At 52.0% G+C, this 138,884-nt stretch overlaps 13 protein-coding genes across 15 annotated transcripts; 5 read left to right on the forward strand and 8 right to left on the reverse strand.

The window, feature by feature from the left end:
- Positions 1-3,375: 3,375 nt before the first annotated feature.
- LOC128267890 (uncharacterized) lies at positions 3,376-16,380 on the forward strand. Its single transcript, XM_053004839.1, has 6 exons — positions 3,376-3,547; positions 3,615-3,746; positions 13,424-14,806; positions 15,046-15,239; positions 15,313-15,853; positions 16,262-16,380. The coding sequence occupies exons 1-6, from the start codon at positions 3,388-3,390 to the stop codon at positions 16,378-16,380; spliced, it is 2,529 nt and encodes an 842-aa protein (XP_052860799.1). The 5' UTR covers positions 3,376-3,387.
- A 3,486-nt stretch (positions 16,381-19,866) lies between these two features.
- Positions 19,867-28,185, forward strand: LOC128269215 (uncharacterized). The gene is made up of 6 exons (XM_053006617.1): positions 19,867-19,967; positions 20,035-20,158; positions 23,424-23,757; positions 24,750-25,317; positions 25,385-25,709; positions 25,802-28,185. The coding sequence occupies exons 3-6, from the start codon at positions 23,439-23,441 to the stop codon at positions 27,026-27,028; spliced, it is 2,439 nt and encodes an 812-aa protein (XP_052862577.1). The 5' UTR covers positions 19,867-19,967; positions 20,035-20,158; positions 23,424-23,438; the 3' UTR covers positions 27,029-28,185.
- A 60-nt stretch (positions 28,186-28,245) lies between these two features.
- LOC128275769 (uncharacterized) lies at positions 28,246-32,750 on the reverse strand. 2 transcript variants are annotated; one of them, XM_053014395.1, is made up of 8 exons: positions 32,387-32,750; positions 31,746-31,840; positions 31,424-31,644; positions 30,574-31,347; positions 30,146-30,499; positions 29,657-30,073; positions 28,994-29,579; positions 28,246-28,929 (listed from the first exon to the last, which is right to left on the reverse strand). In XM_053014395.1, exons 1-8 carry the CDS (start codon positions 32,588-32,590, stop codon positions 28,290-28,292), a joined length of 3,291 nt encoding a protein of 1,096 aa, XP_052870355.1. In that variant the 5' UTR covers positions 32,591-32,750; the 3' UTR covers positions 28,246-28,289. The 2 variants fall into 2 exon arrangements, with proteins under 2 accessions (XP_052870355.1, XP_052870346.1); XM_053014386.1 differs by having other exon boundaries at positions 29,657-30,091.
- Positions 32,751-33,267: 517 nt separating this feature from the next.
- On the reverse strand, positions 33,268-34,708 carry LOC128267796 (DNA primase small subunit). Its single transcript, XM_053004719.1, has 3 exons — positions 34,570-34,708; positions 33,534-34,488; positions 33,268-33,463 (listed from the first exon to the last, which is right to left on the reverse strand). The coding sequence occupies exons 1-3, from the start codon at positions 34,706-34,708 to the stop codon at positions 33,268-33,270; spliced, it is 1,290 nt and encodes a 429-aa protein (XP_052860679.1).
- Positions 34,709-35,093: 385 nt separating this feature from the next.
- LOC128269430 (bladder cancer-associated protein) lies at positions 35,094-36,775 on the forward strand. The gene has a single exon (XM_053006888.1). It carries the CDS (start codon positions 35,354-35,356, stop codon positions 35,591-35,593), a length of 240 nt encoding a protein of 79 aa, XP_052862848.1. The 5' UTR covers positions 35,094-35,353; the 3' UTR covers positions 35,594-36,775.
- On the reverse strand, positions 36,709-57,759 carry LOC128269427 (uncharacterized). 2 transcript variants are annotated; one of them, XM_053006887.1, is made up of 6 exons: positions 57,415-57,759; positions 45,762-45,953; positions 38,854-39,137; positions 38,623-38,790; positions 37,639-38,552; positions 36,709-37,555 (listed from the first exon to the last, which is right to left on the reverse strand). In XM_053006887.1, exons 1-6 carry the CDS (start codon positions 57,505-57,507, stop codon positions 37,533-37,535), a joined length of 1,674 nt encoding a protein of 557 aa, XP_052862847.1. In that variant the 5' UTR covers positions 57,508-57,759; the 3' UTR covers positions 36,709-37,532. The 2 variants fall into 2 exon arrangements, with proteins under 2 accessions (XP_052862847.1, XP_052862846.1); XM_053006886.1 differs by having other exon boundaries at positions 37,639-38,555.
- Positions 57,760-64,317: 6,558 nt separating this feature from the next.
- Positions 64,318-68,355, forward strand: LOC128279071 (enhanced level of genomic instability 1). The gene is made up of 3 exons (XM_053017792.1): positions 64,318-64,645; positions 64,716-67,971; positions 68,043-68,355. Exons 1-3 carry the CDS (start codon positions 64,318-64,320, stop codon positions 68,353-68,355), a joined length of 3,897 nt encoding a protein of 1,298 aa, XP_052873752.1.
- Positions 68,356-68,493: 138 nt separating this feature from the next.
- Positions 68,494-72,342, reverse strand: LOC128275609 (uncharacterized). Its single transcript, XM_053014173.1, has 3 exons — positions 69,714-72,342; positions 69,503-69,635; positions 68,494-69,424 (listed from the first exon to the last, which is right to left on the reverse strand). Exons 1-3 carry the CDS (start codon positions 71,889-71,891, stop codon positions 69,042-69,044), a joined length of 2,694 nt encoding a protein of 897 aa, XP_052870133.1. The 5' UTR covers positions 71,892-72,342; the 3' UTR covers positions 68,494-69,041.
- Positions 72,343-72,912: 570 nt separating this feature from the next.
- On the reverse strand, positions 72,913-74,530 carry LOC128279072 (uncharacterized). The gene is made up of 5 exons (XM_053017794.1): positions 74,492-74,530; positions 73,741-73,969; positions 73,582-73,673; positions 73,337-73,465; positions 72,913-72,924 (listed from the first exon to the last, which is right to left on the reverse strand). The coding sequence occupies exons 1-5, from the start codon at positions 74,528-74,530 to the stop codon at positions 72,913-72,915; spliced, it is 501 nt and encodes a 166-aa protein (XP_052873754.1).
- A 463-nt stretch (positions 74,531-74,993) lies between these two features.
- LOC128267689 (DNA replication licensing factor Mcm7) lies at positions 74,994-77,363 on the reverse strand. The gene is made up of 3 exons (XM_053004579.1): positions 77,266-77,363; positions 75,275-77,198; positions 74,994-75,195 (listed from the first exon to the last, which is right to left on the reverse strand). The coding sequence occupies exons 1-3, from the start codon at positions 77,291-77,293 to the stop codon at positions 74,994-74,996; spliced, it is 2,154 nt and encodes a 717-aa protein (XP_052860539.1). The 5' UTR covers positions 77,294-77,363.
- Positions 77,364-77,735: 372 nt separating this feature from the next.
- On the forward strand, positions 77,736-80,045 carry LOC128278136 (NEDD4 family-interacting protein 1). Its single transcript, XM_053016804.1, has 2 exons — positions 77,736-78,089; positions 78,420-80,045. The coding sequence occupies exon 2, from the start codon at positions 78,458-78,460 to the stop codon at positions 79,127-79,129; it is 672 nt and encodes a 223-aa protein (XP_052872764.1). The 5' UTR covers positions 77,736-78,089; positions 78,420-78,457; the 3' UTR covers positions 79,130-80,045.
- A 59-nt stretch (positions 80,046-80,104) lies between these two features.
- On the reverse strand, positions 80,105-81,593 carry LOC128268768 (60S ribosomal protein L8). The gene is made up of 3 exons (XM_053005976.1): positions 81,508-81,593; positions 81,077-81,229; positions 80,105-81,011 (listed from the first exon to the last, which is right to left on the reverse strand). Exons 2-3 carry the CDS (start codon positions 81,212-81,214, stop codon positions 80,364-80,366), a joined length of 786 nt encoding a protein of 261 aa, XP_052861936.1. The 5' UTR covers positions 81,215-81,229; positions 81,508-81,593; the 3' UTR covers positions 80,105-80,363.
- Positions 81,594-81,829: 236 nt separating this feature from the next.
- LOC128268451 (uncharacterized) lies at positions 81,830-108,789 on the reverse strand. The gene is made up of 12 exons (XM_053005550.1): positions 108,598-108,789; positions 102,658-102,994; positions 101,557-102,226; positions 100,416-101,308; positions 99,572-100,355; positions 99,297-99,503; positions 88,674-88,998; positions 87,977-87,997; positions 87,469-87,711; positions 86,345-86,557; positions 86,173-86,213; positions 81,830-84,436 (listed from the first exon to the last, which is right to left on the reverse strand). Exons 1-12 carry the CDS (start codon positions 108,787-108,789, stop codon positions 83,524-83,526), a joined length of 4,839 nt encoding a protein of 1,612 aa, XP_052861510.1. The 3' UTR covers positions 81,830-83,523.
- Positions 108,790-138,884: the final 30,095 nt, after the last annotated feature.

The following is a 138,884-nucleotide window of genomic DNA, read 5'->3' on the forward strand; positions in this document are numbered from 1 at the left end:
CTACGATTAATTTAAATACCTCTCACACAACAGGTCACAGGCGGCCGGTTGCGTCCGAAAATCCTAAACGCCTCACTCGCATCTCGCCACTTTCACCGAAACCACGTCGATTCGTTTCCGGCGATTTGCGACCGAATGCGCGGGGGCTTTTTTTCCGCCGGTGCAAAGCATAAGCCCTCCCCGTATGCTGACCGCAGCATAAACTGGCCATGTGATTGCCGGTGCCACTTCGCGATGCGTGGTTTGTCGCCTCGACAACAATAGGCCATTATTAGCGCCGCTCCTGGGGGGGTGAAATGAGACAGTGCCCCCTCCGAGCCACCGATGACCACGTGAGACGACGATGTCACATTTTCCCATCATTACCCTTTGGTGGGGTCGGTCAGAAAAGACAGCATCACTTCCTGGTCCAGCGCGTCCAGCGAAAGTGCGACGACACCTAACCCGATCAGCTTGGGGTTCGATTGTGCTCGCCTACGTTTTTTTTTTTCGGTGGAAGCCCTCTTAAAATCCCTACATTTTTGCAATTTCACCGCTTCCTGGTCACATGGATGAGCTTTTTTCCCGGTGGGTTATAATTGTGCGATTGTCGGCGGGTCGCATATCGCGTCGCATGTCGCATTTCATTACGGTGCTCTCGGTGTCGACACTTTCACTCGTCGACGCGACGCAAATTGCGTTTTCGGCGATAAGGTCCGTGAGAAATCCGTAGCACTTTCCCGGCACCACTATTATACCTTCCCTTTTTTGGGGTGACGGATGATGGGGCAATGACGGATAAGGGGACGTTCACAGAGAGACTGGTTGCTGCATTGTTGCAAGCACCTCGTGAAGTGAAGTGTTTTCCAAAAAAGTTCGTGATTTGTTGCGATTGAAATCGGTGGAGAAAATCCGGCTACGGTCGGATTAGGATTGGGAAACATCGGCTCATGGACCGGGAGTGTGACAATGAAAATGAAAATTGGCCATGAAAAGTCGGCAGACGAGTCACCGCGTCGCGTTTTCGGGAGAAACTTAATTGCGATCGCATGCCTGTTTCGGTTAAATTCTTAACCGAAGCCAATTGCTTTATACCGCGCACCCTGGCAACCCTTGAAGCCCGCTCCTCTACTTCTATGCAACGGTGCAACGACACGGAACATCGACGGATAGCTTGTTCCACGTGTTAACTGGCCCCCCCGAAAGGGAGTAACGAACGCATAAATTAGGTGCAACCACCCAACGTCGACCGTCGACGTTACATCAATCAGTGAAGCGTGTTGGAATGTTCCACAAGGCACATGACACATGTCACCCCCAAACGGTGCGTTCGGGGTTCGAACGGGTGATCGGCCCATTTGTAATGGTCAGGTGTGTGAAACGTGAGATCGACACGTCCAAAGGAACCACCAACGAAATGCCCGTTAGTGGACCACCTTTTTACCCACCTTTCTTTGGGCAGAGCAAACGACTCCGGAGCATACTGTTTTTGGCCGCTTTGGCGCCGCTTACATTCCATTTTTTCGGGGGCTCCTCTTTTTTTTTGGGAGCGCCAGGCTACATATCCGCTTCAGGCGTCACTTAGCATGACAAAACGCGGACGCGGTGGTCGGTGTGTCGGTCGACCGAAAGAATGAAATTAAATTAGGTCTTCACAGGCATTCAATTGCTTCTCCGCGGGGAAGCCACTGTTTGGACTAACGGAACCCACGGGACAACGGTGCCTTCTTCTTTCTGGAGCCACCGAACTTCAGCAGATGACGCCAAGAGACACTATGGAATGCAAGACAACACGTAGCAGTTACTACTTGAAAAATGGACCGAAGATGTGGCGCTGTGATGGGCATCCACTTGGCTTGAAGTGTAATAAATAGCCAGCCCAATGTGGGTCAAGCGTCACGCGTAGTTCTGGACTCTAATTCTTCATTTCTTTTCCAACACTCATCTATCCTGGCGGTCGGGTGATCGGTCAAAGAATCGGTCGCGCTATTGATTGAAAGTGATCCTCTGATGTTGCTCGATTGCTGTCAAACCTGTTGACTCCTGCAGGACAGCAAATCTGGCGTCTCCGGGGTCGACCTGGAGCTGATTGATCAAATAAAGCCAAGCCCAACGACATGACTGTGGCGTTCGCCGGAACACGGATCAATTCGATACCGTGTCGGGCGTTGGATCTTAATCAAGTAATTAAGCCATCAAACCGCCAGGCTTCGGGCCAGGCTTCGGCCCCACGTGGAGAAAGTCGTTTCGCGGTGTGACAAACAAAAGCAACAGTGACAGGCGAGAGAACATGTCACATCTGCCACCTGCCACTTGCCAGATCGCGCCACATAATGCAACTCGCCCGAGCGGGCGCGCGCCCGCGAACTCCATTTGCGATCGTCCGGCACTAATGAAGCAAAACTAACGCCGCCGCCGAGAGAGAGAGGGCCTTTCGGATCGGTCGGACCCTGGCCCGCCGGGACGAGCTTGCAATCCTACACTCCGGCCGGCCTTCTCGGGCTACTAACCGGCTATCAAATTGGGTCAGCGGGCGAGCGTGTGTGTACTGGTGCCTTCCGAGAGTGCCTCCCTGCGGTGGGTGTGTTCCATCCCACCGCCAGCCTACCGGTTGGAATGTCTAATGCTCACAGAAGGCGAAAACGGCATCCCCGGGTCCCGGTTCCCGGGAGATCTTGCACCAAAATGGCACATATCCAAGCAGAGTTGCAGCTCCCGCGCGTCCGGGACCCGGTGCTCTGGTTGACCTAAATCACTTTCGTTGGATTAGAAGCGATCGTCGTGGCCAAGGATTCTCGGGACGGGGGGTCCACGGGAAGGAAACGACAGGTTCCACGGGCCCCAGCCTCCGCCGGAGTCACGATCGGCACTAACGAAAGGGGCGCGCGCACCCCAGAGTAAAGTCATCGATTAGGTCCATTATGAGGTCCACATGTTTGATCACGATCGGAACACGTTTGGCCACGGGACCACGGCACCGGTTTCCCAAAGGGGTACGGAAGCTGGGGTCGATGCGATCGCGTTTCCCGGTTTGCATTTCCCTCGATATCGGTTTGTTGGCTTTCACCTCCGAATGGCTATGTAACCGGTGCGAGAATGCACCCCAGCGATCCCGGGCGAGCGAGCGAATGAAGGTCACGGACCGGGGAGGTGACTCACGAATCTGTGCCATACATGATCCAAGGGGTCCCAGAGCTCCATTCGGTTCCACTGCAGGTCGTGATGCACTTTTCGCTACAAAATTATCGATCATTTGTACGGCACCGGCGGCTTGTGATACATTCACCCATGCATGCCGACCGGGAGTCTAATTGGGATTCATTAGAGAGGACGCTGATTGCGGGCCGATTCCAAAATCAATCTAACGAGCCCCGGTTTCGGGGATTTTCTTTTCTCGCCCAACAGCTAATGATAGGCACGACGGTCGCGGACGGTCTGCTGCTGGGCGACACCTGCCAGCACGATATGGACTGTTCGGACAGCGTGAAGGGCAGTTACTGCACCCTGGAGGGCCTCTGCGAGTGTAGCCCTTTCTACGTGCGTCTCAACGCGTCGTCCTGTTTGCCGTGTAAGTAACTCGTGGGAAAACTCGTGGACCGATGATTAATCTAACCGGGCTTAATGTGTCTTTGCAGCCCAACTGCTCGAGAGCGAGTGCCGCCTATCGGAGCAGTGCTGGATGCGGGTGGCCAACAGCAGCTGCCTCGACGGTCGCTGTCAGTGCGACGGTGGCTTCCTGCAGTTCCGCAAACACACCTGCCTTTCGCGTAAGTACCAAACGGATGGGAAGAAGCGAATGGACGATCCCGCTGAACGTGTGTCAACTGGTGGAAAATATGAGGGCTGTTCAAAAAGTTCTAAGACATTAAAATATCCTCGGGCTACGTATGTTCGATTTTCGATTTTTTGTGGCGTTAGGTAGCTACACATATCAGTGACTTATGGTGTAAACTTCGGTCATTTCGAGTAATCAATTTTACGTAAATCGTCAATTTTTGCCAGCTGTTTTGTTTGGACAAGATTGGATGGCAAAGAATCTTTATCAAATTTTGTGTGTAAAACGAAATTAAGAGCGCGGATGCATTCGAAATGTAGACTGTGGCTTATGGTGAAGCTATTAAGGCCAAAAGCAGCGCTTATCGGTGGTTAAAAATTCTTTCAGAGAGCCTAGACGATGTGAACGTCAAAAAGCCAAGTTTGGTCGAATGTGAACAGTTTTGCTTGCAGTTTACAGTCCATTGCAGTGTCGTGATCCATCGTGGGTTGTTGCCAAAGGATAGAACGGTCAATAACGCATATTACCTGCAAGTTATGCCCGGTTTTGTGGGAAACCCAAAATTGGCTGTCGCGATCCTGCTACCACATCGTGGTTTCTGGGCGAGTTTTTGGGCAAAATAACTCACTAACGATGCCAAAGCTAGCGAATTCTCTAGTGCTGGCTCCCTGTGACTTTTTCTTATTCCTTAAACTGAAGAGGACATGTGTAGCAACCTACGACCTACCTACGGGTAACCTAAAAAAAATCGAGAATCGAACATACGTAACCCGCGGAAATTCAAATGTCTTAGTACTTTTTTAACAGTCCTGGTATGCTCCGAAAAGTGTTCAAAACCTGTGCGAGATCCGTTACCCCTAAGTGGCCAAGTGGTTGCCATTTTGATGATCAATTTCAGCTGCCCTCCACACAGTCGTATCCTCGGTACGCATGCTCGCCATTCATGTTTTGCGCAAACTCGGTTTTGAGGTCAAACGGTGGCGATCTTTACGGCGGCTTCACAGACCAAACGAACGGACCTCCACGGTCGCTGACATCCAACCGTTGTGTGTTGAAGTTTATGCTAAATGTATGTTTCCTTAAGCGGTCACCGGCTGGCTTTCGTTTTCAAGCTCAACGTGCCACGGCCGTCGGCCGCGATGACAGCTTCTTACGTGCGGCGCTGCATTGTGCTGCCTGCCGAGCGGATAACGGGACGCCCAGCCGATACGATCGATCGTGGCGAACGCATCGGCGAACCGGATGTTGGGGCCTCCGACGCTCCGACGGTGGGCTTATCAATCAATCAGCTCCGGCTCGTGATAAGACGCCCGTCTCCGTGGAACCACGGATCATGTCTCGTTTTATCCGACGCTTATTTGTTGTGCTCAATCGCCACAAACTGACAGCACAATGCGATTCTGCTTCCTCCGCACGGCACTATGGCCTTTATTGAAGTGTATACATTCAGCAGGGTATATAAAGACTTTTGTTATGCACCACACCGTTTCCGTACCCATTCGTTCGAGTCCTTCCAAGCCAATAGCTTCCCCGTTCGTTCCAAGTTGGAGCCCGAGATCGGCAAAATGACTCCACGCAACCCGGACCTCATTCGTTAATTGTTGTCCCACCCCAAGCGTTAACGATCCGTTAATGATCCCTCAATCTTCCGGATGCTATCGAACCCAATCAGGCATCCACAGGAGAGAGAGAGAGAGAGATAATGAGCACCGGCACCGGGAACAATAGCTTCCCGATATCCGACCGGGACGAGGTCGAGGCTTAGCAGCCGGCTAAGAGTTTTCCGATGCAACTCGCCCGACTGATAGCATCTTCGCGAAATGCGGGAAAACTTTTCGCCCACTATCATTCGCCGGCCATATGCCGGCCAGGGCCGAGTGGGCCCGTTTTTCTTTCCGACCATTCCTGGATTCCTTTCGGTTTTCACTAATAACCCTTAGCTTGTGGCGGCCGTGATTATGGCGATTCGAATGGCGAGCTTTTCTCGTTAACTTGATGGCCGCGCCGTACCAGCACACGCACGCCAGAGAGCGCGGACACCGGACATCCGTCACAGCGAGGCGGGAAGCGGAAAATCGACTTCGACCGGTCGGTTCTGGGAGCGGATCGGAACACGGTACGGCGTTATGCGTAATTTAACCGAACAACGGCCACCGACCAACCTGCGGGCGGGCCCCGTCAAGAGGAACGGAGTCACCGTCCGTCAAACCCACAGCTAATGAGCGGCGGCCTGACAGCGCGGCCCAGCAGCTCCAGAAGCGGTCGGTTGCTGACAACCGTACCGTTTTGGTTCGACTAACCATCATCGCCGGTCGCCGGTTGAAGCGATTGCTCCAGTTTTCGTAAGCGACGATGGGCGCGAGCGCGTGTATGCTTTGAGGCGGCGATGCTGCGGCGTTGTCCGTAGGCCAGCAGGTCAGCGACAGGCATCCGGCTGCCGGCCACACCCTCCAGCGGGTAGCGTCGGAAAATCCGATTCGCAACGACGACACTAATGGGGCACGATTAGTGCTAATTTACCGAAATAATGAACCCGATGCCTGGCCACGGCGGGTGGGCCACCAGGGGCGGGGGGGTTTGTTTTCTTTCTGTTGGCCCACGACCATACGCACGGGTGGTCACCGATGAAGCGAGAGAGAGAGAGACCGATACGGGTTAACTTTTGCTGACCATTGGCCCATCAACGCGGGCACTCGATTGGACTCCGATTATCCGGCGTACCCAGGGCGGCGGGGGGAGGGACTCTGCGTGATGGACACGCTGCCGGCATAAGTATCCGGAATCTATGCTTTTAGGTATTTGGAGCAGCAACAGCCGAACGAACTGGCTGCTGCCGTGGTGTGCGTGCTTTGTGTCAAGTGTTGGCGAGACGCAATAAATTCGCCCGTCAGTTCTAATTTAGTAACCTTTTCTGTTTCTTTTTTTTTTGCTCCCCGGTCCCGGAATAATGATTTTTGCTTTATTATCATCATAATGATATGTTGGTAGTGGCCTCATAAACGCCCCGCGTCTCGTCGCTCGATTGTAGCCGTCGGCAGCCGTCGAAAGTTCCGTTGCTGATCTGGGAACTAGCAAACCGGCCAGCTGATCACCGTCTTTAGCGTTCATTTCCATATCATCTCCGAAAAAATCCAACAAAATGGGCATCCGATGGGTGGATGTTTTATGCTTTCATTTTGCATAAATACCACCTACCAGCCCGGGCAGGGTGCGTGCAGCAGGAAGTCACGAGGAGTTGAAAACTCGCCACAAACTCCAACAGCCTGAGAACGTTTGGGCGCCCACCTCAGGAAATGAACCGCATGATCGGACCCAACATACGTTCGGAGCAGCCGGAGGATAGTGAAAGTTGGCGATCCTTGGCCGCTCCACTACAGGATATTGTTCAACGTCTATCTTTAAGCAGTTGGGCATTAGGCAGTTAGAGACGCACGACGCGGTGCCTCCGTTAAATAGCACCCCAAAGCCCGATGGCTCCGCTACTGCGTCGGCGGTCTGTCGAACAACTTTCCTGTTGGCCCCACTCACACACACACACACACACACCCACACGATCGAGATGCAAATCTGGTGCAAATGGAGATGCGTTTTCATTCGCGGTGACTTCGGTAACTTTCCGGAAGCTTTCGCGAAACTCAACCGAACCGAGCCCAGCTCAGGCCCGGCCCAGCTCGAGCTGACCCGGAAAAATGGCACCGCCAGGTCACACGCCTCCGTCGCAACCCCCTCCCGGTGGAGGGGCTTTCCATTTCCCACGTGCGCCACGGCGGTTCGCGAAAACGATGCTACGCGCCAGATAACGAAGAAGCTGCCGGAAAACGCTCTCTTTTGGGCTTTCTGGGCGGGTTTCTTGGGCTCGTTTTTTAGGGTGGAATATTTTCAGATAAATCGCGCACGATATAGCCGGCCACTCCGCGACAACGGTTCCGTTCGGTTCCGTTCTTTGGGGCACGCGGAATAAGAAGATTACGAAATGTGTGTTGTTCGGTGGGAAATAAAGAACTAATTCGGTTATTCCGAAAGTCGGCGGTCGGTGTTTGCTATCGGAGCGTTTGGAGCAAACCGGGCACCACCTGTTACCGGCAACACCAAATGCACCCGATGAGGCATCATTTTCGTAAACACAGGCCTTCCGTTAAGATGGGTCCGTGCGCGCGCGGGCCAAGCTAATAACAGGCGGGCGAACGCTTAAATCCGTTTACCTTACCGCGCGAATCCGCGACCGCACATCGAGCCTGCTGTTTTATGCTAATGTGGAAGGGCCTAGCCACACACCGCAACGTGCCGTGCTGCTTGAACTTTAACACCCCGGATGGGTTCTGGCGGAGTAATAAGAAAAAAATCATCATAATGATAGTATGTAGACCGACAGAAGGGCCCGTTCTTTCACGCCTTCAACGCCACCGACACCTTCAATGCCTTAATCGAAAACCAGAACCAGACTTCGGAGCCCTAATCAACCGCACTGCATAGGGTTTCGGGCCCTAGTTCCCGGCAGAGGCTAAGGGTCCACAACCCCACCCCGGGGCGGTTGTGCTCCATTACGAGGCGGTAATGATCGGGAAAATTACATAATTCAACAAACACTCCCCATCAACTAATGCTCCCGCTCCCGCCCGGAGGATGCTGTTTCCCTTCGAACCGGAACGGATATTCGATTACTCCGGCTGGAGGGCCACATTCCCTGGTTCGGGGTGGCCAATTATGCTCGCGCGTCTTCCCGTATCTCGGAAGCATCCCAAAGTCCGGAAACGTCCGGAAGCCGAAGTGCATTTTAAAACTCTTAACGCCCATCCTAAACGCGGCGGCCAAAGGGGGTTCCCGAAACTATGGGCCGCAAAATGGTAGCTCCAATTAGCGGGCCCGAGGTAATCCCGACCAATATCCCGTTGGCTCGCGCCACGGAAATCTGGGCGAGATAGTCGAAAAAGGCGGTAGAAACAGCCGAAAACCAACATCGAATTCACGGCCGTGCAGCCTATCGTCACTCCACTGATTACGCTCCGCGATGTTTTCTGGAGCTCTACTTATGCCGCGGCTTGTTTCGAGCCGGGGGGCCCCCGGTTGACCTTCTTATGCGTGCTCCCGAGCTGGTAGGCCGGAAAGCCGGTGGAAAGCAGTTTCCCTGGCTAACCACCTGAGGCCCCATCGATTGGCGGCGGCATTTTGCTTAATCAAGCTTCACTAACCCGCCCCGGAGATGGTGCAAACGGGAAGCGAAGTGTAGGATTTTCCTAGCATTAGCTTAGTTTGCCGATGAGGCTGGCGGATCAGCATAGCCTCTGACATCATCGAATGGGTGTGGCAAAAGAAGGTCATCGATGCCGATTAAGTCACCGCGATGATAAGATCATTACCAGATGAAGATGGGAAGAATTAGTTCCATTCAGATGAACCTCATTACAGGACTTGGAGTGGTGGAGTAATAGTTTTCGGAGCTCTTGGGAGATTTCGTAGATTTCTGGTTGGATGCTGGTCGGATATGCGACCGAAAAACAGAAATAGAATTTACCTAACCCATTAGCCTTTTATGTCTTCGGTTTCGTAATGATCGTAGATTAAGTTTACGGAGTGTGAACATTCTTTTATAATGGAAACTTACATAACAATATGACACAGAGATCCCTTTAGCAGAGCTTTCAAGCCAATTGCTGCTTCTGTGCGTCAGGCGAACTTGCTTCGGTTGGATTTTCGATGTCGCTTCAATTTATAAGATCTTTTTGATTCATTTTCTAGGCCTAGATATAGACTTCCGAAGCTCGGCGGATAGTCTACAGAAAGATAGTTGATAGTTGATAGATAGTTGATAGATAGAGTAGTCAGTAACGCTCGTCATTGTCACGATAAACTGAAACAATAAACAACAATGTATCGCTCGATACAGACATTCGCCAACACATCCGAGCATGGCCCGAATGGCTGGCGTTGCGAATAAAAACTCGATGCAAAAAGCCAACCCCTCATCGTTGATCCTGATAATGGAAAATAGGAGAACATTAAAAGCCCCAAAGCCACCAAGTCATTCTTTCCGAGCGGTCTGAATAGTGGTCGGACACAAACGAAAGAGAAAACTTGTTAAAGTCGCAGCTTCCGAACAGGTTCCGAGCAGGTTCCGTTTAGAAAGGAACAATGCGCACCGAAAATAGGAAACTTTCTTCACTCGGTATGTTGTTCAAAGGCGTATGTGTTCCCTTTTGTTTACTCCTGGCGGCACGTGGATATACATTTAGGACAGAGGACGATGCTTGGCCGAGAACCGCCCAACCTCCGTCGGCTGGAGCTGGAGAAAGAAAAGTGACTGGAGCCCGGATTGAGCCGTTCATTAGGAGCGGCTGGCCGGTTGGCCGACATGGGGCTGGAAAATTTGCTCAACGCTCCAGTCGTCCAGTCCTGACCGTGTCGCTGGGTCGCTGGGTCGGTGAAAATGCAAAAAATCAAGCTGAAAAGAAAAGTGAAACGCGCCACTTGCCACGGCCGCGGTCTTTACAATAATGGGTGGACAAATGTTTTAATAACATAGGCCGGGCCGGGCCGCGGCCTAGAGTCCCGCCTAATAGAGTCTTCAAATTATTGCGCGCTCCTTTGTGTGCGCCACCCCCCGCGACCTGCGCTGCACCGCACGCGGCCATTAGTGCCGGCATTAGGCCCGGCACCACCTGTGACGAATCGGGGGACAGCTTCCAGGCGCACACCGCCCAGCTTGGAAATGGATTTTCTAGCGTTTCTTCATGCAAAATCATTGAAGCCACGGATTGAAGCAGTACACGCGGCGCTGGAGCGGCCCGAGTTTACGAGCAGTTAGACTCGGCGCTTTATATCTCCGCCGGCCACTCCGGTGTTTCACGGCCATCGGGGGACGGGAGCAATAGTTTGTCTGCACGATAAACGTTAATGTTGACGCGAACTCCCTTCAGCTTTCACGTTCCCAGGCAGCCGCTACTCCACGGAGTAACACGGAGCATAAATAAAAAGTACAAACTACCCGAGAGCCCAAGTAGGTTAACATTTGTTTCCCGGTTTCGGCCCCCGGGTAACGGTTCAGCCCAACGAAGGGAAGGTTTTTGGTCTTTCTTCGCCGAATCTGTGAAGCGCCGCACATTTGCATAACAAACAGCAATTAGGCTTCAGCCTGGCGCACGGCACGGACAGTTGGGTACGTTCGACCCGATTTATGACCCAGAGCGCCCCCAATGCTGCTGCTCCTGCTGCTCCGTATCAAGGTCGGCCGGTGCAGGTGAGAAGTGTCGACGATTAGCGTGCGTATCGTGTTTCCGCTGCACGCACCGTGAAACGTGCTGATTTACCGCCATTATGATCCACTGAGCGGTGACACCGCGGGGCCCATCATTCCCGTGTGGCAAATCAGTGGCACGGAAATCGGATCGCGCGGATGATGGGCCACCGGAGCGATTAATTAAACGAGTTCCACTTAGGCGCTTGGCCGCTTCACGGTCGATTGTCACGAAGCCGCCTCCGGCGGGAGCATTATCAACGATGATCGTCGCAGCCAATGGACCGCTTACTTCGGGTGCGTGTTGGCGCTGACCTAGGCCACGCAAACGGGCAGATCTTATCGGCGACACGATGCGCGTAGCGTGACGGGTGTAAATTGCTGAAGAACCTCTAAATCAATGGCCAGTCCATCTCCTCGGTATCTTGGCTCCGGAGGGTAACCGGAGTTTATGTTTCGATGCTCGCAACACTCACCGGTGTGCCGGAGCGATCGGGCCGCATCGGATCGGGAACTATTAATTACCAAAGATTGCATTTCTTTCATCACAAACTCCACACGGCCCGGTCTGTGGATGGCACATAAATTATGCTCTCCCGGGACGGGATGCCACTTGCGAAAACCGCTCTCCTCATTCACTAACGAACAGCCGATGTGTGCCGATCGGTGGGTGGGTTGGTGGGGCCCCCCCTGCGGCAGCTTATCCGCTTTCGCAACGCAGGTTGGCGCATTGTGCGGAATGCTGATGTGCGGGCTGCTGTAATCTGGTCCGGCGTCCGGAGTGTACTTCGACTACGGGACGGAGTGCAGCCGGATTGCGTGACAACGGTGAATGGATGCATTTCTCAATAGCTCGCACCCTCTCTCTCTCTTGGACGGCCGGTGGGATGTGTAATCAGCATGATGAGTGACGGCGTTCGAGCAGCCGGTACGCCAAGCGCTTCCGGACTAGAAGCACCTAGAGGCTCTCCAGATTTATGTCAGTGGAATAAGTGGACCTGCCAGGGACGACTCCGGGAACCGAGTGACATAATTTCACCACCCAAGGCGGCGGGCTCTGCATACTGCATTCTGGTGGCCGTCGAGGTGGTTGGGAATCGGCGGCTGGCGATTGTTTGTGTACGCGTTATTTGCGCTACGCGTCGAGGAGAGCCTCCCGATGGGAATGGTACCAATTATGTGGGTCAACTGGCATGATGTCATCACCCACGGAGAGCTGGAGTAGCTCATTGTGTGCCGTGTGCGTGTCCAGAACACCGTCCTCCTTGGTGTCCGGCATCACGGCGCTTTTAAAGTGCGCCTTTCTCTGCTCGAAACCTTTTGTCCGCTTTGGTTTCGATTGGGCATGATTTCAGCTTCTTATCAAATTAAATTCGTCGTAATCAAATACGCAGAAAGGGACAACAAAAGAAGGGGTGCATTGAATGGAGTGGATATGAGTTAGGATAAGAAATGATTTATTTGAATGCATTTGTTGCAAGCAAAAGTTAAGCTGACTCGGGAATGTTCTCCTGTTACTGTGAATGTTTCTGGAATTCTTTCTTTCTCGGTCGATGGATTCTTTCTATGTTCTTCTTGCACTTTGCTTTTAGCAACAAAACTGCATGACGACTGCTTTAAAAACATTGGGAATTTCAGTGCCGAATCAAATTACAGTTAAAATTCCTATAGCTACATTCGTTCCGCTCAATATTCCCGACCTCTTTGTTCTCCTTATAGCATACGATGAGCGATATTGATCTGCGCCATTTATTGAATATTTTGAAGGCAAATTAATGGACATATTTTCAGTGTTTTAGTGACATATATTCAGTGGAGTTTCAGCTGAATTCAATCAAATTTATGTTCCAGCTTGGCAATTTGCAGATGATTGTGACTGTTTGAAATGCGTCCGGCTGCCGATGAACGATTTGATACCTTTTCGCTTTGCACACCTCGACTTGGCTTTGGAGGTTAGGGTTTTGCTTAAAATTTGGTAACCACTGGACTGTTCTTATTCAGTGCTAATACTTTCCGCACGTCGGCGTCCGTCCACTGAGTTTACTCATGCTGAGGGCATAAATCTCATTACTTACTTTGTGCCCGCTAATCGATGCGACTCGGCTTCCGTTTTCAATTTCCGCTTTCGTTCTAAGTCCGCCATCCGATTGTTTTATTTTCTACGGTCAAACGGTAATAAAAATGCATCCATTTATTAGCACGCGCCACCGACCGCGGCTAATAATTTAATCGAAAATGCTTGTCCACCCGGGCCAGCACCGGAAATCGAATCGCACTGCACCGCACTCCGGGTCCACCGGGGCATGCATATAAATTAGCCGGCCCATGGACAGAATGTCTGGGTCGCCATACACGTTTGTGGGGTCATGTGGTCCCTCTAATTCCCTGTCTCGTTTGCCACTCGCTCACTCTCTCTCTCTCTCTGTTTCCCTTTCTAGCCGCTCAACCGGGCACGGTTTGCTACAGTCACGCGCACTGCCGTATGTGGGACGGGGAAAGTCACTGCGATTTCCTGATCCCTAACCTGTTCGGCCGCTGCCAGTGTACGTCGCCGGCGCGCCAAAACGGGCCAACCTGCGTGACGGAACCGGCCCGTGACCAGGAACACCCGGTCGGGTTTGCGAGGCCCCAGCAGCAGCAGCAGCAGCAGGCTCCCGAGGAGACGGCCACGCCGAAGGGAGAAGGGCCCGAGACGACGGCGGCGGCGGCGGACGGTGGTGGTTCGATCGATCGGATGTCGACGACGACCGAGGACGACGTGATCATCGTAGAAAACTTCTTGGAGACGACGACGATGGACGTCGATGGGGGGATGAGCGCGGCCGAGGATCACATTACCACCGAGTACCAGCCGGGAACGGAGTCGACAGAGCAGGCCGAGGAAGATGACACCACCATGACGGACTTCATCGAGATCACCACCGGCCCGGAGACGACGACCGTAGGCGTCCACACGACGCGCAACGGTATGGAGGAGTACGAAAACACGGAAGAGTACGCTGACCTGGAGCGGGAGGTGGAGCAGCAGTTCCGGCAACAGGAGCTGGCCGATGCCCTGGCCACGACTACGGCGGCCGCTTGGGCAAACGAGATTGCCGACGTCATCACCAGCCAGGATCGGGAAGACCGGGATCCAACAACCACCACGCGGACCACCGTCGAGATTGCGGTGCAGGACGCGGACGCGGGAAGCCCGGAAACGACCGAGGAAGAGCCGACCTCGACGACGGCGGGCGAGCGCGACACGGAACCCACCGGAAGCGGGAATGAAGTTGAGCTTGTGGCACCGTTCGAAACGGTCGCTCCGGAAGCCGATGGCCAACAGGCTGCATCGCTGGTGCAGGAAGTGGCCGACGAGCGGGTTACCACCACGCTGGGCCAAACCGAGCGCTACGAAGACACGACGACGGCTCGCCGGGTTGCCGCTGAACAGGAAACGCAACCGGAGGCCGATGCCCCGACGACGACGGAGCGCGTCGAGCAGTACTACGATGTGCAGCTGCGCCGCCAGGACTCGAAGCTGTTCGACGAGGACGATACGGAGGAGCTGGTGGAGCAAGGACCGTCGGCCGTGGGCAAGGAGCGGTACGCGGCCCGCGAAACGACGGCCCACTTCGAGCGGGACAACGAAATCGCTGGCTCGGAACCGACTCGCTCGACGACGACGGAAACGCTGCTGCGTTTGGCCAACCGCCGCACGACGGCCATGGAACCGGAAGCGCCGCTCTCGACGACCGTTGCCTCGGTGCTGCTGGAGACGACCACCACTACCACAACAACCACAACGACCACAAAACCGCCGAAACGCCGAACGGTGGCCATTAAAACTGAAGTTGGAGCGCGCGTAAAACATCACGGTAGGTGGCGCCATCTGACGGGTAAAAGCAGCACTGGGCGGAGTTTGTGTCTCGGCTAACGCTTTGTAACAATTATATTTTTTAAGTCATTTTTATTCTAGTTTTCGCACGATTACAAATTATTCAAATTGTTTTGATCGTTGGTCGCTGCTGTTACCAACGCTTTAATCAACTCGTCTCGACTAACGCTTTGCGATCTTCCTCAGGCATTCGGACTCGCGTGGATCTCGGAGATGGGCCCGTTTCGCTGGGCTTGGTCTGCGCCAACAGTGACCAGTGCCAGCTGGCCGACCCGTACAGCTACTGCAACGACGAGGGGCGCTGCGACTGCTCTTTCCACCAGCCGGACGACTCTTGCCGCGCCACCAACACTGGCTGCTCTCGCGGAACGTTCCAGGTAATTCCAGGCGAGCCCTGCACCTCTGAGCGCTTTTCCCCTGACACTACTCCCGTCCGTTTCTTGCTTGCAGTGCCGATCGAGCGGAATCTGCATCAGTTGGTTCTTCGTGTGCGACGGCCGGCCCGACTGTAGCGATGCGTCGGACGAGGAGTGCAGCTTTGCGACAACGTCGGCCAGCAACGGGACGGAATTGAGCTGTCCGGAGCTGTCGTTCCGTTGCGGACAGAGCGGCCGGTGTATCTCGCGAGCCGGTATCTGTGACGGCAAGGTGCAGTGTCCGCACGGGGAGGATGAGGTCAACTGCGATTTCCGGAAATCGCGCCGTTGCCCACAGCACACGTTTATGTGCCGCAGCGGCGAGTGTCTGCCGGAGTACGAGTACTGCAACGCGATCGTGTCCTGCCGGGACGGGAGCGATGAACCGGCGCACTTGTGCGGATCGCGAGCCGTGCCGAACTTCTTCGTCAAGCTGCTGAGTGCTCCGACGGCACGCGGCCGTAACTACTGTCCTATGCGGTGCGGCAATGGCCGGTGCCGATCAACTGCCATCGTTTGCTCCGGACGGGATGGCTGTGGCGACGGCAGCGACGAAGATCGGTGTTCCGTTTGCCGTAAGTAGCCTTGTCCCAATTTAGGTTAAAATCCCAGTGAAGCACCTGCCACGCCAGGCTAGTACTTTCGGAGTGAGCCGGATAATTGGCCAGAATCTGTGTCCCATAAACAGCAAGTGGCCGCCAAAGGCCCTGTGGTTGCGTGAAAATAACAAACCTCTAGCCACACGCTGGAAGCCGTCGAATGTCGTCTGCATAATTCAGTGTCTCGCTTCCGGTCTGTTATTTCCACTGGCATGCGGTGCTGCTGCGACATATTCAGGGCACGCCCAGACCAATCGCATTTAATAATTTACACCTGAAACGGACCTGGCGCAAAAAGGCACTCGGCTCACCTTAAAACACGTCTAGGCAAGTCAAGTCGGGGTCTAAAATTACCTTTCGTTTGTGTTTATCCACACGTAACAGGATGCCCGGCGCCAGCCTACAGCAACCCGGCAACCCTGCAGTCCGTCACACCGGCCGTCGTTTCGAAGCCCCGGAGTAGGACGAGCCGCATCACCGGTGGTCGCTGGACGCGAACATAGGTCGAAGGTTAATCGACTGATGGACGACCCCCGCTGCTTCAGGTGCGCCCCCGGAAGTGGATAACCGGAAGAGACGCTGGCGGTGCTGTTGGCCGGATGGACGCGTTCGTAGTATAGTAACGCAGCAACGGGCTGACCCTGGCGGACCTCGGGAAGGCTGTCGGACGGCCATAGGCTGCGCACTGCGAAGGACAAAACACGCTCTTCCGTTAGTTTGTAAATAAAGTACGCGACACGACGACGAACCTGAGACCGGTGCAGGCGGCCAAACACGCGGGACGACGAATCCGGTGGCAACCGCACCCTGGACCTTTTTAATGAACAATTTTATCCCCTTCACGACAGACACGGCAACGCACACAGCATGATACTAGCGAGTAAGTCGAGTAGAGTGGCAGCAATAGCGGACTCGCGGTGGACTCGAGCCCTTTAACACCGACACTATTATCTATTTATCGTCCATTAGTAAGCTAGACTGTATACGGTTATAGTAGGAAGTGCGAGGCGAGAATTGATAGACTTTAGCACACGCAGATCGTAGCAAACCGCGAGCACCTAGGATAACGCCCGGTAGCCGTGGTCGAGCAAACGAATCGGCAGATACAGCAGAGTAAATGCCAGGCTACGGAAGTTCCGGCGGAGTGGAGTGGACTCTTCACCGGTGTCCAGACGCGTGTCCAGAGATTGAAATTTATTTATTTAGTAGCAGATAAACTACCGGCCAGCGCCAAAGCCCACGTTTTGGAGGCGTGCGAAATGTCGGGAAAGTAGGTTGATTACACTGGCCATTGGAAGCCTGGTTCAGCGACGGGTGGTGGTGGCCACCGGCCACTGATAAGGTCCACTGGGGTTCCACTTGTCGCGCGAGAGTCCCAGGCGCACTTCCGTTTACTCCGTCCAGACCCGTTGCGGAGCGTCGGGGCGTCGTTGAATGATGCATTTCAATGGGGTCCGGAGTCCGGAGCGAAAGTGATTAGATTGGGCTTATTTTTAAACTATTTATGGTTCTACTGTTTTATCATTTGCGTACTTGGGCACTGTCAAAATGTTCCGTTGGCCATCGTTTTAGGTTTTTATTTTTTGATTCCTTATTTTGTGTTTTGCTACTCAAACGTTCCACGAAATTAGGCGTTTTGCATAGGTCGCAACCGTAGCCACGTAAGTAAACGAAAGATTAGGGTGAGCAAACGAGACGAGCGAGAGAGAAGTCTATAACTTAACCAGTAAATAGTCTTGAGTGCGATAAAGCGGAATCTCTGTAACGCAATCGCAGTGTAAAATATAAATTTTAACCCAATACGATCCAGTGCTGTTGTTTTCTTTCCCATTGCCGGCGTACCCGTGGTCAGCTGTTCTGGAGCCGTGTTTCCGCTTCGCGCTTCACTGTGGTCACTAACTTATCACCCACCAGGCACAGACGGGGTGGACGCGTCTGATAAGTTATGCAAAGCAAAGTGGTGTCACGCGTGGCATGATTTCGATGGACGGCCGCCCCACGCTAGTAGGGCCGGAAGATGATGGCGATAGCGAAGGCGGCCAGCGTGCGACGAGCGATACGAAGTAAATTGAGCAATGGCCGATATTTTTATTTGCGGCCAAGGCACGCTACGTGCCGTGTGTGCGCTGTGTGTACGGCTTATTTGAAGCAAGCTGAAAACGGACGACGGTACCCCGCTATTGCAGCAGGGTAACACTTTCGTTTGCATTGGCCAATTCCATCCCACTTACGTTGGGTGAGAAGACATTTTTTTTTTAAGTTTACGTCCCATACTAATTTGAAGTTTGCATACAAAAAGCAATCCAACAGTTTTGTATTTAATGGACCGCTTTCAATCTCACCTAAACTCGGTGGCCCTGTTATCAAAGTTTCAGGGAATGAGCTAATAAAATCTCATTACTTAAAACTGCCACTCGGGGCAAATTGCGTCCGAAAATAGCGTCCAACATTGGCGAAAAACTATCCGCTTTTCCCCGAGGACGCTCAGCGGACGCTCGCACTCACACAACGCACTCATTTTCCCACGACTCATTTTCCCAGACCAGCAGGGCGTGAGTTGCCCTTAGCAGATTGTTTGTAAACAATAGAATGTCCGTTTCCAGGGTGCTGGTTGGGAAAATTTCATTCACCCAGTGGGAGTCTTCAAATGTCCTATCCGTTTTAAACGACATTCGCTGGCCCAAAGCGGAAATTATAGTCCGCTAGCCTGGCATAGGTGTTCTGTGCTTTTATGGCGTCATCGCGGAGATTTAATTAAATCAGCAACTTATGTCAGGGTTTCTAGGCACCAAAAGTGGTCGTAAAGATTTACGGCTAAACATCAACCTATTGTTGCAACCGTTATACGGTGTCCTTTGCCTGCAACGGAAGTGGGAAATTGGAACTAGAACAACGGACAGTCTGAACGTGAAGGCCCGAAGCATATGCATCCGGAGAATCGGGAGCTTCGAAACGAGAACAGAGCTAGGCCACAGAAATTTGTGTCCGAGCAGGAAAAGACCACGGTCTATAGTGCAACCCAAACCCGACGGTCTCACGTCCGACCGGAAGAGCGCAGAAGCGAGCACTATCGCGTGCTACGTGGATCCTGCGGGGCGCCTCGCGCGTAGGCTTCGGCTCGTCAGTAGTCCTCGGTACGCCGTCTATCACGCACGCACGGTTCGTTCACGCACTGTCCCTACACGCAAACTGAGTGTTGCAGTGAAGTAATCCGGCCAGGACCTATCCGCGCAGCTGGGGCTTACCCAGCGGTCCGGTGACATCCTGCGACAGCAAGGATCATAGTGCGATTCGGTGGCGTGTGCGATGTGCTAGCCGTGAAACGCCGAGAAGGTCAACGAATGGTCATCGGTGACGTCCGTGTCCAAGGATCAGCCTCAGCCCCCAAGGCTGATGTCCGGGATTTTTCGCGATTCGCGATTCGCAACCACGACACTCAGCCCGCAGTAGCGGCACTCAACCACTCGGCCACTCACACTGCCGTCGTCGGAATACGTGCGAATTTTTGGCGCGCCAAGAAACGCGTGCTCAGCTCTCGGTTGTCGGTCTTGGGAGCAGTTTGTTGCGGCGTTCAGTTTAGTAGCCGCGGAAGCGTCTGAAAATGGCGCTCGACGGATTTAAAACACGGTTCCGTTTAATTAATTTATTCGGCACTTTCGGTAGCGGCTGCCAATGAACAGCGGTACGGCGAGCAAGCGTACCTGGCCGGAAAAGAAAATCACCTACCGACGTCACTGAGACGTGCAACAAGAGTGAAGTGATTTATTTATAAAACGTGGCCACGGCACCAAGAAGCGGCTATAGGCTAAGCTATTTTCTCGTCTTCGCTGTTCTAGTTCTCCCGTGTCCTGTGTGAAGCGCGTATTTTTGAAGTGTTTGCGGCTGCAAGTGCGCGGTTATGATGTTACAGGCGCGAATGGCTATGGAAGGGCCAAACGGCCCGATTATCGACGCAAGTTTCTGCTGAGCACAGCTGAAACGCAGCAGATGTTTTTGTGGCCCATGCTGTGATAAAATAAATAAAATTGAATGCAGCGGACCTCCCCGACGAGCGATTCGCTTCGCACAGCTGATAACTCCACGTGGTCCAGTGAGTGTTTGGTTTTGTGCACGAATGGAATGATTGTGGAATTGATTAAAAGGCAACTTTCCGACAGCAACGAAGACGTCTCCACGGTCTACCTCAGAGCAACTCGCGCTCCAATCAAGAGTAGTTGAAGGACTGGTCCGACGCGAAACGTGATTCAAGGCGGGCAGTCAGGCAGCAGTATAGCGCAAAAGGTGAGTCAGTGTCCATAGCGTCAGCGACCAGCATAATGCTGCTCGAAGTGATGAACAGATCGTGGTCCTCCGAGACGTTGAGCGTAAAACAAAACCTCTACGCCCGTTTGTTTGGGAGGCCCGCATCATTGAAGTCTGAGTAACCGGATACGATCCATTTAGCACTTTCGCTAGATCTGCTCTGGAGTCGTCTATGAGCCAGACCACGATACCACGATAGAGCGTTCGCGTCATCGAACTTGCTGATACGCTCCCGAATACTGATCATCCAACACATCTAAAGTTGTGAAATGAAGCTTTGGGGGTTTGAAATGTCTCCGGCTTGGCAAACCGTTCGGGCTTAAGAAAAATAAACCTTCATTAGCATGTGGTCGTGAATCACGAGCACCCGTCCGTGCTGACAATGATGCTGTTTGTCGGACGCGACCATCATACTCCAGTCAAGCAGCTTGGTTCACCGAGAAAGATGTGTGCGCACATCTTCGATACATATTGAAGATAGTCTGGGATTCCCTGGGGTTGGAGAACGCATGGTTAAAGAATCGAGTGCTGTGTTTTGTGACCATTAAAAATACATCTATAAAAAAATTACAACCATTAGAAGAAAGAGAGTGCTCCATTTTGGTGCTGGAATCTGTCATCCGCACTACACTCCAGACATCATTAAATTGTGGCGCACCAAAATATCAAAAGGCTACAATTATGAGCTCCCGCTCTGTGCCCTTCGGCTCGCAGCATCATAAACACCATAGCGTCACCTCGTTATCGGTTCGGCGGTCGGTCGCACAAATGCCGACTCCGTCATGGTTCACTTTCGTTTGGCCAGATGCCATCCTTCTCCGGGCGCTTCGCGAGAGACCGGCTTATCGTTCCGTTCAGATCAACCTCCACCAGAACCGGAAATCGCTGGCCAGGCAGTGATTTCATCGATACACTGCTTCGCGTGTCATCAACTATCCTAAGAATAACAAGTATTGCCACTGACGTCATCCTCCAGTCATGTCGCTTAAGGCTCCGGCTCCCGCCGAGCGGGCCTCGTCGAGTGCTTCCGCCGTTCGATGTTTGTCACTTTTCCGGCGTCTGCCGGCGTCTGCAAGAGGGAGGAACAGCAATTACTCAAACCGCGTCCGGTCGCTGAAAATCGGTTTCTCCCCCAGGGATGTCCCGGGGCAGCAGCACGGGCGCCAAGGATTGCCGGAACCCCTATGCCTTTGGCGACCGGCAACGTCGAAGTCAGGAAGCTCGTAATAGGTCACAGAATTATTGATGCACTGTTGGCACCACCGACCCCACCATTTCAGGCGGGCGGCGAGCCAGCCAGCCAGGGGTTCCGGTGCGCCAAGGAGAAAATACTCGTGTAAAGAAGGCGAAGTACCCGGCGAAGTGAGTGTACTTTTCTCCTGCTGCCGCCGCATCCGGAGTGCCGGGGTCGGCATTGTGCAAATGCATATTGTGCACAGTAGCGCATGGCTTCTCCGAGGACGAGACGAGCGCAGGATGTTTGTAACGACTCGCTTGGATCGAAGCTCGTTACGAAAGGATTATTATAGAACCGTCGGTTGGTGAATAGTCCGGCTTTCCAGGGAGCAATGAAGCGAAAAGTGACTCACCAAGGCGAGCTCGATGAATTGGCGGTTGCTTAAGGATTATTCCATCGAGAGTTCAGCGTTGAAGGGCTGAAGGCGCGGACTCGTAATCGGTTCCCTTCTAAGCTTTAAGGAAGGCTTTAAAACGAGATAGGATGTTTGTATATTAATTTGCTATAGAAAATTTAAATTTTAAAGCCTATATTCCTGGGAGGTCTGTCATTAGCGAGCGTTTATTACATTGGCGATGCCCCAACCAAGACGCCAACGGAGGAATGTGCTACATTTTCGCAGCATTGCAACAGCATTTCCCAGGCCCATCGAATTGAATAATTCATGCCACCGATTTTGCCTAGCCGCTTCCATCCGGCGGCAGTTAAGTGCTCCCACAGAGTTGCATTCAAAATTACAGCAAACGAACAACAAACGAACGGTTTGATTGCGCGCTCGGCTCGGACCGGACCGGAGTCGGAATTCAGTTGCACCGCCGTTGAATGCCTTACGTTCAATGCGTCCTCCGCAGCCCCCCGGAAGCTGGGGAAGGTCCCGGATCGGTGGCTGCCCAGAATAGATGGGCACGATTGTGCTCAATTACGGTAGTCCGTGTCTAGGCCTGGGGTCGTGTGTCGTCTATCTTCCACCAGCGGCAGGCCGGGCCGTGACGGTATCGAATCGGATCACACAGAGAATAGACGGTGCATCTCATCAAGCATCGCGCGACCTCCACCTACCTAAACGAGCGTGTAGCGACCGACGAATCGGTTTACAGTGTTGATAGACAAACAACCACCCATAAAACCGCCGGCAATTATCGTGGCGGCTTTTCTCACCGTTTTTTTTAGCACCTCTCCAAACAGAGAACCTACCGGACGTTTCGGCCAGCCCGCAATAGCGAAGAGGCTAAAAGGTGCGAGCCGCCAAACTTTGCGCGTTGCTCAACTTGACCTTCCCGAGCCGGATGGAACGTTGTCCAAAGTAAGCCCTGTTGCCAGAAAATCCCACTACTGCGCTGGAGTTCCCGTGCATCTTGTCCTTGACATCGGATGTCAAGAGTGGATTTAGTTGGAGCAGCAAAAACTAAACGATCGCTCACGTGCCGGTGTGTGGTTTCCATGGTTTGATGGTTTGGCGATTCGCAACATTCTCACCGGTTGGCCTTGGGCCTTGGTCACTCGTTCGGGGCATAGTTCGAGGCACCTCACGATTAGCAGCAACGACAGACATAATAAAAAAGTGTGCCCCCTCCGCGAGACTCCTTGCATGATGACGGCATTCGTCATCGGGCGGCGTGCGTTAATGTTGAATTAATCGTTCAAAACATTCGAAAAAACGAAACCAAAGAGGCCAAAATCGCAGCAAGACAGGAATCATTAGCGAAGGCAATACTACCACAGCACAGAACACACACACGAGAGGGTAAGAATTCGGAGATGATTACTTTTCGTGTTTCTCCTTCTTCGATTGAAGACCGAATGTCGGGCTTCGGTCACACCCGGTCTTCGACTTCCTCGTCTACTAGTCGCGCTTAGTCCGTTCCGTGTGGCGCGTTTGCGATGTGTTTGTCCGGATAATTACGGGGGCTCTTACGAGTCCCTGGGAAGCTGTTGGGAAGAAGCGTCTCCTCTAAAACTCCGCATGGACTTACGCGGATTTGTTTTGCATTTGTTCCCCCATTGCAGCGATGAGCATACAACATGAAACACTCGGTGTTACAGACACTGCTCGAACCGGCCACAGCAATCGGGCTAGCCCACGGTAAGAAGCAGCAGCATTATCGGCCGCTACAGCAACAACAGTCCACCTGTACCAACAACCGGCGTGATGGTGGTGGTGGTGCTTCCGGGCGCAGCTTACTGCTACCAACGGACCGGTGTGGCCGGCTGCCGGTGCTCGGATTCGCTTTGGTGTTCTGCCTCACGGTGTATCTTTACTTCACGACCACCACCTGGACGGATGTGCCCCAGATGATCGTCACCATCCCGCCCGACGATGCCGATCTGCCCGGACCGAAAGGTAAGGTGGTGATCCCGCCTGCACGACTCGAAGCGCTCGATAAAGACCTCTGAAAGACCGAACCAAGTTACACCTAGTTGTTGTTGTTTTGTGTTATGCATGCATTGCGTAGTTTGTGTTCAGTGTATTTCCGGAACGGACGTTGTTCTGATGGCATGTAACCACTCCGATGTTCCGGTTGTGTAGCTGTAACCCATGTTTTATAATTTGACAAGCTTTTCTAATCTTGCTTATTCTGCATTTTAAAAATTTAAATAAAACCAAAGATTAGAATCGGCATACATTCGGCATATTCTGCAAATTTTTTTGCTTACTCCCTCATGTCTATTGTTTTTCCTGTTTTCTGGTCCCAGAAATCTGTAACTATAGCTGATTAGAAACTAGCTTGCAATCCGCCCATTTCCTTCTAGTAGCTTTAGTAGCGTAGGCCTTCCTTCCAAAACAAGACGATCGTCAATCAATCAAGCCAACAGCATAAGCAGCACATAAGCAGCAGCCAATTGGTTTTAATGTTTCTCTTTTTTATCTCTTGTTTATTCCCCTTTATCGTAATTTGTTTCATTTACCTGTTTTCTCTCAACCTATCACATTGCCCAACACGCTCACTTACTACACGCGATGCGATACTGTGTATCAATTTGATGGGTCCGGAACCCAACTTCTCATGAATTCCTTCATTGTGTATATATGGATTTTCGAACCGCGGTTGTTGTGAAACCAAAAACACCGTCCGTGAAACGGCCATTCAAACACGCCTTGCAATTGCACGCCCCCCTAATCTACTGTTAACGGGTTTTGTTTTTCGTGTGTGTTTTGATGTTGTTGATATTCCTATTAATAAAAACGCAAACCTCACGCGCCCCTGTGCTTTTCCCGTTTACGTTACCCACAACATAAATATTTAATCAATAAATGTGCCACAACGCAAAACGATCAATTCCCCTCCTTAATGTAACGATGTGTGACTGCAAACGCGTGTTAAAAAGAAACAGAACAAAATGCAATAAAATGCACCACCCACCACGAGCATCATCACTACCCACACCCACACCAGCACCCCCCGGCCGACGCACGAGCGACGGCAGATGAACTGCTGCGTCTCACTTCCAATGCCAATCGAATAATTCCAATCGTTACCCAAACCGACGCACACCATTCCGTGGCCACCGCGACTGGCACCGCTATCGCCCCCAATGCCTCCAACGATCCCGGAACGATCGGCAACCCTCCTTCTCCGTGGACCACCACCACCGGACCGCACGATCCGCGTGCGCCAGTGCCGAAGGGTTTCCTGGTGTGGGGACCGGGCTGCCAGATCATGGACCTGGACCCGCTGGCCAAGGACGTGATGCGGCTGTTCAGCAAGGAGCGGTTTGTGCCGTGCAGTCCGAAGCAACCGCTGACCACGGTCGAGCAGCACTTTGACAACGACACGGTTCTGGTGCGGTTTCACCCGGAGCGGATGGAGGCCTATATGCCGCACTACATGCGTTACGTCCGGTGCTGCTACCAGAGCATCGAACGGTCCGGCACGAAGGATAAGGCGGACAAGAACTTTTGGTACGGGGGGTAGTATGAGGATGAGGTGAGGGGAGATTAGGTCTAATCGATCTACTTTCGCTTCCAGGGTTGGCGAATGTGTTGCCTTCAACCAATCGTTCCTGCTTCCGGCGGCAGTGCGGACCGGATTTCTGGTACGCTGCAAGGCTGGCGTATCGGAGGGCAGCAAGTCGAAGAAGGCGATCTACACCAACGCACACGCACTCGTCCGGCCGCTGCCGAGCGTCCAGGAGCGGCTGGAGAAGTTTAGCGGTCGCAGCGAGAAGCGACCCCTCAGTGTGCTGATGATCGGGATCGATAGCATCTCAAGACTGAATCTCATCCGCGCGATGCCCCATACGGCGCAGCATCTCTACAACTCGGGCTGGTTCGAGCTGAAGGGTTACAACAAGGTTCGGACACCGTTTTTCTTACACCAAACCACATGTCTGTATAGGTTTGATTCTATTGATTGATTGATTGGTTTCCTACCGACCGACGACAGATTGACGATAACACGTACCCAAATCTAATGGCCATCTTGACGGGCTACAACAACTCGCTCGCGTACTCGGTGTGCAACCCGCGGAAAGTCGGCCAGCTGGAGGAGTGTCCGTTTCTGTGGAAGTACTTTGCCGACAGCGGATACGCGACGGCGTACGCCGAGGATGAAGCGAGCATCAACACTTTCAACTACCACAAGTACGGGTTCGTGGAGCAACCGACCGACCACTACTTCCGCCCGGTGGCCCTGGCGGCGGAGAAGAATCTGTCGAAGAAGATCAAGAACTCGCTCACGTTCTGCCTCGGATATCAGAACTACGCCGACTACATCTACCAGTACGCGCTCGACTTTGCGACACAGTACCGGGCCGAGCCGTACTTTGGGCTCTTCTGGACGAACACGTTCAGTCACAACGACATCAGCGATCCATCGTCGATGGACCTGCGCATGAAGTACTACCTCGAGCAGCTGGACGATCGGGGAATCCTGAACAGCAGCATGGTGGTGTTTTTCAGCGATCACGGGTTGCGCTTCGGCCCGGTCCGGATGCTGCTGACCGGCTGGCTGGAAGAGCGGCTACCGTTCAACTTCATCTGGCTGCCGGAATGGTTCCGCGAGGAGCACCCCGAGATTGTGCAGGCGCTCAAGATCAACCGGAACCGGCTCACGAACCCGTACGACCTGCACGCCACCCTCAAGCACGTGCTCGAGCTGTCCGGGCGCATCGATAATCTGCCGGGGCCGCTAAGCTGCCCAAACTGTCAGAGCATCTTCACGGAGGTTCCGTGGAACCGGTCGTGCGAGGAGACGGCCATCGAATCGCACTGGTGCACCTGCGCCAACTTTAAGCCCATCGACAAAAACTCGGCGATGGTGCAACGGGCGATCGCGTTCGTAATCGACTACGTCAACGTGGATCTGGACCGGCACCGGAACAGCACGACGAGCAACTACGCTTGCGCCAAGCTGACACTGGGAGCCATCACGCTCGCCAAAATGGCCCGCCAGCCGAAGGGAAAGCTAGCGTACAACGACTATCTGCTGATCTTCGAAGGCAAACCGGGCGGCGGCAAGTTCGAGTCCACCGTACGCCACCACCTGGGAAGGGATGAATTCGAAATTACCGGCTCCATCAGCCGGCTGAACGAGTACGCCAGCCAGAGCGAGTGTATGCACGTCGACTACCTGCGAAAGTATTGCTACTGCCAGCGGATCAAACTCTTCTAAGCGCCGGGTCCGGCAATCGAACGACGGCACAGTTGTTGGGTGCAAGTTCCTTAAGTTTTAGCTAAAGTATTACACAGCAAAAGTCTGTTTTATTGCTCTTACGGCCTAATTCGCTGAGCGCGTTGAAATCAAACCAATCGATTCTGATGCAGATTTTTTGAGGTACGAATCCCGTCATTCCACACAAGTTTCCCCAAATGTTCGCTTTCATGTCAGCTTGATGCGTCCTGCGCGAAGCGTCCGATTCTATACCGCCCTGCTTTGTACTATCTGCCCTAAGCGGGAATCAAAATATTCTAAGAACCACTCGACGTTCCTTTATTAGTGTAGAATGTAGGCCAAGGGGCAATATTGAGATTGTGGCCGATGGCAGGATGGCGTAGAAACTCGTAGCAATAGCTCAGTAGTAGAACTTCAGTCGTATCAGTGCCAACGAAGAGGCCGGTAGAAAGCAAGCTAGATGTAATGATTTAGTGTAATAAAATGGACAGAATGAAGAGTTAAGCTTAAGAACTGAGTGAGTAGCTTTAGCGTGTAGCATGTAGATGGAGCTACATAGACAGACCTAGGGAATCCCCATTGATCCTGCACGAATGGGGAAAGTTTTCCGTTAAAATGGCATTAACAACGCTTAGATTACATACTACCATTTGCGGCTAACACCCCATGGTAGGAATGAAGCGATTGGTAATCTACAAACCCTTCTTTCGGCCGTAACGGCGAATGGTATTACTGAATGGATAATTTAGCGTGGACCAAAACATGCTTATAGATGAGGGGATGCCCAGTGTCGCATCGTAGACAAATTATTGAACTTTTGAGCAACTCAATTCGTAAAGGTCGTATATTGAACCATAAAGTAAGATAGTATTTGCATCCAATGCAATTCGTACACACCAAGCACAAGCGGAGCGAAGTATGGCGAAGTTAACTGGAGTACCGTGAACCCGCCCAAACCTGCTGTACATAGTTATACCAACCCGGTTCCGCGCTTTTGTTAATATATCGAATAGTGAAAAATATACAACCGAAGATCTTACGGCAAGCGCCAAACCAAAACGCAGCCACTAAAGCGATGGATCAAAACAGATGAATACTATTTTACCATTTTTTGTTATATACTGGTTATTGAATAATACTAAAATAAAATCAGTACGAAAACCAAAACCCACTCTAATGTAATTACTTATACAGCCACATAGCGGTTAATTTATTAAACAATACTCAGTACATACTAAAATAACACTAGATAGCAGCCTCGTCACACTTCATGCCGTCGCTCATTTACCGCTGATCGGTGAACATCAGTACATTGAACGTTACGCTTCGGTACGGCCCCACTAGAACTTGGAGCACTACGTCGGTCATTTGCTCCTGAAAAGCGCCCGCTATCTAGCTGATCCACCGAATAAGTACGCGTGGATAGTAGCGTCCTAGTGGCGGAAGTTGTCCTGGTTATGCTTCCCTGCGATGGAAACCGACCAAAACACGTACAAATCTTGACCGGCTCCGAGCTTGCTGATGGCTGTTGGTCGTTTTCCAGCGTCTGCTCGGAGTAAAGCAGCGTCGATTGTCGCATCTGCTGCATAGCTTGGGACATTACGATACGACCATTGCAGATCGAACAATGGTCTGCTGCAGGTCCTGGACCCGGTATGGACGAGGGATTGCTGTGTAGTTGCGCTCTTTGATGATTCCGACAGACTGGACAATGCCTGCAGAGTACATTGTAGGCGATATTTGCTGTTGCCGCGTCGGAACTGGTGCCTCCGCTTTGGATTTGATGAAACGATCGATTGATCGATTGACACAAACAAGGACTTCGGAAGGACGTGGTCGCGGATGCAGTAAGGTGTGTCAACGCAGTTCGGTCAGAGTTGATTGTCTCCTGACTAGAGGATCTATAGAATGGAAGAAAAAACGGTTAGTCACACAAAACTAGTCGTTGCGACATTTGTTACTTACAATTCATTATCGTCCGAAGCGTTATGTCCAAAGCCAATCAAATAGGAATCCAGTTCCTGTATTTGGTGCAGATCGATATAGTTTGGTGTGGCCATTGCTACAGTGCCCGTAGGAACCGGTTGTACCGATCTTTCTTCATCTAGGCTGCCCGTAAACGCTTGCCAGGCAGGGTTCGTTTGACTAGGATCACTCCAAATGCTGGCGGGGAACATGTTACTAGCTGTTGTAGTAACAGCTGGCTGGACAATTTCTGGATTGTCGCTGTTGTTGTCACGATCCACTGATTGATTGTTGTTCGAAGGTACGGTACTGGATGCCACTAGTGTTGAGGGTTGAGTAGTTCCAGGCGTACCAGCAAATGCAACGATGTTGGGAAGAAAGCTTACTCCGAGCGAGTTCGGAATAGGGTCTTCCGCAAGGATGCGCGGCCCACCGCCCGAAATGCTGATCGATGGGCACGCGAGGACGGTGTCGGTACGGCTCGCATAGAATCGAGCATTACTCTGGTCGTACGTGGGCGGAGGACTGGACGAGCCTGTGCCACGGCCACTGCTCTGGCCCGTACCCGAAGACGACGCTGGAGTTTCTGTAAACGCCATTCTATGTGAAAGCTAACACTAGTGCAATCTACATTTCGCTTGAAGTGGGAAAAAAATGACTCACCTAGTATGCGAGAGCTGATAAAGAAATCATCTCGATCCATTCGATTCCAATTGGACACCACCCGCAGATTATTGTCTTCAGGTTCCGCATCTGAGTAGCGTTCGTAAGCGTCACTATCTTCAAAGTCGCCTTCGTCCAGACCCAAAACCATGCCTCTCGAGTAACCACTCGTTGTCGGTGTAGACTCCCCTTCCGGCGGCAATTCAACCTCCAGAATCGGATGGTCCGACGAAGCGTTACTCGGGCGACGTGAACGTCTCATGCGACTCTGTCGTCCCGAAGCTGACGACGAGTGGCGACGCCGTTTTCGCCTCATCTCGTCATCCATACCGATCTTGATGATCTCATCGTAATCCGGGGGCGCTTCGTAGTTTGGTGGATCGTCCATCTCTTCCGGTCCGTGCGTAGCGTTACTGTCTGTATGTATAACACTCACTGAAGATGAATGTCTTGCCGTTTGGCGGCTACTCAGACGGAAACGGAACTCACCTAACAGTTCACTGATGGTCTGCAGTTGACTGTGCAGTTCGCGCTGCTGTCGGGCCCGGTTTCCGGTGCGATACAGCAGAACGATCAGTGCCGATATCAACATGATCAGACCCAAACTGCTGGCAATGAAGATGATGGTGGCAGTGCGCAGATCCGGGTAGCGATCCATCTTCGGGAAGTAGTAGTTCGGTGTATGCGCATACCAGCGCCGATCCAACGGTTCGGCGGCCCACTCCTGCACGCAGCTTTCGGGCTCATCACTGTTGTCTCCGCAATGATCAAATCCGTCACAGTGCAGCTGTATCGGAATGCACTTTCGGTTCTGGCAAAGAAACTCCGTGCCCATGTAGCAATCTGCAACCGGAACAACGGGAAATCGGGTGTCACACGTTTGTGTTTTACCATACTGTTGCTTCCATGGACCTTACCCATATAGCTGAAGGCTGAGTAAACCAGTGCCAGTCGTGACAGTGAGCCAAATGTGGCTCTCAGATGAACGTAGAATCCTGACGTTAGTGGAACTATTAGTTCCCTTTTCGACGCACTACCATCAGGCTTGACCATGCTGAGGACCGCCCCATCCGAGGTAGTTCCCTGTATGATCGTTAGCATTGAATTGGGCCCAAGCTTCTCCAGGGTGTCCACCCGAAGCGATAGATGCGTCTTCAGATGGGAGTACGTATTGGGCGGTTTGACGAGCCAAACGCAGTCGTAGATTTGACTTTCGTTTGCAGCACGAACCATCTTCATCATGGTGATGGCCCCACCAATGTTTTCCACCACACCGCCACAGTTGGTGTTCGGGTGGAGTGACCGATCGGTGGAGCTGGCAACGTTCAGAAAGGAAACCTGGCCACGGTAGCCCAATGCCGATCCACCGTTCGCGTAGAAACGGATAATCATCGAAGGTCCCGTACTTTGCACTACTGGAGGACGAAAAATCGCCCCTGAAACGGCACACAACCGTTGCCCGTTCCAGTCGTAGAAATCCATCGTTGAAGTCTTAGCGAGTTGAAAGTCGCTAAACATGACATTTATCCGACACGCTTCCACATTGCAGCTTAGGACATACTCCTTCCCGAAGTCCCTCGGATAGTACGAGGGAAAGTGAGGTGTCGCTATAACTCGATGCTGCTGGACGCTACCGATGTCCGTTACATTCGGCGGAGGGCCAGGGTTGGCTTGTATTGTTTCGCGATTCCCTAAAGGGACAGTTTAGATAGAAATGTTAGGTTCAGAATGTTTCTTTCGCATGTAAAGAGTTCTCATCGGACTTACGTTCCGCTACATAATCCAAGGTGAAGGCGTGCGAGTGGTTGCTCCAGTAAACGAACTTGATCATCACCGAGCGCGTCTGAGTTTGGTAGACGACATCGTGACCACAGTTTCGTCGACCGCTAAAGTCCGTCTCATCGAACGGTGGCTCGATAAATTCCAGATAATCGCACCGACACGGTGGTTCATTGTGCACGGGGCATTTGGTGGGAAAGTTGGAGTAACTAATGGAGGATAAAGATTGAAGGTTTTACCTAACCCCGTAATCCGGTCGGCCCACTAATCGTACGCCACACCCCAGTGAAAGTGTCGGGTCTTCGGTTACCTTAATGAGATTTTAAAATTGCACGATGGACAGGTTACCAGTTCCAGGGTGCACACGTTGGCGGTTGTTTGATTGGCCCCCGTCGTTCTAGGGAGCTGCAAAGATGATGAATGTCAGTAATCTGCAATCATTAGCCTTCAAATACAGTTCAAAACTAGTGTCCTCCATTGGCCTCCCCCCGCGTTGACTATTCTCTAGTCGTTCAAGGAGAGACGTTGAACTATAATTGTCAAGAAAACGTCGACAACCCCTTCGTTGCTACTAAGGGTACCTCTAAACTGGATTAGGGGGGTGACTCGAAGAAGCTTGACCTTTAGGGCTTTGGTGCGAATTCAATCGTGTCTGGTGTGGTTTGTGCAGTAGCACTTGAAAACTGAATTATTTGCAGTAAAGAGTAATTGGCACTGAATATCAAATCACTTACAGTGCCTAGCAGCAATAGTCACTAGGCAAAGGCATTACAGGCAAATTTTAATGAACATGCTTCAAAATCAACGCAATATGAATCACATTAATATTCAATAAGCCCAACGGCATCACTAAATACCGGAAACGAATGTTGTTGTTACCCGGTAATCCAATTTACTGAACGATACTCATGATTCATCGGAATCGATTTGGTTACGTGCAGCCGAACTTACATAAGGCGCCACAGTCACATTTGTGGCTTGCAGTTGACCACGATCTCCTAGCTCGAAGTACACCCGGTGACCATTGTATGCTCCACAGATTTCGTTACTTCGAAACACTTTCGGAAAGCATTGCACAAACGAAACGCGCGGTAGACAACAGAGAATTGACGCACCAAGAATTAATAGTAAGGACTGCGCAGAGTGCTTAAGCATTCTGGCACTGTTTCCACTCCTTCCCCGATGGCGTATACGAACGCCGATTATAGTTTAAACTACGCCGAATTGCCGACAATTCGTTTTAGAGCACTTGGGTTTTCACCGGAACATCAATAGTTCCGTTTTCAGCACTTCGAGTCGTCGTTCGGTTCGGTCGTGTTTGTTCCGTTCAAAAGCCGCGATGATACTGAGAGAACTGTGGCCGCTCTAGCACCGTCAACGGTTTTCGGAAGCCTTACAACCGTGGCACGGCGGGACATCCGAAGAGGTTTAACAACGTTACGCATCGCATTTGTAAATGTCAGCTTGTAATAAAGAAGCATGTTGCATATCCTGCTGCAGGCACTTTATTACATGCGCCGGACGCCACGGGTTTTCGACGAATCCTTGCCCAGACGGTGCCATTTGTGTTCTGTTTGTGACTTACATCACAATATTCTCGTCACCCGAAACTAGCACTGCCATTTCGGAGGGAATGCTCCTTTCTAGAGGCAGGTTGGATTGTTGGGAATAGTGGCAGAGGCATAACGAAGCACATTCCATACCGTAGCAACCAGGTGGCCATCAGGTAAAGGTTACGTGCGGTCATTACAACACAAGTTCAAGAGCTAGACAGTGCATATGCATTGCTGGTGAATGATTCTTTATTATAAAAATAACACCTTTTACTCGAGTTAGAATTCCATTGTCATATCTCTGACGGTCGACGCCTTGGCTTTCAACGATTGCTCCAGCTTGCGGAGAAACTCTTCGAATATGACGGTGCCTTTGAACATGCTGGTCTTCTTGTAGTCCTTAATCCGTGAGCGTGTCTCTTCACCTTCAACCGCATTCTCTTCATCGAATGCGTTCACTTCCTTCAGTATCTCGCTGGAAGAAAGAATGAAATGAAACATAAAATGTTGCCCAGGTGATCCGCTGGTTTTACGGGAGGTCTTACGTTATCGTGGGCACATCCGTAGGATCAAACTTGCTGACAGTGTGCGGGTTGAAGGGTACGCAGATTTTGCCAGTTTTCGGATGCACACAGAACGGAGATTTGAGCAAATGGTTGAATCCTTTCGTGACGTTTATATCCAGTCGCGGGTAGGTGAACGCCAGCATCGTTTCCTCAACGATGAATCGGTAGCGACGGTTTCGGTTACCGCCCGAAAGGCGCATTTCTTCAAAAAATCGCTTAAATTCAGCCCAAGCATCACGCGAATCACCCTTCACCTGTTTCAACCGTTTCTCCAAATCACCGCGTACGGCCGGGTCCTGTATCATGGCGAGCAGCTTTTTCAGGCCCTCCGCAGTGCCGAAAATGTTTTGATCTTCGAGACAAATTTCCTCAAACAGTGGCTCTATCACCCGAAAAGCTCGCCTCACGCTGTGATGCATTTCGTCGAAAATGATCACACGCGAAACGGTCCCTTCGCCACCGGAAACCAACACATTCAGGTACTGGGCGATTGCCGAACGGGCTGGGGCGTCCAGGAGGCGGGCCGATTTATCACACACCCAGCAGTGAATACCACGACGACCACTGAACACCCACAGAAGGTGCTCGAAACCGAAATCCACGCGCAATGCTTCGTCCAACACCCGGACGGCAATCGACATGAACTTCCAGCAGCGCGTACAAACGTTCGCTTCGCTGCAGCACGTCCGAATGTCATCGTAATCGGTCATATCGATATCGAACACCAGTTCACGCTGCACCGGTTGCATGTTCGTGCTGCCACGGTGATCCCTCGGCCTTATGTTGTAGACCGCTCCGATGTCGATCTTAACGGGAACCTTCGCGCAGATCTCACGTTCCAAGTCTTGCTCCGTTTCGAACGATTGGTAACGGATGTACACGTCATCCTGAAGCGTGAATGAAAACTCCCGATTGGAGAACACAAACGCTTCCGCTAAAAAGAAATTCAAATGTTTTACAATACTTTTACATGCTTACTTACGGCCAGGCATGTAAGCTTGTTGTCCATACTTACAGCGAGCGTACGACATCCATCGATAAAACTGCTTATGGGGGAACAATCGTTTGTAATACACTGGCAGCAAGTCCTGCAGTATGTTGGGATCGAAGCTCGATTTGGTGGCCTTCGCAACAGTTTCTTCCGACTCAGGCATTACGAAGAACGAATTTACACAATAGCAAACAACAACGGTCGTAGTCAAACAACGATAACTCGCGTTCAGCGAAAGAAAAACGCGCCATTAACAACACAACAACTGTCACCGTATTGTTTACAGCGGCACTGTTTATCAGCTGCTACTAGGTTTAAGGTTATGGTTTCATTGCTGCAGAGTGAACTGAGCCCACTTAAGCCACTGTATTGTGAAGGTAAAAATGTTTGGGTATGTAAAACTTAATATCATTAATTAAATTCTTATAGTTCATCAAATTTAGACTTATTAAATAACCGCACAACTTAATGTGTCCTTCAGCCATGCCGTTTGTACGCCTCATAACTATTACCGTCACGAGTCAGCTGTCATCATAAGAGCATAGCTCGCGGAAGAAAATAAGTATGGCCAATAAGAAAGTTAAATTAAGTGTTTTAAAAAACCCTACTCACTGCTTCGTTGCGAATCCTATTTGATGCTCGATCGATCAATCGTAGTTTGGCCATCATCGTTCTTTGAAAGTATTTCTACGCAGGAGATATCTTCCGCGATTGTCTGTCGTAACTAGAAAGCAGTGCCAGGAAGCTGCGGTAGTCAGTAGCTGCTCTGCGGGAGAACTGATCGTGACCCCACCGTTTCGACCCCACGATGTATTGCCTTCAGTGCTTGATACCGGTGCTGCTCATCCCGAAGCCAACAAATCCGGCCCTAATGCAAACCCACGTGATGTTCATCGTGCTCTACCTGATCGGATTCTTCCTGGAACGAAAACCGTGCACCATTTGCAGTGTCGTGTTCATCATGGCCGTGTTTTTGATCTGCAACAGTGGCGTCGGGAACTGCTTGTTTTGGGGCAACTGCGAAGGGCACACGTGTGAGAATGGCTAAGGAATGTGAGGCATCAGCCTCGAAAGTCGAAGCCGTGGACATAACCAACCGACCATCACCGCAACTGGAAACCTCCTGGGCGTATCGATTGTGCGGCATGTTTTGGTAAACAATAATTATCCTCAACTAAATCTGTTACTTTCTTCTCCTTTTTGGCGCACTCCAACGTAATAGTGGATATTAATGAACTAGTCCAATGGATTGTTTTAGCGTGAGACATAATTTACTTTTATCCTGTGCGGTTGCTCGATACTTGAAAACCAGCGGCCAAAACCAGTGGCCGCACAACTAGTACCAAATAGCCACAGGGAACCGTTTTAATTGTTATGCTTTTACTTGGGTTACGTTGTACGGTCGATGTTGTTACTTTCGTCGACAACAAGTAGAGTAATTATTTGAGAACGCAAAGACTTCGGAAGCAGATCAAACTCACGCTACCAGCGGTTGTGCCTGTCCCCTTTCGGGTGGTAAGGGCTGAGCCTTGATGGGATTGACGATAAGTGATGATGAACCCTCCACAAAGTATAAGAAGAAACGCTGTAAAAATGCAATGAAAAAACATACAACACAATGTAGCATCGTATGGTAGTGTTGGTTCGTTTGAAAGCAACCGTAGTAAAGCAACGATAAGTTAACCAGCCCAGAACGATTTTTCACTGCAAGTAGGCGTTTGCAGAAACATACAGGTTGAAACAAATAATATTGGCGTACCCTTATCGACACGTTGTGAACTTACTAAAATTAACGAATAAATAATTGGTCTGAAGAGAAAATATCATGCGATGCTGGGCATGGATTGAATTGAGCCCATTCTGGTTGCCATTGTAAATGTTTCAAAATTAATAAACTTTAGAAAAACTTAAAATACGGAGTTGATATCAAACTGTTGATTTTAATGCGCTTAGCTAAACAAGATCGGTACGAAAGTCGAGCGACTCTGAATCATTGGGCGACACGCAAAAGAGGGTTGGCCAAGTGCCAAAACTAAATTTCAAGCCACAGACACGCAAGGGGGGCGAAGTGGATCACACGCGACCCCAAGGCTTCGCAGCCCGTTTCAAGGTGTCTACAATCAAGACCGAGTTCGGGCAACCGGTGTAAATAGATATGTAATATTTATTTATTTTTAACCTACAACAACCCCTAGGATAGTTTGTTGAACGAAATAATAAATTGTAAACCAATCAATGCAAAAATCACGTCATTACCAGTTCCGAAAGACGCATTTCTCACATTTCTGTTTCTTGAAGGCGTTCGCAATCAACCAGTTCTACTTGTACTTGTTTTGGATCGGTCTTTATTTCGTGTGCTTAACTGCCCTCTGTCCTCTCTTCCAGCGCTCTGGATCCTGCGATCGTGTTAGCATACTCGCTTCCGGCCCAAGAAAAGGATGTCCGTGTCTGCGTCTGCGTGTTGTGTGTCTGTTCTCTTATCACTTAGAATAGGAAACCTTTCGATACGATTGATGAACCGTGCGGCCGTGTCTTGATCCGTTTGCCTATTGCTCGTCGGAAGCGGACCCTTCGCCGGGCATTTCTTTCCTGCTGCTCAAATCCAAAGTATATTTACATGCTACCCACATCGTACCACGGTCCGTTGGCCATTCGACGGTTTCCGTGGTCAGCGTATTGTTGAGATTCTAGGTGTCGGTGTCGTAGTTTTCTTTTTGTTGCGTCCTGATTTTGGCGGCCTTCAATTTTGTCCCATCATCCTTTTCAACTCATCAACGTTTACCACGGACTTCCTCCCGATGGTTATCCTGCAATGTGTCCGTGTGTGCCCAGATGTGTGGTAGATTCAATTTTTAAAATCACAATACTTTTACGTTTGCGTGCGGTTGGTAGGCACAGAAACCCATTTAAAAAAAAACAATCCCATAGGGTTCAGCGGGTACGAAGTCCAGGCCAGGGCCAGGCCCCGTCACTACCCGGTTTGTACTCTAAACCGATCTTGGCTGGACGTCTGTGTGTGATGGGAATAGAGAATGGAAACGGAAATTAATGTTCGTCCCTTTCGTGGGTCCACTCTCCGGTGTGTCCACTTACAGTGCGGACGGATGGCGTCCTCCTCCGAGGCGGAAGTCTCCACCACCTTGCCGGGCAAGCTGATCGGCGTCAGAAGGCTGCGACCGTAGTGGATCCGTCCCATTGGCAGTATCTCCTGCGGGACCGGTTGGGGAAGCTGCGAAGTCGGCACCTGTTGCGGGTGCTGTGGCACAGCTTGTGGCTGCTGCTGCTGCTCGGCGTTCTCCTCGTGATGCGCCTCCGGCTCGGTCGGACGCGGTGGCTGCTGCTCCTGCAGTTCGCGTTCGTCCGAATGTGGCGAAGGACCTTCCTGGTTCGGGGCGTTACGGTACGAGTCCGTTTCCTCCTCGCTGTCCTCCGACTCGGCGATGCGTGCGATCAGCGAACGCAGCTGCTCGGTAAACTTTTGAGCCACGTCCATGTTCAGCTCCTCGGAGGACGGCATGCCGAATTCGCGGATCTGCATCTCGTGCTGCGGTGGCTGCTGGGGAGGCTGCGGCTGAAGCTGCTGCGGTGGCTGCTCGGGTTCCGGCTGGCTGCGCATGATCTGCGGCGGCAGGAACGGGCGCATGATCTCCGGGATGGGAATGCGCTGCAGATGGATGCGGACTTCGGTACGCGGCGGCATACCCGGTTGGCCACCCATGAGGTGCGGCAACTGCTGCATGAGCGGGTGGAAGTTCGGGCGACCCATCGGTGCGTCGGGGTGCGGTGCCTGCATCATCTGGGCCGGAATCGGCGGCAGCTGCGGCTGGTGCTGCTGGGCATGCTGCGGGTTCATCATGGGCATCGGGAACAGTGGTCGCGGCATCTGGCGGATGATGGTCTGCTGCGGGGCGCCCATCTGCTGCGGAAGGTGAGTGATGGGGCCGAATCCACGGACGGGCGGAATCGGAATCAGTACCTGACGGATGGTCGGCTCAGGCTCCTCATTCCTGCTGATAAGACGAAATTAGTCACACGTCCAACTGTCAGTGTCTGTACAGAACAGTCCGGAACACTTACTTCAACTCGTTTCCGGACTCACAGAAGATAGCGATACGCTCACCGGTAACCTTCTGCTGCTTCGGGTCGGTGGCCATGTCCATTCCGAATGGGAGACGCATCATCTTGGCGGGTGTGTCGACCATCTCCTCCGAACGGCGTCGCTCAACGATGCAGTTCATGCGGGACCTTCGAGAAACCGAAACGTAAGTCAGAATTCTCTCGCGGGCCGTCGGATCCGCTCGTACTTACTTCTGGTTCTCCCGAAGGATAGCGTTAGCCAGATCGGTCAGATGAAGGTCCAGCGGAAGCTTCACGTGAATGTGGTTGTTCATGTCCGCCGACTCATCGCTCTCGCCATCGTTCGACGAGTCGTCGTCGTCCTCCGAATCGTTCGACTCGTCCGACTCTTCCTTGCGCTGGTGGGAACTTTCCTCCTGCTTACGCTTCTTGGCGTCGTCGCGGTCGATCGTCTGCATGTTGGCTTCATCGGCCGACAGATTGTCCTGGACCAACGCCTGCGCCTTCGGGAGTTCCTGTGGAAATTGGAACATTAGGAAACCAACGATGAGTTACTTTAGCAACTTAGGGGACACTTCTTTTCGAGCGCTACGCGAATGCGGTGAACACGTATCAGAAACATGTTTCCGAAAGGGAAATTGTATGCTTGGCCCGCCCGGTCCGAGTCCGAGTTATTCAACCTGCCTGGTCACGTTCTTAATATGGACCACAAGCACGGCACGACACTGGCCGGTGGCGACACGTACGGTGCGGACCGGATTACGTACCCGTTTGTTGGGTGAGTGGAAACTTCAACCGTAAAACATGCCCCGACCATATCGCTGTTGCAAAGAAGGACTGATCGGACGAGACGCATCGCGACGAGATCTGTGACGAGGCTGGCTGGCAGATAAAATCCCCAACGCAACATGGCGCACCAAAGCGCATCGTTCAACCACAATCCGTGCACGGATTCGGATTATTATGAGCGATGTGATCGAGAAACACGTTTTTCTGGACCGTGCCATTGGCGGGGGGCCTTCCATGCCTTAGTGGCGCAATTGCGCGCATTGGACCCGGGGCCGCCAGTTGAAAGCGAAAGTCTGTGGCCACTCCGTTCCGGCGCGGTGGACTATTAGGGGGTCAGCCCTCCTTATTTACGGTTGGCCTGCGTTGTGGCGTCTGTTGTCGATTGAGAACATCTTCGCGCTGTTGAAACTGTTCCAGAATAAGGTAGCGGAATGTGCCGCTGCGCAAACGTATTTGAACAGCCGGCCAATGAATGTCTAGTCATGTGTACACAATTGGCAAACAGCAGACTAACACAGCGTTGCATTGTGTGGTTGTTCCATTAAAATAAAGGAATGGCAATTGCATCATTTGTTTTGGAATTTCAATAACTGGAAAAAACCCTTAATATCGGGAAGCAAACCCAAATATAACCACGTAAGGGCTATCTTCCTGGCACCTGGCGATGCGGTGCGATAGCGAGGTGGTTATGAAACAAACTACCACCCGTGGCGAAGGCAGGCGATGGCCCAAATTGGACCTAATCAACCCTACCCGACGGCCCTAGCGCACTCTTCGCCCTAACGATCGCGTTAGAAGTGGTCATCCATCCACCGCGTTCGAGCAGCAGACGATGATGGCCCTTACGGGTCTCGACCTGACCACCGAGAGCTGCGTGGTTGAACGTACGATCAAGTACCCGGCACTCAACCTCAGCAGCGTGGCCCGTGCTGGGCCGCTGTGTTACTTCATCGTTCCGCGCTGCCACCATTAGCGATCGCTGCTCGGTGTGTCATTAGATACGTGGAAGACTGCTCGAGGTGCCCTCCCTTCGTCGGAAAGGTGAACTCCGTGAACTCCGAAGTCGGCGCCACGAAGAAGAACCTGGACCGGTTGCCGGTGTTGGTGACGCGAAGTCACGGGTTCAAGAAACGAGGAAACAAAAGTGAAAGTGGTTTCAACCGCCACCGAGCAGAAGGTGGCCCGGGACCCCTGGCGGACGGGTACCGTGTCACCCTGGGGCCCCGTCACCGCCCCGACTTTCTTCGGAGGTGGCGCGCTGGTGTTTGTTTCATCTTTTCCCTAAGCTCAAAACGCGAAAGCCCAACCGCCGGGTCGGCGGCGTGGCTAATGGCAAACAAACGACTTGAACGGGAATCAGAAGACTTGAATGGTTTCAAGCGACGAACCCACCCATAACCGGGGCGTCATCGACCGGTTTTTGTTTCGGGGCACCCCTCCTCCGAAGGATGCTTCAGTTCGGGCATTAAAACGGTACAGCGGTGGTGAGGACGATTGCACCAGACCAGCCGCAAGCGCACAGCATGAAGCACCGCGCGCCATTAAGAGACTAGTGACCTTTCACGCTGAAGATGGAACCCCTCCGATGAGTTCTGGGTTTATGATTCCCTCCGCCCGGTGGCCCCAGAAGCATTCCGTGGCTCGTTGCATAACGGGACATTTCCGAGATTTTCGACGGCCGGCCGACGGTGCCGAAGATAATACCCCCTATCCCTACACGGGCGGATGCTGCGAGCCGGGCCGGGGCCGGGTATGGAAATAAGTTAGTTTCACTTTCGTCTTCGCGTCGGAATAGAAAGTCGCGCCATCGGTGGCCGTCGGCGTGGGAGTCGGGAAGTCGGGAAACTGACAGGGTGCAGCGGCCCCATGATGTCATTTGCGCGATCATCTCGCGGGAGATGGTTTGAAACCAATAGCAAAAAAAAGTGAGAGGTGAACGTTGGGGACCACAATGCTCGCACCATTTGGTACCGAGGATTTCCCATCCGCCGGGACGGGGCTTGCAACACACACGAAGGTGCGCTCGGTCGACCGCTGCCTTCTCTCCGTTCGCAACTTTGTATTTGCAAAACATATTCACACCATTCACAGCCGGGAACGGTTTTTTGGATTCGGATGCGATCAATATTTTCTCAACCGTTTTGCGTCCACGCTAATGAGAGCGTCTGCGCGGAACAGCGCAACGGCGCAAGAAAGTGAACTTTAATCTGCGCCACCACAGGAAGTCCGGAGGGTCCCGGCGATCGCGACGGCGCTAATCGCGCTAATGGCCCCCGGTGTCGTTCATTTTTGCACACCCGTTTTTTTCTACTCCGTATCTGAGTTTTATTTTCTAACACCGAGCCGCTAGGTTTTGTGCCCAAAGTGTCAGGTGCGCGAATGCACACGCGCGAATGTCGTCATCCCCGGGGCCATTTTGCGGCCTTTTTGTGATGCAAAACGAGTGAAGTGAGCGAAAAACACACACCAGCACCACAGTCGACAAACGTTTTTTTTTGTAACCCCCCGCTGGGGTGTGTTGTTTGTTTTGGGTTTGGGATCGTTTCTGGTCTTTGGACAGCGCACCGGTCACGGCTGCGTAACGTGATCGCCGAAGCACACTTCCTTCGCGGACGTCCGCCAAATGTCCTATTCCTGTTGGGACGAGTTGTTACGAAAGCGCGTGCGAGCGCAAAAGAAAGCTGGTGGCCATCGACACCCAAACCCTCGTTTATGAATCACCACATGAAGGGGGAAATCCTTTGGACACTTGCTTGCCTTTTGTTTCTTTTTTCTATTTCATTTTCCTTTGACCCCGATCCGGGAAACAAGCATTGCTGCATTGCTCGCTGGTCGCCGTGCTGCGTTTATGCAATTGTGGATCGGAAACGGGCTAAAATTGTTTGTTTTCCAACAACCCCTTTGGCTAAACACCCTGCACGGCGGGGACACAATCTATGTCAGCCAAGAAAAGTGGCCTCAAAATAACCCCGAAGTCATTAACACACGAGAGACCGTGGTGTTTCGGGTTAGGTGCTGTTATTAACCGTAAGTAAAATGGCCGTCATCCGATCGCTAACTCTGCGATCACGAGCCACAAACCCGCGTGCCCCGAATCGATCGCTGTTGGCGACACTAATTTGTTGTGCAACGGACAAACCGCGGGCGAGGGACGCATTGTTTTATGCCGACCACAAAGGGGTTTGTTGCGAAATGAACTGAGTTTGCGATTGCGGAAGGAAGTGATGGTGGCCAAAGAAAGCCTCCGCAGGTGGGTGGCGGCGAGAAAGCATCGCTTTAGTACCGCGCCAAACCCCGCCCTGGGTGACCCTAATGATAAAGTCACGCCGCGATAGTAAGATAAGGAAAACATAAGAAAGGAAAACCACACACTTCCATTTCGCCCCCGGTCCCGGTTTCTCTTTGCTCTCTGTGGACCGGGAGTGAATAGCGATCACATGGCGCACGGTCGGTCGGTAACATGCTTCTAGGTTAAGCGATATTTCGTCGATAGCGAGCGTGCACTGGCTCGTGGCAGTGCAGTGTTCAAGCTTATCGCCGCCGATCGGCGCCGCTTTTAATTACCCCATCCGCATTGCACCGCGATGGGGCGGCCGGTGGGAAAATAGTTTTCCTTCTACGTGGCGGAACGTGGCATCTAAATTGGAAAAGCAGCGACACAAGCAGCGGCTCACACAGTCCGGGCCGCTAGAGACACGCGCGATATTGTGGGAGGATGATAGTGAACAAACGAAATAGCGAAAAAAAACCGAGGGCTCATCAATTCAGATCGGGTGGCCTGGGGCCCGTAATGAAGATGCTGGCCGCCACTGGCACGTTTCATCGATCGTTTCGTTCGGTTACGTTCGAGTGCTACGCTCTTTCCAAGCACCGATTGAGCCGTGCTGATAAGTGCACGCGACGTGCAAGGCTCCGGTGGGCTGGCAATCATCGCGTGGTATCATCATCCGCCCCCCGGATCGAACCTTCCAGCACGGGGGCCGTTGACAGGGAAACAGGGTACGCCATTGTGCTAATAATGTGACCGTGGTCAATAAGGCACAGGCGACTTACGCAACGCACGAGTGGATGCATCGAAGATGCTGACGATGATGGGTCCGGCAGAGAGTTGGACGAATTTTTTTCTGCCATCCATCACCAACCTTTGATTCGGGCCGGCCGCCCCGGGCGGGAGGCGGTTAAAGTCGGGGCCATAAATTTAGGGGGCCTGAAACCGATCCTTTGTGGAGCGGTTTATGAGGTTCAATCAAGCAACATCACCTCCAGCTCGATGCTAATGCGTCTTGCGGACGCGAGTATATTTATACAGCTGCGGCAACAAACTCCGTTGTCGAGAAGCTTAGCCTCCCCCTGGGGTATCGTGGGGAGATGGCACTTTTAGATGGGGCTGTAAAAGTTTCCCCCACGGCTCTCTTACAGAAAACAAGTCAGCTTTCGGCGCAACAAAATCACCAAAACAACAAACAGGTCCGGCCCGGGGTTCACACAGCTCGGGGAATTTCGTAAAGCCGAAACCGGTAAACGGAGCAGATCGAACGGAGCTGACGAGAATCTTCTCGAACGCTGAAAGTGATAAAAATGTTGTGAAACAGAATCCGGTCGATACTGGCTTTCGGTGCCGATTTGCATAATCTCCGGCCCCAAAAAAAACGACACCGAAACGCGCGAATGGCCCCATAGTTTGTTGTTGCCCAAAACGAAGGCATCGTAGAGCATCCGAAGGGTGCAATAAACGTTAATTTGCACTTCCCAGGGCCTACCGTGGGTGCTCCGTCCACACTGAGGCAACCTCGTCCGCAGTCCGTGAGTCACGAGATGCCCTTGATTTTCCAAATGCCATACGGCCTCACGGCCCACACAGCCTGGATGGATGGATGATCGACGGTGCATGATTGTGGTGGTTGTTGTCGCGACGCATTAGGAGAACCTATGACACCGCGGCGTTCTGACTGACGGATGGCCTTATTAAAATGGCTGTCCCTCCACCCGGCTGAAGTGGCCATCAATTGTGGCGACTCCGGGTGTGACCCGACGGCTGGCTTAAAAAGCATTTGATAAATCAACCAACAGGCTGAGTTTAAATACGTCCCATTAGCAGAGTTTCCGCCGAGATATCCCGAAACGATAATCGGCGAAACAGAGCTGCCGCCTTTTATCTCCAGCTTCCTGCGGTTAATCTTAGCGGTAGTAAAACCCCGGACACACTTCACACAACCAGCCGGACACGGCTGCTCGTTAATGATGTGTTTTCGATCGAACGGCGTGTTACGGAAAGGGCCAGCAACTCCTTGAAGTTGCCCCCGAAGGGCGATAAACCGTACAAATCGGTGCCCTCCGGCAACCCTAGTAACGGCCGCCGTTATTTAATCGAATGCCTACCAACCACAGGATGATCCCGGAGGCTGGCCTTTGTGGTGGTGCTCGTGGCGGCTAATGGTATGTCATCGGAACCTTGAACTATACGGTGCTTACGTGGCAGCATCGTGGCTGGTGCTGCGATCGTCGAGCAACGGAACGAAGCGAAAAATCCCAGCCATAAACCTGTCACACGGCTCCGTATGGCCGTATCCAGCTTTTACGATCGCGTCAGCACACCCCGCTCCGGAGTCAGTTCTCCCGTTCTCCGTCGGAGCACAAAGAGCTCTAAAAAACATGCTGGGGGAAAGAACAACTCCTCAACCCGACAATGTCTGGGCTAACAGAGTAATCCCAAGAAAGCTAATGCATTAATCCGCCACACGACGGCTGGTTCGTCTGGTGAACCACAAATTATGATCATCCATTTGACGCGCTTCGGTTCTCCGGGACGGCTTTGAATTTTGACGAACGAACGCCCAGCAGCTGGGGTTTATGAAAACCGCCCGAAGACGCTTATGCGCCGGAGCATATGAATTTCGTCGGGGTCACGGCTGGCTAGGCAGCTAACCAGCACGTCAGCCCGGCCTGGGCCAAACCAAAACGCGGCCATTTGACGGATGGCAAACCACAAAACGAAGAAGAAGAAGATGGCCTCACAAATTGCCCTTGGTGGTGTGTAAATAAATCATTTGTTTTATGAAAAGTGTCGCCCGGCCGTCGTCGTCGTGGTTCACTCGGTCCGAACTTCTTCTGACGAACCGCCGGACGGGCGCCGGAGGTTAGTGCCGGGCCGGGCCGGGGCAGGGTTTGTTTGGTGGTGTTTCCACGTACCACTAGGCACGCAGCCGTCCGTGGCGCGAGCTGTCACCGAACGTCGACCATTAGCCGCGTGGCCGTTTACATGGTCGAGGGAACAGTCCGCCCCATCCGTGCACAAAAAATGAAGTCATCCGTCAGCTTGGTGAAGCTTGGCCCAACCGGCGGGGACTTACCTGCTGCATCGCTTCCAGCATCAGCTCCTTGTTGAGGACGGCATCGAGGGCCTGCATCTGGTCGCAGGATTGCTTCGCCTGCAGGTACGACGAGGCCAGGATGAACGAGCCCAGAATGAAGGACGACAGCACGACGGTGATCGCGATGATTTTGGCGATCTTCACCGAGTTCGCCTGGCGCATCTTGTAGGCCTGCGAAACGAAGGGGAGAAATGAAGGGAGAGTTTAGTTTTGGGTTCACCCAGAAGGCCATGAGCGTTAAGCAACGGCTGACCGGACAGTGGACTAATTGCCCGGGGGAGATAAGCACGTCGGCAAATAAGCACTATCGTTCCATCAGAAGTCCACCCAGGTCGGCCTTCTCGGCCACCCGAATGGAGCGCACTGCGCAATAAGTTGGAGCATTAATAACAATATTTATATCGCCCGGACGACCCAACCCGATCGCAACGCCGGTCCGATTTATGCGCTCGGTTTCCGGCCCCGTACGGGATCCGGGACGTTACGACCGGAAAGCCGACCAACTACACCGCACTCGGCGGTTGCCCGGTGCCCGGTGGTTTATCATTCCGATCACGTCCACATTACGCCACGCCGCACGCCATTAGCCGGCGAGCGGCGAAGGAAGTCGGAGTAACTTTCGATTTGCCCGCGCCAGCCAGCAGCAACCTCCCGACCAACCCGGCAGAAGAAGAAGAAGTAACAACAAATAAATGGCCATAAAAACATATCCACAAACTCGTGAATTTGATTTACACCCCGGACCCGCGCGACTGGTTAGCAAGTTAATGGACGGAAATGTTTGCTGGTCGCGTTACAGAAAAAAAAACAGTTAACGTGGCTTGGTTTCGGATTATTTTTTCGTTTTGCAAAACGAGAACCCACAAACTGGAGTCCTCGACACGACACGCACGCGTGTTGGGTGCGCCCCGGTCTGGGGTTTATTTTCTTTTGCCGCACGGAACGGATTGACATCATCCGGGTTCCACGCCCAACCCCCCGGGAGAGAGAAAGGCAAAAATCAATATTGTCTCGCCTTTTGCCGTTTGCCAAATTCTTCCCCAGATCCGGCGCGGGCATTCGTTTCATTTTATTGTTTTGCGAGCAATCAGCCGCTGTGCAAGCCGTTTCGAAAAGTTTTATTACTCCCGACCACGTATTGGGCTCGCCGAACGATTTCGATCCGACTTTCTTGGGGCGCCGAGATGAAGGGTCTCGGTTTATGCCGGGAACCCAGCCAACCATACTGAAACGGCATCGACAACCGCAACCGCACCATGCAAATCCAGCGTGAAGGGGTGCGTAAGACCGAACGGGCGAGACACGGAGAAAGTAAAGCGCAAAGCGGTTGTCTCCCAACCTTTCGGTGAGGCGCCATCGGGCTGCGAAAACCCCCCAAAAACCCGGCGCCACCCGGCGGACAGTGAAACCAGTAATTTTAGTCACCACGCCAGTCCGCCGATGAACGGTGGCATAGAAAGCGAAAGGATTGGGGACAGTTTGTCGCACCGAATTATGGTCGCCCCCCGACTAATACGTCCGCGGGCTTTATCGTGCCAATTATCGGCCAACGAACCGCGCACACGGGTCTATGTAACGGGGTGGTTCGGTAACCATTGCCTCAACGTTCGGGTTTCGGGTTCGTCAATTGTTTCGCTGCCGTGTGGTTTCGAAAATTCCCAGCCCTAATCCCCAGGAATTGGGATCCCTGGAGAATGTGTGACTAAACGGCACGGGCGGCTCACGAGAAAGTACAGCTAGGCCGTGCACTTTTCACAGCACGAGCACAATTACGCTGCGAACATAAGTGGAGGTGAGAATTAATACACTCTCCCATCGCAAGTACGAAACGGCAAGCGGTGTTGTTGCGCCATTTGTTTTATGATTAATGATCCATCGCAACCGGGGCCGGTTCTAGTAATCGATCGACTTGCAACACCAAAACGAGCCAACATATCCGTGGCGGAATTAGCTGCTCAATTAAACGAGGCTAACTCAACGAACCTTTCGCAGCGAAGGTCACGGGAAAGGGCGAAACCGTGTTCCGATGTTCCGCTTCGAGGTTCCGATGGGCTAAACTTTCGGCCCGAAAACGTCGGCCGGTACCGGTACTCGTCACAGCTTGCGTCATTTTTACTGCGGTTACTCGGGCTGCTCATCTGATCTTGTTCGCCGCGGAACGGCCAGTTAATGGTCAGTAAAAACAGTGTCCTTCTCTCTCTCAGTGTTCGTTGTTGTCAACTCTTCAAATTTTCTTAGGTTGTGCAAACCAGTCTCCGCGGTTAACCCTCTGACAGGCCTAACGGTTTACGTTGTGCGATGTCATCTTGCCATCAGCAAAAGAAACGCGAGTTTTCCGCACACCGAAAGCGCGCATTAAGTGCGCTGATGGCCACTCAACCTTCCCCTCGGTTTATCAACAAATTTACGGCATCTGTGGCTAACCCCCGATCGGCTAACCCGATTTCGGCGGCTACCGTGTATCATCAGAATTTTGACCACTCATCGCTTTGGGCCTGCCCGGGCCCCGAATGGGCCGAATGTTGAAATTAGAAGCCGATTTGCATAACAAAAGGGGAGCTGCTGATGAGGCAAGTGAGCTAGGCTGGCCAGCCTGCCAGCAAACAAGACGCGCGCCGCAAAGGGGGCGCAGCGAGCCTGCGTGTGTGTGTGAGAGACCGCCGCCGGCAAGAAACCCGAAAACAGCCCAAACCGATGATCACGACCAGCAAACTCGGCATAAAGAGTACTTTGCGCTAACATCATTAACGTGAGTATGGTAATTTAAACGAACCACTGCACACCGTGCCGTGCCAAGGAGTGGAGCGGCGAAGGCTGTGGAGTTGCAACCCGGCACAACAGCAAAAAAACGACCCCCAAACTTTGCAAACACTTTTGCTGACATCACCAGCAGCAGGCTGGTGGCGGTTGCCCTACGCCAGGCTGTTCTACAAGAGGCGACCCGTGGCTCATTTGGTTAGCCAAAAACTATTACTACGTCACAACGTGGCGCGTCTTCGTGGTACTGCTCCTGCTGCGCAGTAAGAAGGTTTCATAATGAGTTTGTATCTCGCTCTCTCTCTAACGTCGCACTGCTCGCTCTTAATCACACCACACAGTAAAGGGTGACCAATTTAAGCCGTAAAAGAGTATAAAAAGCAACACATAAACGAACCACCCATTTACGCCGTGCGCCTGTGCGCCTGTGTGTGTGTGATGCGAAGTGTTTGCACAAACAATAGAATGCATCCAAACGCGCAATGGCCACCCCCCCTGTAGCCATTGGTGATGGTTTACGCAATCGCCTACGTGTTACGTCCGCGTACAAACGCCGACGCCGCCATTCGAGTACTCCAGGTACTCCGCGAGCGGATTGATTACATACGGGTGTCGGGTGGACCACCACCCCCCCCACCCCCCACAAAAAACCTCCTCCGACGGATATCGTACACACCGGGCACCGTGGCCAGTAAAAGTGAAGCTTCCGAGCTGCACGCCAACCGAAGCACCGAAACAAGAAACTTCACCGCACGAACAAGCGACAAACGTCGGCCGACGCTGATGGATACGAAAGTATGCGAAAAGTGGCCCCCGGGCCGTGTTGTGCGTGTGTCGAACACGGGTTTTCCTCCGTCCGTCCGTCCGTCCGTTCGGATCGTCACATTCCCACAATTTCCCGGGCCCTCCCCTCCGTGAGGTCCGCCCTTTTAAATACCGCTTCCAACTGGCAGAGGCCCCATTTTTGGGCAAATGTCGTGCTGTTTTGTGTGTTGTGGTCGTAAGCCTTGTTGCTTGTTTAACCTTTCTCGCTCTCCAACGCGGACAAGTGGCTTCAATGGGCCACGGGCTGGTCACGGGATTGAAAGAGAGTATCCAATATTTAAAAAAGCCTTCGATGAGCGTTTGAATGGACGCCACCGAAATGAAATGGAGGCAAGAAAGAAATCATTAATTCATCACTTTTGACCGACACACTTCGACCTACGGTCCCGATAGGCTTTTGACGAGGGGTTCGTCGCTTGGTGCGCCATTCCGATAAGGGGGTTGCTTCGGTACGTATGCTAGTATGCTGCCGATTACGATAATGTCCGCGCGGTCGCGTTGAAAAGTGAATCTAAACACTGGCCTGGCTCCTGCCGACAGGGCAGCGCAACATACGTCTGTGTCAGGGGTCGTGAAAGCGAACGTTTTGTGCGAAGATGGATGGCTCTCCGTGTTTGATTGGTGGGCTCGATATGCGGTGCGAGCTGGCCAGCGGTTCACCGAGACTCCTCCGAGAGGCCACTCCGTCACTCGACCCGAACGAAGCGACCGGGCCCGGGCCCCGGGTTTGTGTTACGTGGTTTTAATTTCCAGCCCGCGAAATGGTTTACGGTTGCACGGTTCACGATCCGCGCAACCCCAATCCAATACCACGTGAACCGCGGCCAATCGGTTGTTTAACCGTATCGCATCGCACCAACGCGCCGCGTCGGGCTGGCGCTGGCCAGAAGACGCCGATTGTTTCGCGGTGCCGCCGTCGGGAGAAGAGGGTTATTTAATCTCTCCTCGATTCTTCCACCGCGGGCGCACTTCGGTGCCCGGGCCCCGTGTGGTAAAAGCATTGGGCAATATCAGTAGAAGAAAGAAAAACGTGAAGCGACCGACCGGCCGGAGCGACCACATCGCAGCCCGGAAAAATATGCTCGGAATGCTGGCAGGGACCGGGTCGGGATGCATGATGATGATGCGGTTGCATGATTCGTTGATTGACCGTTTTCCGTACAATCCGTGTTGCCCAATGCGGATCGGATTGCGGCACTTTCCAAAACGATTTCCGCGATGTTGTTCTAAGCTTCGCGAAACAGCGACTCTAATTAACTCGGAACGGAATCAGATAAACAAAACCCAGCCACAATCACAATGAGGTCGTGGCGTGTGATTGCGGTTTCACTTTTTTTTGCTATTCCCTCAGCCCAGATTGTCCACCTGCCGCACATGGGCCACGATCTGATATCTGAGCCACCGGACCGGAAGTGTCGTGTTGTTTTTTTTCGACCCGTCGTGAGAGGTAATTTCACTCAACTCAAATCACGCGCAGGGGCGCATTCCGTTCGTGCGTCCATCAGGCGGCTGCCCCCTGTGTGAGTCTGCGGGGTTCCCTTATACACGGCGACAGACTAAAGTAGCGCTCATTACGTTAATGGCCACCGGTCATTATGGATCGTCAGAACACCGTGAAATCGCATCCGCAGCCCAGCGGATGGGGGCGGGGTGCAACTCTGCAGAGTAGCCGGCCAGTAGCCAGTCGGCCAGTCGGCCAGTAGCCGCAATACCTGCAGTAAATTACGATGCGCACTGATTTATGACCCACCCCGGGGGTGAAAAGCAGTCCCAGAATAGAACATGATGACGGGCGCGCCAGTTATCAGCAGGATCGCTCAGCCGTGGCCGTAAAGATAATTGGCGATCGGGCATCACCTAGCATCACCTCGATCGGGGCCATTCGCGTGTTTGTGCTGCGAAAGCGCTCGGAATTATCTCGGGCATCTTTGTTTGCGTAAAACAAGCTACTTCGTGGTTCAAAACCGATTAAAGTTAATCGCATTATTACGCTCTCAGGAACGCAACTAAAGAACCTCGGAACCCGGTCGAAATTGGTCGTAGAACTTTTTCTGTTGCCCCCTCCTGGCCGGAGGGTCCAATGGCACACGGCTCGGCGTTACTTACACCAATCACACCGAGCGAAACACCAGCGGTGCATGAAAAAACGGTCGTGTTCGCGACAAATCAATCACCGGAAACGTTACCCCCTACAGGCAGCGCCTGTGAGTGCGCCTTCGACACTTTCCGGAAGATCGTGATCGATGGGGCCAGTGATCGTGAAGTCGTTTTTCTCTCCCAGAACCCCTTCGGGCGCGACAACCAACAAGATAAACATAGGCTTCGACTGAGCTCGTGAGCTTCTCGATCGGCCCAAAAGTGCCGGGCCTGCCCAGTGAGCCCGGGCTAAGGGTTGGCGTCGCCGGCTCTTGTTCATAAATCACCCTCCCGGTGCTGCCCCCACCCGGTCCTGGCCGGCTGCTGACGGAGGCAAAGACTAATTGCTTCCTGGTAACGTGGTACTGGGTTTCGTGTGCTGTGCTCGAGTGAGTCGCCGTTTCGGAACACGCCGAGTCTAGAACACCGAGCGGTGTCTCAAGGTTAACGTAATTTCATGAACATGAACGCGGGTCAGCAAACAAGCACTCGACGATTGAGTTGTTGTGCCCTCAAATATCGAGAGAACCCCTTCCGTCTTTGAAACTTTAAGAAGACAACACTCGAGCGCTCAGTTCGTTGGGGTTCGTTGTGTTGCACAACGTGTGGCCACTGTGTATGAGCACGCAAGTCAAGCCAACATAAATCATCGCAGTCCGGAAGCGTGCACGATGAAAGTAATAACCCGGCAGCGCAGCACCACCGTTCGGTAACCTGGTCACCTGGAGTGTTTCCTGGTGGCCCGGGGGTAACGAATACCTTTTTGGTTTCCCATTTCACCCGGTCGGCCAGTCAGCGGTTAGCTAATCCTTCCTTCGTTGGCGCACTACTCCCGATTCAATTGTACCGCGGTGCAACTCTATCTGGTCGGTTCCTGATATGGTAATCAATTACTGTCCGGCCCGGCGGGGCGCACTCGTTTGGGCTCGTTTGGGAGTCTTGAGAGTGCTTTTTTTCTTCTTCTCGGCACAAGCAAGCAGAGCAGAGTAAAAGTTCCTTTCGTTTGGTGTCGGTTGCGTCAACGCAACTTTATGTCGCTGCGCCGTTCCATATCCTGAAAGTTACTAGTATACTGGCTCCTTGGCTGGGTGTTCGCGTTCGCGTGTGTGTAGGAGTATTGCTTTCTCTTTCCCCGGACGAAAGAGGTCGATGGCTTGACTTTCAATTCCGACCCGACTGGCTGGCCTATAGCTCCGGGCAGCAGGATCACCGGTAAGTCGCTTCAAGAGAGTCGACAACTGGACCAACCGAATGGCTTCGGCGTTCTTCAAGTGCCTCGGAGGCTCGGATGATTATCAAAGCTGCCAGTTAAACGCTCCCGATACGAGGCCGCCTCCGTGGCGCAGGCGTCTGACAGCGAAAGTGTGGCGAAAAAATGGCGCTCGCTGGACCCTTGCGGTCGCCTTGACGGAGTGTTTCATTACACTTTCCCCCTGGGGCGGTTGCGGTCGGAGCAGAGATTGCCGCTCGCCAAAATGGTCGCCGCGTGCTTTTTGGTGTTGTTAATGTTATTAATTTTCTTTTTATTGCCCGTGCCTGTGTATGGAGCATAAATGGCGCACGTGACAAAATTGTGCGTTACGCTAACGTTACGCCGGTAATGGTTGCGTTTGCGGTAATTGGATTGAAATTGCTTCGGCCCCGGAGCCGGAGCTGAGGGGGGTCTCTCGATAGGTAGGCCCCCGGATGTCGCCATCGATTGCACGATGTCCGCGACTGCCCCGGTCCGGACTGGGGGGTTTCGAAACGATGCATGAAACACGGACCAATGCGGCCCTAATGCGGACCGAGCGATCGAAAAAGGCAGAAATAAATGTAAAAAGTTGTGGCTAAAAATGGAAACTCCTGGCTCGTTTTGGGTTGCGGGTTTCAAATGGCAAACGTGGCCGGGAAATTATTTAGTTACGTGCCTAGTGCCGGGACGCGTTTTTTTCGTTTCCCTTGCCATGGCCCTAATGAACCTCTGCACCGGTGGGTAGGGCCGATGCAAGTTTGTAACTTTTCCCATTAACTACACAAACCGCGACCTTCCACAGAATGTGGAAGAAGTGGACGATAATAACGGAGTGGCCCTGCAAGAGAGGGGGCCACGTTCCACGAGATAGCCATTTTCTTTGTCTTCCGGACGGTCGATTGCATCAAGAAAAGCCACGAACACACGTACGTGACCACGCACCGGTCACCCGGTGTTCCGTTGGAAAATCACGCATTGCACACACTGATAACGTCACCTCAGCGGCGGCTCCATCCAACATTGTTTCCTGCGCCCAGGACGACAATGTTGCATTTGTCAACTTGCGGTACTGCGATTCCAGGCGCAGCTGGTCCATTTCGAAACCGTTCCGTGAGGGGCCGTGACTAGCTGGCATTCCGGGCCACGTGATACCGCTGTCACACGCCAGAGGAAGACTAGGCCGCGTTTCAGCGATTGTGCGCTGTGGCTCACTCCCGACGCTTCCCAACTAATTGGCAGAAAGGGAACAAAATGGGTGCCCTTCCAAATGGCGCGCAGAGAAGTGGCCTAGAGGCCCTGCAACAAGTGTTCATGACAAATCGCGATGCGCGATACCGTTAGGACCCGCGCGCGTTAGGTTCGCCGATTCGCGTTCTCACAACGCCGTGCCGTGCCGTGCTGTGCCGTGACGGGGCAAACTCCGTGCAATCTCCGTGGCAAATATGCAACCCCCCACCACCACCCCAACGGCCAGGGAATGGTTCGGCGCGGCGTGAGCTGCATTCGCGCTCGGTTCACGCTTTTCTGGGTGCATCATCCGTCGCAGCCCCGGTTGGCGGGCCCCATCAATCTAGGTCAACTTAGAGCGGAGGCCATTCCGCTGGCCATCCTTTTACTTCTGGCCGCCGCGGTTGCCGCGTCGCACGATGGCCACTCGCGCGCTTTTTTTCGCAATCGATGAGAATGCTTCAATGAGAACGGTGCGCCAGTCACGCGGCGCGTCCAAGATGGTTCACCAAGATGTAGCGATGCACACAGCGTGTGACAAATCCACCGGGACGACGACGACGACGAATGGTTGGCCAATTAGGCCAGAGGCCGGTGGCCGAGATGAGGGCCGGTGGAAAGAAATGAATTTGGAAACCCCCGGCCAAAGCGTTGCGAAAGTTGTGCGAGAGCTGCAACCAGTGTGCGTGATGTGGCCACTAACTGCGAGGTCAGCTAGCTGGTCACCCAAAGGGCACACTCTTGGTGCTCGATTGCTAGGATAAGCTTTAGGTTGATCCACTTTTTGTTTTGGGTACCCACGTTACGCAACTTCTAATCTAATCGCCGCCGTCTTACAGCGATTTTTGGTTTTACGATCAGACTCCGGCGCTAGAGATAGATACCTTCACCAGCCATCAGTTCCCGAAGGGACGACTAAAAACACCTCATTAACGGGCGCCCCAATGTGTGGTTCACTCGGCGTTAGCTCATCGCTCGATCGGCAAATGGTCGAATTAAACTGTCGAAGCCTCAATAGTGTGCGGTAATCGGTCGAAGAAAGCAAACTGTTGTGCCTCTTTTTCGTCTGATCGAACACGATCCGGACGGAAGTTCCCCATATGCGGAAGAAGCTTGGAAGGTGGGCTCGGAAACGAAAGAGAAACCAAACACCCCAGAAGTGGCGTCGAAAGTGAAAGAAGCGCTACCGGAAACTTACGGCACCCGGCAATCGGGCAAAACCGGTGGCCAAATGAGGGCGCCAGAGTGCTTTGAATATATGATTCCCTGCCCGCAAACAGAATACGGCCGGCCGGTACGGTGATTAGCACACACTATCAAACGACTGCAACGGTCGGCAAAGCGAGGAACCCCGTTCATTTGATGTGCCTCCTTTCACGCTCGAAGCTTGCGTTGCGTCGTGCCAGGGGATGAGCGCCTACGGTGGTGCGGTATGCGTGCCCGGTGCCCAAGGACAATAGGCACCACCGAAACAATGGCTCAACAATGGCCCATCGACATCGATTTTGGACACCGTGGAGCGCTGCATAAATCTGCGCCACGACCCACACCGCCAATGCAGCAGCGCGGATGTGTTAAAGTTTTTTTTAAAGCCACCCCCAAAACACCGAATGAAACAATAGAATCTCTCGCCGCGCGTGCGCCATAATAGCCCCATTTGATGAACTTCCATCCCCGGTCCCTGGGCCTTCAGCCGTGGGTGGAACTTTCGCAGGCAAATCCAGGTTGACGCCACGGTTGACTTCCATTTAATAATCCATTTGCTTTCGGAGCCAGTGCGTTTTCAGTTCACCGTCAAGTGGCGTGCCTCGACTCGATTGCTGCACTCGTTAATTAGTGTCGCCGTGTAGTTGGCAGCAGTAGCTGCGGTAGCTGTGATGTGTCACTTGCGTTCCGTGCCGTTTTCCTGCTCTCGGTCCAAGGGACACACACACACACACCACCGTGCGACGAGGGCCCTGTCATAATGGCGACCATCCGTTGCATAAAATTAGCCTACTGGCTGCTGGCGGCCCAGACGCATTAGGAGCAGAACCATAACCGTGTCGGTCTGGTGTATGGGTTTGATGGGATCGGATGCGCTTTCCAGCGCAAAATCTGGCAGCCCGGATCTGGTGCGCAAAAGAAAGCACGCCTCTGCTAATTACCATGCGCCGTTCTACTTCTCACAGTCGCACACAGCTCCCAAGGTTCGCGTTCTCGATCGGATGGAGCGATGGATCGTTGATGGAATAAAGGTTCGTTCTCTTCGCGGCCCAGTTCGTGGGAATCTATTCTCAGAAGCTGGAAAAACGCACGTTCCCATAATGCACCGAGCATCGTTGCCCTCGGCTTCATTTGCCACAGCATCGCACGCGATCGCATAAGATTCACGGGGTTGCCGTTGTGTCGATCGATGAACTGAAGGTAGCCTTCGGACGTCAGCACCTCACTCACTCGGGCGTCCACAAGTTTGGTTATTTGGGTATTTAAATTCCTTTTCCGTCGAAGCGTATTTTTAAAGCCAGTCCACAACAAATTTAGTTATTTTTGTCCTCGCCAAAATGTCGCGATTGAATAAAAACCTGTTCGAGGCACCCAATTGCGCCCAATAGGAACCGTGTCCCACCGATGCGAGATGGTCTGTTGATGCATAATTTAGTGCTGCAGGGTATACCGAACGGTCTCACTGACCGTCGCTTGCCACTCATTGTTATTCTCAAGGTTCACGGTGGTTTCAAAGATGAAAAAGCTACCTTTTTTCCACCGACGATCGGAGATGATGCGTCATGAACGGACGGTGGCACTCGACATTGCCGAAAAGCTTCCCATCTCGAGCCATCGAACGAACCCACACCCGAGCGCCCGAGCGATCGCTGTGAATAAGCGGCAAGTAAATTTCAAGGCAGACAACTCGAGTCTGAGCCGTAGGAGATTGTTCCGAGTCAGCCCCTACCCAACGGAGGGGTTGTCGCTGTGTCGCGCGCAGATGAGAGCAGTTGAAAAAGCAGCGAGCGGTTGAAAAACATTGTACAATCCGTTCGATTGTTGACGGTCGAAGGGGGCCTCACGATGCTAGGGTGAAAATGGCACCGCACGGCTCTAGCGCTGGTGCTGACCTTAATAAAATGCGCTGTTCTGCTGCGACTGCATCGCACACCGGGGAAAAAACAATGCAATTAATGCTTACGCTCGCGGCTCGTGTAGCGGCGCGGCCAACCACCGCAACATTCATGCTCTGGCATTAATGTAGCACACGACACTGGCCCCGGCGCGGTGTCTGAATGGTGCTGAAACAACAATCGAATGAAGGAAAAACTATGGGCACCCCTCACGGCTCGGCATTTCCGGCGGCCACTGTTTCGCGCAGCATTTTCCGACAGTGAATTCCGGTGGAAAAATGAGGTGGGTACGGTACGGCCGCTCTGCTGTCCAGAAGGAATGGGGGGATGCGAATCAGGACTCAGGACTTACGGGTGGGGCCTCACTGGTGGTGCTGTACACCTCACTAGCCGCGTAGTCCTGCTTCATCGTGACGGCAATCGAATCCGGTTCCTTCTCCATCATCCTTCCGGTGTTGAGCGACGGTGCGATCACGGTAAACTGCTGCACACCACGTAAAACTCGGCACGCTCGAAACAACGGATTCCGAAAGTACACCCACGAATCTTTCTTTCTTTCTTTCTCGTTCTATCACGTGCTAGCTGCTGGGCACCCGCACAAACTCCGCGACACAGAACCTGTTCCGGGCACTGACTGGAGATCCGGGGGGCGTTCCTGTTGGCCTTCCTTTCGAGAGACGACGTCCGTACTGTTGAACAGTCGCGAAACGTTTGAATTATTTTGAAACCGTCCGCCAGCATATAATAGCGATCGTGGCGAGGCGCGATCATCGGGTGGTGCTCGGTGGGTCGATCGTGTGTCGTTCGTGTGTTGGTGTGCAGCGACCGCAACCACAACCGTCCGGCTTACAGTGGTGGAAATGAATGCAAGCGTGCGGCCGATTTGAGATCATTTCGGGCAAACTATTCAGCATGCGTCTTTATCGCTCTCTTTTGTCAGCCTACGTTTGTGTTTCTTAGTTTATTGATTGACAATTTGTTCCATTTAAATTACCACATCAAACTGATTTATTACGTTAATATATTTAAATGTTTATTTCGGTTAAATTATGTTTATTTATTCCGTCGAATTCGCGCGATTACGATCCGTGCCCCAACAAATACGGCCGCCTCGTGGGCCCGACTGTTGTGGGGAGTACACTAACACCCTGACACGAGGGAGAACTGGTCGACACACCAGCAAGGCGGAAAGTGGGCAAAGAAACAGAAAGAAACCCCTTTCTTAGGGCGCGAAAGAACGAACTAGTTTGTGTGTGTTCGAGAGAGAGCTAAAGGGAGACGGGAAGGGAGAGAGTGAAAGGAACGCAAAAAGAGGTTCCATCGGTGCAAGTCCGGAACGCGTTTTTCCAGTTTCCGCGCGACCAACGGAAGTGGTAGTTGCAACCCGCGGGAAAGAAAGAGAAGAAGCGGCGAAGGGCGCGCGATGTGGAGCCTTTCGCTTTCGTTCGGTCGGGTCGGATTGGCCAAACGAAATCGAGTGCGAAAACGGGCCACAAAGCCGGGCGCAACGGAAAGAGAAAACGGTGGGAAACGGCGGGAAGCGCGGGACGGGTTATCTTTCCTGTTTTTGCCCCCAAGGATTGGGCCCGTGGCCCAGGAAGCAGGCCCCGGGCTGGTGTGAAGGGAGATCGTTTGATCTACATTCGACTCGCGGTTCCTTCGCGTGACCTTCATTCCGGGTTTTTGGGTTCGAGAAATTCGAGTAGACGATTCGACTACCCAATGGCGGTGCTCGAATCTCGCGTTTCGAACACTCCGAATAAGGCCTGCCATTGAAGCCGCCAGTGGGGTAGGAAATCATTTACGTGCTCCACGCCCGAGATGCTTCAATTGATGCGAGCGCAGCACGATTAATTTCTGCATAATGAGAGACCTCCCCGCCCGCCCGGAGGGTGCCGAACGCTTCCTGTTTGCTGGCGACGGCAGCATTTGCATCGATGTGCCAATGTCTAGCGCTACCCAGCGAGGCACTACTATACTCACCTCCTCAGTGCTTACGTAAAAGACACTTATGCCCCAGCCCGGCCCAGCCCTTGTATTGGAGGATGTCACACCGGCTGCACATCACCCAAGTACCTTCGACTTCCTGCACGAGGCTCGGAGTAGCCACCGGCGGGTGTTACCTTCGCGTGATTAGTAGCCGGATGAGTTGGACGTCAGACTCCCGATGATCAACGTTATCGCTCGGACGTAATTGAATAGGGCTTGCTGGGTTGCTCGTCATGACGCGACACAGTACACGCAACCGTGCGCACGTCAAACCGCCGGGGCCTCTTCGTCTAAACACCGCTCCCCGGTCACGTTCGGTTCGACAAGCGATCTCCGATGTTTGTGGGTAGAAACGCAGCGCCACCACGTACCAAACTCCCGGGAGGGATCCCTTTTTGCGATAGTTCGCCCACCAGTGGTCGATCGAAAAAAGATGGCCTTGTGTTGGGGGGTAAAGTTGCACAAGTTGCGATGTAGAGCGATGTTTTATGGGCGACCCCGTTACCCAACTGCGACACCGCGACACCCAAAAACTATCTTCCGCCTGGATGGTCCCAGGAGTTTTGGGCACAATTTTCTCCCTTTTGGAGTGTGATATTTTCCGGCCTCACCGAAGAGAGGTACTGCAATTGAACTGTATAGAAAGCGGAAAGTGGCTTTGTTTGGGTCGCGGGAGTGTGTCAAAGATTTCCCAACCGCCCGAGACGAGACGCGCAGCAATTGCAGCCGTTTGACGTTGCGCTCGATTGAGCAGCCCCGAGAGGCACCATGGCACTGATTATCCTACCGAATGGTTTCGGTTTGAACCCCGGTGGATGTGAGTGCACACTTAATCCGTCGACCGGCTTCGAAAGGGCAAACCAGCGGCAAGGCAAGTGAAAGCAAAAGTTCACCTGCCTGCCGACGACGATCACCCAACGGCACACAACAACAATAATGACGAAAATGATAATTACCAACCCAGCGAACCGTGCGGAGCGGAGCGGGTTCAATCTGTCATCCCGAAAGTCTTTCCGCGATTGCGCGAAAAGAAATGGCCGATCGGGCCCCCGGTGGCGATGGAGCTTTCTTCGTCGGTGCCCGGTCGAATCCGTAACGATCCGATCGGCGGCGCGATCCGCGGGGCGATTAGCCTGCCGATTGCCGTCCCGACGGTTCGGATGAGTGGCCACCGGGCCAACCCTAGTGCGGCCGTAAGCTGTGGTTAGATTGAATTAGCCACCGACCGGTAATTATGCTGCGCGGTGCCGCTTTCGCAAGTGCTTTTGACCGCTCAAGCCGGGAGACTCCTTAAACCGACGCTTACGGAGGTACGGTTCGGATGGTCCCAAGCTGACGGGACGTTGCCCAAAAGACTCGAATGGTTCGCGCGTGCGGAAGTAGCCTCTTCTCACTAGCACCACTCCCGGCGCGGAGTGAAGAATTAGCCGTTAGTCGGCAAGTTTCGGCAACGATCGCGCCACACTCGATCGGTCAGCATAATGATTCGCATCACGAAAAAACAAAATGCAAAACATTGGACAGTTGGGCGTGGAAATAAATCATCGCCATAAACGGACCACGCAACGGAACGGACTTTGCGGACGGCACCGAACACGTGTTAACATTATGCTGCTGCGCTGCGCCGTCAATTTCCGCCACCTACGGAAACTGGCGCTTGCGCCGCAGTTCGGTCGGTCGGGAAAAATTGGAAAGCAAAATTGGTCCAGCGCTCAGCGTCGAAGTTGGAAAGCGAGCCCTATTATGGAGCAGAGCAGCCCCACCTGCGGCGAAAACGCAGGGATTAGGAAACGCTGGGCACCCGAAGCCACCGAACCGAAGGCACGTGATGCCAAATCAATTGATGGTCGCTCCAGCTCCGGCGGAAGTGGCGTTGCGGGGGGAGGAGACTGGGCCGTTTAGGGCCGGTTTTGCGAATGAATTACTGCAGCTGCGGCCGGGCGCACAACTGCGCCATATCGATGCGGTCGTTGATTGATGGAACGGCGAATGGCCGCCGCCGTATGCAGATTGGGAGCCAGACCAGCGCCGAGCGGAGTTTGTCTCATTCGATCCGCGATCATAACGCGCTGGGTGATCCGGGGGCCACCACATGGGACCACACTCACGACAGATCCTGGGCCCACGTCGGCACGGTAATTAATAGTAACATTCGCCAGCAGCAGGAGTTAGAAAGCGCGGGTGCCACGGACAATTAAGCGTACCATAATGAGCATTCAAACGCCATTAATTGTTGTTGGAAATCATTATTTTCCAAGGACCAACGCAGCGTGGAATCAATTTGGGTGTTACGGGGAGAAACGAAGATGTGTCCGTCTCCGTCCGTTTGGTCGGTCGCGTTGAATGCAGGAAACAAATTGAAACCATTAATCACTGGATACCGGAATATGGCTTGGTAGTGGCAGTGTACCACTGGCAGCAGCCAATAACGGCAAAACAATAGGGCCACCCGTGAAACGTGCCGTCTAACGGACCGTAGCCGTCGTCACCAAACTCTTCCTGGACGCCCGAGGCGTCCGTCCGCATTATATTTGTGCACCGTCAATGCAGATTACGCAAAGCATAGCCAAACCTCGGTAGCAGGATGATGACATGCTGGTGCCGGCCGGTGCCTAGGTATTGAGGGGAAATTGCACAAATGACCTACAATTAACGTACACCTCATGAATCACGAATCACGTTTTTTTTGTTTTTGTTGAGAAAGCTTTGAGGAACAAACATAACAGGCAACTAAGGTGTCTAGAAACGGATAGATAAAGCTCAGAAAATTTTGTCCCGGCAAACAGTGACACTAAAGTTACAGGAGGACACGCCAAGTACGGAAAGAGAAGACACAGTTTGAACGAAATTCAAGTTCCCACGAGCGTTCTCCTGTTATTTATTCAACCAATCGGTCTTTCTAGCCTGAGATCTGGAGATGTCCCTCAGCGTTGACGGCTCAATAAACGTGCCCTGTTTCGCTTCCCGGTCCCCGTGACCTGTCCTGACGGAATTAGTTGACCTGTGCAGATGTCTGGCTCGAACTGGCATGAATCTCAAGTGCCTAACCCCCGGGCTTCGATGGACGATTGAGCATGGCAAATCGCTGCGGACCGTTACACGTGAGTCGCTTTGTGACCGAAGCCCGTGGTGTCAGCGAAGCCATTACAACCGAATGGATGAAAGTGCCCTACCCGTGCCCATCGTGATGGTCCACCAGTTTTCTCCCTCCCTTAGGGAGAGACCCTTGCAAAAGCAAAGATATGGTGCTGCAATGTCCCCCGCAGGATCACTATTGTTCAGCCAACCACTGCTCACGTCTGAAGCCCGAAACCGGCCAACACCGGAGGTTGTTGCCATCGTCACATCGCTGATGGCTGACGAGTAATTTACAAACAATATTACTGTCGACCGTCCGGGTGAATGGCACAACAAAAAGTGAAGAGTTAGCTCGAAGACGAGATTCTGTTGTTCAACGACGATGTTAAACGATGTTTTCTCCAATCATTGGTTCTTTGCCTGCAGTTACTAGAAAAAGGATTGACCACCGGGAAGAAGTGATGGGAGTTTATTACATAACCTACGGCGGCAACTTGGCTCGTTGGACCCATTGCCCATCTCTGCACAGATAACCGAACAGTGTGCCGAAAGCTTTTCTATGACTTTTATCTTTAGCATGATTTTGGCATTTTTTCCTGTAGATCGCTGACTGCATTATTGTCACACAATGCTCCAAACGGTTGGGAAGAGAAATTCAGGGGCTGATGTTGTGCATTGAATGAACCGCAAAACAGAGGATGCTTTCACTGAGGTTTTCCTCGGCCCCCTATTGTAAAACGCGAAAGTTTGCGCGGGCATCATCAGGCCCGGGAGTCGAAACAATTGGGCTACGTTTCGAACAAAACCCAGTGGCACAAGCTACGACACTTTAGATTGTGCTGTAGCTTTTGGGGAGGTTGGAGGAAAAATGCCAAAAAAGAAAACTCAATTATTTGAAACTGAAAGGGGGCCGGGGCTTGGGGCCGCAACTCAGGGCAGGGCAATAGGAAATGTGGCTGGCTGGCTGGGTTACGCAATTCGGAAAATTTCTTTCCTGACATGCAAACTAACACTCATTTCTGCTGACGGCGAACTAACAGCCAACGGTTTTTCTTTCCACTTGCAATCGAAGAAATGGTGGTGGCATAGAGTAGTAAAAACCACGATCGATCATGCTCGGTGGTGCACTGTTTCGAATCGGGTTTGCTCCGAACCCGGGGTCGGGTACGATTGGTTTTGGCTAGCGTTAGATGCACTCGCTGTGGCCAATCGCCGCAAGATTTGCCCGTCGATCTGTGGGTTTCTTTCGGTTCGGTTTGTAAAATGCACAGCCTTTCCAATATTCGCACCGCCAATCGTTTCCACTCGCCTACGCCTCGTAACGGGCCGATAAATTCAAACCTAATCGGAAGTTGCGATAATCGATTACTTCACACTTCGCTGCATTGTTTTTTTTATTGTTGTGGCCGCGTGCGTATGTTGATTTTATTGTTAATCAATTCTTATTCGCAGTTTGCTTATCGCGGCTGTTGAACCGGGCAGTAAGTGGCGAAGCTGTGAAGCAATCCCAAGCCCCATGCATGTTGCGGAATCAGGAAATTTGTGCAGCGGCTAGCGGCACAAACACAGCTCGGGCAGCAATTTACTACAATTAATGTACATTTCCTGTTAGGAAACAAAGTACTTGCTTTATTACGTGTTCCTACTGGTATTCTGCGCATTGTAGTTTGTATTGTTGATTTAAAGGAAACGCACGTTTAGTTTTTATTCAAATGCTTATCCTTGTTGTCATCCACGCGACCGTTTCCGTTGCACTCCATACTGACAGACCACTCACGATGAGTGTGTGAGTGTTTTTGTTTTGGTCTTACTGGGTTACGCTTGGAAAACGCGCGCCAATGCAATACGTCAAAGGGATAATATGACAAAAGAGTTTCCATGGCGCAAGAGAAGCTTTCCATGGCGGTTTTGCAGCGAAGAAAAGTGTAGGTTTTCGTGCCCCGAACGCGCTATGGCCTCTGTGAATGGTAGTGAATGAATCCGGTGCAATGTTTTCGTACGTGGTTTTGTAGCGCAGGTGAAAGTGTGGCGCCAAAGTTCACTGTAATCGCGCGGTTACCGCTGAGCAGCTGACGTTGCTCATTTTCTGCAAAGCATCTAAGAACTTTACCTTTTGGTTGTGCTGTTCCCGAGTCCTTCACAATCACGGCCACCGAATGACAGTGAATAGTCGGACGGGGATGCAATGATGGCGCCAGCAATACGAACTGTTGATGCAAACGAAATTCTAAACGATCCGCGTGAGCCGCCACAACCGATCGTACTATCGTCAGCATCTTCACTATCCTCGGCATCGGAAGTATCATCTTCGTCTTCGTCGTCATCGAAAGCGGCACTAGCGAAATTATCAAAGCCCGAAATTGATCGGCTGATTGCGGAGAACATGACTTCGGTGCTGAAGTCGCTCAAGAAACGTAAGCACGCAAAGAAACACGCACGCATCCGGCAAGCGGCCGCAGTCACCGAATGTTCCGACACGAACGTTGCCAGTATCAAAGGACAGGAAAAGATGAATGGTAAGTTGAACGGTGACAAAGAGGGACTCGGTTCTGGGTCCAATTATTCATTGCTTTTCCTACGTTTTAGAATCCAATGTTCCTAAGCGACGCACTTCACCGCGGAAGAGAAATATGGCAGCGAAACAGGCCAAAAAAGGTCTGAAGGAATTACAGCCACAAATGAGCGCAACAGATGAATCGCCCGTGCCGTCTCCCTCAACCGTCAGCACCGACAAGCAGGTGGAAAAGAATGCTGGCAAGGAGAATAAAAAGGTCAACGCATTTCAGTTGATGATGAAATCGCGCCACAAGAGCATCGGTTCGAACTCACCGGGCAAGGAGCGCCAACCGTCGCCGGCGAACGAACACGAGCTGCTGCCGCACCAGGAACAGAAGGCCAAACGCAAACTGCAGCTCGAACAGTGGGCCGAACGGAAAGGGGCCGGTAAGCGGAAGTTTCGCGAGGACGCCGATGGTGAGTACATCGAGCGCCAGCTGAACAAGCGCGCGAAACGGTTGAAAAAACTGATCCACAATATGCAACCGGCGGACGATGATAGCGAAGTGGAGGAAGTAACGATCGTCACCAGCTCTCAGAGCGATCATCAAAAGCAAGCACGTAAAGGACTGGTTCAAAACTCCCCTGCGTTGGACCGGAGCGATACCGCGCCCAAGCAAAGCGCACGGTGTGAGCAAAAGGCCAAGAAAGGAACCGAAATTAGTGCTGCGAAAGTAACCAAGCCGACTAACCGGGGAGTCGATTCGGATGACGAGTTTCTGCGGAATCTTTCATCGCCGCGCAAAAAGAAAGACAGTCTGCTGGGGTACTTCAACAAAGTGTCACCACAGAATGGGGTCACAAAAGCTTCACCGCCACCAAAACCGCCATCGGCATCAACGAAACGCAACAAGAAATCAAAGTCTCCGCCGCCTCTCGTCAACGGTAAAGCAGGTGGCCCGGAAGATGTGGCAACACCGAACGGCGCCGAACGACAAGAATCGACAGGGACCCGTCGTTCTCGGCGATCGTGTGCAAATCGTATCAAGGACTATGCCGCCATTGAGCGGGACAGTCCGCCGAAGAGTGCCGAAAAGAAGAAACCGACACCGATCGTTACACCGTTGAAGATTATTAACGTCCATTCACCCACCATCATGAAAGTAGTCCGTAGTCCTTCGCTTCATATGTTCAATACTGCGGTTAACCGTGACGCAGCGCGATCCTCCGTGTCGTCTGCCCCCTCGACACCGAAAAGTGTCAAGCTTGCTCCGCTGTTTGTAAAAGAGCGACCACCGAAGGTACCAGCAATCGATCCGGAAAAGGCCCGAGCGCGCCAACTGTTTTTGATGTCCGGATTGCCGGACATACTGCGCCAAGAGATAGACAAACGTGCGGCGTACGAAGAGTTTATTCTCAACGAATCGCCCGTCTTCCCGCTGGTCAGTCACGTCACGCAGCTTGAACCAGCGGAAGAAGAACGATTAAAAGGTCGCCGTGTGGTAGATTTCAGGAACAGTTGCATTAAATTGCGTCCACCGACGGTGGAATCGCCAGCCGCCAAAAAGTCGGAAGCAAGGACCCTCAATCGGAAGATACTGTTTGGAACGTTCACGACGTGCAACGGGTACGATTATGAGGACGCACTGGAGCGGTGTATAAGCGAGGATCGCCACGAGCAGTGCGTCGATGGCGAGCTACCGGAAGTGGCCAACGTGAAGGAAATCGTGCGCGAGTACAAGCAACGCTATCAGCACTTTCCGGTGTACAAATGCTACAAACAGTTCCGTGCGATCTACGAGCAGCACCAACAACAGGAAGACCACCAGGCCGAGGATGCGCGAGGTTCGCAGCATGACGAAAGCATCGAATTTATCGACCCGATGCCGGCAGGGTGCCGGAACGGTGAGCTGCTGTTTACGGAGAAGTACAAACCCCAGAGCACCGATCAGATACTGGTCAACTTTGTGCCGGCGACGATGCTGAAACGCTTCCTGATGCCCTGGCAGGACGAAGGAGGAAACGGTGGCAATGTCGGTAGGAGGGCAGGCCTCGTGAATGGAGATTACTTTACATCCAACAGCAACAGTGGCGACGAGGAGCACTCGAACGAAAGCACCGGTGGCACGAGCTGCAACCACGTGGTTCTGGTGGGACCATCCGGGTGCGGCAAAACGTGTAACGTGTACGCGGTGGCCAACGAGATGCACTTCCAAGTGCTCGAAATCAACGCCAGCAGCCGGCGAAAAGGGCGGCTCATTTTGCAGGAACTGCTCGAAGCCACCCAGAGCCACCAGGTGCGAAAGAGTTCGACCGATGGCTTGCTGGTGGCTGGTGGTAGTGTCCGTGCAGCTACGGGCAAGGGTGTTGCGGGGCGGCTTCCGGTGGCCAGTCTGCTTAGCAATTGCCTTCAGCGTCGCCCTTCGTGCAGTGAAGGAACGTCGTCCAAGAGTAAACTTTCGCTCATCCTCATCGAAGACGTGGACATTGTGTTCGAGCAGGACGAAGGATTCCTCGGGGCCATCAACCAGCTGGTGGCGAGCTCGAAGCGACCAATCGTGCTGACCACAACGAATCCTTCCTGCCCGCACCTGGCCCGTTACATGAACCGGCACAATGTGATACGCTACGTCGCACCCGGCATCGAGAATGTGGCCAAATTCCTTTCCCTCTTGGCGCTCGTTGAACGCGTACCGATCGATAAGGAGGACATTGGCCGCTTGTATGCCCGCAACGGAAAGGATATGCGCAAAACGTTAAACGAGCTACAGTTCTACATTCACAGCGAGGACCCGGAGCCTGCGGCCCCGGACCTAAACGCGGCTGATCAGCAACATCCTCAATCGGACCGTCTGTATCGGTTGTTTGTGGAGAATCAAAATGAAACAATTACCCTCGAGCTGCCCCTCGCCTTCGATACGCTGTGGTGCAATATGGAATTGGCACTACGGGAAGCGAAAAACTTCACCGAACGCACTGTCTCCGTGACTCCCAAGGGACGGAAAAAGAAACGGAAGGGAACGCATCGGAATGGTGATGAAGCTTGGCACGATCGCTCGAGCACGATCGAAGCGATGGGTGAGCTGTACGACAACATAAGCCGAGCGGAGGTGAGCTGGGCGGTGATGCAACAGAACCGCATCCGGCATGGGCGTGACCCACAGGACGAGCAGCAGCAACAGCAACTCTCGCAGGATATTGCCCACACGCTGCTGGAAGCATCGTGGATCGAATGGTTCGGAAGGAGCAACGCACATCGTGCAAAGTCGAAGGACGATTGCGAAGACGAAATCCCGGCTCCAGCCAAGAAGTACGATGGCCTGCGCAAGTTCGAGCCAGAACCAATGTAAGTAGCATAAAACACACAGCGACTTGCGCGAATCCGACAATAATGTTGCGTTTGTTTTCTTCACGCAGAAAAACCATTGCGTCGTACGTTGGTGTTAGCGGCGTTCGATCGCGAGTTACGAGCTGCGACTATGAACCGATCTTGCGCCAGATTTGCCGCACCGAGCGAGATCGTTCGATGCAGGAACGACGCGGTAGCCGGTTCTATCACTATCTGCGCAACTTCACCACGCCAACAACCGGCGTTGGGACCGGATCGGTACCCAGCGGGTTTGGTGTGGATCATTTCGAGGCCCTAAGCCATCGGTTCGAACGCGCATCGGAACCGGAAAAGGAAGAGTTGGCCCCAAACGATAGCAACAACGTTACGTTACAAGAGTGATGAACGGGAGTTGCCAGTTGAGCGGGGGTTGGTCCGTGGGAATCGGTCGAAGAATGGCACTGCGCGTAGGAAGCTGCTTCTGAGCATTCGGTCACTAAAGAAAATCGGAATATCTTTGCAAATTTAGCTAACGTTTGCTACCTCTCTCTCCTTCTTTCTCTATCTATCTTTATTTCTCTCTCTATCTCTTTTCACTTTGCACTAATTTATTTTTCATGCTTTGAATTCAGCGGAGTTGAAGCTATCTTTGTCCCTCAAAAGTCGCCCGTTAGCAGGGCTCACCCTAAGTAATGATCAGTAGCAGCCAATGATCACGTAGCTGATCTTCACCGTACCATGAAACGGTCCCCAACAACTGGAACAACAATCGAAACAATCTTGTATAGTCCGTTAGGTGTTCCCGAGCGATGCGCGCGAGAGATAGCAAATAAATTGTAGATCGAAAGCTACACTTTTAAGCATTATAGTATGAAGTGGGGAAATAAAAACATTAAACTAACTATATAAAAACAATAAATCCTCCGTGAAGGAAGAATCTTCTTAGCTATAACGGGACATCCTTACAAGAGTTTAGAGTTTTGTTCAATATTTTATCAACATTAAATACGTGGTTGTTGGGATAGTAGCTATTTACATGGGACAGCTTTAATGTATGGCCCCACGAGGAGAGGGGTTTGCGCATCCTTCTAGAACGGATTAACCAACTCTTCCGGATGCGAATGGTGTTGGTACTCCGTTTTGATCTGCTTGATGAGCTGATGTCGTTCCGGGGGACAGTCTCCTGACTGCGTCGGGGTAGCCACCAGGTAGCTTCCCGTTGACGTCGTACTGTCCGCCACGGCACTGGCGGTTGCCATTGCCGCACCGACCAAACTGGCCCGCATCGGATCACGCCGCTTGCGGCTATCGCGGATCATGTTCTGGCGCGAGTGTTTGATAAAGCTCTGAATGGCCGCAAAGATGGGCTTCTGGTTTGCTTCCGCTTCCTTGGCGCTCTTGCCTAGATTGAGCGTCTTCGTCAGCAGATCGATAATGCCGAGACTGTTGCCAAACACGTACTTGGTGTACTCTGGAAAGGGCAGTGTACCAGTGTTTTAGTTGCTGCATTGCGTCAACCATCCCGCCCGCCCACTGGCAGATTACTCACGTCCGTTGATGGCCGATTTACCGCTCCAGCTAAACTGACACAGGACCTCGTACGTGACGAGGGCTTCCATCATCCGTTTGATGTTGCGCTGGAATGGCTGCGAGTTGTGTATTTCCGAGTGCAAGCGAATCATCTACAAAAGAAAACGGTCGATCAGTCCCGGGACCCCATCAAGACCCTGGTGCGTCCATTCTTACGGGCCCGGACTTACCATCTGGAGAAGGAACTGCTCGTTATCGGTGCAGTGATCGTTGAGATCGAGAAAATCGCCCACGGTCCGGATCGGTAGTTCCGGCACGTCCGGGAATGTATCGAGCAGCTGATTGCCACCGAGAGCGAGCTGGGTCTGCTGGGCAGGAGCGGGTGTTAGTGAGCGATGATAGAACTGGGCCGGATTGTTGCTGTGGACGTTGCTGCTGCGAGTTTCACGTTCCGGAACCAGTGTCTGAGGTTGCGACACCTGTGTCACGGTGGTCGGAAGTGGGCTTATCGTTGAGAGCACGGTTCCCGCACCGTAAACCAACGGGTGCTGTGCGCTGCTAACTGCCAGCGGATGCTGCTGATGGTGGACGTTTTGGTGGTTGTTCGTGGCCAAAAGCACCGTAGTCTTCGGCTGCACTGCAACAACCGCTGCCGCCACAGGGGATGGTGGTGCTGGGGAATGTGGAATGGTTGGCGCTGAAGACGGAACCAGCGGCGGTTCGACGGTCACGGACGCAACGGTCTGGCCACCTACTGTCGCAGCCCCTGACGAGGCATCACCGAGGGCTGCTGGATCTTCTTCAAACTTGCCAATAAAAAGCGAGATCATACGCGTCAACCCGTCGACCTTGGACTCGACACGGTTCAGGTTCTGGTTGACCAAATGCACCTCGCGCTGCAACGACTTGATACGCTCTTCGATGATCTGATACCGAACGTCGGTCGTTCCCTCGCCCGCCAGCAGTGACGCGGTGGCTTCCTCAGCGGCACCGATCTCTTCCTCCTCACATCGTTCCACCGTTTCCTCCAACATTGGCACGTCAGCCATGGCCGCTACCGCTCCTTCGGACACTCCCTCGACCGTAAGCGAAATGTCGGGCTCCAGCTTCATGGCCTCCGGTCCGTCGGCTAGCTCGTACGTCTTGAAGAACCGCTCACTGTCACCCGTGGTGTAGTCTTCCTCGGGCGAACCGGCAGCGGCAGCCATCGGCGTCGTTGTCTTCACGGCCACCGCCGAGACCAACCGACTCGATGCTTGCTGAGCTTGCAGTGCCATTCGGGCGCGCTCTTCACGGCGCTCCAACCGATACCGGTCTCGTTCTCGGCAACCCCCGTGCTTGGCGTGCGTCTTGAGGTGCTTCACCAATCGGTAGTGCTCGCGGAACGCTTTCGCGCAATGCTTGCACTTGAAGGGCCGTTCACCGGTGTGTACCTTCAAGTGATACGACAGCGTGTTGGAGCGTGTGAAGAGCTTCCCACAGTAGGTGCACTCATAGTTCCGATCCGACTCCGCCAGCTCCTCAACAGGGCCACCGTCACCGGCAGTAGCAATCGGATCCCCACCGCCAGCACCGTCCGAGACGTTCTGTTCTTCTGGTGATGGCGAAATCCGCTCGCTCGTATCCACCACCTCGATCCCCCCTGTTCCGTTGATGAGCGCGTTAAACGTTTCCTGCAGTAACGGATCTTCGTCCTCCGTGAAATCATCATCATCATCGTCACCGTCATCATCGTTTCCAATACATTCCTGCTTCGTGGAGTCCTGGAACGGAATATCTGGCACCACCTCTTCCTCCCCAACGATCGGTTCCGTGTGCTGGGCTTCGTCGACCACCGTCTCCGAGATACTTTCGATCGCGATTTCGGTCGCACCGACCGTTGCCCCGTCTACCAGCATACCGATGCTGTGGTGCTCGTTATCAACATCACCGCCGCCACTGGCCGCGGCTGCGTAGCACCGCAGTTCAACGCTACTATCATGAGCGTGAATCGCGTTTACAGCTCGCTGCTGCTCGTCGTCATCGTTGCTGGCAAAATCATCAATAATCTGGGAGCGCTGGTCACGCTTTGCACCCTTATCGGCACGCTTATCATCCTCTCTGTTGTTGTTGTTACTGATGTTATTGATGTTCGCGCTCGCGGCCACAGCCACTCCGTTCATTAGGGCGACCGCCGATTGGTGGATCGACGAAACCACGTCCTCTACGGCGACCACCATCTCGCTCGCATCATTCGGTAGGCCCGTGTCCGTGTCCATGATGGAACTTTCCATCACCACCGCCGCCGTTTCGGTCGCTTCTGGCGACGGTGTCACCAGCCCTTCGTACGATGAACCGGTGCTGGCGGTGGGTTCACTGACGCCGCCGCCCGATCGCAATCCGATCGAATCCGTCCGTATTCGTGTCATACCGTGTACCGTTGCGGATCAGCTTCAGTAATGGAATTTCGACGTTTTCAATCCCGCAACAGACTCTGCATTGCCGGCACTCCAAGAACACACTCGTTCCGTCCGGGTCAGAGGGCCCCTCAGGCGTAGTTGATTGATTTATTCTACGAACAAACTAGCAATCATCATCCGGTGGCCTCGAACCCTTGGGTAACGGTTGTGTTTTCACGACGACTAACCCACACAGCCACGAATGTAGTTTCCTGATTTAGCAACGTCCTTGCGGGTGAAGGTTTTTTCTTCTTCTCTTTTTTCAACCCGTGATGGAACTATTTCCATTAACATTGACCGATGTGGGGGATAGATCGATGTCCCCAACAAGATGGCAAATGAGGGTGCAAATTGGGGGTAGTTTTGCAATCACGTTTAATTATGCACGCAATGTCCACTGATAAGCGCAATGAATGGCGCTGGATGGATACCGTTAATGGGCGAGTGGGTGACTGAAAAAACAACTTTTCACTCCCACTTTGCTTTTCTTCTCCTTTCGTCTCTCCGTTCTCGGAACTGTTTTGCGGTGTTTTGTGATCTGACAGCGCCTACTGTCAAATCGTGTTTCGATGTTTTCCATACAAACGTTCAAAGCGTACGTTTGGTAAGGATTGAAATTGGTCCGTTAGGTGGCCACAATCTCTCTCGATTAGGAAAGATATCTGCCGAGGAAAACTCCGTAGATAAAACTCCCTCCATTTGACTCGTGAAAAGACGGAGATGCTCGCCAATGGTAGCCACAGAAGTAGGAAGTAGGGCACTGGGAGTGATCACGACGAAAAAAATGGTTGGTGCAATGCTTGGAATCATGCTGGTTTATTCTCTGCTAAAATATATTGTTTTGTACAGGAATCTGTAAGCTTGTGCTTCCCGTCTTATGCCTACTGGTACGTCGTTGTTTCATTGCGTTCGTTAATCTCAGTTTCGATACTATCCATTGCTTGGTATAGTTTTGCGATAGCCAAATTTTGGTGTCGAGTATCGAAATTATCTATCCAGTTAGCTACATGGATAGCGATTCCGAATGAACGCCGCTGCAAGAGTTGAGTCATAAAATCGACCAGCGCCTGCACCGAAACCGCATGCTTTTTATCGTTATTATCGTTGGCACGTTGTCTACGCTGTCTCGTTGTGGATGTTGATGCAACAGGGGAAGTGGGAACACGGTGTGTCGAAGCAGGTGGAAGCACATTTGAATCGGTATTTGGCGAGCTATGAGGATCAGTAGATAGGTCATCATTGAATGAAGCAAATAAATCTGTCGGCTCTCGACCGCGAGCGGTGGAAAGGTTCCCTGAAGCAGGCAAAGACGGCTCGGCGGTTGTAGCCGGATAAGTAAGTAAGTAAGTAAATAAATCTGGCGATGGGCAATTTGAAATGTTGTTCGAGATATCAGGAGTGATATCGGCAGAGACCGGAGAGCTGTTCTGCGAAGAACAGGGAACTTGTGATGTAACCGTCGATTGCTGTCGATTGATTGATGTGACCGTCGATTGCATTGCTTTTGCACTGTGGGAGTGTGATGTTGGTCGCGCTAGTCCAATCTGAAAATAAAGCAAATATTTTTATTTTTATATCGTATGCTAGAAACTAAGAGTACTAACTTACTTTTATAATTACATATAAACTTATAGCGCTTTTAATGAAATATATTACTTACTGTGTGCGTTGCCTCCACCACATCCGAAGCTTCGCTTACAAACAGCATCGACTCGTAGGCGAACCAACATGGCCTATAAATGTCGTCGTGTCCTAGGAAAGAATATCATGCTATGTTAAGGAATATGCTGTATGAGAATATCAATGTTCAACATCCTACCTGACGCAGTAAGCTGGCTCTTTTTAACTTTTGCCCGATAGACTCGAAAGTTGGCCAGCAGGGCACTCCAATTATACTTTGCATTCGTCGCGCTTATGGCCAACTCCCGTGATAGTCTTACCCATGCCGATTCCTGCCTGTTTATGTTTCGGTAGTGTTTGTAAGTCTTGCACCACAGCTCAGGATACTGTTTCACCTGCTCAATTAATTGTAATGATTGCTCTTGGTTCTAAAAAAGGAAATTCAAAAAGATGAAAATTTTAATCAGAATACAGGAAAACAACCGCTGAGCGGTCTTATCCTGCACTAGGGACAATGTTAATCTGTGGATGCTTTCAGTAACAGTTCGTTTTTACGGGCGGTGTTGTTGGTCCCGCCCCAACCCCCTGTCACGCCGGTATCGGAAATCGAAACCGGCTGCGAGACAATCGATCCAGGGATTCGAACTCAGGCCAGCTGCGTGACAGCGAAGAGCAATACCGACTGCTCTATCAGCGGGGGTACATAAGTACACTAATTGGCGATAATCCGGGAGCGTTCCGGACCGCTGTCCGCACAACTTTGTACGATGTAAAAAGCAAATGTACACCTTCTTGTATTCTTCTAACAAATTACCCATGACCGTCACTTATAATCACCTATCCAAAACTTTAACTTTGATTTTGATAACTAACCGTTCCGTCCACCGGAACCGGTGCGTTCCAGATCACCAAGCTCACTACACTTACGCATTTATCCTAAAAATACTTACCAGTTTTTCGTTTCTTATCTTTTGTTTGGTAATATCCATTTTCTTGCTGAAATTGAGGTAAACTTATAGTTGAAATTAAAAAAACATCACAAATAAGAATCTTTGTTTGCAAACAAACGCTCGGTTTACGCACAAACGTTTTGACATAAGGATAAGGGCCATCAATCAAATCTGACGTTAAACCTTTATGTCAAATCGAGTGTTTACGGTTGGCCCTCCAGTAAAACGTTAACATTCCTTCGTTTCGTCACATTTTGAATCGTTTATTATAAAACAAAATTGGTTTCACGACAATGCTACTGTTGCTGAAAGGAATGCCTTAAATTTATGGGATAATGTATTTTAAACTCACACAAAACACTAATAAGCTCCTTGAACAAAACCGTTCAAAGATTTAACTCTGACAATAACACGATTTGGATTGGATAAAAATGAGAAAAAATCGATTAAACGAGCGAATGCAGAACCTGGAACACTGCAACGGATTGGGTCATTGACCACCTTAGATAAAGGTGATTTTGGTTCGTGTCTGGTTGACCTGCCACACGTTCAGCTCCTCGTATTCCTCGATGCACGCGTCGATCTCGTCCGGTTTGTAGCCCTTCGTTGTGCAGCGTTCCATTATGTCGGAGACCTTAACCGTTTTGCTTTCGCCGGCCAACTCGCGCACGAGGGCAAAGATTTTATCGGACGTGTTTTGGACACTGCAACAAGATCGAGAGCGTTGAGAATGATGCAAAAAGTTCCACCGTCCCCAAATTAGTTCCCTGGGGCGATACTTACTGCGTGACACGTTGTTCGGTTTGGTTCAGGGAATCTTTGGACATTTCAAGCAAACGAAGGGCCTCCTGTACGTCGTCCTTGTGTACGGTATCGGACAGTCGCAGGCGAGCCAACGCCGTCGAAAGGCGCAAAATGCCGAGCAGATTGCGGGCGGATGTGAACGTCATGTCGCGACCGTTGCGCGCTTCACGGCGCAGCTCAACGTACGCATTGACGATGTAATCCGTTAACTCGGGTGTGATGACGGGAGTCTTGCGCTTACACAGCGAGATGTAGCGCCGGATGAGTGCCATCTCGAGTGTCTTGATGCGCGACGGAGGCTGCTTGCCGTGGCTGTGCACGTACGTGATGTGTTTGGCTAGGCGAAGATCATTGTCCCGATCCGGTACGTCCTGGATGAGCCACAGTAAATCGAAGCGTGACAGTAGTGCGGCCGGCAGTTGAATGTTTTGCTCGATCGTACGCCGGGGATTGTATCGTCCGTATGCCGGATTGGCGGCGGCCAGGATCGACACGCGTGCATTCAAGCACGTCATGATGCCCGCTTTGGCGATCGAGATTGTTTGCTGTTCCATCACCTCGTGGATCGATACACGGTCCCCTTCGGCCATTTTGTCAAACTCATCGATACAGCATACGCCCTGATCGGCCAGCACCAGGGCTCCTCCTTCGAGAATCATCTCACCCGTTAGCGGGTCCTTCATGACGGCCGCCGTTAAACCAACGCCCGAAGAACCGCGCCCGGTCGTGTACTGGCTGCGCATCGCCAGTCGATCGATGTACCCGAGCAGCTGCGATTTGGCCACACCCGGATCGCCCATTAGGCAGATGTTAATGTTACCACGAATCTTCATCCCATCCGGGCTCTTATCCACACCACCGACCAGTAGCAGCAGCAGCGCTTTCTTCACGTCCAAGTGACCGTAAATCTCCGGCGCAAGACTGCTCGCGATCCGCGTGTAGAAATCATCCTTTGCCAGCTCGTCCAGCTCTTCCTGTGTCAGCTCGTTGCTCAGCTCACCATCGTCGGACTTGTTTAAACACAAGATCCGATGCGCGTCGACAAACGTTTCGCTCAGCAGTCCCGAAACGACCGCCCGGAAACCCGTCTTCTGGATGGGCAAGAAAATCCCGGTCACCACCACATGATCGCCCGGTTGAGCGCAACGCGTCGTCTCGCCGCGACACATCACCGTCAGCGAGCGCGGTATGTGACCCACTGGCACTTGGTCGCTGTGTTCCTGCATTTTGATCTCTTGGAACTTGACAAATTTCGAGCCGCGTGTCTGCAGATACAATCTGCCGCCTGCCTTGTTGACTCGACAGTCCTCGGACGGGCAATCGATCGTTGGCCGGAAGCTCATGGCCGTCACCGGTTGGTAAGTTTCCGAGCCGCACCGATCGCACGTATACGTCGCCACCGTCATCATCGGCTTGACCTCGGTGCACCGCGTCACGATACCGCGCACGGCCACCAGCTTTCCGATAGAGTCAGCCTTTACGTCGCGGATCGAGAGAGCTTTCGCAGTGCTCGGGGCCTTAAAGTACACGTCGTACCGCTTGACCAGCTCCATGGGAATCGCGTTCCGCGGGTCGCGCACATCGTTCGGATTGTGCAAGCGGCCGTGCTCCGTCAGCCGGTGCTCGATGTAGATGTCCAGGGTGTCCTTGTGCATCACTTCGTGCTCCTTGTACTGTGGCAGCAGCTCGAAGATGGCGTCTGAGAAGAGCTTCACATAGCGTCGGCTGTTGGACTGCATCGCCAGCGCCAGCTCGTCCTGGAAACTGGCCACATCGTCCATATCCACCGTAAGCTGCACCTGTTCGCGGTGCACTATTTTGGTCATCTGCCGCGCGTACACAAAGTTTTTCCTTCCATCATCTTCTTCGCGGTAAAACTCGGCCAGAAAAGATTTAATAGTTTCTATCGGGGACAACCACAAAAATTGGTCATGAAATGCAATCAAACAGAGCGTTGATGAGTTGCTTACCTTTATCGGCTGCGTAATCACGTTGCATTTTAGGGCCGGTTAAGTTGCTTTAAGTGGTGCTAAATTAAAGTTAAATTTTCCCAATTCCAACAAGCCTGTTAGCGTCCAGAGACCGTTCTGATAATGGCCGTAACGAACAACAAATGGCGCTCGTGTTCGCGCCAAAGCCATCGGTAGCTCAGTTTTTGAAAGGTCTCGAATGTCAGACTGTTGCCCACTCAGGACTTATTGCTCAGTAAGAACTAACCGTATCGAGATATCGTTTAATTCGCTATTTCATGATGTACATTTAAACTAACTTTGAATGTGTTTAATTAAAGGGACGTTTTACGTGATTCATTTGTTTCAATCGATCACCTTCAGCAAAAATAACAACGTTTACAAACAACTCCTAGCAAACACCACTGGGCACCGCTCACTTTGTGCGTCATTTGTTGCCTGTCAACCAATTTCACCCCCAGCCACGAACATCGAAGAGTCCAGCAAAGAAAAAGACAATTTATATTTGCTTTTGTGCGCTACACAAATCGTAGCCCGCATTCGGAAGTTATCGCTAAATAAATAACGCAATCCGGCTGCTCTTTCGCTGTTCGCACTCACTGTTTGCTGGTCCGTAAAACGTTTTGGCTGCTGATTGTCGGATTGCAGACGGGCGAGCGATTATTTAATACACGTACTGTGGTGCTATGTTGGAGAAGCAGTGCTAGGGTGGCCATTGAGCCTCCAGGCCAAAGCAGTGACGACAAAATTGTCCAGCTCTGCGACAGAGTGTGCTACTTACGACCCACATCGCTACGGCCAACAGCGCGGACGGATTTAGAGAGGTAAGTGGCAACAGTGCCGCACTATGGAGCAGTAATTCGGTCCAGTGTTTTCGTTCGGAAGATGAAAAAATCGATATTATCCTCCGGCAGTGAATCATCAAAACAAAACGCACCGTCAGAGGAGTGAAGTTTTGTTTGTTTTGATGGAGCTGTGAATTCGTCTTTATCTCTTATCGCTTGCACTTCGTGCAGTGCCAGGTGGCAAAAAATTGGCGAATCAGTAATTAAATTTATTCCTGAACTATTGACAACCGTGAAAAAGTGAACCGAGAAAAAGTAATCACATGACGCACCCACTTAACGTGTCACTCTAACGATTTTCGTCTCCAGACCAACCGAAACGTGAACTGAACCGAAAAGCCAAAACGATGCCACCAACAAACAATCGGCCGGATGATTTGCCGCCACCGAAGGCGGATTTTAGTGCGCCCCCACCGTACGAAGCGCACGATTCGCAGCGCGATGAGTACGGACAGCACGGGACGGGTGTTCCGGTGCCGGAGCTCACTACCAAGCTACCGACGTACGAGGAGGTCCAGATGGAGAAAATGATTAACCACGAGCTCCCGTTGCCACCGTTGCCGCCACCGATGCCACCGCCACCGCCGAGCATCACGTCGATGGGCCGCGGACCGGTCGTGCCGGGTGGGCCGCAGGTTACGTTCATTGCAATCGATGCCGACGGCGAAAACATTAGCGCCGACAACAGTCTGCTCGGGACGGACATCGTGTTTGTGACCGCGTTTCTCATCGCGTTCCTCTTCAACTGGATCGGCTTCCTGGTGCTGACCTGTTTCTGCCACACCATCGCCGCCCGCTACGGCGCGCTGTCCGGGTTTGGGCTGTCGCTCGCCAAGTGGACGCTGATCGTGAAGCACTCGACCGATTTTGCATCCCACGAAAACTCCTGGCTCTGGTGGTTGATCATGGCGTTCGGGTTTCTGATCTGCGTCCGAGCGCTGGTCCAGTACATCAGCATCAAGCGCACCTGGCGTCTGCTGTCCACGTCCGCCCAGGAGCGGTTGCTGTTTTTCTACTAAACACCGAACACGGAAGGAGTGCTTTTTGCTGTGCTGTGTCACCTCTCGATGTTCCCCCACACAGTATGTTTCCGCCCGCAAGTACGATCCGTTTGTGCGCACCGATCTCGTTCTCTATTACGATTACGGAAGGATGGAGTTTTACTTTGTCCTTTGCGGCCTAGACACGTCATCAGCAGTGATTCGATCCCCACAGATTTAGGTTCCCTTTTCGGTCCCGATCTAGTAGCATTTTCCGTTGCTAGGGCCGCATGATGGCGATTGCTTTTGTTACCTTTACGAACCGCACACGGATGCGTGTGTACTTGCTGTCGTATGCGTGTCCCCTTTTATGAACCTAATACATTCACATACCACATCCGGAGTCACCGAAACGGGACGTTCGGATTCGAGAGTTTTGGTAGGAATTTGATGTGTGTAAACGAAGAAAGCCACATATTTTAGAGTGCCCTGGCGAGCAAATGATTGATTGACGTGAATTATAACTGCTACATGAAACCATCACACGGAACCACCCCGCACAGTGACGTCGTGCGGTGACCGCACCAAGAAGTTAACGGGCACGGGTTGATGGGTGTGTCTCGCATTGTTGTACTTTGTAAATAGTTTGTAACACACAACGAGCGAAGCGAAGGAGAAGCTTCGCAGCTGGGTAGGGTTAGGGTTAAACAGCAGGACTGGTACGATGGAGGGCGGTGAGAGACAGAGAGCGGAAGGAAGTCGGACGTATGATGGAAAGTTATCACTAGCAGCAGCAGCATACAACATATACTAATGCTGCATCGTAAGCATAGAAGATGAACACACTATAGATTACTATAAAAAAACGAACCCTCAGCAAAAGTTTATCTTACTATTTGTGAACACTCTTAAAAAAGCAAACAAAAAAAGTATCAAAATATAGTCTATATGACCAAAAACCTCAAAACGAAGGCGGATTTCTTTCCGAGGAATTGACGGAACACGGCCTTTGATTTGTTTGCAAGTTTTCTTCTCCTTTTTTTATTTCTTGCTTCAACCACCCCAGGATTCCCCTCAACGGATGTTCCTCCGCGAATGTTTCGAACACCCTTTCACATTCCTGTCACTCTCCCAGCGATGTCCTCCTCTCGTAGATACAGAGCGTAGAACAACAAAAACGAACAGTTCCGCAGCAGCGCGCATCGGTGCCAACAGTAGAAACCAGCCGCGGACCGCAGCACAACTACCGACGTGACGCCGTCGTTGCCGCCGCTTACTTCTTCTCCTTCTCCTTGAACTTCTCGTCGCCCTTGCCTCCTCGGATACGTCCGGTACGGCGGGCAGCGATGAGACCGACCTTGCGACCCGGAGGCGTTCCGCGCTTGACGGTCGACGCCTTACCGATGTGCTGATGGTTACCACCACCGTGCGGATGCTCGACGGGGTTCATGGCCACACCGCGCACCTTCGGCCAGCAGTTGCGCTTCACCTTGTACTTGTGGTACGCCCGACCCGCCTTCAGGATGGGCTTGTCGATACGACCACCACCGGCAACGATTCCGACCATCGCACGGTTGGCCGACGGCAGCACTTTCTTAGCACCCGACGGCAGCTTCACACGCGTCCGCTTGGTGTCCGGATTGTGCGCGATAACCGAGGCATAGTTGCCCGAGGTACGCGCCAGCTTGCCCCGATCACCGGTCTTCTCCTCCAGATTGCACACGATCGTACCCTCAGGCATGAGACCGATCGGGAGCACATTGCCGATCTGCAGCTGAGCGCGCTTGCCACAGTACACGAACTGGCCGGTGTACATGCCCTCGGCCGCGATGAACAGTTGCTTGCACAGCCGGAACTTGTACGGATCGCGGAAGTGCACCACCGCCAGCGGTGCGCCGCGGCCCGGATCGTGAATAATTTGCTATAAGCAGAAAAGAAACACAAAATTAGCAACCCGTGGCAACATCCTGCACAACCTGTACCTACCTTCACGACACCCTTCAGGTATCCGTGACGTTCGGCGTAATCCAGATTACGCAGTTTCGGCTGTCCCTTGCGCTTTTTGGTGTGTGCCCGGAACACGGATCCGGCACCTTTACGCTGCGCGCGAATAACGCGTCCCATTGCGACGCCTTAACACTGTCGGGGTGGAGAAGAAATGCAAAATGTAAGGGATTAATAAAAACTTCCACTGGTAGAAGTCCCGGCCCGTGTCAACATCACACACACGGGTGGTCGCGACTTGTCAAAAAACGCCATAGCATTCCTTCCGTCCGTGGTGAGCATGAAAAACATTCGCCACGAAATGGACTTTTCAGGCCACAGGACGACATTTTCACAACCCACAGTGAACGGGCCGTTCCGCGGTGTTTGTTGACCGGTTTTTGGTGCACCGGAACCGAAAGGATCACACTTACGGGTCTTAAATTGAATTTAATGATACACAAAATGTGTGTTCACTAGACTCTGCGACGAGCCGGAAAGAAAGAGAGAACAACCGAACTGTCTAAAGCAGGAAACGGCGAAACGCATCCTTTGACAGCAAGCGCAAGTGCGTTTTGGAAGCTGTCAAAGGGTGCGTTTGTCATGACGTAAAAACGCTGTGTTGTCGCTCATTTATTCGAATTGACAGTTTACTCGCGCGGCGTGAAAAGAATTTATTCATTTGCACCTTGCGTGCCACTTTCGTTTTGCACTGTGATATGTCCAATGATTAAAGAAAAGAAAAATGGTTGCTGTTTATTGATTTATTACATAAATACTTTTGCTGTTTAATAGCTTCACAAAACGCCACACAACGTGCCTTCGCGATTGTTTCCCGTTCAGTTCAGATTTTCCACATGGAAGCCAGGTATGATTAACTTGCCGTGTCCTGTTAGTTTTGCACCGGTTTCTATGGTACTCATAAATGTGTGTGTGTATTGCATATTACGATAAAGTTATTTAGTCCAAAAATGTCAAGAGTGTACGATCGGCTGTAGCGAATTTATGCAGTTTGGTTTATAGATGGTTTAATTATTTGACCAAAAATGTAGTTATTACCGCGTGTTTTCCATACCTCATCCTCTATACATTTGTCTATTTTTTAACCATCACATCTGTTACATAGGATTTAATGAATATTTCGAAAATTGCATAACATTTTGAATTGATTCAGATTCCATTTAAATAATCTCTTCTTAATGACAACCCAAGCGACGAGTCAGCAGCGTTTGTAACGTTTCTATCAATTGCTAGCAATAAAAATACAATTTGGTTACCATAGATTAAAACCGACTGAAGGTATCGCCAATTACACAAACCAACGAAGGGACGGCGAGCAAGGTTTGTGGCTACTTTTCTAGGTAATTTTCTACTTTCTTTTGGAGTTGTCCAATTAAATTCGTCAATTTTGCCCGATTCCGCCCGATCAATGTGTAAGGAACAGTAAGGAACAAACTGTAAAATCTACAGAAGCAGCGTAAAAAGGTGTTTCAATACTGACGGCAGAGAAGGGCAAGAAAAGTTTCAATTTCAGTTTCCATCATGCCGATCATGGTATGTTCACCCCTGATCTGACTGCGATCTAGTTTTATGCAAAACTATACAAAACTATAAGCACCAAATTCATCCTTTCTGCTTTGCCCCTAGCTGTCCCTCCATAAGATTTGGGAGAAAAGAGGTAAAAGGTACATGATAAATGCAAATGTTAGCGTCCCCTGTTCCCGTACGTGCTGACCGTTCCTGTTTGTGCTATTGTTGCGGGGTCGCTAGCAGCAGTAAGCGAGTATTGCCGATCTATGATTTACAAGTTTGCAGTTCCTTTAATAATTGTACAAATATTGGGTTACACAGTTCGATCACATTTGGTTGTATTTTATGAATTTTATATATTTTCCTTTCCATAGATCATGTCGTTTCGTTTTCTGTTGTATGGTTTTCGAACCTCATTTTTTCAATCATTTTTAAATGTGTATATCAACAGTTACTGTTTGGTTGCTTGCGAAGGGAACGGAGCGATTTCGATTGCACAACGTGTATAAAACGAACTGGAAAATGGGATTTAAAACGAAGAAACAACATGGTTTGGCGTTTGCTAAGAGAATACTTCGAACAACGTAAGATCACGGCGTTGTTTTGCGCTCCAGGATTTTTCTCCAGGGCGCCTTTAAGCGAGGGTTGAGCGCTATATTTTACGAACTCGCTTCTCATCTCGCACCCGGGAGTCTAGAAACTATTGCAACAATACATAAAATAACTTTCCCGTGCCCGGTGACATCTTCGTTTCATTCCATCTAGAGCCTCTTAAAAAATGTCACCGTACCAAAGGGGGGACATGTACCTAATCACTACTATCAACCTAAAGACCCCATTGCCATCGTGTCCCTCTAAGAAACGAGCGAACGGCGCTAATACCTGGGAACGGAGACACGGAACTAAGCCCTCCCCGTTTGCTAGTGGCCAACTATTCCATTAACTTTGCTCGTGGGTCCACCAATTGGGCTGGAAGCGCCATCGCCACAGCCACTCGCCACCGTTGGGCTTCCGCCGGCAGCGGCCGGAAGTAGTTTGAGACCGCTCAGTAGCTTCCCGTGGACGATCGGCGGTGATTCGCCCTCGTCCGAAGTATCCTTGCCGCTGCTTTCGTTCTCACCCGAGCCGGACGAGAAGCCGGCGTCACTCGACGAGAGCACGCTGCCGCTGCCTCCGCTGCCGCCGGTAGCCGGAGCCGTCAGAAGTTTGCCACTGGAAATGACGGGAGTAACGGGAGCTGATTTTGCCTTCCCGACCGCCGCTTGACCATCGGTGGCCGGCGATAGTAGAGCGGTTCCGAACGAGGACGGAGGCTTGATGATGCTCGGTGTTCTTTTGTGGATGACCGGGGGTGGTGTTGCCGGTGCTACGGTGCCCGGTGTTCGACTCGGGGAGGGCAGCAGCTTCTGGAGCCTCGAAACCGGTATCCGGTCGCCGGTGGTGTGCTGCCGACCCGTCACGGCCAGCGTGCCAATGTGCGTGGTTCGAACGGATTTGCTTCCGGTGGCGGGGATGCTGCCGAGAGCTGCCGAGCTTAGGTTGTGGCTCGAGCCCAGCGATGTTCTGCGTAGGGCTGTGGGGTGGCCACCGGCCGCTGTAGGGGTCGTTGGCGCACTGCCCCCGGCGATGCTGTGCCTTACGGTGGACGATAACTGCGTGTAGACGGACGAGATCTGGGTTTTGTTGGGTGCAGAACGGGGTACCGGATGTTGTTGGGATGTTGTTGGAGCACCGTTAGCCGGGTGCTGCTGGGGAGTACTGGGGCTATTGTTGGAAGCGCCGACCGGGGTGCGAAGTCCGTTCTTAGGCGTCGCTAGATGTTGTTCATTGCGACTGCAACAGATGGGCGAAATAGAGTTTTACTTTTGATTGAAAACGTGGCAAAGAATATAAATAAGATTCCCGATAACAGATCTAAGAGTGTAAACTCATAAGGCCAATCCCCCAGAGAATTGAGATCTGTTACCAGGAACCCAGAACATGGACCGAGAGAATGGGGCTTAGCAATGAATGGTTTCTCAATGAATGGCAGTGGTCCAATCGACTCCTTCCGAAAACACAATCAGCTTAATGTCATTAAACGGCTTGACAAATGTTAGTAAGGTTAAGTTGTTAGTTTCTGGCACCAATTTCGATTCCTTGGCGGATGATTCTTGACGATGCATGAATTAGCGGCATGATGTGAGCTTACGGGGACATTGCTTTACCTTATTTAACTGCTCGGGTTAGGCATGAAAAAACAGGGAATATAAATACGTTTGTTCTTTGTATGAAAAGATTCGGCTCATCAAAACATGAAGGAACTTTAATAGAGCGTTAAAATCCGCCACCGGGCGAACACTGGCCCTACGGCATCCGGGGAACCGGATCGGGCCGGGCCGTAGGACAAGTGTCCATCCGGCTGTGCACGAGATGCAGCACACAGAGGAGATTGATTGCACACAGCATGCAGAGCGCTAGAACTATATCACAAAGCAGTACCTGTCCCAGCGGCAGCCTGGTGTTTTGGTCAGTTCAGTTTCGGTAGAGTTGAGGTACCGGGAGATTTGCCGGGTCAGGAAGGAATCAATGGAATCCCCAAAGTGTAGGGGAGCGAGGGACATGAACCCGAATCCCGGAACCAATGTGATGTGTGTATTAATGAAGTTCGCACGTGAGCCAAAGGATGATTAGGTGGAAAGGTTAAGCACAGCACGTATGGTGAGTGATTACGGATGTTGGGTATAGTTGGGAGTGACATTGAACACATTCGAGGCCGCGACAATGGAAAGTGATGAGGGAATTGTTAATATTGGATATAAGATGTTACGATTTCCCATTCGATTATTGATGTTAGCCACGGGGTGTGTGTGTGAGGCATGTCGTGAAAGAAAGGAGAAAGAAGAAAAGACTTCATGAGATTGCTGATCAATGTGGCAGTGTCCGGCATGCGAAAGGTGAACTGAAAATGGTTGAGCACTAAAGGGAACTCAAGATCTAGCTACAGTACCAAGGTTCAACTTATACCGATATGTTGGGAAACTCTGGCTTTCGGGTGGAAAATAGGGCAACAAACTGATAAAGAAGGGAATAGAGTTTCGCAATTGCCGATCGCACCCAAACGGGGCGGGATGATGATGGCACCACCAGCAGTGGGCCCCCCGAAGAGCGGACCCTGGGAGTTAGTAGTGTTAGCAATCGTTTAAACAAATCGCGGATTAGCGTCAAAAGTTGTGCGCCAGCAACCACCACACGGGCCGTGACCAGCGAGCAGCGGGAAGCGAACCGGGAGACGAGGGCCACCTCGAAAGCGACCGTACCATGGGTGAGGGGCAAAAAGTCGGCCACAAACAGTGAGCGGCGTGACAAGCGGCGCAAGAAGGCCCTACTTGTGGCCGAAGGAAGCCACCAACGAGGTTTGGACGAGACAGAGAAAAAAAGTAAAATAAACGGAAAGCATGTTTAGAAAAACCCGAAGCCCAACAATCGAGTGAAAATAAATGAAAATGAAGCGAAAGGAAATCAGGGGACAAAATCAATACAGAACACCCAGAAAGGTGGCCCGAGGAACGGAACGGAACCATAATTACCTTCCTAATCCTTCCTGTCCGCCAAAGGAAACGGGCCTCAACTGGAACGAGCAGGACACACAGAAAGAGAGAGTGAAAGGTTGTAGAACGTAAATTAGATTTACCACAGAACATGGTCGGGACGTTTCCTCGTCGTGTGGAAATTATTAACGACCCGACGCAGAATACCTACTCTTTCAGTCTGCGTTGCGGTGCTGATGGTCTCGGCGTGGTTTATGTCACCGCCGGAAGTGTCGGCCACGCAGCCGGTGACGTCTGACGTCGCCGGTGAGCCACCGCCACTCGTAACCGAGCCATCGTGCTGCTGTTTTTCCCGATCGGCCTCCAGCTTCTCGATCACGTTCTGCTGCTGCCGAATGGTGCGATCTTTCGTCGTCAGCTCACCCTGCGCGCGGGTCAGTTGCGGGATAAACAAGACAAACAAGTTGATTAGCCAGTACTTTGTTGACTTTAATTAGATCCGGTAGAAGTAAGTCTAGTAAAAGCCTAAAGCGAACGCAAAACTGGGTTCTACTTGAGGGTTGTTCTCCCACACCGCACGATGGACACCTTTTCTATTTCAAAACGTCGGCCACAGCAAGTCTGTGACGTGCGCGGGCGTACGTGTGGAAATGATGTCCATTTTGATAAGTTTCAGCAAGAGACAGAGAGATAGAGAGCGTAACTGTGACAGCCTTTGCGTGAGCTTCAATTCAAAATTTTGGTTCACATAAAATCAAAGCCGAATGCTGGCCACGCACATCGAATAGGTTTACAACACCGAAAGCCTGTTATGGACAGCAGAAAGTTGGAGGAGCGCTTGCAAAGGGCTGGGAAAGCACCAACAACTACCGCGAGCAATAGAGATAGGACAGCTCAAAGGAATGGGGAAAGCGATAGGACGAATTTAGAATGCCGGTTCGGACACCACTTTGGTGACTCGCCAAGGATTCGCTACCAGATCGGGTCTCCCTCTCCTATATTTGGCGCTGTCGTTCGAATGCGAGCTTAGGCGAAAACAAAGAGCGATATAAAATATGCACAACAACAGCAGCGTCCAGCAAAGTCCCGGATGCGCGGCTCTAGCTCTGGCATCTACTACTGGCTACGGGGAGAAAAAACAACTAAAAACCAAGTCAACACAAGAAACTCCCAAACTGGAGCGAGAACACTTTCTCTCGAGAGAGGAAAGGAGCAACTCGCTTTCGCGCTTCCGGTTTCGCAACTTCCGGCGCAACAGGAACATTAGAGTGGAGACAGAGAGAGAGAGAGAAAGAGAGAGAGAGAGGAATGAACGGGAAATGAACGTGCAAATACCTGAAGGTAAACCACCTGTCTTCTGAGATCCGCCAGTTCCTGCCGTTGGTCCTCGAGCAGGGCCAGGGCGGCCACGCTGGACTCGCGGACCAGCACGTTCTCCTGGAGCTGCTGCCTGTTGCTGTCCGGTTCCTGGCCGGTGGCCGAGCTGAGGCTGCTGTTGTTGCTTGCCGCTACGGCGGCCGCTGCTGCCGTCGTGAAGAATTGCCCATTGTTATTTTCAAATGGGTTGAGAGTGTCGGTCTAAAGTACGCCGAGTACAAGTGGCCACAATCGAGCGGGAGAAAGAGAGAGATAGTGAGACAGAGTGAGTGAAAGATGGAGTTATATGATTGGTAGTGGACCAACCACCCGTTACACTACTACGGGGACCCTTCCGAGACATGCAATTGGCGCCACAGCCACTTCTGGAATCCTTTCCCGCTACATACGCTACACTTACAGACTCCTACCCCAAGAACCGAGCTAGGCGCGGCTGTTAACCGCAAGTAAAACATCATAAACCTACCATCATCAAATTTTCTTCATCCTGTTTGGCCGCAATGTTTGGTCGATTTGGATTGAGTGGGCCGCCGAGTAGTTTGCAGTGTCGCAGCGGTTCGGGTCGCGGGGATGGACATTTGTGCGTCGGAATGGGAATGGTGGATTGGAGTGCAGGACCACGGCACACCACGGAGGGCAACACGGAGAGAGCGAGACCGCAGCACCCCACCGCACCCCACCGGATAGAGGGTTTCGCGATCGATCGATCGATCGCGGTCGGGATGAAGAAAATATGTGAGCAACATCGACGGGTACACATACACATACACACACATTTACGGGCACATAACATATAAAAGAAAAGAAAGAAAGAAAGAAAAGGAAACAAAGAAATTAAGAGTTATACACACAGAGACGCGGTAAGCGACAACAAAAAAGTAGCAAACATGTAAACAAGCATAACAATCCGCGGCGGCAAGGTGGGATGAAATGGGCTAAAGCTACGACGAGATGATGCCACATTAGCTACAGAGGAATATCCCGGTCAATCGTCACCCAGTGGCGCACCGTCGGTGTGAAGTAACTCTACGAAAATAACCTAAAAACCTATCAAACACATGCGGTCGTAGTGCGTAGCAAATCAATTCTGGGCGCTATGTGCTGTCACTCATGCAATTTTAGATCAGTGGACGACCGATGCCACCCGGCGGGGGGGACGTTACCTCTTGCAGTATCCGACGTAGTCGCACCAGCTGCTTCTTGAAGTGCACCACATCCTGGAGCATGGAGTTGCGCAGCGACTTGTCGAGCAGGGTGAGATCTTCCGCGGAGTTGGTGGCCGTCGAAGCGGAGTCCGTCAGCAGCTGGCCATTGTTGTTGTTGGCCAGGTTGTGGAACTGGCTCAGGGTGGCCGTTTTGTACGCGCCCGAGAACGTCGTCCGCCGCGGCAAGCTGTCCATCGAGCGCGGACTCTCGGAACCGTTCGTGGGGGTCGCATTATTCTGGAGGCGCCTCGTCAGCAATCGCGCCCGGGCCGGAAGTTGCGATCTGTGGAAGAAGGAGAACGTCGGTTATGAGGAACAGCGCGTAGAAAGGCTGGTCGCGAACTGGAACACAAGCGGAACCCGCCGGGCGAGGTGAGGTGTCATAAAATCAATAATAACCTATTTACGACCCCGCCACCCGACCCCGTTGGTGGCTCGTTGGTCCGCGAAGGACTAGGACTCAGTCTACTGTGGCCACCACTAGCGCTAGAGCCGCACGGAAGAACTCGCTGCTGCTGTGGAACTCCGCCAGCAGAAACGGGTCGTGGGGCACTGGCGCTACTACTGCTGCTCCTTGCCCGATACGGACTCTGGTGCGGGGCGACCGAACGGCCACCGGGCACACTCAGGTACGTGGTGGTGGTGGTGGATGATGACGATAAAGAGGATGCCGTCGGAACAGGGCCCCCAGGGATTCCTTTCGGCTCACTGGCGGCTTTCCGGTGCCCGTACCGGATGGTCAGCTGTCCGACGGCATGCATCGGTGAGTTCGATCGCGAACGGCCAACCGAGTGGACGTACAGGTTTTCCGACGTGTGCAGATCGGTCTTAACCCGCCGGGCCCCGATCGTCCCGTCGGTGGGCTGCATTTCCGGTCTCGACGACGGTAAGGCACACTAATCGAACCGTAACTTCAACAACGGAAAGCTTCCTAGGAGTTACAGGAAGCATCGACCACAAACTGTTGCGTTGGCGCCACGCTTATCACTAGGTACCGCCGTGTGGTCACAACGCGTCACAGCAGCAATGTGCTGTTGCTGATCATATCGATTTTGAAATCGCACCGCACGTGGAAGATAAGACGCGGAACGGGCCTCTAACGGGATGTGATATCGATTTCCGCTCCCAGGTCTTTCGGGAATCTGGCGTGGCCGGCTGGTGGCCGGGCTAGGGAGGTTATCACTGTTATCACAGCACACATTTCGTACCGGAACGCGGAACTAGTCAGATGCTGACCGTAGACTCTGTTGGGCAGATGGTCGAAAGTGCATCGCTGCGAGCGAGCTGCGCGGTCGCAGCGTGGCGGTCGATATCAACAGGACGAAACTGACTGGCCTCGGGTGGGGAAAACAGTTTTCCTCGGACCTTCGCCACTCACGACGTCGAGCGAGAGTTGTCGGAGATTTCACTGCCGCTCTTTGGACACAGATTTGGCACGCAGCACTCTCAGGGACCTCGAGGTACCTCGGGCGTTCTCGGGCGCCCGTGAAAGTAAACAATAGAACGGGTGGGTGGTGTGGCCCACAAACACATACACACACACAACCCCACACTGGAGCAACACTCGCCTCGTCGTGCCTTTCGCAGTCGTCTGGCGCTGGTTGCGTACTGAGAGCGCCTCGCGGAAAGGAAAACCGCAAGCGCAATGAGCGGGTTTCCCCGCGTTTTTTCCGAACCTTTTTCCTCTTCGCTCTATCGCTCTCTCGCTCGCGTGCCACGGGTGTTGCTGCCTCTGGCCACATTGTCGGGCCCATTGACGAGTGGATGTGTTTCGAATTTCGCTTACTCCGCGTGGCAGCACCAGACACAACACGGCACGGCTGAAGAGCCCACCGAACGATATCGGCAAAGTGTGGCTTTTTTCTTGGGCAGAAACGAGAGAGAGTCAGTCAGTGTGTGAGAGAGAGCGCGAGTGATATGGATGCGGTGGAGCGCATCCGCGGCGAATCGCGTTTGATAAGACCCCCACCCGACGACGGCGGATCGGCGCGTAACCACCCGGTGGCCGGGGTCCGTGTGGTGGTAGTGTACCTCACCGAAGAGTTGTCACTTCCAGCCGCCGCCAGCCGTGTGTTGTGATCCACTATTGACTCGCCACGGCGCACTCCGTCATCATCAGAATTGGTGCGAAAAGGAATGGGCGGATGCATGCGGTTATGCTGCACGCACCGTTGGCCGCAGCCGCTCCGCCAGTCCGCGTTACCACCCACCGGTGGGTGGTAGAGCGTGAATTTTCGCTCGGAAAAGCCGTCCCGGCCGCGAGAAGGATGATGATGTCACCCAGCGTCCACATGTTCCGCTTTCGGTCGGTCGGTCGGCCAGGACGCGCCCGCCTGCCACATGTGTTATGAGGCCCTATCATCATTGGCCATACCATTGGCTTTTTTTCTTGCACTTTGCTTTGCGTAATGTGCACCTGCGGTTGTAACGCTGATTGCCGTCTTTAGCGGGCACACGTTTATTGAGCAATCAGTCGCCAGTCGGGGTCGAGTGCGCCACCGGCTCCCATCCTGGAAGTTGTTTTTGTTGGAAAGAGCTTTGTTTTTCCTTAATTTTCCTAATTTCCTTCCGGAGGACCGAATTGGAAGCAACAGAAAACTGGAATGGAGAAACTTTGCGATGAAAGCGAAATGGTCCGGCAACGACCAAAGGGAAAAACGGCACCAAGCGGCAACACGTAAATAACGAGATCAAGCTAAAAATTGCGATACACTCGAGCGTGACCATATTTTTATGCTTTTTCTCTTCTTCGAGCCCTCGGTGCTACCGATCGCGAGCGGCACACCGATCGTTTCTAAACGCACCACGCATATTCGGCACAGCATCATCGATAGCGCCTAGCGGGCGTGCTCCAAGTTCGATTTCCACTTTCGAAAGGAAGAAAAGGGAATGCTCGCGTGCGCTTATCGGCGTGCCGATAAAAGCTTGTAATTACCCCCCTGCGTGTGTCCCGCCGGGGCTTTCGCTTCCCGTGCCGTGCCAGGAAATTGGATTAATTGAGTCCACATCACCTGTGAAGCGGACCGATCGGTGGGCCGATCGAGTTTTCTATTTGCATTCCGTTTTTTTTCTTTGGGTGGAGGCCCCCCTAGGAGGATTAGATTTAAGTTGCCCGTGGTGAGTGATGAGAATCGGGATTTTTCCCCAAATGTTATTTTTATCAATTGGCCACATTTGTTAGGATCCATTCTGTCTCCTAGCGGCGACCGGTGTATCGTGAGCACTGGGAACGATTGTTTTGTTTTCCGTAACAACGATCGTGAATCTTTTTTACCGTCGGCACCGTTGCAAAGACGCTCATTTGTCAGCGGACGCGAGATGTCTCATTTTACATTCCCCCGGCAAACGGGTGCTGCCCCCATCGATCGGTTTTAGAACAAGCGTTTCAAATTCTGAGACTTCTGAGCAGAGCGGAGCGGTGCGAATCGCTCAACAGGAAGTCAATTAGGAACTGGATATGGCCGGGGGGGGGGGCCCGTTGGTCATCACCGTTCGCTCGGTTCACTCAATACGCTGCGAGTCGGTGAGCTGTCGCTCGTAAAAATGTTTGAAAAACCACAGTCACCAAAAAGACATTCATGAGCTGAATTTATGTTTACTCAACTACAGCACGCGTCTTTTCGCCATAATAAATTTGACAAATATTTGCGCACGCTAGGAGTGTTCGCGCAAACCTTGTTTATTTTTCGATGAGTGTTTATTTTTCTATTACATCACGCCGTTCCCCGGCATGTGTGTGTGTGTGCTTATTTATTTAGAAGGGCGTCGTTCGTTTCCTAATTATTATTGTTCATGCTGTCCAACCAAACACAACAGCGATCGCCGCGATTGATGTAACTCATGAATATTCGAATAAAACAGATCCATCGTCAGCCCACGGAAGGAAATAATCACGGATAGCTTTCAGATAATGCGTGGCCGCGTTTAGCCGAAGCATTTCAATTAGTTTAAATTGGGGCCAGTAAAGGGACCCATTTTTGAGCTTCGGCACCTTCTTCCGCATCGGAAGAAAACGCGCCCTCTGACGATCGCTTGACGGCGATATAAGTTAATGCGAATGAAAAGTGAGTGGTAGAGCTAATGATTTCGAAAAATCACCTTCCCAAAACACGCCCACCACCCACCGAGGATGTGTAGGTGGCGGCGGAATTTTCCACTCACCGAGCGGAATCGCTTCGGTAATCGATTCGTGAAATTATATCACGTACACTTTTCCGGCCCACACCCAAAGACACACGGGGGCCGCCATCTCTAACCAGGCCCCCCCCGCTTCGGTGGGCTGCGCTGGTAGCTGGAACGGAATTAAATGTATTACCGAACTGGCGGGCGCAGAAAGCTTCAAGATGTGTGAGGGATACCGAAAAAAACGACGCTCATTTTGCATTTAATCAATAATCATTATCACAGAAAGCAGCATGTTCCGTGGCGTTATCGCACCACGGGACTGACTGGCGATTCGCGATTATGATGCAAAAATCACACAGAAACACGTCTTTGGGTTCCCCGGCAGCTGCAGCTTCCGCTCGGTAGAAATCATCATCCAATCAATTGGCCTAGGTCAGTGCGGTCCGGACGCCGGTTTCGCGCGGTGTTGAATCATCCGCCGGTGAACACCGGAGCCTTCCGGAGTTTTCGCCTGGTGATGGTGCGCCGCGCTCTGTTAGCACTCCTTTCTTTCGTTTTGACCACTGGCAAATTGTTGCCAAAATAATCGACTTAAAACCGCCGCTCATCATCTGGTTCGGGTCGGAGGAAAGTAATTTCATTCGCGCGCTCGCGAAAGCTTATCGATTATTTAACCATTCGCTTTGGTTCGCTAATTTTAATGCAAACTGAGCGCCACTAACTAGCTCCGTTCCGTTGGCCAATGCAAGACGAAGGCGCTGTAAACGAGCAGCGAATCTTGGTAGACGCGGCTGAGACTTACGGCCCTAGCAGTTGAACATCATTCCGAGAGAGAGAGGTTTAGAGATTGTGTGACTCACTTTTTCGTTAGAAAAAACACAAATACCGAGAGAAGAAATGGAAACGGACGCGATCACCGTCAGATAAAAGTACTCCGGCCAAAAAGTCCCTTAGTAGACAGCTTTCGAGTCAAGTATCTTCGAGCTCTTCGTCGGTTGCGTTTTTTGAGTTTAGTGGGCAAGGACACCACTTGGACGTGGCATACCATAACACAGGCGTCTTTATGGTACCGGAAACGGATGTCTGTCGCATTGCGACCGCCACGGTCAAGCCCACTGAAGGTGCTGCGGCCTTCGTGGCAACCTTCCTTTGATGGAAATCTTTGATCAGGTTATTTGACCACGCATGTGTCGCAACTCCCTTCGACTGCTCAATAAGTATTCAGTAGTAGCCGACACCGCAAATATGAATTTTGGAAATAAAACGTTCGTTCATTAGAATGTTTGCTGATTTATGCGGTACGATGAATGTCGAACGAACGGATGAACACCGTCGTTGGACTGGCAATCGACGACGAATCATTATGAATTATTTATCAGTAACATTTCTTATGCCGGTTTTTAGTCGGAAATTTGATCGATCGATCGATCGAACGATTAGACAATTGAAATTGAAAAAGGAAGATTGTGGTTCGGTCGGTTCGTTGGAGTCCACTCGTCAAGCTGAGGATGTTTTGTAGCCTAATAGCGACACACTAATTACACGCGCGATCACACTGCAGCCACAACAAATAGCACATGCCGTGTGTCGAGGCTAAGTGCGTGATCGTGATCGTGACAGGACGCTGATCTTCAGTCGGCGACTCGGTTTATTTAAACGATCGCCAGTCAACAGCTGGTTGTTTATAGTCAGCGGGACTGATTAGTGCCCGCCGATCACCGATCGAAGGTTGTTTCGCCTCACCGAAAGTAATCGACACCCTGTCAGTCCTTACTAAAATGTAGTTCAATCATCATCTACTAATCAGCAATGGGCGGGCTTCTGGGCTGCCGGCTTGTGATGAACGCTCCAGTTCCGTTTGTAAATTCCTAGCTGATTTCTCCCTTTGCATAAACCATCCGCGTCTTTGGCGCGATCAGCATAGATCGGTGCGAAAAAACGGTGGCAAAACTTTCCACCGCGTTTAGCGTGCATCGGTTTGGGATTTCCTTTCCACGACGACTTCCTTCCATTTTTTAAACCCCCTTTTAACGAGATTGCACTGTGTGGGGCTATTTCTCCCTTCCGTAATTTATGCCCCAAAACAACGCGAAACGAAAGAACGTGGCTCACGTGTGGCTCAAACGTCCAAACGATAACCGAGGCACGCCAGGCCCAGAAATCAGACCATCCGGGTGGGGTCTAAACCGTGCAGGGCATTTGTGGTGAAATTTGAATAGAATGGATAGGCCCTAGAGACGCCCCAGAGACGGTTCCCAAGAGGGTAGCCCAATAGGAAACGATGATTTACCCATTGTTCGGTGGGCTGGATTTCTCCAGCAGAACGCCAGCACTGCTCGCTGCCGGCGCCGTCGCCGTCTCGATGGACGTTTCACAATCTTTCATCGTCGTGATGTGGCGTCGGCACGATCACGCTTTGGCCGTTGGCTCCGATCACTCCAAACGTTAGGATCTGCCGGATCCGAAGGACCGACAACCACCGTGAAGATCTGCGGGTCCCCCAATCGAACCAATCGAAACTGCTTCACTTCACTGCTTCACCGCAATGCTGCTCCGCTTGACTGGCTGTTACCACCGACTCACACACAACAACGATCGGGCGCAGAAGATGAAACCGAAAATAAAAGCCCTACACTCCGAGTGATGCTGATTGCTTGCTCAATTCTCACTTTTCATGCACTGCTGCTGCTGCTGGTGGTGCGGTTATATGTTGTAGCATAAGGCAAATGGGTAGATCGCGGTTAAGGAGAAGATAGAAAACCAAACACACTTGAAACGAGTTTTTCGTCTTCATTTCTTTTCCTCCGCGATCCATCTTCTGGTGCCACGCAGAACACTGACAGCCATTGCGGTTTGCGGTCCCAGGGGTTCGTGTGTCTCGAGGTAAGACAATATTTGAGCTCGATTGTGAGACTCGCACCGGCACAATGCGTGGCCCTGTGTGCTTCGCAGAACCTCCGCCTCGCAAGATCTGGCTACCGATTGTTTGTCAATTTTACAAACGCAACAACTTGGAATGAGAAACACTACACGAAACCTGCACTTGGTGGCCACAGAAGCCTTATTAACATTCCCGAGGCGATGGTCCCCTAGGCGTCGTGATCGTGATCGACTAGGGGAAGTTCGCTTTCCACAGTTCGGTCACTTTATTTTAATCCAAGGTTAGCGTGGTCCACCTGCACCGATGCACATGATTGTTGATGATTGCACGATGGCAACATATCAAAATTTCGTCGTAAATAGACTGACACACACACAGGGGCACGGAGCATCAAGTTCACCAACGAGGCGCACGAGATGCTCCCACCGCCAACGATCATACGGGAATGAAAGAGCAAGATATAGATTGAGTAGATGCAGAATGTGTGAGAGGGAGAGAGCGAGAGTCACGAAACGAAACAGCTGACCGTGAGGTCGATCTTTGCCCTCATTCGGTTGCCGTCATCACCATCACCACTACCGCCATAAGAAGCAGCGTCACGAGAGCGCACGATCGTCATCTCGAAGTCCTTTGCGTTGTGCGTAGAGAGCATCGTTTGTGCAACGCGCGCGTTGCACATTCCGATCGACTCACGGTGACGAGAAATGCACTGTCGACACTTGCGGACGGACCGTGGGGGGCGCACCGTCCGTTCTTGACTCGCTCGCGGGACGATTAAGCCCCGCGGTCGAAGCCGTTTCCGGAGCCTTCTGAACACTCTGCCTTCGACCGGCAGTGGATAGAAGCTGACTGCGTGAGAGGGTTCGCTGGTTCGCCCCGTTCGGTGGCAGAACATCGCGTACAACCGGCCAGAAAGAGAGAGAGAGCACGCAAGCGAGGGAGAGCGTGACTCACCGCAAGCTCTCGCGTGTCGCGGTGGCTCACTTGAGCCCCGCGAAGTTTGCCGTGGCCGCGCGTCGATCGATCGGCGCGCAAGAGGCGCAAGAGTGTTGGTGCTGGCTCGGGCGCCTAATGGCTCAAGCCAATTGTGAACTTGAGGGTTTGGCGAGCTTCCTTTTCGAAACCGAAAGGACCAGAATGTCCTTCGCTGGAATATCTATTTTCAATCGCAAAGGTTCAACCGTATCCCGCCCAATAGGAAGCCTCATCGAACCTAAGCCGCGGCCGCAAACGGGGCTGGAGTCTTCTGCACCAACACATCAGCTGCGAGTTTCGCGAGCCGCGAGCGGTCGAGGGCTATAATATGGCCGGTGACTGCGCCAAAGGTTAACGAAGGCAGCAGCAGGCAGTCATGCGAGAGGTCTGGTCTGCTTCTGGTGCTGGTTGGTGTGCGTCCCACTCGGCCCACCCTACGGCCCCCCCGGTGGCTTTCCGAACTCCGCCGATCGAATTCTGCCACTTTGTGGTCAAAGGTGGTGAAAGTAGCACAAGGGCAATAGGTGATTGTTCCATGCATTGTTTTGCGGCTGCTACTGCTGCAAGAGCCACCCTTGAAAATGGCGACACCATCAGGCCGAGAGAACGAACGAGAGGTCCGAGTCCCTTTAGTTCCGGAACGGAACACACCATTCCCGGTTGTTGTGTTGCTCATTTGCATAATGTATTCTCGGAATTTTCTTGGCATTGCAGTTTTGCTTTCCCAGCGCCGAATTTGTTTGCAGCAAAGTGTTGCAACACATAACTTCGGGCTGTGATCGTGCGGTGATAAACTTAGCATGCAACCTTCGGGGAAGACTCAAGACTTTCGACGTGCTCGGGAAAGGGTGGACCATGCTCTAAGCAGCTATCTACAAGGCCGCCACAAGCGAATGGTACCGAAGTGTATTTAAGAACCTTTATCCGTTCTCAGTGATGGCTTTATCCGAGCTCGGAAGGGAGCCACTTGTTTATGGTGTAAATTTTCGCATACATCTCTCGACCCTCGGCTGCATTTCCACGCTGCGCTACACGAACAAGTTCCTGGCCGGTTCGTCGCATAACAGTAAACACGTCCCGACCCCGAGGCTGGCAGAACCTCCTACCGAGTAGAACACATTGTTGTTGGTTCGGGCGCATCGTTCGGGCGAACAACATGGAAACATGATCGCGATAATCGCTGCCGGGGAGTATCAGAAGCGCCATTAGTTACGCACAGACGGCATGACAGTAAACCCACCCCAAGACCGACCGGGACCGGGAGTGCTGTGCTCAGGATAAGGTTCGTGAACAATTATTACCATAATTGTAATTAACAATGAAATTAATAATAAAGAATAAAATAAATATAATTATTATATAATATTAATAATTATATTTATTATAATTAATAATATAATAAGAATAATAAAATAATAATAATAAAATATTAATATTATATTAATATAATATTAATATTTTAATTTAATACTTTATTAATTTTATTTAATTTAACCAAGCACTCTCGTGTACTATAGTCGCGCAGAGCGCTTATTTCTCTTCGACTTTCGTCGACTGCTGTATGCATGCACCGTTTACATCAGCCGTTTACCCAATGTGTACATTTCATCTGTTTACCAGATTGCATAGTTTCACCGGCAATTATTATTATAATTATTATTATTATTATTATTATTATTATTATTTTTTTTTTTGTACTATTTTTTTAATTGTTGCCAATCTCCGTTCGCATTTTAACCTTTCAATGCTCCACACCGTGTTGGGGTTTTTTTATTAACACGACCGCAGATCGTGATTTAAACCATTTCAATAAACGGTCTTCGGTTAGGAACGCCCGCTAAAAGCCCATCGCGTACCTCATTGTGGAATACGCTTGGATCGCATTATTTTTTTGGTGTGTGTTTGCCACTCCGGGGGTTCCATTTGAGCTCCGAACCGAGCATTAGCCGAAGGTGTGCTGAGCCGAGCATTATGCTTTATTTTCCCCTTCTTTACCAGGAATACGCAAAGCGAAGAGCCATCAACATCAGACTCTGCACGGTGACTGTTCCGTTACTTTCCGGTCGCAAATGCAACGCCAAGTGGAGCATCGTTTCGTCTTTTTCCCCCCATGAAGGGCGTAATCACCTTCCAAGCGCTTCGGGCGGAGCACATGAAAGAGCAAAATTACACTAATGAAGGTGACGGTAATCCCTTTTCCCCAATAAGCAGCCAACCACGCGGCGTGAGCCCCCAGGCGGATTAGTGCCCGAGGGTAAGGTGTAAGCCAATTTGGACGTAGTAGTGGAACTATTTTGCTGAACCGAAAATTAGCCAAAAGAGAAGCAGCGCAAAACAGCTCCGGAAGGAATGCGAAGCAAATTAAGGCTCGGTAATTTCTGTGCAGAGATTTTGTGTTTTGTAAACAAATGAAAAATGCTTCTTAAAATGCTTGAATACACGAACAATTCTAGAACAATGGCATTGAAAGAAACAATAATCCCCTGGCGAACATGATCGCTGCCATAAGACACGATTTTATAGCTGAGACGCACCATCCGTTAGAATTATCCGAGACATGAACCCATTACATAGCGTTAGGCGTATTAGGCGTTACTCACGTTATGCTTTCCCGGCTGGTGTTGTGGCCGCTCTGATTGTTGTTGTTGTTCATGCTGTTGGTCAAACTGTTCGGGTTGCTGCTGCGTAGCAGGGTGCTCCACTCGCGAATGATGTGGCCACCCTTGTTCTCCAGCTCCGACCACAGCTGCAGCCCGTCCAGCGAGTGTAAACCGGTGGCACTTCCGCCAACACTGGAGCGCGCAACCCTGCGAATAGAGCAACGGGATTTGTTACTCCCTCGATCCTACAGATCACTGGATCACGCGTTCTGTACCTATCGATCGAATCCATGCTGCTGTTGCAGTCAAAGTCCAGCATAAAGTCGTCGGAGGCGATCGAATCGCACGGTGACAGGGTGTCCAACGATTCGGCTCTCGCCAGCCGGTTGCTGCGCGTGGATTTACGCGACAGGGCCGGTGATTCGTAGGTTTCCGCCAGCACTTTGCGTGGCTTCGGGACCGGAGGGGTTGCCTTGGGTGTCACCGACTGATCGGCCGTCCCGGTGGCCGGCCGCTTGTTGGAGTGCTTCGACATGGGCGTATCGGGCGCTAGGTTCAGGTTGAGCGATCCCAGATCGAGGGTGCTACCTTCGTCGAACACCAGCCCCGGTTGGTCGGCGATCTCGTCGTCGATCAGAAAATCACGGCCGCCGTCGGACAGCGACAGCGAGTTGGACGCGTGCGTCGGGGTGCCGGGCGAAACGGGACTGGTGAGCTCATCCAGTTCCGGCGATATTTCGTCAATGTCCTTCTCCTTGTCCCTGGCACTCTCCTTCTTGGTGGCGCGTGGCTTTTTGGCATCGTCCGAGTTGTCGGTGCAGCAGCTGCTGACGAGACTGTCGGTTGGCGAGGTTTCGTCGTCCAGCAGAACCACATCGCTGATGGCGGCAGCCATCGCCGCAAATTTGGCCTGCTCGTTACGGTACATCCGGTTCGGCAGATCGGCGGCTTCACTGCTGGCCAGCGGATCCGTGCCTGGGTCGGTGAAGCTTATCAGGACCTCCGAGACACTGTCCAGATTTGTCGACACGTCCATCGGGACGGGCGCCGAGAAGGAAGCTGAAACAAGACCGGGAAGGTTAGCCAAGGATGCCAAATTGGTGACACACGGAAACTTACAGAACGACGAGTGGCCAGCGGTAATGGTGACCGAGCTAACGTCTTCCTCTTCCTCTTGCTCCCGTTGCGGGCGTACGTCCTTTTCTGGGGCACGACTTTCCTCCCTCTTCTCGTCCAAAGCGAGCGCCACACCAGCGTCACACCACGAAACACGGGAATGTCCGGGACCGGCTAGCTTCGCGTCATCCATAATCAGCGCCCCTTTGAGGCTCTTCTCCGACGAATTGTTGTCGCGGCGCAGTTTCTCTTCCTCGAGGCTTTCCCCGTCCGAGAGGCACTCTTTGCGGACGACCGCCTCCAAGTCTCGTGCCACCGCCATCGACCCATCCTGGTCCTGGTCGACCTCGCCGACGTTGCTTTCGTAGCGATTATCGTTAATGTCAATGTCGTCAATGTCCAGGGTGCCATCGGCACCCAGCCCACTGGCGGTCAGCTCGGACGAGCGGATCAAGCCACTCAGCGAGGCCGTACGCTGGTTTGCCGTGTTCCCGAACGCACTCGGCAGCTCCGGCAGGGGCAGCGGTACGATCGGTTCCGTCGTTAGCGCCTCGAGATCGCGCACCTCAAACTTGTGCCGGCCGCTCATCACCATCGCCAGGTTGCGGTACCGCTGCCGAGGCATCCGGATGCTGCTGGTGGTGGCCGTCGTCGTGTCCTCGAGTGCTACCGGGGCCGTGGCGAACTCCTTGCGGCTCACGTTGACCGCGTGCTTGGCACCCTTCGTGTCCATGGTGTACCGGGGGCTGGGTGCGCCCATCGGCGGCACACTGCCCGTCAGCGAGATCGACACCGGATACTGTGGTTTCGGGAGGCTCGACGAGTGCAGCGTAAACTTGCTGGCCACCAGCGCTTCCTGGCCTAGTTTCGCTACTGCACCGGCCGGTGGTTTGCCCCTGTGTGTGAGAAAGAGAGACGAGAGTATGAGACAACAAGCGATGGAGCTATTAATAAATCGCCATTTCTTCGCAATGCGTGTGTCTCGTGACGCAGGTAGCCGCAATGGAGAGCAAACATCTAACCTCAAAGTCAGTGAGGAATCCCTTAAGGCAGGGTTGTTACATCTCCATTGGAAACTACGCACACGTTGCCGTTGACAACCATCGCACGGCGCACGATGGAGCACATTCCGATCGGTACTTACGGCAACGTTCCGGCAACCGGGGAACTCTGTCCGGCTTCGCTCGCTGGTGCGTACTGATGTTGTGCTGCCGGTGTGGCCACCGTCGGCTGGCCACCGCCACCGCTGGCAGTATTTTTATGCTCGCCCTTTGCCACCGACGGTTGATAAGTGTCTCCGGGCCCGTTGGACGCCGTATCCGTAGCAGGCGGCGGCGTGCTGTGAGCTATTTTTGTATTCGGTGTCTGGTATTTCGGCTGCGGGCGTTGCAACGCACCGCCACCGTACGCGTGCTGGTGCAGCGCCAGCGGGTGGCCATCACCGCCGGGTCCGCTGCCCGGTGTTGCACTTCCGGTGGCCGCCGCCGCGAGCGGTGCGAAGGTTGTGCGTGCGGATGCCGCCGAAGAGGCACTCTTCGAGCGGCGCTTGTCGGCGACCACGTACACGTTGTTGTTGTTGTTATTGTTGTTAGGGTGCACATTGTTGTTGTTGTTGTTGTTATTGTTGGAGTTTTTGTCGAGATCGTTAGCCACCCGCGGCTGCAGACCGACGGACGCGGGCCGGACGATGTTGTTGGTGCGGAACCCGAACCGATTGCTCCGGTACGGTGCTCCGTGGCTGTCCTTCTTGGCCGGCTGCAACCGTGGTGTCGATCTGCCGGTGCTACTGGACCGATCCTCGGCATCTGCCAAACCTGTCACAGGGGCCGGAGAGAGAGACAGAAAGATATTAAGCGGTGTTTTTGGGGACCAAATGGCTCCTAAGCGAGCCACGGGCCATAACCTGTCAGAATCACGCCACGCTTTCACAGAGTTCTCGGTGATCGATTGATCGTGAGATTGACCTTACCGATCAGAATCGGGGTTTGACTGAGTGTGCACCCGAAAAGGGCAAACAGGAACGCGTTCGCCATCGGACTACCGACGTAGCTGTGGGTAGATTGTGCTTGGCGGCCAAACGTGTGTGCCAGCAGATCAACTGCTGCAGAGTCACTGATCAAAGCGATCAGTGCAGCCTCGTTGCTCGTTGTGGACACAACTACTGCGACAGATATCGGTCAATTCTAACCCTTCTAACCGTTCGATGTTTGCGTGGATTGGCCAACGGCGCGTCGTCGACACTTACCAGTATTACCGTTCTTGTCGCTGAACCCGGCATCGACACCCGGGTTCGAGATTACGGTCGCCTGGACGAGGTCCCTTTCCGCTTTCTCTCTTTCCAGTGTCGCATTGGCCAGCGGGCCGTTGCCGTTGGCGTTGAGCTTTTTGATCTGATTGGCCACCGCTCCCGGAACTGGCGCGTCGGGGCTGGTTGCCACGCCACGTTCACCGTCGACCGAACCGCCCGTCGCCTGTCGGTGTGCCTTGTACTTCTTGAAGCCGAAAGACATCGCCGTTCCCTTCGTCTGCGGTCCACCGTCGGCCGTCGCCTTCTTGGATGACTTCTTGCTCTCCGACTGGCCCTGTGCGAGAGGGGCAGAAGAGAGATGTTGTGCTGTGATTGACCCTGTTGCTTGTGGTGCGGTGGTTTCCATCCGATACTGGCGGGGCCCTGCAACCGTACTGCTGGCAAGGTTCCGCGCCAAGAGCCGTGCAAGCGCACTGTTTACAAACGCAAACACAAATTGCTTGGACCTTCCTACGTGAGGACCGGTGGCTTACATCAGGTGTGTTGGTTGAATTTAGGTCGCCTTTTTTCGTTAAGTCAACACTTATGCATTTGTTTGATACTTGAATCTTTAATTGCTTTTATTCACAGTAATTGCAGGTGGATTGCAAACACATTTCGTTCATCTTTTGGGTAAGTTATTATTATAGCATGGTGTCCCAATCAAACTTTATATTTTTCGAGGAAAACAACTCCTTTCGTAAATGGGCGAAGTGCCGCACGGTGGAAGTTTGTGTCCTCCTTGGATGTGCAAAGATGACAATCGGATGGGATCAGATCTGGATTTCCCAATAACGGGTTTTTTAATGCACCGCTCACATGATTAGCTATGTGAGTCGGTGCTTGTTCGCGACCCTTTCGATCGTTTTTCTAGCAAGGGAGTATCGTCTCCACTTTCAAGAAAAACCGTTGAAGCTACATTTCATAAACTGTTATGCGACGTTTCATTTGTCTAGTGAATAAGATCATCGAAATAAGAAAGGACACGAAAGCAAATGTGGTTGATTCTGAACGAAACTCGACGTGTTGATGGATGTAAATAACGATGCTGCTGTTAATTCTACAGAATGAGACCGACCTTTTGAAGCACAAGGTTGATAAAAAAAGAATATTATAATTGTAAAAAAGCATAGAAATGTTTACATCCCCTGGCAGAGACATCGTACAAACAAAACGGTAAACTTCCATTAACGTACCTGACAACACGCGAGTTTCCCGCTTTACACATTGCATTGCATGCCGATTAGGCCATTCACGACTTGGTGGTGTGGAAGTATCTAGCATATGAAAACGCGCGCCCGTGCAAAGGTGAAATGATTCATTCCGCCCTTCAAGGCCAGCACGCCAACATAGCGTTGCATCTCGCAGAAAAGGTCGGAGTTTGCGTGGTGAAGGCACCTCAAGCCCATCGAACGGGTGCCATTTTTTGTGTACGTTTGCATACGAAAGTTTGGCTTTAGAAAACTAATGGAGCCTCACCTGGGGGAGGCCTATGCCCAGAGGTGGCGCCCAAAGGTGTTCAGGTCAAACAAACCAATTCTCTACCTTTCAATCTTAATTTCCCTGTTTTCGTGTTACATTTATTTCCAATTCCCCGGGCAGCATTAAAGAGAGTTGTTTTCAGAAAGGCAATCCAAAAAATTCGAATAATCGATTTACGCTGTGAAGGTTGCACATTGGCGGAGAGGAGGCGCACAGTTTATGCTCGCCCCGAATGGTATGCTCGCCGATGGTAAGTGGTTCAAACATTTGAACTTGATTTCAGGTACATGTTGCCTTTGACACACGGCACGACTTCGGCATGCTGGGGCCGAGTACCCGAGTACTTAACTCTGCCCAGGGTGGGGACTGGACAGCCCCTCCTCGAACGAGGGAAGGGAAATGGAACGCTTTGGGGCTAGTAATTGCAATTGTCTGGAGTCTGACTGGTGGACGTCGAGCAGAGTTTTGGACCTAATGATGGGATCTGGAGCATTAGGGCGCATCGAGCCCCTAGTTGAGGCTTAACGATATTGGCATCGATTTTTTCCTCGGATTCTTGTGTAAAACGTGCCGGTGAAAGCATGTTGGCTATGCTGCGCTTCCCACCACTTCTCGTGATCGGCCCGCCGAACGTGTTTTTTTGTCCCAAAAAAACGCGAGCAAAAGGAAGTAACGCTTTTGCTAAATGGGTTCGAATTATGTTGGGGCCAAAGACGGTGGTGGAGCAGCGAACGATGAAAAATGCTGCAGCGCATGTCAAAGGGAAATGGATCGTGAGTTTTGGTTTTTTTTGTTTTGCGTGTCGCGTCTTGGGTTTTTGTCCGCGGCCTTCCTCGGGTGAGTTAAAAATGAAATGAAAATGAACATTGTTAATTGGAGAAAGGTTTCGGGCGGGCTGAGCTGCCGCCCCCTCTCTGCCGGGGAGAGCGATTTGAAGGGAACCATTTTGCTCTCGGGGAACCAGTAATTTAAGACCATGCCCAACAATGGGCAATCTTCTGTACATTGCACATTCACCGCGGTGGCATTAGCGCGCCCTCTTCGCAATTACAATTTTATGTTAAGGCTAAGCGCTCGGTGCTTGAGTTTCAAGTGTCGAAAAATGGTCACGGACTGCCAGCGGATGCTTTATTCCCGTACACAGTTGGATGTTGTTGACTTGTCAATGACTCACACGCCCGAAGAGTAACTATTTGCCGAGATCCGCAGACGGCACCGACGGCAATGCAGAGCACACCGTTACGGTTATGGCCTCTTCTGTCTGCTACGGTGTTTATGTTCTCACTGGTTTGCTCAGATGGTCCGTTGGTTTGACACACCGAAGACAAAGTGCCAGCGAAGGGGCCGCACTTGCTGTGTTTCGTGAATCGATTCTGTATTTGTTGGCAACCGGCCAGCCCAGTCATGTTCTGCGCCCCGCGTATCAGTCTAATGATCATAAAAGTTGCTGCAACACAGCAACCCGAAGTTCGTTCGTCCTGCGATCCATGCTTGCCAACTGTCTAACTATTTGGCCCGGATTGTGTGTCCATTTGCATTGGAAATCGATTGGGGTGAAAAACTGAACCCAAATCCCGCAAGCCAGCAAGGTGACCCAAGGCGGCCTAGCCCAAGGGGTGCAGTGACTCGCGGAATTTCCGCGCGCTTACCGACGCGGGCTGGAAAGGACTTCGCTGCACCCCAAGATGGGCGGTTGCGTAACGAAAACCGTCAAAGAAAACGATTATCTGCCGGAGCCGGAGGAACATTGTTAAGTAATGGATACACGTTTATCCTCGTTACACTTATCCAATTATGTGTGGCAACGCGCTGCAATAATGCAGCATTGTGCTTCAGCCTAACGACCGACAGAGCCCTGAACACTGAGCCTTGCCTATCGGGGCTTGGTTGGTTGGAAATTGAATGGAATGGAATGGAATTAACCTGTTATTAACCTTTCATTTTTATGGATCGTTTATTTACGGTACCGATGCCGATGCAACCCACCACCGAAACGGGGTTGAAAAGGATCACGGGCCAAATGAGAGAAAATCGTTTGCCATTTCGTTTGCACCGTGAGCCATCGGGCTGTGGGGCGCATCTAATGCACCCTGGGCCTAGGCGCGGGCATGAGATAGGGTTCGGTGCTTCAATTACTCCGGCACCAGCGCGATGGCACCGTTGGCACGCGGCCGGTTGCAAAGTCACTGGGCTGCTCTCCGCCGCTCTAAATCGATTGTTGTTATGCATAAAACATCACCCTGCCACACGGCGAACCAGCCGGCCAAGACATAATGTTGTACACGGAGCGCACTTATCTCGTGCCGAGCGATCTCACGAACTCCGATGGCGCACTATCACGCAGGGCAAATCTGGGCCTACCAGCACCACCAATCCAGCACGCGAACCACCACCACCACCGAACCGTGGATCGCGTTTTCCGAAAAGAAGATTAACCGCCAATAATCGCCGGGCAACGCGAAAGACACATCCTTCACAGGGGCGCCCAACGAATGGGTTGCGCATCCCATTCGCTGCGGGGCACTGGCATTCCGAGGTTTTGCTCCCCGGATCAGCCGGGTCGTTTTAAAAGTGAACGTTGCCTTCCTTCCGGTCGACTGGCGACTTTTTTGTAAATATGTACCTTCTCCTAAACACACACACTCTAAGGCCATGTTGCGGGCTGCGGAAAATTACCGACACCGCAACGGATCGATCGTCGAGCGTGACGTGGTCGAGATGTATTAATTTATCTGCATATTATATGCCGTCTGTTTCGGAAACTGTGCCTGCTTTCGCACAAGTGTATTTCGATTTGTTAACGTTACGGTAAATAATGACTTTCACCGGCCTTCGAACCGCCATTCTCGAAGGGTTCCGGTGCGGACGAACGAACGAAAGTAAAGTTTGGGAACGGGGCGCAAAAAATTGGCAAACGAAAGTGAGTTTTGTGACAACGGAGGGCCCCATCAATTTGTGAAACCGAAAAACGCATTAATGCGCCCGGCATGCCCAAAGCCCGTTCGATAATGCTGAGGGATTAGTGAGCGGAACGAGCGACCGTGTCGGTGCTAAAGGTGCGGCCTCCCAACGACCGTAAAACGACCGGAACGGGACACAAATGTTGAGCAAAGAAATCCAATTATTATGTAACTACAAAGAATTTGACACGCTTCGAGGGGCCACATTTAAGCATCAATACTGGTTGTGACAGGTTTAAGCGAAGGATCGATGGATTCCGCGTTTGTGAGCTTCCTGCGATGTGGCTACTGGCAGCATAGAACGGCAGCGATGTTTTCCAGACGTTAGCCGTGGGGTTTGCCGTGAATATTTAATGCTATAAAAGAAGTGGCCAACCTATAATTACCATCGCACAAAGTGGGAGTCCAACTGGGTGGCTTTGACCTGGCGTCCGTCTGGCGCCTAGCACGCACCAGACGTGCTGTCATGTGCCTACATAAACGCCTTGCCGAGCGCCAAGAGAATGCACCACCTAGGCTGCATACGATGCAACTTTCCAATACCTCGTGACTGCAGACCCTGGGGGCCAACGTCCGAGCGACGGCGAAGTGAAGTTCATGAACTCCGGTGTCATAACGAGTTATCGGGGCTAGCAAATTGCCCTGCACACGCATACCAGCGTAGCATAAACTTGACAGTGTCGGTTTATGTTTCTATTCGTTAAATGGCATTTAGACGCCTCGCGGTCCAAAGTCAAGATGAAAGATGAGATCTTCACAGAATCTTTGCTAACCCTCTCGGCATGGCCATCAGCTAGGTCTCACCTCCATGTTTTATCACCTTTCTCGACTCGCTCTTGACATTAGCTATTCTAAAACTTAGAATCTCGCCGTTTCGCGGCCAAACGAGCCATCGTTATGCTAAGCGGCAGTGATTGGTGTTCACTCGCCTACTTCAGAGTGTTACTCATTTATGGGCTCTTGGGATCGCTTTGCGAACGCAAGTAAACAAAACAACGGCGGGCCGAGCATGCGTAGTACGGTCCTGACCGTCGCTTGCCTGGACCTTTTCCATTTGCGACGTCGTTTGTGATGCGGCCGTAATGTTGCTGAAAGCCGGCCCACGAAACATCGAGCCACGCCAGCACGACAGGCTCTGAAGGATGTGATTTTCTCAAGGACTCTCCTTCTCTTCAAGGTTCCCTGGTAATGTAATATCCTCAGAGGCGTTGAGGTAAAAGGCCAAATGTAAACGAGGCATGGATTTGTATAACGGAATGTTTGTCATTGGTGAATGCCTAACGTAATGCGTCTCGGGATGTTGGCCTATTTCTGAGCTTTCTGGGGGAAAGAACAACGCCGAAAGAGGATACCTTTTTTCTTCTTCAATGGAAACATCGATTTCTTCGTAAACCAACATAATCTCTTGCCATCGTCGCGATAGGATGGCGAGCAAATCGATGCCACCCCAACTTACCATTGCGCGTCCCCTTCCGTCACCGTCCAACTCGGTTCCTCCACCTGCGTCTGTTCCTCCACCCGCTTCGCCACCTACTGGCACTTCGTCCCCACCGTCGACGTCCTCTTCGTCCGTTAACAAGTCCTCCGGCGTGTATCGGCACAGTTTTTCCAGCTCCTCAAAGTCAAGCTGCTGCTGACACTCATCCATAGCTGACGGTGAATGTCTCGGGACCGTCCGGAGCTGGAACTGCCGGCGGACACGGTCGGTTCATACACACACACACACTGCACACCACCACCGTCTGCACAAACCCGGGCTTCTCCCGAACCGGTTTCCTCCGCCGGTCCCCGGTCTGGTGGTGCCGGAGAAGAAGACTGAGTACACCCTTTTTATGTTTATTGCAAAAAATTCACTTCACGATCTCTATCTCCTTCTCACTCTGTGTAGGTTTTCTCCCTATCTCTCACTTTCTTTTTGCACTTGGACACTTGAAAAGGATTGGAGGAAAGTAAAGAAAACCAACCAAATCCAACTAGGAACGTAAAATTCGCCGATTCCTTGAAACCATTTCACAATTTCGTTTATTTGGTGTCCACTTTCGTGCCACTGGCTGGCAGCAACGCCGCATGAATCACGTGAATGTTTATCGATTGCAGGACAGCGATGCTGCTGATGGTCGCCATTAATACGCCCGTCGCGCAAATGCGTCGTACGGAGTTTACTTCAAGCAAATTTCACTCCCTGCGCTCCGTGGTTTCTTGTGTCACGCTAAAACAACACTTGACCGGTGCGTGTTGGGGGGCTTTTTCGCTGAGAAGCCAATTAAATAATGTCTTCTGAATGGTGAGCTGGCCGTACGAACGTCCGTCAAGAACGGTACCACTGCAGAACTATCAATTTTCCTTCCGAGTTTTCCCCAAAACGCTGGAAAAGTGGAGCCATCCAGGAAGAAGCCTTCGCGCAATGTGCGTGGCCACCCTTCCAGTGAGAAGTCCTTCCAGTGCCCGAAGGAGCCGTGGGGCTTTTATGGTGAGCCGCACACAGTGAGAGAGAGAGAGAGAGAGACTGGGGCCGGGCGTGCGCGTGCGTTGGAAAATTTTCATCGACTTTTCCGACCGGAGAGTAGGAAGTGAATTTTCTCCCCTAGCGCCCGTAGCGACATCTGGTGAGATGGTCGGACTTGCGAAGGATGCTAAAGGCGGAAGTTAACGGTCACTCGGGGATGCAGGTTTTGGAAATGTTTCAATGATTTCGTTTCGAACGTTCACAAAAGCTTGTAATACGATACCCTATGAAGCTCAAGATGTTGTAACAATTTTCTTCATTGTGTACAAGTCTAACGTATAATCGGACTTAAGTTGCCTTAAGTTATTCTTTGTTCTATTTTGCTTATGAAAATCGATAGTTTCCTAACACCAAAATGAAGCTAGTAGTATACTTAAAAGTTGATGAGTTGTGGAACAATAGACTCGCATTGGATTAACACTGTTGCCTCGGGCTTAGTTGACTCAAGACGTTCGGTTTTGGTCCGCAAGATAGACATCGACACCCTCTACAGACGCTCCGTCACCGTCGCCAATGGGCCAGCCAGTAATCCTTTAATGGCGTATAATTTTCAATTAGACACAATCGAAACCGCCAATTTTCAATGAATTTTAATTTTCTTTTTCTCACGCCATCTCGCCTCGTTGCACTCGCGGCTTAAGACGTCGCCGGGCCGGCGGCAGTGCAGCGGTGTAAAAGCAGCTCCAAGCACACGGAAAAGGGTAAGTGATGCCGACAGCGAGAGCGAGAAAGAGAGTGACGAAGTGTGAAAAAGAGATGCTGGCTGGCTGGCTGGCTGTGGCGGTGTAATGGGTAGAGTGCATTACAAGCAAACCGCACCGTTAATGCACCGAATGGCGCGAAGTGCCCCATAGCCGGCGGGCCTGGCAGCATCTTCCGCGCTCCACTCCGGCATTGAGACATTTTGTGGCTCCGGGCTGCGTGCGGCACCCCATAAGGAAACCCATTATCAAGGTCACGGCAAATGGTGCCAGTGGTCGACGTCGTCGGAGGTTGGCCACCGTTACCGCGACTTTTGATTACTTTAAGCGAACGCGGTGACCATACGGCTCCTGCGAGCGTGTCGGTCCGGCAAATTAGATTTCTTTCTCTTCCGAGGTCCGTGTTTTAACCGAGACTCTCGTGGTCGGTATGTGTCATTAAAGGCAAAAATTTATGACGGAAAATGATGAGACACCACGCTCTTTATGGCACTTTGGTCTGGTTGAAGGATTCTTCCTATGACCTAATCGGTATCGACAGCACGGCCACCGCCACTTACCACATTGATGTAGAGGACGTCATTTTCGCTGCAGATCGCAAGGTACGGCGCGCTTCCAAATTCGTTCAGTCCGGGAGCTGGCTGCTTCGAGGCACACTTGCCCATAGGAGGCTGGACGGTCCCGGCGGCGCAGGATGGTCACGGTGGCGTCCGGGCGTCCGGCGAAACATCCGGCCCGATACGGACCCTCTCCTGTGAGTGGTGAAAAAGGGGAAGAAAAAACCTTTCGTTTCAGGTCAATAGACAATAATGAAAATAGTTTTCAAGTAAATATGTTGTGAATACTACTGTGGTTAAAACATGTCGGGAATTTATTTAAAAGTCGAAGATTCTTTTCGATTTTTGTATTGCCTTTAAAGTGGTCACTAATAGTATTCTTTGTTGACAGTTTGATCGATTAGGAAGGAATTCATAATGCATTACACTACGAAAAATAAAGACTACCGTTTCCCGTTTGTTTTTGGATCTCCGTTGTATGTTACATTCAACGCTAATTGGTTCTCGACACTGCGTTTGAGTGCATTGAACCATTGGCGTGTTAAATAAATCACTTTTGAGCACGAAAGGGCCCAAGTAATTGGTAGACAATAAATTGCATCGTTGGTAAGCATCGCATTGGATGATAATGCTGTGTGGCTAACGAATGGAATTGAGTAATTACACCACGCGGCGCCAGATTCGAAACAACTGATGAAAAATGCATCAAAATTTCATGCCCTGCCAACCGCCGGGGCTTGCTGCCCACTGCAGCCCACTCCCACGGGGGCAAGGAAAGCCGAATAATTCCTTTTTTTCCCACAAACACACGGCCCCCGAAGAGTTATTATTAATGCTTTTCCTTTCAGTCACCGTTCCGTCGTTGTGTCGTAACTCGTGTGGTCTCCGTCATGATGTGAGGTGGTGCAATGGTCCAGGCGCAAGAACCGCGGGAGCATAGCGAACGGAAACAATAACACTTTGGGGGCAATAAAAATATTATGAATGGAATGGAATGCCAAAATGGATGGCTGTACCGGCGACACCCGACCTGCAACCGGCAACCATCCCAATCTAAGCTTAACCGCAACGCGGTAAACCGTGACCCACTGTGTGCCACGGCAAGGACCCAAGGAAGGGCCATCAACACTCGCGCGACCGCGGTTAGCATAATCATAAAAAAGTGAGAGCCCGATCATAAAGGACCGGCAGACCGCCGGCTGCCAAATCTTTAACTAACACCCCAATAATGCAATATTATGCATTTCGATTCGACTCCCGCCCGGCACCCGTCGGTGCACCGTGCCGTAAGAGAGAAACGATCACGGGAAACGGTTGTTTTGGCACCTAGGCACCACGATAAGAGGTACCGTAAGGTTTGCCACGGCGAGACCGATGGCGAGCATAAGCCAAGCCGCGGCTGAAGGTGGCCGAACTCGAAGAAGGGGGTACAATGATGCATAAATAATCGGGGGCCATGCTCTGCATTTACATACAAGCGACAAGCGTTCACTCTTTCTCTCTCTTTCTCTTTCTCTCTCGCTCTTTTACGGTCTCTGTGGAAAGAATAAAGAGTCCCCCGTGTGCCGGCTCGGTGAAATCAAGAAATGTCCACCTCGGAGCGAAGCGTGTCTCCTGGGAACCTGGGAAGGATGCCCCCTTCTGGACACACACACACTCCCGGCAGGTGCCCGGGCGCATGTTGCACGATTTACGTATGCGGGGCCAAATATTAATAACGATAATAACGGAATTATTCAAATGTTTTTACTGTTCTTCAGATTTGTCGTCGGTCGTCGCAGTCCTTCTGGGGCTAGACAGGTCCTTCTTTTTACACCGTGATTGTGACAAATAGTGGCCAGAGGAACCTATGGCTCGGCTACATGGTCCCGTGTAGCTCGTGAAGCAACGATCGTAAACGATCGCTCGCCGGCTGCGGCGGTGCCTGTGTAGCGAATTAATTTACTCAATTCCGATCCTTTCGAAGGGCACGCTGTTTCGGTCCCCTTGGTTCGATTGCTTCTCGGGCCAATACAGCTGAGGTCTGCCAGGAGTCACCAGAGGCCAACGGAGCTCACTATTTAGCAGCGAATCGGTTGATCATACTGCCGCCCGGTACGGTGCGCTTATCGTTCATTTTGTTTATGTTGCACTGCTGGCCGCTTATTAGCCGCTGTCCTTGCCCTCACCGTCACCGGTTCAAATTATGCTTCGGGACGGGTGGACCCCCGGTCTAAGGGGTCGGTCCGTCTGGTCGGTCGCTCGGTCTGGTACCGGGCTGATTACACGTTCCGTTTCGAGTGTGTGCCACCGGAGTGTGTTGTGTCCTTTTTATGATAATTTTACAGCTGTTTTCCGTTCACTCATATTTTGCATCCCCCCGGGTTACCCAAAGGATCCCCACGAAGGATTCGCCCTGGAGGCGTGCGCAGGACATGCTGCGGTGTTCTCGGTCCCAGCCCGGGTTGGCGTTTGCAGGGTGGTGCGTCTCAAATGACATGCACTTTCGAACGTGTACCTTCGGGAACGTTGCCAAGCGGGAGTTGCAGCAGTGGGAGGCCAACAGAAAGAAAGATGCAAAAAAAAAACACAGACACTCCGACCCGATTCGATCGTTCGCCGTCGTTCGTCCTGTGTCTGGTGGGGAACGAAACCTTTTTTTTCTGGGTGGGAAAATTTACACCTTTCGCACAGGAAGCCATATGCCGCTGTGGTGCGGTGCGGTCCGTGCCGCATCGTACGGTGCCAATAGATGGTCTTTTTTTTTGTTTCTAAGGCCAACGATGCAATTATCGGGTTAGGGTGCACAGCTGTGTGCTGTGGGGCCGTTGTGGGATAGTTTCGTAGTATGTTCGTCGAGCTTTTGTTCTATAATGAACACCATCGGGTTGGGCTTGGACCATCCCCGAAAGTGACATGAGCTCAGTCATTAATTCGATTGTGCCTATCTGCGGTACATCCTGAGCTTTAGATCGTTTCCTTGGAAGGACTGGCGGAACAGCATAATTTCACACACACGTCCCTCTAAAGCGACTGTCAAAATTCGATTCTATTCCTCAAGGCGGTCTGGGCCACGTCTTATTTGACATTCATTGTGCATCGTTCCAACATTTTGCTACCCCATTATTATCGTTATCAGCCACTCACCCGGGTGGGTGGTGGTATCATACGTCCATCCTTCCGGTCGATGGGCTGCATGTTAATCACTCATTTTTAATACACCCACCTTGGACCAGCCCAGCATCGATTGCATCCGATTGCAGCCCATTGTTGTGGCAGTGGCCAGTGACTCTACAGCACAATCAATCAGCATAAAGTTGCAGCATAGAACGGTATATACGGGCTGTAGTGCCGCAGTGCCCGGCGTTGCTTACCACAATGCGTGTTCATTTGCTGCCCGTCTCGACTCTCGAGAGGCCGGGCGCCCAGACTGTGGCCATTGCCCACATGGGCGTAAGCCTACGCAAGACCATCGATCGGTGGAAAATTGTCGGATAATATTCTCCGTCCGGTTTTCCGTCCCGGGGAAATCTTCTCGTTCCGGCCAGTGCTCCGGCGGTCGTTCCCATGGCAGGGCGGCGAGCATTTCGGACGACTTGACGCGAGGGTGCTCGAGTTTAATGATCATCGGTGCCGGACAGGGCGTTTTCACTTTTCACTACCATTCCCGTCCCGGGTCCTGGGGCGACCTCGAGGGCGGCAGCCTTCGGAGTGCAACTGTGCTGGCCAGTAATCTAACTCCATTACGCTTCGACACTCGCGCCGATTGCGACCGGAGTGCGCTGAAGCTGAAGGTGGCCGATCGAACAATCCGCAGCGCCGGAAGTTTGCGTGTCGGCGTTCGAGGATGTAATCGGACGCGTATCTTGTGTTGCGTCTTCTCGCTGCTGCGCTTATTGTATTTTAATCTTCGTCCGTTCGAAGCTTTAAGAGGGCGCTTTCGTGCGCATCTCGGCGTCCGGCAATATCCGGTGTGTGTAAAATGGTCCACCGGGCACCCGGGCGGGGGGCGGGCCGAGTGTGAATGGTAACCCCACCGAAACGGGTTTCTGGTGCGAGGTGCAAACGAAAGCCATCGGGCCCATTCGCAAGAACGTCAATCAAGCCCGCCCGGAAGGGGCGGTTGCGAATCGAAGATCGATAAAGTGATGAGGACCCGTCCCCGGCGCCTTCGGACGCCGCAGATCGAACCGGTTTGCCCGGCCCGGCCCGGCCCTGTCCGGGCGTTCGCTAGGCGCCTGTCTATCATCTGATCTGATTATGATTGTGAGCCTACGCCGTGTGGCCAGTCGGCAGTTACCTTGACGTCCCGTGCGGTTGATGCGGGACCGAGGGCACCCATCTGAAGACCCATCTCGACGTTAGGGGTTGGGGGGGTCTTGGACCCGGATCCGGTGCATTCACGGTGCTCGGGGCCACGGCGAACCATGACACACCGGTCATGATAAGACTCAGCAGAAGAGCGGCACTCGAAGACGAGCGAGCGAGCGGATTCTCCGGGTCCCGCTCGACAATCATTCTTCACGTCGATCAAGATGAATTCAATTAGTTTTTTCTTCCCCCGTGGCTCCACAAGTTATGCTCGGCCCCGGTGCAAAAGGGTCGGAGGCTTCTGCCAACGTCCGACATCTACGCGCGCATCTCAGTGTCAGTGATTTCTTTTCCGTTTCGAACGTCCGGAGTGCACCCGACCCGACTTGAGGCGGTGCAGAGCTTCCTTCTCTTCCTTTGTTGGCCTGATTGGGAACGAGGGAGATCAAGGGATTCGGCCGGATTTCCTGGAATGGCACGCCAGGGTGCAGTCATGCGAATGGAGAGAGGCCGTTTTTTCCATACCACCGGCCCGGCATTTGCATGCGAATGCAGCCTTGGAAAGCCGTGGAAAGCTTGGCTTTATCTATGCAGCGGAAGGCACGTTAGAACCAAGCGGCCGGACCGGAATCGGAAAACAGGAACCCGACGGACGGAATTAGCGCACGGATCGGCTGATCGCGCAAGTTAAATTTGGTGCCACGCCACAACACTCACTTTACACGCCGTTTGTGTTTGCCGATTATTGGTTTAATTTTTGCATAATTTGCAGTGGCATGCCGAGGGAGGCGAGAGCAAGTTGCGAACCGGGGATGGCGCAACCTTGGCAGCGATTTGTTTTTCTTTACTTAACTTTACCATTTAGCGATGGTTGGCGGTTTGATGGCGCCGGCCCGCAGGTTACAGCCCGCCCGCTTGCGGGCAACGATTATGCTCTAACGCGTACCGGGATCCGGTTTCCCCGGTAGTCGGAACGGAACGGGGAAGGAACAAGGGAAAAAGTTTGGACTTTTTCATTCATTTCGCGCCCTCCACCGAACGACGACGTGGTATTTGTCTTCGTCTTCAAACATTTTTCATCGTCACCGAAACGGTGCTAGTTGCGCCCCCACGGGGAAAGTCCTCAGCGGGGGGGGGAGGGGGGAAAGAAAAACATTGCCACCATCATCGGTTCTCCCGGCCACTCCCGGCCGAGGAGTGTCCTTTCCGTTCCGTGGGGCGCCACTGAAATTTGGTTCATTTTCTTATTTACATTTTATTGCAAGGAGCTGCGCGAGTTCCTAATTTCTCGTCTCGTGTTTGCGTTTCATATCCTTCTGTGTGTGCTCTGCTGGGCAGGCGGGCAGTGTTTGTTGTGTGTGTGTGTGTGTGTGCGGTGGTGGCGTGTATTGGGTTTCGGCAGCATCGCGACTTTTGACCGCCGAACGCAAACCACCGGGTTCGATTTTTGATACAGGAGTCCGCCAATCGGTGCTTACACCAATTTCACACGGGAAAAAAGCAGGAAAAACTTTGCGAAAACCTTCAGTCTTACTTTCTACAAATTAACTTGTTTCGCTAAAGATAAGCCTAGATCTAACCCTAACTATTTGGAATATTACAAACTAACGGGTGCTAAAGGAATGTTTAGTAGTTTCACTTTACTTATTTACTCTTTTACCTTTACCCTATTTGAAGCTCTTTTTCCTTGCGACAAGACAACTTGGCGATGCTCATGTTACTGCAGACCTTAACGGTAAATGTCTCCTACTTCAATTTTGATTTTCTTTTTTTATCGGAAGTAATGCGTTGAATATTTGTTCATACTTTAAGTCAGTCATTATGTGGGTTTTGAAGGAAAGTTCTTTTGTTTAAGTTGGATGTCAAATATTTTACTGACTGGTCTCAGGATATTTCAAAGTTACTTGAGTGTTTAGGATTGTCCGATGTCGTCCTGAAACGTGTGAAAAGGATAATAGTTTTTAGCACTGGAAGCTGTTTTTCACCACAGAGCTTCATGGCAGTTCTTGGACCTCAAAATATTGCTTCTTGGTAAGTGGATTGGCACCGATTAAGAAGCGATTGCCAAAGCTGCATCTGGCTTTGGCAAACAAATATTAATCGTTCCACAAGGATCGTGAGAATGTGTTAAAACAAAGATTAAAATGATTGTATTACTGTTGAAGAAGCTTTCCGTGGCAAAATAAAAAGGAATTCAATGGCTTACAGTGTTGTGGTAAAAGATCTTTTTCGCTTATTACCCGATGTGCTCGCTGTGCGGTGACAACACCGTAGAAGGGCGTACTGTCTTTTGGCTCATTTCCCGGAATCGGAACCAGATCCCGGGCGCGATACTCTTTTCCAATCGCTAGCGAGATGTTAAATAAGTTTCCCGTTGTCCGCTTTCTTGCGTTGTCTTTTAAAACACACATTACATTACGGCTTCTCTCCTCCGGCGGCAGCAGAACCAGCAATAGCCGAGTAGCCGAGAGCTAACGAACCGTTCTCTAGTTTATTGCTTCATTTCAAGCCCGCTCTCGGTCAGCTTGACGGTTGGCTCTTTGCTTCGTGGGCCACACTTTGGCCCCGTTCGCTTCCGGTCGGAATAGTTATTTTCTTCCAACTATCCATAAAGATATTCACGAACAGATAAGGGGAAATAAAATGTCTTCGTTCGAACAAGGCGACCGAGCGACCGGGTGATCGGGTGCCGCCGCCGCCGGGGTGTAATCCACTTGCCGAGCGAGCGTCTCCAATTTTGTCATCGTCGCATCGAGGCGCCAACGGGTCCCGGGGCTCTGATTCGATCTTCAGGCGCTTTCCGCCGTTAGATCTAACATCTAACAAACGGAAGGACATCTCACGGGGGTGCCTCCTTCCCGCCCGAATTCCATCGGATCGCCACCGAGGGAGCTGGGCTCACGGAGAATTTCTTTTCCGCATTCCGGAACAAGCCAACGGGGACGGCGAATTAATAAACGACGCGGCCAAGATGGCCATTTATGGCCTGGCGCTTCTACGTGCACGCTTCGGAATTGTTGTTTAAATTCATCGTCCTGAGGCAACGCCGGTGCCGACCTTTGCGTAGCCTTTGACGATGGGCCCGGCTGCCTCCGAGGAGCCATCCTTCTTCGGCACTTTGGAGAAGCCGATAAAATGATGTTTCTTGATGTTCCGGAACGACGTTCCATCGGCTTGATTGATAATGGCTTTAATCGTTTTCGAATAAATGGACACATCTGTTAACGGACATGACACTGTGTGACTGCTTCCGTCGGGTTCCCAAGTGTTCCCAGAAGCCTTTCGCTTCTCCCACTAGGATCCGATCTCCTTGGCAGCAACCCCTTAATCTTTACACTTTACCGGCGCTCGTGGTGCCCCATTCGGACATGTGAACCCATCTTATTATCCCCGATTGGTGCGGGACGCGGCCAGCTGAAGTGACGCCGCGGTGAGTGGGTAGAAAAGCACCTCCCCCCTGGGGCACGGAAAGTAAACCCAATTTTCAGTACATTTCCCATACAGATAATACCAATAAAAGAAGATCTAATCATAGCCGGAAGCATAAATAAACGTCCCCGGTCTCCATGGTCCGTCGGAGACACATTTCCAATCAAGCCTCGGCTTATACGGTTGCTACCATTGTCCTGCCTGCCACTGTTCCGTGTTCCGGCCATCGTGTGTTCGAGCGTGTGTGTGTGTGTGTGCGGTCAGTCCGATAGGTTTACTGGAAAATTTATACAAACGACCCCGGGGACAAGCGTCGAAGGACATTAGGGCCAAGAGAGAGATCTCTAGCGGATGTGCCTGCAGTCCCGTATCTCGAGTGGGCTGAGCATCTTCGAGGACGACGACGCTTTGAAGGATCTCGTTATCGCTGCGTATCCCTGACAACTTTGCGTACGGCGCGGGACGGTTCCCGCAGACGCAATTGGGGCTCACAAACAGGGATATCGTCGATGCACTGCCAATCGAAAGTAAATAAATAATCTGTTTCGCTGAGCCACTCAGCAAACAATCGCTCGGCAATCGATCGGATCGCAAAAGGCCCCCGCCGGCCTGTAATCCCGGCTTACGAGCGTCTTACGAGGCGCGCGTGGCCGAAGGTGTTACGCGACCTACTGACGGCAGGCAGGACGGCATGGGCCGAGCCGAAAGATTTTAACGCCTTCCGGAGAGGGATGCTGGCAGTGTAGGGACCCAAAATTCGATTGCCGAAAGTTCGACAAACAAGATCGAAGAACGTGGATTTATTGTGTGCCCTTGCGCGACTGTTAGCCCGGGTCGGGTTGGGTGCGGAGAAGATGGTCCTCTTCAAGGTCAACCTTTGGACAACGAATCGCGAGTTTGACTCACATTTTCGCGCCGTAATTGGAATCTTAATCGGATTGTCGACGCCGATTCGTGTTAATTTTCCGAGGGAAGGAAAATGGAATAAATTATTGACACAGGACACCCGACTACATCCGATAGTGTTTTCCACTTCATTTGGGAGCGAATCGGAAGGAATCGAAGAATGTGGCATATCTCAGGCATCGCTCCCCCGAAGTCCCCCGAAGGTCCAACAACCCGTAGGGCGCTGCAAATCAAATCATAAGACAGTGAGCATAGGGATTTATGTTTGTTGTCGGTTGTTTGTGGACGCGGACGCGCCCGTTAAGACCCCTTCCGGGGGCGGCTCAACTTTGTCGCTTGTGATTGCCGATAATGTCAATCCGGGCGTTACTTATCGACCAAACTGATCGCCGATTCGGTGCACGTCCCGTGCTGTCAGATTTCCGACCGACCCGTCCGACACGCGCCACTTGCTGACCCGGTTTCCGGGTAAGGTGGACCGAATGTTTCGGACCTCCGGCAGCAGCAGGACCTCTCCGTGCGCGTGATTTTTGGCGTAACGAATGATTAAGGTGCCCGATGCCAAGTTGCGTGTGTCAGTTCAGTTCGGCGATCCCCGGCCCGTGGGCGACATTATGCATTATAGATGCCTGCTTGTCGGTTGTCTCTCCTGATCCCCGGTGCCGGAGGAAATCGTACGCTCCGGTGGACGCCGTAATTGTCGTCGTCCTGCGCTACGTCCTGCGCAACGTGCATTGGCCATGGGCCTCTCCCATTAGTCGCTGGGACCACACGGACGACGTATGTTTCGGGTTTACGGGGTAACGAGATTTTATTGAATATATATTCAATCATAAAATGATAAATAGGCACCACGGCAATAGCATCCCGCCCGCCCGGGGAGGGCCCGAACCGGGCCGAATCGAATTGACGGTCGTCACCCATGGCATTATCCTCCGCCACCCAGGATAGCGCCCCGAGAGGATAGCGATCGGTGAGCCTTTTTGACACAGCCACGTCACCACGCAATCTTGATCCGGGCTCCGTTTTTTTTTTGCGTGTCGCACAACTTCCAAGGCGACCCGATAACGAATCGGTCCTTATGGGCGCTGGCGTTCGTACCTTACTTATTCCTGGTTATTTCCGGCCCCCAGCCGGTCGGCCAGCCGCCGTTCAATTGCAGCCCGGATGGCACCGGAGGGAACGGCAAATAGTCGTTGCCAAAGCCACGGACGGAAATGAAGTCAAAGGCTTTGCCTTTTCCATGTTTTCTTTTTTCCGTTACCGGTGTGCGGCGTGTAATGATGGTCGCATTACTCTGGCCACATGGGCTGAAAAGTCTCGGACTTAGTACATAGGTGGCGACCAGTTTGTCAGTTGTAGTGCTTAGAGAGACAATACTTTTGTTATTTTCAAAAAAGTGGATCAAAAACAATTTCGTGTTTTGATTTTACAATGTTTCGGGATGGGAAAAATACCGTCCAAGCGAAGCAATGGTTTGAGAAATATAAGGCTGGCTAATAAGTAATCCATTATTTTTTCGGTAGATGCCTTTACTGATCTCGTGAGGTATCGAACGTACAGTTTCAGGTTTAAGCTCGTTTTAAAGCGGATACTTTACACTTAAAAAAAATCGTTAACTGTTTTTGTTCCATTCGTTTGTGAGTTACAGGGTGTTAATAATGGAAGTCAACGAAAAGAAAATTCGGTACATTTTACAGTTTTTCTTTGAAAACGGCGAAAATTAAACCTAATTTGGGTTTAATTTTGGTTTCATTGACCCGTTTCGGTTATTTTTGGTGTTAAAGATGCACCTCGCCCAGGCAGACCCGTCGTCGAAAATGTCGATGAAAACACAGAAATAATCTTAGTTGATCTTCATGTTAGTAATCGGAACATCGACCAGGACCCAAAAATAATGGATTACTTTTTAGCCAGCTGTATATTACAAGCACTCTGAGCACTCTGCGCCCGAAAGCAGTCGGTCGAAAGCAGTCAACAGTCGGCTGGAAAGGATATGGCCTCGGTATTTTGGGATGAGCGTGGTCTAATATTGATCGACTATTTTTAGAAAGGAAATACCATCAACACTGAATATTATTTAGCGTTATTGGAGCGTTTGAAGGCCGAAATTGCAATTATTGCAATGTTAGAGCGTTGGAATGATGGTGTGGCCCTTAGTGGAGATTGGCGTTTTCTTTCTTAGGCCCAGAACTTTTCAGCCCAGGTATTATTCCATCGATCGACAGCACAGAGAGAGAAAGGAGAAAGAGGCTGAGAGTGAGAGCGGCGATTGATCTTCGAAGGTAAAGGGTCTCACTGGGGTCACTGGGAGGGCTCAGGGCGCACTGATTTATTGGATGCTACGCAGGAAATTGAAAAACGGTCTCCCATGACGTCGCCGGGATGATTCCGGGCCCAAACCCCCGGGACACTTGACACTTCGGTGCCGCACCTAAGGAACAACACCGCAAACATGGCGGCGCTTCATTTTTCTACAGCCAAACCGGAGTCCGTGAGCCGAAATGGCACCGAAAGTGAGACGATAATTCCGAATGGCCTGTCGACGATTGAAGTAGTCGATGGCCAATACCGGGGGGGGGTTCGGAATCGAACCAGCGGCGCTGCCTCCCCACCCCCTACTAGCAGACCCACCCGAGACCCCGTATGCCGTGTGTAGCTCATCCCGCGCCCGCCAGCGATACTTTGCGGGGTGGCATCGTCCTTTTTTGTGTCTGTGCGTGGGTCTCCCAGTTTCTGCGGTCCCTTCGCGGAGGGCGGAAGGTTCCAAGCACCACCCAGGGGCCAGAGTCGCCCTGGTGACGGGACACCCCTCCCCCCTGCCCCCCGCCACCGTTCCCGGGGAAGAGAATTAGAAAAGTTTTGCCATTTTGAAAAGGGTACCAATTTGGTGCGCTTGATTTGCTTTCCGAGTCCACCCCGGGTGGGGAGGACACACCGTCTCACACACGGCGGCCGGGGGTAATCGGAAGTGCGGGGTGTGTGTTTATGCGAATTCGGGCCCCCTTTTCTCGGGGGGAGGCCCACCGGTGGCGAGCCGAAATATGCTCGAGTCGAGTTGCCGTCCGCCCAATATTCCGGTCTAGGACGCGCCCCGCGGTCCCGGAGCGGAGGCGCCCGAACTCGGATGGCTCCCCCGGGGCGGGGTGTATGGCCGCCACCGCCGCCGTCGCCGCCGGAAAGTTTATTTGCCGTTGTTGCCGAGCGTAAAATTAGTGAACTGTGTGAAAATTTGCTGATAAATGTCGTCAACAGGCTGATAAAAGTCCCATTTGGTTCCGTCGCCCGAACGGGCCTCCAAGGATTACCGGAACGGTGCGCTGCTGCGGTGCGCGTGTGTTGGTGCGCGACGATTGGTTCCGCTTCCGTGGGACACGAGCACGTTGCACGATTTCGGGGAATTTTGTAAAGTTCGTTTAGTCGTTTTTGTACCATGCCGTGTGGATGGCTCTATTTATGGGCGTTTTGAGTTCCGTACTTGACATCATCATCATCATCATCATGCAATCAGATGTGGAATTGTTTAAAACTTGTCCTCGACCGCGTCTCGAAAGCAGTAGCAGGATTATATTGCCTTAGGGCCTGAGCAAACGTCAATGCAATCGAATGATTAACAGACATTTATCCGCCCTGGGACCTGGTCCCATGGACCCAGGAGACTCCCATGCGCAGGATGCATGCACAATTGATTGTTGCTCGACTCCCATGAACGGTGCACCTAGCCTTGCTTACACTTACAACAATCGCACAACTCGAATGACTATTTAAACGATTCCCCCGGTGGTCCCTGCCGGGCGAAGAAGTTGGGGCATTACAAATTCATTGTAAAGCGCATTAAAACGACGGCAAAAGTCGTACGCCGTAAGAAGTGTAGGGGGGGGGGGGGCAGCCTCACGGGGCCGCCTCGGGCCGGCCGATGGAATATGGAATTGCATAAATTCATTATCACATGTTTTGAAACAATGTGGACCGTTCGAATGATTGCCCGGAGTTCGACAGGAGCCTCCGATGGGTCGGCCTCCGATTTCCGGTAACTACGACGATGGTCTCTCGATGTCTACACACTCGTTAGCATCACGCTTGGGCTCAGGTCCGGTGTCGGAATGTGTCGGGGTGTGTTGATTGGAATATCGAGATCCTGCCACAGGACACGCAGCCGGGCCTCGGGCCCTATCGATGGCATTGCTAATTATGCATTTGCATTTGATTTGTAAATAAAAGCTTATTAATTTCTGACTCGGTAGTGCAGTTTCTGCACCGGCGCAGGACACCGGACACGCGTCACCTTCGCGCTGCGAGCCGGTTATGATCCCTCCGTCCGTTGCCATCGCCACCGCTCTAATCAACCGACATTTCTTCGTGTTAGTTTTAATCAATTCACAGTGCTCGATAATTACTCTGATTGTTTTGAATTCGTGCACTGCGCTCCGGCCACTGGCTCCGGCTCCGGTTGCCGGTGGCGAACAGTGGTTGTAGCGCCCGTTGCCGAAGAGTTCCCAGTTTGCCGCAAGGATGCTCGGTCAGTGCGGGAGCTCCCGGGCACGTCGGTGAATGTCACGCACCGCACTGTCTGGTGCGGGCCCGGAGTTACAAATTCCTGAACTGAACAATCGATTCGTTGCGCCGCACGACGAGTCCTTGGGGAGGTGCGGGTGTGCTCTCTGACCTTCGGTCGGACTCACGGACTCAGGGGCTGGTGTGCATCTGGTACGATTACTGGCGGTCATTTCGAGCGGAATCGCCCCGAGCGTCCCGAGCGAGGACACTCCTCCGCAGTGGTCGTTGCGACTATTGATTTTGCGTGTCCCGGAGCCCGTCGGTGAGATTGCAGTTCGACGATACCGATCCCCTCGACGACGACGGGGACGACGGGGACGACGGGTTGCGTTGAGCGGAATGAAAACAACCGGGCAGCCGGGTCTTCGCCGGCGCAAAAAAGGGGCGCCCGGAACTGTGTCGAGCCCGGTCTAGGTGCTGTGCGGCGCTGGGAGTTAAAAATCAAATCACGGCACCCTCACACACACACACGAGACCCCGGTCCGGGGTGTTGGGTTGCGTGCCGTGGCGGTCAAAGCTATCGGGTCCACGTGGCCCACCGGGGCGGCGCTGCATAATGAACATAATCAATTCGCTATTCTTTAGCCCGGGTCCGGGTTCCGCGTCAGGATGGATGGACAAATAGATACCGCGATGCGATTTGTTGACGCCTTGCCTGAAAACGACACCTCCCGAGGCTGGCCATGGTGTAAATGCATTCGGATTCCAAGCCGTATGAAGTTTTGATTCCGTTCCGGGAGCCTTTTCGGTGCGCGGAAGTTCCCAGGCCGACAGTCCGGCCGGCCGTTAATTGAAGCTGATGCATTTTGAATGCGCAGCGAGCGAAATCAAATTGCTCTCCGTGGACCTTTGGGCGGGCGCGACGGGCTCTGTAACGAAATCTATTATCCTGGCCGTGCCCGGCCCGGCCACCGTAATGGGCCAGGTGCGAACACACACAGACACCGGGCCTGTAACCATGTTACCGGCCGGTGCCGGTCAGGATGGCAGCCAATTAGAAGTTATTTGCATAACAATTGCATCGCTAATGAGCATTAACCTGGCCCAGACTCGCCTGATTTTGGGAGAGTTGAGGGGACGCAAAAACCTGGAGCTCCGGTGGATCGATTTTCTGTCAGGTCCTGGGGTCCTGTGTCGAGTTCGATAAGCGCTCGGCTAATGAAAAGCCGAGGATCAGTGTAAACCCACTCGAAAAAGATAACAAAGAGCCCGCCCAGCGCAAAGACGAGCTTTGGCAACATCAAACACCGAGCCTGATTGACTTGCCTTGCGGATTGGAATGCCCGCGGAGTGCTGCTCAGGTATCCCGAAGTGCCCGTCCCGATCGGCCCACGGGCCGTTGTCAAGTGCCGTTCAATTTGGCATTTGATCGCCGGGATTAGTGGCCCAATTTGTCGTGCGGCGTAGGCATCGTCTTTCCATCGGCCGACATCCGATACGCGGACCGTAAGCACCGTTTGTTGTCAGACACCGGCACCGAAGTGGTCCCTGGTACCCGTTGTGCCGACGGATTAACCGGCTCTCTAAACGGCTATTAAAGCCTCGAGAGAGCGGTTAATTCCCGGGAGCCGATGGGGACCGCCTTCTTTCGATTTTGACAACAAAATTTGTTGTCATCATCGCTCATCGATCAAATTACTTCCTTCGCGCTCGTTACCGACGCTGGTGATTGAGTGGATCACTTTGCGGGAGGCGAGGACCACGCGGGGGGCGGAACGCCGTGCCGCGCCGTGTGCTGAGATATGTTAATTTGGTTCCGTTCTCGCCGGAGAGAGCGCGCGCGCGGATAAAGCGGTTTCCGATGTCTTTCGGGACAAAATTGCAGAAGCGTCAAACATCCCGGGGCGCGGGTTCTCCTTAATCTTTTGCGGGAACAAATCCTAGAACCGGCCACCGGGTTCGGCCAATCGTGGGTGTCCTTTTCCGCTAATGGTGTCCCGAAAGCAGTTCGTTCGCGCGTCCCGGGGATGATAAATATACTGGCCATGATTAGCCGGTTTCCGGTTGCGGTTTCCCGGAGCGCCCGAGCTGTTTCGGTCCTGTTTCGGGTGTGTGTGTTTCGGTTCGGTTCGGCGGCTTGTGTTCCGGGCTGCAGCGAGCTGCGGCTTAAGCTCACGAGGATGATGGATGAGTTGGTGCCGATCCGAGGACCAGGATCGGGAGACGGGGAAGCATTTGAAAGATGTGCCACAAATACGGAGCCGCCACCGTGAATGGGCAGAGACATAAAATAAATAAATGCACCGCTAACCGCAAGGGTCGCAAGGAAGGGCGCGTAGCAGTCTGATCCCGCGTTCCACTCCTGTGCTCCTTCGACTAGCTCAACAAAGCGAGCCACCATCAGAGGACCACTTCATTTGCGTTTCGAGCACGGCGAAATTGAATGAGGTGAAGTGACACTTATCCTTTTCAGCGTTTATTCTGATATATTCATAACACGGAGCGTAAAGTAGTCCCGGGCTAGTTGAACGAGCCTTCTACGCAGAGGGCTACCACTGCTTTTATGGAGATAAAAGTGTAATAACTGTGCCCGGCTTCACAGAGTTCGTCCGTATGCTCCGGTGTTTCCTGCTCAGAAGGCTGATAAATTTATCATCTACTACCTCCTGGCTCCTGGCTGGTGGCTGGTTGTGTTTATGCAACTTTCCACACCCGACTGCAAGTGTGAACACTTTCAAGAATACGGAAAAAGTCGCCATCGGTGACATCTTGAGATAATGCGCATGTCCCTTGACTCGCATTGCTCCAGTAATTGGCCACGCCGCCCGATAGCCGTCAGCGCACAGGCCACAAACGTTTGCCGGTGTCATAATGATGTTGATGAATTCAGTAAATCATTCAATTAAGACACCGACACACCGAATGGCGCGAGTCCTTTCACGGGGGGCGCCCAACAACCTTTATTTGAATGGACCCGACTTGATTGATGATGACGCGATCGGGGAGGAAAATGGGGCGAAAAGTACCGCCAAGGGCCCGCTTCTTGATCGTTGCACCGAGTCCGTTCGGGTGGAATGAAGATTTATCCTTTCACGGGCGGGCTCGGTTTGCTGCTTTTCAATAACACCGACTCCAAGACGCGAACCGCGCGGGTCCTCGCTGGGGTGCAATAAAGTGTATGATGGATTGCCGGAGCGCAGGGGGCACTCGGGTACCTCGAGCAGCGAGCGCCATCGAGCGAGGTAAGATTATTTTCTTGGACATTTGTGCTGACACGTGTCGAAATCACTCCCGTTTCGGGGTTTCCGACGCCGGCCGGAAAATTGCACTTCGCGACATGATTTATCGACCGAGCCCGGGCACGGCCATGCATGGAAATCGGTCGTCCTGCAGGTCGTGGTCTTGTCTTGGGAGCAGCAGAAAATTAATACTTTCACAAATATTGACACAGACGCCGGGTGGGCATTACGGTGGCCCCATTTAGAGGCGCCAGGATCGAGTCGATTTCATTACCGACCGGGGAGTACTCGTTAGGCAGTCACGCATCCTTCCGATACCCTTTTGGGCACTGTGGCACACGAAGGAACGCGAATCGACAACAGACCTTTTGGGTGGGCACGAGTATCACGTTACGATTCGTTCGACTTTTCGGTGGGCCGACTTTCTTATTTTTTCCCGACTGGAAAAAATGGAGTCCTTTGGCTTTCCTTTTCGGAGATGCCGAAAGAGGTAGCACTCTCGCTGGGGGGGTGGCCCCTTCGAGAAACCGAATCGGAAACGTAGCACCGGGCGAGCGATCGGATTTAATCGGAAGGTGTTTCAATCAAGAAAAATCTTCCGAGAAGCGGATGAAAAAAGGCGTGCCGGTACGCGGGTTGGGCGGGAGGGCGGTTTGGAATACACCTTCCGAGCTACCCTTTCTTCTCCGTTCGCGGAAGGCAAACGACCACCAACAAAAGTAAAAAAAAGGGATAAAGAAAGAAAACGCCACCGAAATAGGTTTAGATTTCCTCGGGAACCGGGCGATCGGGGTCCCCCCCAAAAAAAGGGATTTCGGAGTGATGGAAGGTTGCTCGCCTCGCCTCGAAGTGTTATCTGAGGAGTGCTGACGGTTGGTCAACCAACACTCAAAACGATATCCGACGACGACGACGGCAGCTCAACACTCAACGCTTCGACGGCGAACAAAAAAAATGGGACAAATAAAGATTAGATGCTCCGCTTCAAAGGCGATGGCAGAAAACAAGATGGCGGAAAACAAACACGAATCAAGTGTAAAAAAATATTTCCCGGGAATTAAGGTTTGCCTCACCGACAACAACGGGAAAGGAAGCCCTGGCCCAACCAATAGCCGTCAATTCGCAGCAAATACACGCACCAATCTAGAAGAAATCAACGGCGGCCCCCCGCGGGATGGGATGGCCCCGGGAAAAATTCATTTCCTCGCTGCGGTGCCACAATAAATGAATATCTCTTCTACGGGCCGGGTAGGTAACTCGGGTCTCGGATTTCAGTGCGGCGCCCGTGGGCCACACGTTCTGTGCGATCGACACGAAAGTCGACACCTTTCTCGAAAATGGTTGCTTGTCTTTGTGGTTGTGGAATTTTTTGTTTCCCACTCGCCTGGTTCGGGGTGGGTTGCTTTATCTGCGACCCCTGAAGGTTCCTTGATTTTTCCCGGATCTCCTGGCTGGTCTTCATTTCCGTGCTGGACACCAGCTGAACGGGAATCGGCAGAGAAACAAAAAGGGGAAAAGTGCGTAAGTCTGCCGACCCGAAAGCCCGTCTGTGGTCGACGGTTTCCACTTGATTAGGAGCAGACGTTTTCATTTCTTGACGGCCCCCACAAGACCGGGGGCTCACGGGTCAAATCTGGGCCCCAATTTCGCCGCATACGTCCAATTCCCCAATGTTTAACATGCGATAAATGTTCCGGACATCTGTCCACAGCTGGGCAGAGAGATGACACCGGTGCCATATTGTGCGCACTGAACGCTTTGCGGCGAATATTCGGGGCCCCATTCTGTGTATGTGTGTGCGTGTGGGATGTGCAATTTGTTTCCCTATTTTTGGCCATTATTTATGAGCCATATGCTTGGGGAATTCCGGATGAAGTCCGGCCTCGGGTAGTGTGGCTCGCAGGACAAAAGATGTTCCCGTTCCGATGATTTGCTGCGTCCTGTGTCTTCTTCGAGATACGACAAATTGCGTTACAATGCAACATCGAGGCCGGCATTCGGGGACTGACAAACGTCAAACTTTACAACCCGGGAGTTTTGGCAGGGACCTTCATCACAGTTATCGATGCATCATCGCTGGGATGATGTTGGCCACCCGTTCGCCCGAAGTTAACCGACCAAAGTGCGGGTTAATTTTCACGAAACTTTCCGGTGGCTCACCCCTTTTGACAAAGGTCCTACCGGTACGGCGAGCTATGGTAAAATCGGCGCGGAGTCCGTGAACGAAGCCATCCGTTCCGATCGATCCGCTGCCCGGACCCGGCTTTGTAATAACTGAATTCCGATTGCATCCCGGTTTAGGTACCGCCAATAGTTTCGTTTCGTGGCCAGCCAGCCGGAAAAGGCAATATTTTTTCCATTATCCTTGCTGGTGCTCGGTTTGATAAATAGTGAAAACCGGAAACCAGGGCTGAGGAGCGCTCCAGACAGCATTATCGCTGGAGCGGACGCGAGTGACCCGCCATTCGGCTTGTTGTGTGCCGTTTGAATTTCGTCCATCGCATCGAACAACAATGAGCAGCCTGGGCGAAGGCCGGCAAGCCTCAAGGAGCCACCCGGACCGTTGCCATATTTTCCGTTGAGTCCGTTGGTCCGCCGGCGGTTGATTTGAGGCCGGCGGCCGCCTGCGTCCGCTTGCTGCTGCCATATCGCCGGACGGATTCGCTCTGGGGAAATCAGTTTTCCGCTCTTATTACACTTTTAATGAAAGTCGAGATGAAAGAAATGAAATGACATCGGTGTGCGCCGGTGTGGTGCGCCCAGGATATGTCATCCTGGCATGCAGCATTCCGCTGTCAGCGTTTAGGGTCGTCACATAAACGAAAAAAAAAACCCCACACAACCCAACCGGGACCACGCCCTCTGGAAGGCCGTGTCCTCGTCGAGGACGATGACGATGGTGGATGAGAAAAAAAAAACACAGACCGGGCAGCCTTTATGCTGGGGATCGCGGTGCGCTAAAAGTGTTCCAGTGCGATCCTCTGTAACGGAAACGTTTCACTCTGCGTGCATCATTACGGTGAGGGGTGCACAGTGTTTTGCTCTCCTGGGAATGGATTGCAACACGCGGGGCTGAGGAGTGCCCTGTGTTTTTTTTTCAATTGCTCCCAGCCCCAGCCCCTGGTTTGCGTTTTTTGTCGGCTGTTGAACATAAAACGCACAAAAAAGCTGGTGCCGACAGAAGGATCATCGAGACCCATCGAGATGAATGGTGCCAAAGGGGCCTGTAGGCACCTTGAAGGTGCATTTGGATTCGAGCACCACATTTTCTTCTAGTCTTGATGCGCTTTCTTCTTCGGGTCTGTCGATTGAGGGATGACGTACGGTGGACGTGACTTCGAATACGGATACAGGATGCACGCGGTTAATCACCAACACCTTACGAGAAGGCGGGATCGTGAGTTGTGCAAATGGCAGGGACGATATTACTTACTGCGATGCGTTTGGGTTCTGTCGGGAGAAAATGGAAAAAGAAAAAAACAAATCATTAGCGGGTGGCTCCTTTCGGCTCCTGTTTTTAGGAATCATTGATACAAACGAAAAATTATGGACATACAATTTTACAGCAACCTCAATTCGACTGACGCAACACAAAGTTTGGTTCAGTGGAATTTTGGTCAGAGGAATTCGGTATAGCTAAAATTTTGCGTGTATAACGATAATCCGTAACAAAGGCAGAAACATGATTTACACGAATAAATCAAGATTATTGATTATTCTACGAATGGCTAGAGTAAATTTTTCTTTCTCGAAAAGGACGATGAGATAGCGAGGTCAACAACGTTGATTCGAAAAGTGCCAGCTTAGCCTTATTCAGTGTGTTTCACACGCCTTAGACGACAATGATTCTGTTCATACCTTTACCAGACAAAACCCAATGTTTTACGCTATGATTTAACATTTCCTGCCAAATTCTTAATGCGACCAAAAGCAAATTTAAGGAGAGACCTCTTTTAGAGACCAAGGAGAGATCAATGACCACAAAAGGAGACTACATTTAGAAATTGAATAGTGCGTCGTCATTGTGCGTCGGTTGGGTTGGTGCGTGAAAAAACGTAGAATGACAGTGCATCAAGTTGAGTGCAAAGCTTAAAGTTGGTCCTTAATTCGGCTCTGCCCATTCGAATAATAATACAATAAAAGAAACAAAACAAACCCACTGCTTTTGCTCTAATTACTGGACCGTCGGTAGTTTGAATAACGCGTAAAACAACGGAGCAGAAACCCTTTCACACCACAAAATGGCCAAGAAGGGTTTCCTTTTTCTTTTCGTGAGAAAAGAAATAATTTGTTCGCAAACAAGTGAAACCCTCAGACGATTCTTTTCCCTGGCTTCGTTGAATTTTTCTTTTCCTAACTTCCCATCGCTCTGCGTGTGTGTGTTTGTGTGAATATTCTTTCCAATTAGAATGGGAACGCAGAACGCATGAGGGTTACTTCATAATTCCCCCTGTTTTCAATGTCGACCCCACCGGGGGGGGAAAGAAGTTCCCGTGGCGGCGTGCGCGACTCACGATGGGCAGTGCGCCGCGTGGCTCGCCGGTTCCGTGTGTTCCGTAATCTGTGGCCGCACTTTCACTGGCTTTCCTTCGGAAAAGCATTCGTAATGCACCGTGCATGACGTAATCCATCTCAAGCTGCTGCCACGCACCATCTTCAGCTTCGATCGTTTCCCGCAGGAAGCCCGAGGCCGCGTGGCTAGTTATGTTATGCTCGGCTTCGGCTCGAAGCATGGCGAATGGAAAATAAAAATGCTCTCTCCCCGACACACACACACAGCAAGACGGGCAAACAAACAACACACACGGCTGGCGGTGATGTTTGGCCGTGCGCTGTGTCAAGGTACCGATTTTACATGCAATTTTCCTATCTTATCACTTCTCTTCTGGTCCAAACCACCCGGCACCTTGTTCCGGGGGCTGCAGTTTCCACGGCACGTGCGAAAAACGGCCACCAACAATGGTGCGCGAAAAACGAAACAATCCCCAACACCCCCCCCCACGGATACACGACGTTATTTGAAATGCATACAACACCACTCACTCGCCAGCATCCGTCGCCCTCGGAATGCAAAACTGAACAATAAGTGTACAACAATGTGTTGGATTAGTGTTAACAAGGGGGAGGGTGGCTGCGCTGTGATCTCGTGGTGGTCGGTGGATTCCGAGAGTGAAAGATGTGGGAAACCGACGACCGAAACACAGAGAAAGAGAGCGAAAAAACACGATGTGGAGAAGAAAATCCATTATTTATTCTTCACCACCACCGAATGCCGGTCTCGGTGTTTTTTTTCCGACCGTCGGTTCGCTTTTCTTTTGCATACCAAATCATGCGCTCCATACCGTGGCGTCGGGGGAGCAGGGAACCTCGCACTCTTATTGGCGAAACACTTGGGGAACGGCACAAGTTGTTGTGCAAACACTTTGCTACCCTTCGCGGGGTGCCCAGAAAGCCCTCCGAGGGTTGTAGCTGGGACGCTGAAAGACGCTAATAATGGTCATCATAAAATGGTAACAAGAGCGACCATTAGCGCCTAGCTGAAGAGCGGTCCAGAACGGCGAGGGCGACGGCAGCGGCGGGATTTTAGAGGGGGGGTCGGCGGCACCGAATAAAACGCCCCATAAACGCTCTCGGGACCGTTGAGCTGGCTCAATTAATGGATTAAAAGGATTGATTCGTCGTTTTTCAAGCCCGCACAATTAACCATCAGCATCAGCAGGACCGGGTTTAGCTGGACACAGGGACTTTAATTGTGGTTCGTTTCATATCACACTGATTCTGAGGGATGATGAAAATTCAATTGGCAGAATGTGTTGGGTTCTATTGCTTTCTGTATCTTTTTTTGTTGCGTTTTAGACATTAACCCTTCTCAAAACTGACGAAACACTCTCGAAGTCGTGGAGAAACAAAGGAGGAGTCGCTACAACAGGGAGTCTTAAGCACTGTACGACGACCTCACGATCGCGCAACGTATAGGCGTCGCTAGGCTTCGGAGGGCTGGTCATGTCATGAGAATGACGGATGACGAACCATCCTCCAAAATCTTCGTAGGCCGTTCACAGGGACAGACTGAAATTCTGGTCCCACTTCTGTCCTGTGGAGGATTGCGTAAGCTTTCCAGGACTTCTACTACCAAGAACCCAAAAAGAAAAGAAAGGAAACATTCCTTGGTCAGCTTGGAAGTTGACCCAACACTTTCTCGCACTCCGCAGAGTGCGCCGTGTCGCGTGGATGCAAATGGAAAAATAATTTATGTTCCCGTTCCGAAGCGGCTCCAAATAAAACTTTAATCTCATCATCGTTATCGGAGTGCCGCCGCCGCCGTCGCGGGATTTATGTCGCGTGAACGAATGGCGTAACGCTTCATGCTGCTGTGGGTCACATTTTCGGTCGGTTCTTCGTCCGGTGACCAGTTGCCACCGGATCGGGGAAGCCATGTAGGCTTCGGCCTCGCGTAATGCCGGCGACAACAAGTCGGCCGGTGAGCAGCGTGACAAATTGGGTTTTGAACAGTTTCGGACATAAAATTTCGGACGCTGCCGTGCACTAATTTGGACGAAGTGATAAGTTAATTACTCTTGCTGCTTTCGTTGACTCCGATCACTGATAACGATCGATCCATCGATCGGCCTTTTTATGGTTTTAAAACGCAATTGCGAAGGTGAGGGTTTGAATTTATTGGCCGATAGGCTCCTTCATTTTTGCCTTTTTGGGCGCTCCACCTGTAACTTATCGTGCAGGCGACCTCGCCGCTGAAGGTGCCATTTTCTAACATATCACCATTATTCGTTGAATAGCGCATAGTTACCGCGCACCGGGCCTGGCGCACTTGGCATAATTTGGGTTTAATATTCCATCGCTCGGGGGACTCGCCCATCTCGGGCTCGGCAGCTGCGCGAAATTTTTATTTAATTGAAACCACGAAAAAAAAATGGCGAATCTAGTCCAACTGCACACCGCTCTCGCGAAGGACGCACCGGCGCAAGGACACCGGGCACGTCGTTTCGGCGGTGTGCGTTTCAACTCCATCGCTCAACTTCGGTCGGAAGAAAAATGGCTAATTGAAATCCGTTTCCCGGTTTCCGGAGAACGAGTTTTCATGCATGAAAAGTGGCTTGCAACCCGAGAAGTAGCTGATGACGAAATTATAATTAATTAAACTTCAAACTTTTTCGGGAGTCGGCTTAAAATGCCGAACACGCGTCCGCCTCTTGGGTTTGTCGGCCGTGTGGAGCAGCGTAATTGAGTTGTCGAGGAGCTTTATGCGATGTCTTCTTTGCTCGCGAGCTTCCGTGCTGATTAGCCCCTTTTGCGGTGTTTGGGTGCGATGTTTGGGTGCGGGCCGAAGGAAGCTGTGACCGAAGCTTCCGTTGCGAACGTTGACCAAACAATACACACACACGTGTTCGTGGTACCGTGGTCGACGGGTGAGTAACGTCGGGTCTATCTTCTTGCCGTCACCCTGGGCCTAATCAAGACATTTACCACCGGTCCTTCCCCCCCCCCGGCCGTGCACCAGCTAATCACGGCCCTCAGTCAGCCCATAATTGGTCAATTAATTGTGCTGGCTTCCAGCCGGGTCGGCCCAGTTTGCTCGTAGAGCGAAGAAAAACGGCTCGTACCTTCCTCGGATGGGAGGAACCAAAATGCATAAAATGGGAACTTCGACAGTAAAGTGGGGCCGCCGTGGGCTCTGGTGAGACCGCGCGAAGGCGAATTATTGGAGATGGAAAAAGTCCATGTCCCGAGCGAAGATCCCTGGGGGGGGTTTGATTGCTTGATGCGTGGTTAGATCGAGGGCTTCGAGGGATGATTTGTTCGATTTGGATTTGGAATCTCGGCCACTAATTCAACTGTGAGCGTGCTGGGTACGTTACGGCCCTGTCAGGGCGCGATGCTCGATGCTGTAGCTTTCTTCGGGTTAGCCGAAGGAAAGCGCACATTTTTTCGAGGTCAGCAGTGTCGGTGCGCTGTCGATGGCTCAGCCGAGCTTAATTAAGCGAGTCCGTTTGAACACCGAGAGTAAGTGAAATGTTTTGTCCCGTTCCCGGGACAATTAAAACACAAAACCGGCCGCCGTCTGGAGAGGTGGAATCCAAACCCCTTTCGCTTCGATGGTCCACAGTTTTCCAGTGTCGCTGTAAAGTAGCGTACAAAGCGTAGTCAAATCAACGTCAAACCCGTCCGTCCGAGATTACGGACGACGAATGAAGAGCCCTCGCCGAAGCCGGTTTTTTTGGTTGGTGGGGTTCATTTTGTTGCACGGCACGGCACTCGTGTCGAGCAGCGCACGCCAACCCGTCGTGGCGTCAATGTTTTAAAACAGTTTGCTGGCAACCACCTTTGGGGCCCACGTGGGCGCCATGTTTGCGTACAACGGGCGGAAAAATCCTGTGGCCATGTGGCGGCGACGGCCAAAAATCATAACCTAAGTGAGGGAACGCTTGCGATGAACTACTGAAGGGAGTTGCGAGGTCCTTTTTTGCATCCAGGACAATCGCGCCAAGCGCTGGTTGGCGCTCGTGCGCGTGATGGACACTTGCGGAATAATTGAATCCTGAATCGCCCGGGCTCAGTAACATAAAGACACAGCAGCAAAAAAAACGCTTGCATCATTTAGTGGTGGCCTCCGGCTTTCGAGGAGCGCCGCTTTTTTCCCCAGGAAGGATTGTAAAAAAGGAAGGATTATGGCTCACCCGGGTCGGTAATGCCGGTCGTTGGACTAACCACCACAGGTTTTTTCCGTGCCAAAGCATCGTCTCAATTACGGAGCGTGATTTGATGAAAAGGTGTCACGTTGATCACGCTTGTCAATTATCGAATCGCGTGCTCAGAAGTGACCCCCGCCCCAGACGCTGTTTGTCTGCAACTTTGTGTGCTACATCGGGTCCGGGATGTGTAACGTCGGGCAGGGCATGCAACAGTGCCTTCGCCAGCCGGGTTTCAATTGTCGACTCAAGCAAATGGGTCACAACCGGCTCCGAAAACGCTCAAATAGAAAGAAAAACTTGGCCCAACCATTGATTGACGGTAGAAATCGTGGAATTACAATGCCATGGAGTGGTCCACATTCAGGTGTGGTCTGGCATCGCAAGGACCGCGAGCCGTTGTCCTTACATCCCCAGGGTTGCATCATTCAGCGTTGCGTAGATTTGCACAACTTCTGTCGGATCTAACGAGGGCCGCAATGGCGAAGCATTTGGGCCGATGAGTTTCCATGTCTAACATTCCGGGCCAACCAAAAAAAAGGCTGAGCATCGCAACGTTTGGAAACGTCCCATCGGAAGAACAAAGGTGCGCCCGGAGCTTCAGCTTTTTTTCGGAGGCCTCAAGTTGGTTCTATTTTTTCCGATAAATATTTGGCATATGCTCCCCGGGTTCGATCCCGGCGACCGGACGGAACGACTCCAGCAGTGCAAGGCTTGTGTGCACATCCAGCCATGGTCGTGTGTGTGTGGCGCATCCACCCGAGCCGCTCTCGGAAGAGCGGATTTGCGGTGTAGACTCCACAGACTCCAGAGCTTCCTTCTTACCGGGCATCGGGGGGCCCATCGAGCACGCAAACAGGGACCAACGGACCAACGGACACGCCTGTTTACATGCCGTACGTGCGAGGATTAGGACGTACGCTGTCGGTCCCCAAGATTACGGCTTCATGCTGTGTGTGTGTGTGTGTGTGTGTGTCTGTGGGACGTGGAGCATGCGGCATCGGGGACCGTGCGGTAGCTCGGTTATTGTTGGCTTCCCAAACACTGGCCCTTGCCGTTTTTGGAATGGGTCCCCGGGGCGGAGCGTCGCTCCCGGTGAACGTTTCATGGGTGAAAATCAGAAACATTTTTGTGGTTCGACTTTTAATTAGCAGCACGAGCGAGCGACGAGAGAAGAGTTGATTCGCAGGAGCATCGGGACGTTGCCGGTCCTCGGTTGATTACCCACGGGAAGCATGCTGCCGCGTGGGTTTGTGATTTGGGTTGTCGCAGGACACCGTTCAATTGATTCCTCTGCAATCCACACAAAATGGCACCCGATTGTTTTTCATTTTGCCAATGGACAGCCAATCGAACCGTCGGAATGTCGGCATCTTGGCCAGTATCATCCGATTCTCCAAGATCCGACCACCGGTATCATATCTCAGCGCGGCGGCAACATGCGATTCCACGATACATTATCGCATACAAATTGCATGTTGCAGTTGCAGCTTTCTCGGCCAACTCGAATAGCACCACTGAACCGAGTCTGGGTCCGGGAAAGCGCCCCCGGTGTGCCCGCCCGCCACTCTATTTGCTCATTTATGCAACACACCGATAGCACACCACCAACGGCCCGACGGCGCCGCGAGCCAATGAACGATGCGAGCAACACTTGGCCGGGTCGAATTATTTCCTGTGGGCGTGTGTGTGTGTGTGTGAGGCCCGTCCGCCCCGTGGCTAATGTTCTGGCGCCTTCTGGGTCTGGGGCGTGTGAGAACCAAAACGGGCTATCGCATCGGGCACGGTACGTGAAGCCGAGAAGGAAGCCGTTAAGAACGTGGAACGTGCTTCTCAGGACGTAGGACCAGTCAGTTCGTTGCGCCCACGTAAGGCGTGTGGCCCTGGGTACGGGACAACAGAAAGTGAAATTACACCGATGGTGGTAATTTACGAAAGCTAAACTTTGAAACATTCTCGGCCGGCTCGGCATTTACATTCACCGCGATTACATTGAATGTCTTTGAGGTTAAGGCTGTAGTTTTCATAAACAAAAGCAAGCTCCAAATGTAACTAATTTAGTTTGTTTGCAGTATTTAGCTTTGAGACTGTTTAACATTCCATTTATCGCACTGACAACTTCATTGCCACTCGATCGAGATCAAGGAGCAATGGTGCCGTAATTCTCGCGCCTTACCAGCCCCCTAGGAACAGTTATGATTGCTCTCTACCGTAGTTTGGGTTGTTCTCTGGCCTCGTTTTCAGCATAATTTGGCTGATTATTTGCCTGCTTTACACTTCCTTTGCGTTCGTCCGTACCGAACGTTCCAACGTGGTCTCAAGATGCTTCCAACAACACAACAGCAGGCCTCGTGGTGTTGCTTTCAGTTTCAGTTTCTTTCAGCTCTCAGCCATCCCCACAACCGGAACCGGTGCACCGGGAAACTGGAACTTCCTTTTTCCGATCACAGCTTCCGGACGCCGTTAAGCAGCGACCGGGGCAGCGTGGGTTTGTGTGTGGTTTTTCGGCGCCTTATGCTTTCCGTTCCGTTTTGCCGTTTTCCCCGCAAAAAAAAGCACATCTTGAACCTCAGCCTCAGTCGTCGTTTCGCCTTGTTCTGTTTGTTTTCGCCGCGCCGCTTTCCGAGAAGTTTTGCAAGTGGTGTACCGACTGTTGCTTTTCCCCGCGCACCGGCCAAACTTAATTATCATTCTGGGCGGCCTGGAGTCTGGGCGCGGGTCTTCGGCACCGGCAAAGAACCGGTAAATCAATTCGCCAAAAACCAAATAACCACCAGCGATGATGAAGTAATTGGATCCGGCGTGGGCCAGAGTATCATCTTGGCCGCGTGAAGAAGAATGCGGACGAGTGCCGACTGTGGACTGTGTGAACATTTCCGAGATGACGATGTTAAAGTGGCCCCAGGTCGG

Source organism: Anopheles cruzii, chromosome 2, assembly GCF_943734635.1.
Source record: "Anopheles cruzii chromosome 2, idAnoCruzAS_RS32_06, whole genome shotgun sequence".
In the NCBI taxonomy this organism is placed as follows: domain Eukaryota; kingdom Metazoa; phylum Arthropoda; class Insecta; order Diptera; family Culicidae; genus Anopheles; species Anopheles cruzii.

Coding starts and splice junctions, on each gene's coding strand:
- LOC128279072 (XM_053017794.1), bottom strand. CDS start 74,530: ATGGATATTACCAAACAAAAGATAAGAAACGAAAAACTG. Junction 73,970..74,491: donor AGATAAGAAACGAAAAACTG/GTAAGTATTTTT, acceptor TTCCTTTTTTAG/AACCAAGAGCAATCATTACA. Junction 73,466..73,581: donor TGGTGGAGGCAACGCACACA/GTAAGTAATATA, acceptor CTTTATTTTCAG/ATTGGACTAGCGCGACCAAC.
- LOC128268451 (XM_053005550.1), bottom strand. CDS start 108,789: ATGGATGAGTGTCAGCAGCAGCTTGACTTTGAGGAGCTGGAAAAACTG. Junction 86,214..86,344: donor CCGCAACGCAGACTGAAAGA/GTAGGTATTCTG, acceptor TGCTCGTTCCAG/TTGAGGCCCGTTTCCTTTGG. Junction 84,437..86,172: donor GGACAGGAAGGATTAGGAAG/GTAATTATGGTT, acceptor CATCTGTTGCAG/TCGCAATGAACAACATCTAG.
- LOC128278136 (XM_053016804.1), top strand. CDS start 78,458: ATGCCACCAACAAACAATCGGCCGGATGATTTGCCGCCACCGAAGGCG.
- LOC128269430 (XM_053006888.1), top strand. CDS start 35,354: ATGTATTGCCTTCAGTGCTTGATACCGGTGCTGCTCATCCCGAAGCCA.
- LOC128275769 (XM_053014386.1), bottom strand. CDS start 32,590: ATGCTTAAGCACTCTGCGCAGTCCTTACTATTAATTCTTGGTGCGTCA. Junction 30,092..30,145: donor GACCATCAGTGAACTGTTAG/GTGAGTTCCGTT, acceptor ATTCATCTTCAG/TGAGTGTTATACATACAGAC. Junction 28,930..28,993: donor GCTTCGGACGATAATGAATT/GTAAGTAACAAA, acceptor TCCATTCTATAG/ATCCTCTAGTCAGGAGACAA.
- LOC128269427 (XM_053006886.1), bottom strand. CDS start 57,507: ATGATGGAGAAGGAACCGGATTCGATTGCCGTCACGATGAAGCAGGAC. Junction 39,138..45,761: donor TGCTGGAAGCGATGCAGCAG/GTAAGTCCCCGC, acceptor CAATTTCCACAG/GAACTCCCGAAGGCGCAGGC. Junction 37,556..37,638: donor GGACGCCATCCGTCCGCACT/GTAAGTGGACAC, acceptor CATCACACACAG/ACGTCCAGCCAAGATCGGTT.
- LOC128267796 (XM_053004719.1), bottom strand. CDS start 34,708: ATGCCTGAGTCGGAAGAAACTGTTGCGAAGGCCACCAAATCGAGCTTC. Junction 34,489..34,569: donor ATGGATGTCGTACGCTCGCT/GTAAGTATGGAC, acceptor ATTTCTTTTTAG/CGGAAGCGTTTGTGTTCTCC. Junction 33,464..33,533: donor ACGGATGTGCCCACGATAAC/GTAAGACCTCCC, acceptor TCTTTCTTCCAG/CGAGATACTGAAGGAAGTGA.
- LOC128279071 (XM_053017792.1), top strand. CDS start 64,318: ATGGCGCCAGCAATACGAACTGTTGATGCAAACGAAATTCTAAACGAT. Junction 64,646..64,715: donor AGGACAGGAAAAGATGAATG/GTAAGTTGAACG, acceptor CCTACGTTTTAG/AATCCAATGTTCCTAAGCGA. Junction 67,972..68,042: donor AAGTTCGAGCCAGAACCAAT/GTAAGTAGCATA, acceptor TTCTTCACGCAG/AAAAACCATTGCGTCGTACG.
- LOC128267689 (XM_053004579.1), bottom strand. CDS start 77,293: ATGCAACGTGATTACGCAGCCGATAAAG. Junction 77,199..77,265: donor TGATTACGCAGCCGATAAAG/GTAAGCAACTCA, acceptor TGTCCCCGATAG/AAACTATTAAATCTTTTCTG. Junction 75,196..75,274: donor ACCGAACAACGTGTCACGCA/GTAAGTATCGCC, acceptor ATCTTGTTGCAG/TGTCCAAAACACGTCCGATA.
- LOC128269215 (XM_053006617.1), top strand. CDS start 23,439: ATGAAACACTCGGTGTTACAGACACTGCTCGAACCGGCCACAGCAATC. Junction 25,318..25,384: donor AAGGCGGACAAGAACTTTTG/GTACGGGGGGTA, acceptor TTTCGCTTCCAG/GGTTGGCGAATGTGTTGCCT. Junction 25,710..25,801: donor AGCTGAAGGGTTACAACAAG/GTTCGGACACCG, acceptor GACCGACGACAG/ATTGACGATAACACGTACCC.
- LOC128267890 (XM_053004839.1), top strand. CDS start 3,388: ATGATAGGCACGACGGTCGCGGACGGTCTGCTGCTGGGCGACACCTGC. Junction 15,240..15,312: donor GCTCTCGCGGAACGTTCCAG/GTAATTCCAGGC, acceptor TCTTGCTTGCAG/TGCCGATCGAGCGGAATCTG. Junction 15,854..16,261: donor AGATCGGTGTTCCGTTTGCC/GTAAGTAGCCTT, acceptor CACACGTAACAG/GATGCCCGGCGCCAGCCTAC.
- LOC128268768 (XM_053005976.1), bottom strand. CDS start 81,214: ATGGGACGCGTTATTCGCGCGCAGCGTAAAGGTGCCGGATCCGTGTTC. Junction 81,012..81,076: donor ACCTGAAGGGTGTCGTGAAG/GTAGGTACAGGT, acceptor TTCTGCTTATAG/CAAATTATTCACGATCCGGG.
- LOC128275609 (XM_053014173.1), bottom strand. CDS start 71,891: ATGACACGAATACGGACGGATTCGATCGGATTGCGATCGGGCGGCGGC. Junction 69,636..69,713: donor AGCAGTTCCTTCTCCAGATG/GTAAGTCCGGGC, acceptor TTTCTTTTGTAG/ATGATTCGCTTGCACTCGGA. Junction 69,425..69,502: donor TAAATCGGCCATCAACGGAC/GTGAGTAATCTG, acceptor TGCCCTTTCCAG/AGTACACCAAGTACGTGTTT.